Below are 111,789 nucleotides of genomic sequence, written 5' to 3'. Positions count from 1 at the left end.
TGTTGAATAATCAATACTCATTATTATTCAAGTGTACCTATTTTACCATCACCATGATTGTTAGATAATTTGGTTATTAATTGTTGAAACCAAGAATAGGAAAGGATGACAAAAATGAAAATGATAACAGAAGCTTATTAGAGTTGCAAGCTCTAGAAGAGTGGTTAACGATGAATTGCTGACAATTATCGGGACAACTGGACAAGGATTCCTAATGATAATGAGGATAATGAAAATTAGGATGATAAAGTATCATACATTGAACCATTATATAACCAAAAGTCAAAGGAAATTATCTTCTCAGGTCAAAGGAAGAAGGAAGAAGAAGACAAGGGAAAGATTAAGAGGATGACGAGAACAAAAGAGACTAATGATTATGAAAATAGTCTCTAGATGTAATGTTATATATTTAATGTTGTTGTTCCCCTTTTTGTTGCGTATTTAATTAGAGGTCATTTTGTTACTTAATACCTTGCCCAATGTTATGACCCTTTGTCCGTAAAATAGTTTTACATTGAAGCCACTTACAACTGAAAGATGGAGGAGAATGATGATCAACAAAATGAAAGATGAACGCCCTTTTGAGTTACCTTTACATTAACCCAAAGCAAGACGACCTAAGAAACAGGAAAAGGGCAAGAAAATGACCTTAACCCAACAGAGCGGAAGGGTGATTTGACTTTTTGGGTTTAACCATTTCAGTAGCTGGACTTTTACCAGTTTCCAGTTTGTAATCAAAAACCATCTAAATACAGATTTGTTTTCATGTTTACCACAATTTAACCAATCATTGAACTGTCAACTCATTTAATATGAATAATCACAATCATTTACACCAAATCAATTGGAACCAGAAAAATATTTACTTTTCAACTCAAAACCCATTTTAACCCAAAGTGTAAAATGAAATTTTAGCTTTCAAAGGTTTTTTTTCACCAATCAAAGGTTACTTTAGTTTGTTGATCAACAAATTAACAAAACCTTGAAATTATCTATTAAAATGATCTCAGCGTGATTAAATCAAACAGGAAATTAAATTGATTCAATCTTTACTCAATTGTAATAACAATAAACTCAACAAGTTTAATCAAATTGAAAAGGTTAACCCGAAAATTTAAAGCTCAAAATTGAAATAATGTTTTCATCTCTTTATCATTTTCAACATTATACAAAACCATACTAAATCATGTGATTAACTATGAAAAAAGTCTGATTCTTTAGTTGATTATTTCAATTGATAATTATCTTCATTCGTCCAGGTCAATCAAGGTAAATTCAAGTGAATATCAGGAAAACAAATAAAAATCATTATCAATTTACCAAATGACAATTATCATGCAAGGTAAACAATTAGCTTTGCAAAACAGTCAGATTCAACCAAATCAATGATAACCTCAATGAAACTTCAAAGGTTCAATATTTATTGTCCAGTAAATCAATATCAACTGAACCTAATAAAATGTTTATTGCCTATTGTAAAGCAAAATTTCAATGGTCAATAAAGATGGCCAACAATTGGGTTGATCCATTTGAATTTCAATTAAACTCAATTTTTGCTTCTCTTTTTTTTACCAATCAAATTGTGATTCCCTTTTTGTCACTCAATTATCATTCATTTTCAAAATGATAACAATGTAACAATTATTATTAACATTTTCTCATTTCAACAACAATAAGAGTTTTGACCACTACTTTAGGTTGATGTTCAATTCTGGTTAGCTGTAAGTTGACCAAACCTCTCAAGTATTGTGTTAGTGAAAGTTGCTCTTAATGTTACAATGTAATTTGAAGCCGATTTAGATCAAATTAAGTAAATTTCATGCAATTCATTCATACTCATCATTGTTATTCCCAAGGTTTACCGATAATTATTGTTCAATTACAATGATATCACACAATTAACATCAATTGTCACTGTTATTAGCAGCCTATTATTTGTCAATTATAACCATATTAAGCTAGTACAGTAGTAACGGGTAAATTTCAAGGATATACTGTCTACTCATGGCTATCATTGATGAAATGAGATTTGCATGAATTGATCAGCATGAATAGTCAACATTACAATCAATCAATGATATTAATTACAGGCAAAAAACAAGCAAAGCAAAAGGTTAATATTACAAAGTACAAAGTACAAAGTACAGTGTAAAGTGAAGATTTGTTGATTTATTTTCTTCATCAGATAAGTAGCAATAATATTTGATCATTTATGATGATTATGAGTTTAGATTGGAATCATTTCAAGATTTGATTTTCAGGTCAAAGAGCGTATTCCTCCTGAATCTGGAGGCCTCTTCATATTGTATGGTCCAAGGGTTGAGGCTTACATTGAAACCGTAGACTTAACATTGAAACCCAAAACATTGATATTTCTGGTTAACAGTTGAAGCTTTTTTTAGTCTCACTGGTTGATCATCAAAATTATCATATCTTAATAGGAAAATATAAATCACAATTAAAAACTGAAATATTGTCCTTAGTTGGTGGAATAGGGAAACGTGATTAGAAGGCCAAAATTAACAACAATCGAGTTAAAAACGCAATAAAAGCTGCCTTTTTTTTTGAGGCTCAACAATACGTTTACCAAGATGATGAATGAACACTTATAATGATTACGATGGTTATAACACAATGGAAAGGCTGAAATAGAGAAAGCAAAGTGGATAAATGGTCAGGAAGTGACCTTCGGATAACTCTTGTGTTTAACAGCAACAGCATGTTGTTCAGTCACCATTTAATCTTCAGAGTTAATCTTTTCATGAGAACAATTCAGTTAATTGTGATTAAGGAAAGCATGAAAGAAGATCAAATGACGTCTAATAAGGTAGAGGTAAAGCTAAACGGTATATCCTAGGTTAAGACCAAAGCTACAATTATTAGGTGGATCATCAATATGATCATTAACGTTTTTTTTAGTCCATTTAGTTGTCCTGCTTTTGTCAACATCGTGAGAAGACGCTTTTTAATGGCACTTTTGCGGCCTTCTTTGGCTTTATTTATAAATATTGAGTCCTTTTTATATCTATTTCATCGTCATTGACATCTTTCTCCGTCTCTTTTCTGGATCATTTTGATGGGTTGACTTGTGTTAACAATGGGGTTATGTTGATGATCATCGTGACAATCATTATTTTACAATGTTGATTCCTTTGCTGGTTGGATTATTGCCTTAATATTTGTGTTTATTTTTTAACCATCATTATTAATTTAGCATCATTTTCATGGTTCCTTGTAGATGATGAGTTTACTCTTTTCTTTTCTTCCTATTCCTCCATGTATATTGGTGAAATAGAGACATATTTTAAGTTGACATCACCATTAACTAATGATTATGATGATCATGATGTTCAATTTGACAACAGTTTACATTGTAAATGAGGAAGTAAAAGGTTAAGTGTTGTTTAGTTGCACCGTGTTTAACCATTAGGATAAGGTTAATTTAGACAAGACCATTAAAAATTTAAAGAAATCATCCAAATATGCTGTTTCTCACAATCTCAAGGGAAACTTATTTAATTTCATTCAGAATAACTATTCCGGTTGGAATCATCAGGAATTTCAGATTATTTGTTGCTACAAAAGAAACACAATAATCCTACAATTACATTTGGAAACAGAGAAAAGCTTAATTGTTATTGAAACAAGATATTTTTAGGGATGAGTTTAGAGTTTAGTTTATGTTTGTTTTATTTCTTGCTGTTTTCACAAGATTTCAATTACGATTAGCTTTAATTAGCTCTAGTAATAGCCGCTTGACCATTAGCTGACAAGCTTCCTTGTACTCTCATCATATAATCAACGAAATGACGATGATAATACGCTGTGCAATAATCGTTATGGCCCATATGTTTGATGTTGTGTGATTTGAAGGACTTTGTTTTAGGCTGAATTGAAGATTGTGATCCGTCCAATGTTGACCCATTTGTTACCAAACAAACACTTATATTTAAATAACGAGCTATTTTCATGAGTAAAGTATCGTATTTTCACTTTCAGGTAAAAGCAGTAATCGTGTTATCAAATGTTAGAGGCGATTCAGACACCAATCCATTAGCGTCACAGACTCAGCGCCCTATCTCTACAGACTGGTTTGCTGTTGATCTTTCAATCCAGAAAACATTGCATGAGATAAAAGGATTGGACGATAATATGGTCTCTTAAACATGCTTTCACTGGCATCCTTGAAATCTGACATGAAAGATATGAAAATTGCTTTACATGCATAAGAAAAAGATGGACAAGAAATCAAGTTGTACCTTTGAATAGCTAGTCAATTATTTTCAATTTCACTTGTCAAACCATTACATTTGATTACACATTGGAATGACAACTGATGACAGTCTAAGATAACCATTATCAGCAGCTAGAAGTTTTGGAAAAAGTTCACCAACTTCTGAGTTTATGTGTTTCCTAAACACGGAACATAAAAAGATGAAGACTTCGATCAACTCTATCAACAAACAACCAAGCTTATACAATAGCATGATTTGCTATTTTACCATTTTATTGATTCCAATGTTGTTGGTGTGTAAATGTTTTCCCTTTATCATTGTAAATTGCCTCAGCTAGTAATCCTTTGTTGCCCTGTTGAGGTAACTTTCATGTTCCAATTCAATTTGAGTATAAATCTCAATCATTTTCAATTCAGGAAGCCTCTTGCTTGTTGCTCATCATCGCAAAAGTCCATTAAAGCTGATATAAACATAGCAAGATGTAAAAGTAACGGTTAAGCTTTGTAAGCATCAGCTATTCCTAATACTTACGAGGATCCTCCAAATTGAATGCTTCAAAATATATCCAAGCTTTTTTATCAACGCTTCCATATCCATATGTATATCTCACGATGACTTAAAGACTTAAATATTTAACAGGCACTTTGATTAAATCATTTAATTTTTCTCTAAATGAACAAAAGAAAGTTTATATCAATCTCTATCATGTAAATCATTGAAATAAAAATGAAAAACTCACCCAAATTCCCAACGTCATTCCGTTCCATCTTTGTTGAATTAAGCCAAAGAGTAAGAGCTTCTTTGCTCTTTGATTAAGCCTCGCTCAGATGATCAAAGAGTGCATTCATTGGTTGTCTAACTTCACCAATCACAAGTCACACTGCAACAGCTGGATTATTTGAAAAAATGAAAATCGCTCAACAAATATAAATAATTTGGTAAACTATTGACTCTATTAATTGTTTTTAATCTTAATTTCAATCATTTATTTAATCGTGTGGTAAAAGTGATTTACTTCTAATGACCTGTAACCAAAAATTGGAATCAACTTGATCTTGACTTTTCTTTTAATGCTTGGCTTGGTCAAAGGCAACCTAACAAGATAACAAAACCTGACCAACAACCAAAATAGACACTAATCACTATAGTAAATTAACTATTCGTGATTATAGTAATCCTCTACCTTTGACCAGAAGTTTGGAAATAACATGCAAAAAGGAAACGTTCATTAAAACCATAAACAGTTAGCAATTAAAGAGGTAAGTTAATCCACTTTTAATTGAACCTGTTTCAACTATTGTTTCAATTGTGTTTATGTGTGTGTGTGTAATACATTGACTTAAAAATATTACTTCTATAAGAAAGTAGACACAAAAAGTTGCATGCTCATTTAATCCGCAAGACTTGACCTCATCAACCTGAAAGTTCAACACAAAATCTAATCATCTTTTTCTGCTTCCACCCTGTCTACAGGTATTTGTTTTTTTCTTCAGCTTCTTACCGGTGACAGAAGAGGACATAAAAAGGCCTGGAAAAACGTCAGAGTTATCATGAAGGAGAAGGTGATAGAAGCATAATGAGTAATGCTTTTCTCGTGAGAAAAATTTATTCTAATGATGATGGTGTAAAGAATGAATAAAGCGTCAAAGCATCACCCATAGCTTTCTTCAGATGAATATATTATTACCCCTGATTTGGTTAATGAATCAACTCAACAATCTACAATATTCATAGTTCCAGTAAAAGCTGCCAAATGTCAAATGCGTATTCATAACACTTGAAATGTTCAATCATTTTGAAATGGGTTCATTGAAATGAAATTTTACAATTTCATATTGCCATTTGAACAGTTGAACTATTCAACGGAAAAATCTCAACGAGATTGAATAATATTAATATACAGTAGAGTAAGTTAGTAAGTGAGTATTTCATTGATGTATTACATGATAACAGCAATAATGGAAATTAATGATTTCTTTTTTTTATACTTAAATTGAATTGACCAGTTGATGAATTGATGACCGTAAAGCGTTTCCCCAAATTAATTGGTTTGCCGTGTTACAATTAATCTTGAAATGTCACGAGGCCAAAGATTATTTTGCCATTTCTGAACTGAGCTTTCCTGAACTCCTCCTCATCAACACTATCATCAATCTGATTCTTCATTGTAAGTCACCTAATTCCCTTTCGAATTGGATTAATCATGTTTTATTGTTTCCTTTCTTTAGACTTTCATTTTTCCTTTTCTCTTCATTTACTGGTGTTGGGTTAACCAGTATGGTCAATCTGGTGGTACCATTTCTGGTTATCTGTATTCATGGCTTCATCTCATCTTCTGTTGCTGGTTAGATAGCAAATCATTGTAGACACGAAATGTTGAAATTTACCATCAGATTACCTGTTGATTCTGGCAACAGTATCTTGTAACATTTCATGATGAGATTTTAAATTGTTACAGTTATACCTGTTGCTGTATATTGATGTTGTTATTAACAGTGTTAATCTTTGATCGGATACAAAAGAAACACTTTTCATTATTACAATTAATAAGCTATTAATATACACACATCATAAACATACAACACACATACACGTACAATTTAAAATTTTCAGATCATCAAATCATAATTTTTACTCTTTTTTTTGTTATCTGTAAACAAAGTCTATTGAACTGATTGTTGTTCATAACAATAGCATACAAGCTATTCCAATTGATTATGAACCTATTAATGAATCAGCTTTAAAAAAGTATGAACTAAATTTTGATTAAGAGTAGGAGGATGAAAGGATGATGATGATGAAAACAGATTAACCATACAATTCATTGTAATTTTGGTTGGTAAGACATGAATAGAGATGGTCAAGATAGATTTAGTCAACTCTCATCTTTATACTGGTTGTGATTAAATTTAACAATAAGGTAAAATTGAGATTATTAGATATAATTGTCAGTGTTTATAATCTCAATTAAGTTACCATGAGTACAAAAATAGCCTTATTGGGTTCAATAGATATCAACTGAAGAAAGGTGAAAGAGTTTCTCAACATCCAAAACTTTGTAACCTGGTTTCTGATTTGATTAGTTTTTGGTGCTTTATTTGATCAGACAAATTGATTCTGTGTTGATTAACATGAAAGCGATCAAAATTAATGTTTATCCAATGTTTAAAATGGTGGCGAAAGCTTACAATTAGTTGTAAATTGTTATGACTGGCTTCAATCTTCAATACCTATGTGAATCTGTGAAGATGTGATTGATGCCATTCAATCTGAAATACTGTTATTCTTGGATTGTTAGTGTAAACGGTCAAATTGTTCAGAGTTAATATTAAACCTAATGATTAGTTTTGATCTACTTTATGTCACTTTGTAACCAAACCCATCAATTAAAATTAAAATTGATTACAGTCTTTAGCCATTCGTAAGTTTTCCATCTTTAGCATGTTAAAATCATTTCTCAACCTTTCCTATTTTTTTCTTGATTAATACAGTAACCATTCAATTGTTATCATCATCTTCATCTTCATTTTACCTCCCTTTTGGCTTTTAGTTTTGTACTCACCATATCAACAATCATAAATACATTCACTCACATTATAAACATGCAAACAACTCAACATGCAAGTTCAATTCAATTTTTTTTCCAGCGAATCAGTCGTTCAATTGTAACCATAATACAACAGGTAATAATGTGAAACACTCTTGTTGCCAAAATAATAACATCTTGATTAACATATATAAGAATTTTATATAAATGCTTCAAATCATGATGAGAATGAGAATTATTTTTGTTACCATTAACCATGTTATTTACATAATTTGTTTTTACCCCATTTTATGGATCGAAATAATATCGTTCTTTCTATTCTCATTTATGTCGAGACTTGTAGCTGATTCCTAATGAGGCTTCATTAAATCACTAATTTAATTGGAATTAGATGTTAACTTTTTTTCATCCTGATGAACCAATTGTTGAGTTGAGAGACAGCAAATGTTGAAGATGAAATAGTCTGGTCAAAGATTGATGGAGTAATTACTGCTGGTTAACGTACAACAAGTTTGAATGTGAAACCACCAAATTTGATAATTGTTCAACATTTAATAATTTGCTTGTTTCCAAATGCTTGGTCAAGTATAACTTTGAATGCAGGTAACTTTGAATGGTAAACAACGAGAAAAATGGAGAATGGCAAATTGTTCAGATTTACAGTTGGCTCATTAAAGTGAAGATGGTGAAGATGGTGATGATGGTAATGATAATGTTGATTGTAGAGAAAATAATGGATCGGAACTGTCAATTTTGACTGACATTGAATGAAAAACAAGCAAATTAAATTGAACAGTTTCATTTAAATCAAATTTTTCCACAGAAATCAGGGTGAGGTTCATTTGTTAATACTTCTTCTCCCCTTCATCTTTTCATCAACAGTCTGGTTTTCCCTCCCTCTTAACCAAGAAATCTTGATGATGATGATGATAATAGCTGATGATCAAGAAAAGGAACCCCAAGGGACTAAGTTAATTGTACTCCAATCTAAAATAATAAAGAGAAAAAAGTGAAAAAAAATAAGAGTTAACATTAAGTCTCCTTTCAATCGATAATGGAATTGAAGATGAAAGATGAAATATTAAAGACAATGGGAAAATATATATATTTTTTTCATTTTGATGCTTTAGTTTTTTTTTCAAAATTCACTGAAATTCAGACGAAAGGGAATTTTTCACGCACTAAGAACCAGTGAGAAAGAACTAAAAGCAACCAGGCAAATAGAAAGACAGAGAAGAGGGTGGAAGAACGTGTATAAAGAATAAGAGAAAAAGGGAAAGAGATGATTAATTTTATTCACCTTCATCACCAAGCCATGGAATATGAGGAAAGGGCTTCATGATGATGATGATAAAGATGATAGTGAAAGAGAGGAAGAAGAGATGGGTCGGTCTTGAGGCGGAGATAAACAGCCAGAATCTGGTTTCTGACGGAGAGTCTATCTTTCTCTCTTTATCTCTCTTTCCCTTCTACTCTCTCTTTTGATTTTTTTACATCGCAGACGATATTTTACTTTTCACCCTTGTATATTCAACAACTTACCTTTTTTCATGACATCCTCCAGGAATCGAGGGAATCCAATAATCAACTAGATAATTGGACAAATTTTGTAAAAACTCATTTTCCTCTGGACCCAACTGTAAAAAGTAAACTGTTATTCATCGACCTTTGACTGTATCGGAGTGATACTTTTATATCTTGATATTTGATCTGCTACTAAACGGATATTAATCCATCTGGTTAAACCATTCCTTCATCGATCAACTTTCACCATTTCTATTAACTTTTATTTAATTTAATCAGCCAAAGTTGACTTGTTTAATTGTTCAATTGGAATTATCTAATCATCTAAAGTCTTATCGTCATACACTTTTGTTGTTCCGTCTAGGAAGTTTCAATTTTATCTTGTTAAGGAGACTTTTTTGATTGTTTTTTTGTGAGTGTTCATCTCTTTTATTCTAGGGTCATCTGCATCATGGCCCTTACTCCAAGAATTAAATCAGCTATCTTCTTCACCTCTGGATTTATTTTATTTACTGTTTCAGCTATAGTTTATACCATTTATAATCACAAAACTCATTATCAGGTAAGCTTGCATTTCGCAAAGTTTATTAATATTATCCAGTAAATCTAATGAAATGTGATCACTAAGATATTACTAATCATGACTTTAAGATACGACTCATCAACTAATCAGAAAGACATACCACACTCTTCAAGCCCAAATAATAGTATAATTCTCATGACAACGCAGTTGCTTGAATCGAGTTTGTCAGAATAAACTCAGCCCGAAGAATAGTCTACTAAGAGTTCAGTTAAATACGAAACTTGAGCTCTAATTCATCATTGCAAAATCTCAAGATATATGTGACTCACAATTCAAAACAAGAGACGATTCACTTCGAAAGCCAACTCGAAATTTGATAATTTCTACTTGATCCTTTACAATCGACTCAAATTTAACACGAACTTTGTACTTCTAGTTTAATTAATTTTTGTATCTTCTATTTTTTCTCGTCAGTATGGTGTTCTTATTGATTCAGGTAATCCAAATATAACAATCAGTTTATATCGCTGGCCTGTTGATCGTTACAACAAAACTGGCCTCGCTGAATTAGCAGAAACATGCATTTCAAATGATTTAACCGAGTATTTGGCTAACTCTAGTGATTTATCACCAGTATTTCAACCCTGTCTCTCACGTGTGATTGGGTCATTGGATAATGATGAACCAACATCAACATCTTCTGCTAGTCAATTATTTTTCACCGTTTCAGGACCATTATTCTTACTCAACATGACATCACACCAAGAAGTGTCGTCTTTGGTTGATTCAGTCTCAGCCTATTTATCCAACAATACCAAATTGAATGTTCAACCAGTTACCTTCATTGGCGATGAAAACGGTGCAATTTATCCATGGATTGCAGTCAACTCTCTTGAAGCTCGAACCCATTCAGAGTCAATCGGATCACCTAAACATTCTGGAGTAATTGAAATATCATACACCGAGTCATCTATATCGCTTGAAGTAAAAAATAAATCGCTAATTCCTTCAGAACAAGTTAATTCTTTGGTTGATATCAGCTTGTTTGGTAAAAACCATTCACTGTATGGCAAGAAATATTCCTGCTTTGGTAGTGATAAAGGTCGTCTTCGATATATTACCGAGTTGATTGTGGATTCTCGTGAATCAACACTCGGTGATCCATGTCTTCCAATCGGTGTTAATCAAACAATCAACACACAGGATTTAATACAAATGCGAGATCCATGTTTGCACACTTCTAAATCAATGGAGTTGAACAAGGAATACACTTTGATGGGTAAAGGTGATGGACAAACCTGCTCAAAAATGATCTCAGATTTGCTTGATAAATCAAAATGTGAAGATAATCCTGCCACTTGCTACAAATCACCTTCCATTGCTCCAGATGATGTTGTATACACTGCAGTAGCTGACTTGCTTTACCCCGTAACTGTCCTCAAATTACCAGCCAACCATTCAATTGACGAGAACGATTACTTCAATCAATCCATCTCTTTGTGCGGAATGTCTCGAGATGATTTACTAATTACATCAGGCGGTAAACTTGCTCCAACCTCTCTGTGTTTCCAATTGCTCTACAATTATCACATAATCCAGGATGTTTTTGGTTTAAAGGGTAATTGGTCCAAAATTGTGTTTGATCCCAGTTTGAGAGGAGACAGTACAATCAATTGGTCAACCGGATTTATGATTAACGCAACCTCATCAATACCCAATTTAACGGCCCCTAAACACTGGATAAGTACAATCTGTTGTATTGTATTAATAACAATCGCCGCAGCTTACTTGGTTTGTGGCTTCTACTTCCTAATTGCTTCATTGAGAGCTCAAAGAGTACCTAACAAGGAAATTTATCAACCAATTCAACAGCAACCTCAACCATAATTATAATTAACTATTAAGAATTTTTTCTCAGTGTTTTTGTGCATTTATTTTCCACAGAGCGTTTCTTTACCAATTGTGTATCAAAACAAAAAGAGTACGATGTCTAATGTCAATATATTAAGCAAGAGAACAAGAAAAGTGACAATACAAAGTTATCATAACTATCAAATTTAATTACAATCTGTTCATCAATCTTTTTTTTCAATTCCGTCTCATCTTCACAATGTAATAACAAAAAAAAGATCAATTTTTGCTTTAATAATTTCTATCTCCATATTTTTGGTAATTAAAAGAGATTCATATTTTCAAATGTATTACTACAATCAATACAATTCAGATTCATGTGTATTCAACACCTAAAAATGGATCCATTCAATGTAATTCAATATTAGACATAGCCATGGCTAATGAATGATTAAATCCAGATTAGGTCATTGGGAATTGTTGTATTGTATAACCAATACATAACATCCATATTATACTCTGTATAACAAGGGCACTTTTTTAATTGATCAACAGATTTTATTCTAGTGATTGTTATAAAAATGAATAAAATACCAACACCCAATAACAATTGAACATTCAATCAAACTCAGCATCTTTCCTATTCACATGCTCTTTTTTACCTTGTTTACCTGTCATTTATGCTGACCCAAGTTTACAAAGAGGTTTGAAAAAGCTTGTTAGATTCATGTTCCTATTCAATTCAATTCATTGTTTGTTTCCCCTTGCCATGAATTAACAATTTGATCAAACTGTGAGAAGAAACACACTTTTTTACCTTCTCTCTATCAATTGGATGAGTAATTGTTAACAAACAATCAGTAATCATCAAATGTTTGCCTATCAGGATTAAACAGACACACACAAAATAAATCATTGGGAACAGGTTGAACCCAAAATGCTATTAATTTAACTGTAATCACTCGTAAACATTTGGTTTTTGCTATTTTAATGCTTCATTTCCAGACTAAATTAACAACCAAATTTTTGAAAATTTGTAGTCATCAAATCACTTATTATTTAGCATTCATTTGGTTATTTGTATTGTTTGGGGGAGTTTATATGCCAATCAATACATGAATGAAGGTTTGTTCAATTGTTAAAACAAGTTGAATAGTTGTTTATTCACATATAAAGCGAAATAATAAAATCAATAGAAAACATTATTTGTTGACAATTAACTCATTGTTTAACTTTAGCTATTAAATCAAGCCAGCAATAAAAAAGTAAACCATAAAACAAAACAAACGGTTCAACAGTTGTTAAAATTATGGAACGCAAAGGGTCCGCAAGAAATAGTGGGAATGAACATGAAATTAATTTTGAGAAATTGAAATCCATTTTTTGAAATTTTCAACGTTTTCGACTCAACACCATTCATCAGATTAAGTCCAAAAAACTATTAATAGCTACTTCAATAGTTATTAGTTAGCAACTTTAATACTTTCTTATGGTAAAGTTTTCCTAAATTTTTACTGACCGATTTTGCTGTTCTGGAAAGAATTTTTACCTCTTGATATGAACAAGGATCGAAACACTTAATTTCATCATTTTGCAGCTTCCGTCTCTGACATCGAAGGGTTATCCGCATAAAAATCTTGCACCGCAATTGAAACTTCTGGAGTCATTATTTTCCCCGGTCGATCTGTGGATAAAATTGTTTCACTCTTTTTTCATGTTTATACCTTTTAATGAGGTTAAATGCTGAACTTGGAGTTCCTTCTGTCTTGAAGTGTTGCCAGGTCACTTTAGAGCCAAATACACCAGAATGACAATAAAATGAAAACACTATTTTTACGAGAGCACCGCGTTCGACCTTATCAAGTATGTTTGATTCACGAAAATAAGTCTACTTTTGGTATCAAATTAATCAAAAGTGTAATCTTTTATTTTATAACTTATTTTTAAATATCCTTGTTTAGTCCTTATTTTTACCTTTTATACCGAAATTAATTCCCACTTTTAGGTAAACTTTAAAAATCAAAATTAAAAAGCGCTCAATTTGAAGCTCGCAATAGACATAAATGGTGAAGTCTAAATTAACCCAATTTAATTTCAATTGAACTGACCGTTAAACGAATGATTCAACAGCCAATCTAATTTAATTTCTGAAACAAGGAAAAATGGTCAAGTTTATTGGATATTTGAGTTGTGATTAGAATGATGATGAATGGAAACAAATTAGCCAATGATTAAAACGATAATTTACCTTTTAATCATGTTTACATGTAAGTTGTTGAGCTCTAACTTTATAATAAATATTTATTTGTTAATAAATCATTTTTGTGGAACTAATTTTTTAGATAATTGTTTAAATGAACAACAACCAAAAACGGGATGGAAGGAGAATCCAATTAAATTAACAATTACGCCTGAAACAATATAACATTAACAGAGAAGAATCATCATTACAATTGAATTGTGTTCACCATAATTTGTTTTACTTTGAGTAGTACCAAAAAAAAAGGTGAAAACAATAGCAAGAAAATGATTACCTGATTATCCGAAAATAATTTGCTCGCATGATTTTTCTTGCTGTTTACCTGAGCAAACCTTTATGCTCATTGATACACTATCTGTCATGGTTAATTGTTTCAACCAACTAATAATAAGCTTTCATTTTCAATCAACCACCCAGACCTGATAATCTTTATTAAATTGTCCTTGTTTATAAACAATAAACTCCTTTAGTGATTTTAATTTCATCTTAACCTTGGTAAGACAACCTTAAATGTATTTCATATCGACTTGAGCAACAGATCCATAGAAACCTATTGTTGGTGTAAAAAACTGCAATCTAATTAGTATTTTAAAATGATTGCTGACTGATTGAGATTTTTCACCAATAATTTATGTTGATTGAATGCAGGAAAACAGCTTATTACCAATGAAATTATGGATCTGCGGTTGAAAGCCTTCTTTTACTTTCTTGGATTGTCCCAGCCTTTTGAATAATATTTGAACATAAGACCGATTGTTTGCTCTCCATTAGAAACCTTTTGTATTGTGAATAAATAGTGGATAAATTGCTCTGTAATCATGATGTCAACGTATCTTTATGATAATTGTAACATTAAATGGTAATTTAGGGAAAAAACATTTGCATGGTTCCATTCCAATGAATCCTGGCGAGTCTTTTGTAATGTTAGTCATTTTCATCAATATTTTACTGATGACATTTTTTTGTCTTTACTTTCTTTCATTGTCTCCCTTTTGAATTTTTTTTGTCATCCTTTTCCCTCCTCCTTTACCTCAACCAGAATATTGTGTGAGGCGATCAAATACTAGTGTTGGTGAAAGTAAAAGCTAAAAAATAGATGCAATTAAACTTCACTTTTGAGTAAACAGATTGATTGTCTTTGAAATTGTATATAAACAATCATTTTATGGATCATCACTAACATATTTTCAAATCTATCTGAGGACTTGGATTTATAATAGATGAACAAAGTCTGCTATTCATGAAGGAAGAAATGAAGTCACACTAAATTGTTAACAATGAACTCTAAGTGCTTTTAAATTTCAGAGATGGATCGCTTAGATACAGATGTGAAAGACTCTGAATTTGCAAATACAAATAACAAGGCGGCTGAGACTCGAGCTCGAGTCATCATTAGTTCAATTGTATGAGCCCATTCAACGTTTCCCCAAATACTTGTTTGATATTCAAGTTCTAGTCTTGATAAGCTTACAGCTTCACTAACGGGTACATGTTTATCGATGAGAGCCAGAGCAAGTATTACTGATTTCAGGGATTCGGCTATTGATTGGATACCAAAAAGTGACCAAAGATCATAAGAATGCAAATGCCGTTGAATAGTTGTCTCGGTATGCTTTGGGATTGGAGGTAAGAAAACATCTTCAGTGAGAGGAACTTGACAATCGTATCGATTTTTAAGCCAATGTATTATTGGATCCCAACGTTGGCTTTGTAGTTTATATAAATCAATTGGTTCACGGAATCGAAAGCAAATTGTATCAGTAGTCAAAAATTCCAAGATGGATCTTGTAAGCGATTCTTTGGTGTGATGCTCAGGATTATCAATGGCACAGTTGGTTAAATTTGTTAAATGCATTTCATATGATTTAATAGTATCTTTCTGGTACTTCCATTCATTGGCTAACATCAAGGCTAAATAATGTGATTTAACCTGAACTACGTTGTTAAATGGGGTCTTTATACGTTTACCATCTAAACAGATCTCGTATAACCCGTCATTATTTATAACTGAAACATCTTTGTAGAATCGTTTACGGTTGGCTGGAATAAAATAGAAAAAACAATTTTTTAAGAATCATTTTACAACATTCAAATATCAACTTTTCTTTTCAGTTAATTGAACTTACTTGAATAGAAAGCTTTGTGGATTTCAAAGAATCTTTTCTTTTGTAAAACTAGGATAAATCTTGATTGAGACTGAAGAAAACCCATGATTGCCGTTTGAGTCTTGGATAGATGATGAATCGGCTGCCCACAATATTAACCTATGATACAAAAATGGTAGAAACAGTGAAAATTCATGAATTGGTTACAGTTTTTACTGGGTTAATTTTTTTAGTTTAAACTTGATACCAAAAGCAATGCATGAAATTTTTAGACAGTTTTTTCACCCAAAACTTGGCCACTAAGTAATGAGTATAGAGTAAAAATGAACAATGCATAGGAAATCCGTTGGCACTTGACACCTTTTAAACTATAAGAGAAATAATCAAGCCTTTTGTCAGTCAGGGTCATTTTTTGTACATCAGCAAAATGGTCGGCAAGCAGTATTTTCTCCGGAATAAAATAAGTATGCTACCAAGTTGATCAGTGAATATTAATAATTGTTGTTGTCCTCCTAACCATAACATCCGTTACAGTACTTACAAAACAAAACAATGTAATGATGATAGTGTACCCAGCCAAAGGTTTTTTAGGTGAAGAGATATTATTAGAAGATAATAGAATATGAATCTAAACATGAAAATATGAGAGGAAGTAGACTCTTTTCAAGTCTCTGAACACTTTTACAAATCATAATAAGGATGCTCCTGAATATGATAACATTTTTCTTTCTTACCTGAATACTATTGAAAAATGGACGGAGCAAATGTTTTAAATGGCACCAGAAACACCATCACAAGTAAACTCTTTTTCTTGTCAATTTTGAGAGCTCAGTTAGTTAAATTACAATACAAGTCTTAAAATTATCACCAATTTAAATACAAAACATTCACAAATTTAAACACATGTTAAAGAGGGCGCTAAGATCGAATGCAAATCGAGACTGGTTAACAGGGTTAAGTATGAATGATACTTTTTTTAATCAATCTGGCAATCGACAAATAAAATTGATAAAATGTACATTTAAAGTGAATATAAGATGCAGTTTCAGTAATTTGCTATAAATTATAATATCACGGATGATTTGATCACTATTTGATACAAAAACTAATCAACATCCAACAATTGCTTTACGGAGATCTACTCTCAAAATATAACGTAAGGTCCAGGCTTAATCAAGTTGAAAAAATTACTTGATGCTTGATACAATCACTGTTACAATTATCGTTTCACTCTGAATGAGTTTTGGTGAATAAAATTTTAGTATGGCTTCCTCGAGCAATTAATTTACCATCGTTTTTATTGAATAAGTCAACACTCAGGTAAGCCATTGTCCGTCCTCTATTCAGTGTATTACACTCGATAAGCAATGTTTGACCCACAGACACTGGACGAATATAAGTAACGTTTAACTGGACAGATGCAGATGCAGATTCTGTAAAATTGTTGAGATCAGGTGATGACTCGACATCTGTTGAAGCTAAAGCCAAAGTTGATAGGACATCAATTAATGTAGCTATTAATCCACCATGAATATTTTGACTTCGATTAGAATGTTCCTGGCCAACAATCATTTCAGCCGTCAATTTGCCTTGTCCAGCATTAGTAATAACAACCTAAAATAAAAAATTAACTCAGTGACAATTTGTTTGTATAGTATGAACAATTTGGTAACCTACCTTTTCTAAAATTTTATCAAAGTTGTCTCGTTCAATTCTTTTTTTCATCAAAGTACGGATAACTGATAAAACTGGCGTTGACATAATTGTATTATACTTTTAGATTAAACTGTTAACGAAAATTATGATCACAAAATATAAACTTTGTTTAAATTTAAAGGAATTTTCTCATTGAGTTAATAAACAGAACAGTAAAATTGGTTTTTAAATCATGTGTTCAACTGGAAATTAGACGTGGCGGTAAATTGAAACTAAATCTTGTTTTAATCTTATTGAGTCCAACTAACTTAATAATTGTAAAAATAAGGCAATATTTGATAAATTATTGATCCACGCATTATTCTGATTTAATATCTAGCTTTAATATTATGATGTATATAAACCAAGAAATACAATTAATTGTTTCACGATTTGAATAAGTAAACCTTATAAATGAGCTATAGAAAACTATCAACAAAATGAGGCAATAAATAGATTTGCATTTGGTTTACGATTGAATGATTAAACCTTTTAATAAAAGGCTATAATTCTCATATCAATGGATGGCTCTATATTCTGGAATCAACAGAGCCTTCGACGGAAAACAATTTGCTAGGTGGATTGAATATTGGATTTTTGATGTTAGTAACGATAAAATGACACTTATAAAGTGATCAAACAGTGATGATTCCACATTTTATTTCATTTATCATCGACATCTCGACGAGCCAAGAAATCATCTAGAGCGGCACGATTTAACCTTTTCGTTATAACTTCTTTTTCTTCTCGTTCTAATTTTTCTCTTTCTATCATGTAATCTCTGAATTTCATCACGGTTGCTTCATAGATAATAGGTTCGTTGTAGAGGGCAAACATTGCAACTGGAAAAAATATGTAAAGAAACACACGTCCAGCTTCTATCTTCCAACCGGCCATCCTTATTTTACTGGAGCAAGATTCAGAAAAACAAAAGATAAAATCTCTGAATATTGAACAAATCAAAGAAAGATACAGTTAGCAAATAAATTGCCACATATTATAAGTCAATATATATAAGGAATAATTTAATACTTACATTAAGTCCAAGACAATTAAAAAAAGTAAATTGCAGAGAAAAACTGAATGTAAAATCTAGAAAAAAAAGTAAACAAAAATCCGCGTGATTGGTAAGTTACTAAAACATACAAGTGATGGCGTTGTCAGCTGAATGTGAAGCGTTATTTTTCTCTAGATTTGATCTGTCATTTAGTTGAATTTGTTAATTATTATTATTGGTTTAAATTATATTAATTAAGGTAAGATTATTAAAATTTTCATTCTTTAATATTAATCTCTATTTCTTTAATTTTCCGAAATTACATTGCAATCAGTATATTGGTTTAATCGAGGTGACATCTAAATAAAACTGGGTGTACCTAGATGACATTGAGATACTGGTTCAATGTTAGTGATTACTGTTTTTACTAGCTAAATAACGTCTATTTATTCTTATTTATTTATCTCTTGTGTCCTCCTCTATAGTTTTAACCTTTAATTTATTTAGTGTTGGTCGGGTCCTTCTCCCTGTGTAAATTTGAATTAATATGGCAAGTCAATCTGAAGGTATACGAAAGCTTCTTGATGCCGAGAAAAAGGCTGCTGAAAAGGTAATCATATTTATTTTGTTAACAATATCAATAACCAATGAATTGTAAATTATTTGGCAATTCTTTTACATTTAACATTTACTGAAAATAATTTTGCTCTATCTAAAAAGCTTGGTATATATTAATTACTGAAAGTTACAATTGCCCTTTATACATTTACTAATCGTTGTACAATGTCTAACTGTTTTTATCACTTTACCAGGTTGCTGAGGCCAGAAGGAAAAAGGCAAGAAGATTGAAGCAAGCTAAAGAGGAGGCTATCATTGAGATCGAAAAATTCCGCAAAGAAAGGGAAGAAAACTTCTTAGCTTATGAGAAGAAACATATGGGCTCAAAGGACGACGAGCAAATTAAAATTGAACAAGAAACCCGGACCAGATTGGATGCTATGCACAAAAAAGTGGCTGCAACCAAAGATAAGGTTATTGAGGAGCTTCTTCAGATGGTTATTTGTAATGTCCAGCCATCGTTACACCGTAATTTAAGATTATAATCGAATCATATCTTGGTTTTTGAATTTCAACTCTCCTTTCTCCTCACTTTAACCTATCTTTTTACCATCTTTTGCTCTGTGTCCATGTTTACTTGTATACTCTTGTCTCGCGACAATGCGTCGCCAGGATTGAATTGGATTAGGTCTTGGTCAGACTCTATCGATAGTAAAAGACCTGGACCTTACTTTTCTCTATTTTCTTCCTTCTTTTTGTCATTCCATGCCTTTTCTCTTTCTTCTCTTTCTTCTGTTTACCTATTTTTCTCTTTTTTATTTAATCGTGATTGTTCATTGCCAATTTAAAAAAAATGAAATGTTTATTGAAGAGTGATTTTAGTCAAGATGAAATAAAATTCAATGTTAACCATTGATAAATGAAATTCATAATTAATTTAAACAAAGCAACAAACATAACCTTAAAATGGGTAAAATAAGTGACTGAAAGAAACAAGACAACTGACTTAAATTAACTGCAACCTGACTCACTGCTTCTGCTGAACCTAAGTATACAGACTCATAATTTAGTAATGATCTTTTAATTTTCTAACCAAAAACCGACTAATCTCAGCTTGTTATGACCGAGTTATCCTTTGACCGTTGCAATATTTACATTGTATATTGTCGAGTCGGGGTCAAGCATAACTATACACCTGAATGCACGGAAACTCTACCAAAGAACATAACATTCATTTTCTAACCTTTCTAATGGCAACAAAAAAGATAGACAATTAATTTTAAATTTAACAGACGAGTGACTCTTTAGTTAAAAAACAATCTCCAAATTTCATTTGGAAACCTGGAAACCAAAGAGGTAATCGCGATTGATTAGCTTTAAAAACAGGTCATTACCTTTCGTAAAGTTGAACCTTAAAATCTTGCTGTTCATAAACTGAATCCTAGACCAGTTATGGACTATGATTAAGTGGTCAGGATCCAACTAGACCTTATCAGCTAAAAGGTTTGTTTTCTTGTTTCGCCCTTCTCTCCTTTCATTAGCATCCTAATCGTCTCCTTAACTTCAAAGATTGGCTCTACATCAATCACTGTCAAAACCTTTTAAAAGGTACCATTGGCACCAATTAAAAGTTATCCAATCAAGTGATCAACAGCAAGAAATCAAAATATATATTTATAAAAAAAAATGAAGAACTGAAAGTATCTATTTTAGCAATTGAAGAAGCCAAAATGTGGGTCAATTTAAGTTGTGATTTAATATCAGGATTAGTGCGAAAAGTAAAAACTTGCGTTAATTGTAGTCTTCCAAATTGTTGGCCTTTGCCAAGATGATAGTGAATGTAAGATTAGATTTGCAAAAGTCACTCGCCCGAGTCAAATAATACAATAGTTTTTTGAGCACCTTTTACCTCTAATAATGATGATACTTGATTTCATAGTTGAACATTTAAACCGGATTGTTCTGATTTTTGTTTGACAAAAAAAATGTCATCGTTTCATCATTTAAGGTGATTCGCATGAGTATGGCCAAGGATTGTTTGAATTAAAGAATCAAGAATCTGCCAATCATCACATTCAATATATGTTTTTGCTGTTGATTGTGAAAAATTACCTTGATATTGAAGAAAAGGACAATCAACAGTAAATTGAGTGTAATAAGATAATGAATTATCATGTAGAACCTTAAGAATTATCTTGGGGTAGGTTGATTAAGAGAGTGGCTCAACTGCAATAAAAAAACACATTGTTTAAAGGGTAAATATCACAAGCTGATTGGTAAAGATAGTGATTGATGTCAAGGAAAAAGTGTTGTAGTACTGACATCATTGCTATTTTAATAATTTGGGTTAAAAACAGGTTTAATCCAAAATAGCCTTATTGATTGTCCGACGATGAATCATTTTCAGGTTTGCCATGCAAGTTGACAGATCAGCTAGCACCAGTTTACAGCTGGCTCAGATGAATTGGATTAATAAAGTTGAGCCAAATGGATAATTAACACAACAAAAGGTCATTAACTTTTCCCTTTCAAACAAACACCAAAACATATCACTAACCGTGTTGTGTGAACATGGAAACCCTTTTTATAATAAGTTCAATATAATGAGCGCTAAAATTGAAAACCCTTTTAATATATTTAAAAATATTTCCGCACTGAAAAGAAAGTAAACTCATTCAGCCGATAAATATTGACCTTTGTTGGTTTTACAGCAAAATTAAATGGTTAAATCAATTCTAATTTATTAACTGTGTCCAACGCTCTTAATTAATGCTCTTGGGCTGGGTTAGTTAAAGTCCACTTGTCAACCAAAAAGCATTGACCACATAACAGTATATAAATGGCCATTTCTTTAGATTTTTTTGCTCACAAACAAAACATTTTACTTTACTGTGAACACCATTGTACAAAGACAATAAAGTCAACAATCAATATTGATCATGATTTCAAAAAATAATGTGAGTAATTTAATTTCTTTTAATGTTGTTTCCAATATGACTTAACAAAGACGAGACTTGAATTTACTAAATCTGGATAAGTGCTAAACATTTATAATCTAAATGTAAACCTTATTCAATTTAAAAAGTCAAAATTGAATTGACAATTTAACTGTTTCTGTCTATTTTAACTTATTATTTTACTGATTATACTAGGCAATCATCAACCTTTTAACAATCATCTATTTGATTGTAATCTTTACCATTGGATCATCATCAGCTTGGAGCATTGGATACTCAATGTATTTCCCTTATTATGGTTACGGTGGAGGAATCGGTTTTCGTCACCCATCTCCACCCATGTGGGGAAGATAATCAGTTAAACTACATTTGTATCAATAACTATTCAAACAGTAACTGTACAATTTGAAAAATTAAAATATACTCCTATTTATAGTTATAAGGAATAGTTTCATTTTTTTAAACGCGCTGTAAGTAAGAACCTTAAAACATTGTTTTCAATAAGCAGTTTATTTGATTTTACATTAGACATTTTTAATAAATAAACTGATTTTTGCCCTTTTAACCCTGAATCGATTGGGTTTAAAGAGTTTTGTGTCGGGAAAACCAAGTTAAGCCGATTCCCAGTCACCAGGATTAACGTCTACAAATCAGGATCAGACAACTGGTTAAACCGGGATTACAAGAAAGGTTTAGATTTTTGTCTTGAAAAAGTCAAATTGTCATTTATTACCAATACAACGTATTTGGGTATTATTGGTGGACAAATTGTATCCAATTTTAAATTTGATTGCTACAAAAAAATGTAAATTCAACTGAGCATAAAACAAAGCGTACTAAATAAGCTGACGTTGTTTTTTGTTGCTTCAAGCTTCAACTATTTAAACCTATTTCATACAATCTTGTTTGTTGAAGAGTGAAGATGAAATTTAGTATTACAACGTCAAGAAAACAAGTTAATTGTTTGACGACATTAAGGTTTTTTTTAAAAAATGAGATTGCTTGTTTGGTGTACAACGATCAGTTAACATTCAATTGATCCAATCTTCAATGTTTTATCGCATTTTAATCAATACAACTAATGCGATCAAAAGCCAATTTACTTCAGTTCATTGTCGATTTAGGCCTACAATTAGTTAAGCCTGTTAGATTTTGATTAGATAGATGCTTTGTTTAGCAAAAAATGGCTCAGTTTTAATGAGAATAAGTCTTTAAAATATAAATTTGGGAAATTGTCCCATTTTGAGATAAATCAACTTACAAGTTTATTAATTAAACGATTTTTATTTACAAAGATGAGTTATTCAGTCGATTTGAGTTATTATGATGTAAATGACAGAAATATTCAGATAATTATTCAGATGTTCAATGGAAATACAAATCACTTACAAAATTATGTAACAGGTTATTTTACAAAAATATATATACAATATTTTTCCACTTATTCATATGGCCTTCTAACGATTCCAATGAAGAGTATAACATTAGTTGCTGTGTCTCTAATCAAGAAAAGAAAAGGTCGATTAACAACAAACCGTGTTGGAAAAGCAGGTCGACCTGATCGAGCGATAAGGATGGCTGTTGATGCGGCAGCTTCGGTTCCTTCTTCATTAACTGAAACATATACTTTATGAACAACTGAATTGACTGTAATCCCCTTTGTTTGTAATTCATGAGTAGTGTTTTTGTTCTTGCCATTTTTGTTAGCAGACGCTGGCTGGAAGAAACCAGATAAGTCGGCAAATCTTGGGTCAAATAGCTTCATAATTCCCATTGAGTATAAAGGTCCAGACAGTTCAAGCTCTTGTTCTGCTTTAAATTTAGGTAGAACGACAGATATTTCATCGTCAAACATATTGGCCACTACATCCTCTAAATGGCTGGGCTTCAATTGGCGAACCAATGAGTCAACACCTTTACTTGCATCCGGGAGAAGAATTAACATTGAGAAATCTTGATTAGCATAAGGTAACTCAAGTACAGTACATCGAAGCGCTTCACTGACACCATACATTAAATTGGCGGTTAACTTCATGAAAGGAATCTGAATAGATTCAACAGGGGTAACATGGAAAGTGCCTATTTCAGTTTTTGAAGCATCAAACTGGTTGTACCATTTAGCATGGAAATAAATTGCATTGGCAATGATAATTGTTGTCCATTGGGTCACACTGCCAGGTGGAATGAGATCTTTTATTTTACCGTGAGTTTCCTCTTCAATCCAAGAGTTGATTGCTTTAAGAGCACCGCCCGGGTTAGATGTAAAGTCCATAGACTCGGCTTCAGTCGCAAAATGTTGCTTGATGCAATCATTGAGGGTTAAAGCATCATTGATGAAAATTTTATTCGCAATGGAATAGGCTTGTTTTTTGGAAGTCTCCTTGGTCACTAAAGAAACGTTTCTCTTCAATTGGTACCAAAAACGTAATCCCTGATATGCCATACCCACAGCATGTTTAGGAACATTATTTAAACCAAGAACTGACCTTAACTCACGATCAGTTTCATGACGAGCTCCCATGTAAGAAACAAGAAGAGCTGACCAGATTGAGAACGGACTGAGAATTAATCCAGGGGACGAATCTTTAGATTCAAAGTTGTGAAGAGAACGCAAGATGTCAATTGAAAATTTATGTAAACCAGAAATCAGTGTTCTGGAATATTCAGATGGACTATCAGAAAGATGTCCATTGGCAACATCATCGTCATCGTAACATTTTTCATAGGAACCGATTGACGATGGTTTAGATGTTGGTGGAGAAGATCCAGAAGACGAAGGTAATTTAGGGGCAGATTTTGGTGATTGTTGTGGTAGGTTATAACTTTTGCAAACTTTACACAATATAATTAATAAAATTATATATTTGACTGGAATAGTGAATGATGTCAACATATCGCGTTTGAACGAGTTAAAGATGGGTTAAGTTGAAATGCTAGTTTTGTAAAGTTGACCTTGTTAATCCTATTGGAAAGAAGAGACTAAATCGACTTGTTTCTCCAACTTACTTCAAAAGTTGTTTTGAAATTGAGCATCTAAAAGATACTAATAATAGTAGCGATATCAGTATCTTTATCCAACTACTTTTGAAGCGCCTTTTTCAATTTTACAACAAAAAATATAAAAATCGCAATAATTAAATCAAATTTATATCAAAACAATTACTATTCTCGACAAACAACTAACACAGCAAAGTTAAAAAATTATACTCACCATAGAACCTACAATTCAATACATAAATAGGCAATATAACAATTTACCTCTGTAATTGATCACTAATTTAAGTTTATTCACTCATTAATATATTTGATAAATTGATGACAATCGAAAAATTTTTTAAGAGTATTTACAATGATTAAGTATTACAATATGCCGACGACAATTAATGATTGTGCTTACATCAAGACTGGAGATGTTGTTAATTGTCCACTGATACATAATACAAGATTGATTTGATTCACGGTGATAAAATTTGTAACGATGATAAATTTATACGAAAAGTGAAGAGCTCTTCAAAGAAATGGTCATTTACATATTATTAATATTGAATGTATTACTGTTTCTTTGTTTTATGATTACTTTTTCTAGTAATATAATTAAGAAAATTTAATATCAAGGAAATAAAATTAATTTTTAATGATGGGTATATCAATAATCAGAGTTTTCCTCAAAATATTATTACTTATCTAATAATATCACTAAATTAAGAGAATATAAATTAATCTGGGAAACAATGTTTAGATTTTTGTCTTTTAATTAGATTCTAGGTTTGATTTGATATAAAGACAATTGTATTATAATGATGAATAAGATGGAGATAAATAAGAATTGAATGTTTATAGAAGATGGAAGTGAATAAAAGATTAAAAATTTGGGATAAAACTGGTACCAATGAATTATAATTAAAGATTAGTGGAAAGATTTAAGCTCAAGATTTCAGCTTTTACCATTAGCTAGATACATAAAGAGTTGTTTTTGCCGAATGCTAATTTTGATGCTACGAATGCTGTAAAGTACGAATTAACAGCTAACGATAATAAAGCAAACAGACTAAAAACTAGCAATACTTCATGTATTTGTATTCAGTAACTCCACATTAGTACCATTACATATACTCTGATTATGTCAACCATAGCTGGTAATATAAGGAATCATTGAACGGAAAGGAATTGAAAGGAAAAATGACAAATAGCGTGAAAAGTGGAACACAACTGATTAATTAATTTTATAAAAGGTTAGTTTTTACTTGGAGTAGATAATAAGAAGCAGAGATAATAATGCTAATAATTAATTGCGAAAATTGGTAATGAGCACTTTTATTGTGCTTTCATAAAGACATTAACAGTTGTACTCAAATCTATCAGTCCTTTAACCAATCCATGTTTATATGATGAAATCTGGACTTGCCTTATTGTAATATGTTTCTCAATTGTTCATTAATCAGTTACTCTTAAATATATCATTGGTGCAATAATTTAACTTTTTTATTCGGCCTTGCTAGCTAGATGAATTAGTCCGGACAAACAATGGATCGATATGTATTGAACGTACAAAAATTGATTATTTGATTGATGAAAGAAATGTGGGTTGTTGAGGAGGAGGATGAGAAAAATTAGGTAAGTTGAAGAGAAGATCGTAATAACATGTGATGAGGTATAATAATCATATTCATGAGCCATATGATAGAGAAATGAATGAATTTTACTTCAAAAAAGGGACAAAAGAACCTTTTTGGTTTTCATTTGTGAATTAAAATGAAAATCTTGATTCGATTAACTGTTAATAAAGATATTTTTCCCTCTTATTTCTCATCATTACTATTCTATAATGAAACCTTCTCCTCCGGATTTCTTCCTTATCATCACCATCCATAAAATCCTTCAATATTTATCTCAGTAAATATTATCGCTAATGCATCCAAACTTAAATAATATAATTTTGAAAAAGGAAATAGGCTAATGCATGATGAGAAAGAAAGGAAAAAGGATAAGCGGCAAACTTGTGGAAGACACAAGGGAAAGTGGATGATAGTGATGGTGATGAAGAGAAAGAAAGAGGATGCTGCATAAAATCGCCTCAATATTGATCGAAATCACGCTCTCATTTCACATTGCGGTTGCTCAAGATTCGAACTGTTACTCTTTGCTCTTTCTCCTCTGTCTTCCTTCCCGGGCAGTTAAATCGATGAACCGAAAGTAATCTGGAAAGAGGAGAGAAAAGAAGAGAAAGATTGAAGGATAAATTGTCATCACAAATCGATACTTTACTGTAATAATATACCGGTAGATTGCAGTGAATTAAATCCTATTGAATCCACATTGAATCGAACAAATGCAAGTCCATCAGTCTTTGTACAATCAGTGTGGTGAGCAACACAATCCATATTTTCAAAATAAACAGTGAAGTAGATAATTGAATACAGCTAAAAGGCCATTTTCATCATCAACACCATCTTTCCAACACCAAAAAGCATTTTGTTAATTTCAAAAATGATTAAAAATGAAGAAAATTGTGAGTAGTTTTTATTTCATTTTCAGTGAATATTTAATGAAATCTCAGTTGTTCATTTGAATCTCATTTGTTTAGTTGATTAGACACGTTTAAAGCATCTCAATCCCCATCAATATCAGTGTACCATTAAACGCAAAATCTTGGCACATTTGAGTGAAAATGCATAATCGAAGAGATGGTCAACAGGAAAATGGTGAAAATGGTATTGATGGATCTGGAATGATGGGCGGCGGCGGTGACTTATCCAATTATGATTGGAATGGTATGGGTTTCAATAGTAACTCAGGTAATCCTGATTCTAATGGTGGTTCCGAGGATATGTCACGAGCGTTGAATTCATCTCGCACTCAACGGATTAGAGCGGCAATGTTTCCAGAAACGATAGATGAAGCCGGTGAATTGCCAGTAAACAATGGTACCAATGGTAACCACACAAATGGTAATCATACCAATGGTAATGCAAATAATATAAATATGAATAATTTAACACTAAACAATTCAAGCTCTGTTGTTAATCGACTTGCTGAACCTGCTCAAATGTTGAAACACGCAGTAACTAATTTGATTAATTATCGTGATGACGCTGAATTAGCAACTAGAGCTTTACCAGAATTAATGAAATTATTAAATGACGAAGATTCGGTAGTTGTAACTCAAGCATCAATGATGGTTCATCAATTATCCAAAAAAGAAGCCTCTCGACATGCACTCATGAACTCTCCTCAAATGGTTACCTCTCTAGTCAGAGCAATGGCGTCAACAACTGATATTGAAGTGACAAAAAATGCTGCTGGTATTTTACAAAATTTATCCCAACATCGACAGGGTTTATTAGCAATATTCAAATCAGGTGGGATTCCTGCTCTAGTCAAGCTTTTATCTTCACCTATCGAACCTGTTGTATTTCACGCCATCACTACTTTACATAATCTTCTTCTGCACCAGGAAGGATCGAAAATGGCAGTCAGATTGGCTGGTGGGTTACAAAAAATGGTTGCACTCCTAAATCGTAATCACGTCAAATTTCTAACTTTGGTAACTGATTGTCTTCAAATATTGGCTTATGGAAATCAAGAGGGAAAATTGATAATCCTAGCTTCCGGCGGGCCTCAGCTTTTGGTCAACATAATGACTACTTATAATTATGAAAAGTTATTATGGACAACTTCACGTGTTCTAAAAGTATTATCCGTATGTTCATCTAATAAACCAGCGATTGTTCAAGCGGGAGGAATTCAAGCTTTAGCGATGCATCTTAACTCAGAATCGAATCGACTTGTTTCAAATTGTTTGTGGACTCTGCGAAATCTATCTGATGCGGCAACCAAATTAGATGGAATGAATGGTTTATTACAGAATCTGGTTCATCTGTTGTCCACAAATGATCCTGGATATGCGATTACTGCAGCAGGAGTATTGTCCAATTTAACTTGTAATAATCCAGTTAACAAAGCAATCGTTTGTCAAGTTGGTGGAGTTGAAGCGCTGGTTCGTGTTGTTATTCAAGCTGGTGATGCTGAAGAAACGATTGAACCAGCAATATGTGCATTGAGACATTTAACCAACCGCCATCCAAGTTCAGAAGTGGCTCAAAATGCCGTGAGAATAAATTATGGACTTCCAGTTATTGTCAAACTTCTCAACCCACCTTCTCGATGGCCATTGATCAAAGCAGTTATTGGGTTAATAAGAAACTTATCCTTATGCCCTGCTAACCATGGACCATTACGAGAACAAAATGTACTTCAGAGATTGGTCCAGTTGTTGTCCAAAGCATTTCTTGAATCACAAAGGCACAAAGCATCTGTAGCTGCTGCTGCTAATGGTCCAGGAGGGGGCAGTGGAACTGGGGCAGGAACAACACTTTATTCAGAAGGTGTAAAAATGGATGAGATAGTTGAAGGAACTGTGGGTGCTCTTCATGTTCTTGCAAAAGATCCACACAACAGAGCGATAATACGAAGTCTCAATGTTATACCAACCTTTGTTCAACTGTTGTACAGTGAGATTGAAAATCTTCAACGAGTGGCGGTTGGTGTCCTCTGTGAATTGGCTGGGGACAAAGAAGGAGCTGAAATGATCGAAGCAGAAGCAGCCACAGCACCATTGACCGAGCTTCTTCATTCACGTAATGATGGTGTTGCTACTTATGCAGCTGCTGTACTGTTCAGGATGTCAGAAGATAAACCATCTGATTACAAGAAAAGACTATCAATGGAATTAACTTCGTCTTTATTCCGTGAAGATGCAAGTAACTGGGTGGCTGGACCAGGCGAATTAGATATGAACTTGATAGCAGTTGATGATGGTTTTTCAAGTCACCTATTTTCTGAGCCCTTAGCAGCGGGAGTTGGAGGAGGTTCAGCTTCAGTTCACTCAACATTATCTCGATCTAACCCTTACTCAACCGGAGCCGGAGGTGCTGGTGGAGCCGGATTAGGCCCAGGAGATCTAATGACTGGTATTACAAACAGGACAGGTTATCCAACTAACACTATGAATCCTTCACTAGAGTCAACAGTTACTTTTGATCCCCTCATGACCAACGGACAGCAAAATCTAGGTACTCAAGGTAATCAGGGTACAACGATGAATCCTTCAGGTCAATCATTAGATAATACAATGGCAGCTTGGTATGACACTGATTTATAAAATTCAACTCTTAATCATTTATGTTAACTTCACATGTGTCAATTTTTCATTCTTCAACAATAACCTCAATGACTCATTACCATATTCATCCATCATAATTTAATAGATCATCCGATAGATGTCATAATCTCATCTTAAATCAACTCAATATCAGTTGAAAAAACACAATCAAGTGAATCTTTGTGAATAATTGTAAATATTAATTGAAAGTAACGAAAAGGAACAAACTTAATCATGGAAAAAAGAATTGAAAACTTACTCAATTTAAACTCGATTTTCAGGAATCATTTGTTTGCAATAATCAGATTAGTTAATGAACAATTTTTTCCCAAATCTTGGTAAAATTAAATTTGCAAAAATGTTCATTTTCAGCTGAAAATTATTTTCTTTTACAAGCAACTTTTGTTTAACTCACCAAAAGCAAATCTTCTTGAATTATTAATCTTAGCCTGGTTATCAATAATCAAATGAATGATTCCAACACTAAATCCATTTTAATTGTTGTAATTTCACCTACTAAAACTAAATCAATCAACTGTCGTCATCTGATTACGAACCAAAACAATTGCAGAAATACTCTTCTTTTAATCAAGCTCATAACTCATAATGATTGAAGAAAACTGTCATTTATTGAATTTTAAATTATTTGATTAACTCATAAAAATGTCTAATTTAACATCAGATTAAAATATTAATCATAATAAAACATCTGAAATCTTTCGTGACTACAATCAATCCGAGACCAAAAAATTTCAAGTCAATTTGTATTCCCAGATTAATGGTGAGAGAAAAATTGATTGTCCTTCAATTTTGAGTAAAATTAATGACAGAATAATTTTGAATAGCAATTAAATGGAAAGTGAAACAAGTAATTAACAAATTGCACCGAAATCCTAAATACAGTGAGTACCATTAACGTTACAAACCATTTTTACAATGTTATCAACCGAAATCGCTGAAGTATCAATTCAGATTGAACTTGTAAATTCAGAAATAACATTTGTTTGCATTTCTATTGAGCTAATTATTGGCTTTTCATATCACAATAACAATATTTAAATTTGATTGTTTCAATAAGAGGATTCTGACAATTAAGATCAAGGTATTGCTGCAAATAAGATTCATGTTTTTTCAATGTTTACAAGTTAGCATTGGCTATTGGTGTTACAATCATTACTATTTCGAGACAAATTGCGGTTAAAGTGAATTAATGTTTGATTGTAATGATTGATGAATAGTAGGCTTTGACTATTTGACTTTTTTTGCCGGTTTGATTGGAAAGCTGTTTTCAGGAAATTTATTTTCATTCCACTTTTGGGAAAACATTGTTTCAAATCAACCTACAATCAAAAATATAAAAATCGTGCCCAACGCTGATGGCCTAAGAAATTTACGTCAAAACAAAACAGGAGTATTTGATTGCTGTTATTAGGTTTTACCTTTTTCATCAATAAATCAATCACAAAAATGATGAACAACAAAAGAAATGTCTACTTCTGAATCAATTTTTCAACCTAAAATTACGAACCTGAATTTCACAGATAAACGTCAACTAGCAACTTCCTAATAACAATTAACTGAAAAGTCGTATTAGGGAAAAATGAAACTGATTTTGTTGTAAAATAGACTAAATTTGAAGATCTCAGTTTCTTGCAAAAATGGCTTGGACTTGATTTTCAAACCAATTACACGTATTAACAAGTGTATAACCATGGTTTAATTGTGAAAATTTAGGAAACAAACCGCAAAGTCAATCGTATAATTAGGTTTGTAAATTATGAGTTGCAAGTTGATGTGAAAGTGGATTGTCATCGTTGTTAAATTGCTTTGAAAAAAGCAATGTTTTTAATTGTTTCTCTACATTAATGACAATTATTAGACTGTTGGAAACATTTAACAAATTATATTTCTTAAAAGGGAATGTAAATTGTTTTTGTTTCTAGAAAGATAATTGAAAGTATTGTAACGATAATTATGTATGAAAACATGTCTAACTGTGTGCTTGTTACAGCTTTGTAAGCTATAGTTTGGGTTAAGGGAAAGAAAAAGGTAAATGGCGAAAAATTTGACGCACTTATTTCAACATTTTATTATTATTCTGAATTTATATCCATTTGCCTTTATCGGGAAATTGGGTGAAACAATAGAAGGTTGTTAAAGGGTACGAATTGGTTCTACATAACCCAAATTGTTTATCTGGCCTTGCTTGCTAGATAAATGACCTGACTACCATTGGTTGAGGTTGTATTGAAAAAGAGACAAAGTTGACTTTATGCGAATTGATGAAATTAAATGAATAAAAATGAAAGATTAAGAGTGTGGGGTTGAAGAGGAGGAAGAAGATTAAAGGTTAAGTAAGTGGAAGAGGAAGGTCGTAATAACATGTGATGAGGTGGAACAAAATATGAGCCAAAAGATAGAGAGAAGAGCGAACGAGCGAGGAAGGCAGAGAAAGGGGAAAGAGTGTAAGGAAGAGCGAATAAGTTGGTAAAATGAGAAACAAGAAGAGAGATGTTTGTTATAATGTGAGGTTGACTGAGCGTGAGACAAGTAAAATCTTGAAATTCCTGTTGATTCTCATGTTGCAGTTATAAAGTCAACACTGACCGAGTTTATTTTCCCAATCATTTTTGCCTTCAAGCATTACTTTTGTGTTCAATTTCCGTTATTTTCTTGTGTATTGTTTAACTATTAGATGCAAACGATGACTGGATATTGATAACAACAACATAAGTAAACAAGTCTGTTGATCGTTTCTTTGTTAACTGTGTGTGTATTTTTTGTTCAACTTTAATTAATATAATTAAACCATGTTATCACCAACGGATTTGGATGTTGATTCGGTTATAGAGTGTATTCCAGATTGGCCAAAAGGTCCTCTTGACGATGCAAGAGCAAAAGCAACGTTTGACTGGAAAACAATGAGACTGGTTCTTGATGGTGATACAGTTGTTTGTTTCAAGCATAAAGTCTGGTCCGTTTTGGCCAATGATCCAATCTTCAAGCGAACTCCTTGGGAGGAATACAATAGAGATGAAGAGAGAAGATTGACCTTTCTTCGTTTAAAGAGGTTGGTCGATTACAAATTGGCCTCTGAAGAGGAATATCTTAACCAACCTCACAAAATACCAGCCTTTGTTCAAGCAGTTGGTCAATTTTCTTGGTCTCTTATAGTTAAACGAGTGTTGAGTTATGAATATTTTATTGTTTCCTGTAAAATGGATAACGGTGACCGAGATAATAGCCTTGTCGATGATATCATGAATTTCAATGCGCTTGGGGCTATAAGTATAACTGAATTAGCTCACGGAAGTAACACGAAAGAGCTTCAAACAACAGCAACATATGATCCGGTTAATCAGACGTTTATCTTGAATACTCCTCGATTGGAAGCAACCAAAGTCTGGTCCGGAGTTTTGGGACAAACAGCCACTCATGTAGTCGTCTTTGCTCAACTGTACACTCCTGATGGAGCCTGCCATGGACTTCATTCTTTCATGGTTCCAGTTCGAGATGCGAAAACCTATGAACCCTATCCAGGTATAAGGATTGGTGATATGGGAGGAAAAGTTGGCCTCAATGGATTAGACAATGGATTCATGACTTTTAAAAATTATCCAATTCCTAAGGCAGCCTTAATGAATCGTAACTCTGATGTTACCCAAGATGGAAAGTACACTTTAAAGGTCAGGGATGAATCCAAACGGTTCGGTATAACTCTCGGTGTTTTATCTTCTGGACGAATATTCATTATTTTATTTAGCATAAGCAACTTGCAATCAGCTTTAACAATAGCTGTCCGCTATTCAGCTGTTCGTCGGCAATTTGGCCCATCCAATGGAGAAGAGATACCGGTCTTGGAATATCAAAGTCAACAATGGCGCTTGATTCCTTATATTGCTGCTTCTTATGTTTTACAAAATTTTTTCGGCTCCTTGTTTCTTGATTATGTTGACTTTTTTGTGACCGCTTTCAATGCAACAAGTGACGCTCAAATGGACATGGGAGCTGAAATTCATTCACTATCTTCTTGTGGTAAAGCAGTGGCTACTTGGATGGCTCGTGATGCCATTCAAGAGTGCAGAGAGTGCTGTGGTGGCCATGGTTATCTAAAGGCAGCTGGATTTGGTGAAATAAGAAATGATCATGATGCCAATCCTACATATGAAGGTGATAACAATGTACTCCTTCAGCAAACCAGCAATTATTTGATCAAATTTTATAAGGAAAAGGTTGAAGAGGGTCATTCAATTTCATCGTACTTTGGCTCTGTCAATTATCTGGATTCAATAGATTCCATTTTATCGACCCAATGTTCAGGCAACCTTGATACCATACCAAAAGTGTTGGATGCCTATCATTTCATTGTTTGCTACTTGTTACGCTCAAGTTATCTTAAATTGGCGAATCAAACATCAACTTTGGGAGACCCTTTTAGTGCAAAAAATGCTACCCAAGTCTATTATTTGCGTAGTTTGGCCATTGTTTTCTTTGAGGCTGAAGCACTTGATCGATTCCAACGGTTTATTGATGAATTCCCTGCACCAGAGGAAATATCTGTAGTCTTGAAACAATTGGGTTTACTTTATGGACTTTGGTCAATTGAAAAGCACATGTCAATTCTTTACGAATCAGGATACTTTCCTCAGTCATCTGTCAAATCATCACCACAATCTTCACTATTAATAGGTCCATCAACACATATTAAGGAAACCATACTTCGACTTTGTAATGAATTAAAAGATAACGCGGTTGCTCTAGTGGATTCATTTGCTCCTCCAGATCATATCCTTAATTCATCATTAGGTGCCTCTGATGGTAGAATCTATGAAAATATATTTGCTGCATTGGAAAATAATACTGGAGCTTTCATCAAACCAGAATGGCTTGAACAAATATCTAAATCAACATCTGCCAGTCTCAAGTCAAAATTGTAATAGCCTTGATCATCATAATTCATAAGACTAATATATTTTTCAAGACCTTGCTTTCCATGTAAATAAAAAATTATTTAATTTTTGTAACTTGGACTTCATAACATCATCTCAAGATGAATTGATATTTTTTGATGATCTGTAAATTTGTTAGGTTGAACAAGTTTAGGTAAATTATTAAGACAATTTGACACAAAACCTGGTTACGCTTTATTTATAAGAGTCCTTATTATGCATAAAAAACGGTTTTATGCATCATGAAAAGCATAAAAAAGATATTTATTTTTTAAATGCTCTAGAAATGCTCTTTTCATTTCACTAATTTACATGGATTAGGTGTAATTCAAAACAGAGTAATAAACTAATCTCTAGTAGATTATGGGAACACATCAGACGTAATCATGAATGAAGAAAATGAATAGAAAATTCGCATCAAGCAATAAAAGTGATTAAAGCAGAACAATCGAGTCAATTGTATTTTTGAACATGTAATGACTCATTACTAATGAGGCTTGGAAGATTTGATAAATTCTGATTAATTTCTCTGTAAATATCACCAAACTAATGCTCGGACAATTTGATCACACCATTCATTCAGAAATTACTCCTTAAGAAATATCTTGCATTAGAATATTGAAAAATTGATTGAAATGGAAAATTTTCAAGCCATTCTCCGAGTATTGCTTTATCACAAGAGGTTTTGTCGCTCCGAATTCCGTTTGGATGGATAATGTGATTGGACTAGGTTGAGGTTTCATTAGTTGTTTTAATTATTTGCCAAGTAAAGTCGAGTGCCAAAACTGTTGGTAGCTGAAATCGTCCATCTCTAATCGATTAAAGTAAAGACCAAATTTGATTACAAACAGTAAATATAATAATACCCAATCTTATTTTTGATTTACTTTATTCAATCAAAAACTTCCAAAGAGTACCACTTATTAATATTTCCATACTTTGATCCAACCTCCAAATGTCAAGCGAAAGTCTGTTTCAGAAAAGATTTCAAGTTGACTGATGCGATTTGGTTACCAGGAAAATCTCGAGTCTGTGAAATTTGGACGCCACTAAGATGCCTCAACCTGCAATTAAAATCAAATGAGACGCAAAAAACTTGTAAAATTCAGGACTTCAGGATAATATTGGTTCTGTCATTGTTGTAAATATTGCACTTTGAGACTCTGGCTGGTTCCATGGATAATCAAATAACTCAGAACAGTGGCACATATTCGCGTTGGCCTTATTGATACATTGTAAAGGTTAACTTGGTACTTTAACTATCCTAATACAATGGACAATTTCTTAACAATACCCTTCTTCCGATCTTCTAATCTCTCTTTAAGACTCCTGTTCATTAACTTTCGCGTTTTTTACCATTATAATGGATAATTATTGTCCCTGAATCCATAATACTAATCATGTCTAAGCTGTACATTGTGTTGAAGGCGGCGTCTTATAAGCTGCCTGCGTTAGTTGTAAAAACAATAAAGATTTGAAATCACCTTAAAAAACTACTAAAAACACCAGACTAAAATTGAACAGCAACAAAAGGCTGGTTAAATTAAAGAGTAACTCAATTCATCTTCTCAATATTTACCTCTTGCTAAAAAATTTCATGATTGATATAAAATGAGGCATAAAAGGTAAACAGTTTACATTTTATCAATTGAAATTGATCCAGCTGTTTTTGAAACTGATGCGCCTTGTTTATGAACACGTATTTGAAAAAAAATATCTAGTCATAACTATGACTTGAAACCGAAATGTTGTATTTCAAGGTTAACAATGTAATCCTTGGGAAGAGATAGAGATGAAGAGAGGGAAACTTTTGAAACCCTTCCAACTGCAAATTAATAATAAATTAATGTTGATTGAAGTGACTTGGTTGGTATATATTTGTACAAAGCTAGTTTCTTGACAAAAAGATGGTCAATGATAATATATAAAAAAACATGATGTAACTGATTTACAGAGTACTTTTTAAAGATCTGAAACATAATCTGGAATGAATGGGCTTCACTTTCAATACATCAAGATATGCAGGAGGAGGAAAAAAACAGAGGAAAGCTACAGAGTTTTTAATTGCCATTGGCAAACTATTTTGTCCATTTGTTGCAATCTGATGATTCCAAGTTGAAGCCCATTCTTGATTATGTTCAGGGATAAATCGATTTACAAGGAGAAAACGGAAAATTTAAACATTTGCGTTCACTTTACAATTGAATTTGAAGGAGTTGCTGTGATGAAAACACACAGTTAATTTCATACAAAATATCGCATATCTAATACAGCAAAAAGGAACCATCCATTTGACAGTGAATGAAATCCTTTTCATTGATTCATCATACATCATCAAATTTCATTAATTGTTACAATTGCTTTCATTACTCCAACTGACTTTAAACATGTGAATCTTTTTTGTGTTAAAACCAACGGGTAAAGAGGATATTCAGGACTTTCTGGTTTTCGGGAAAAAGTCCACCAGTGAGGAAGAAGAAAAAAAACAATTGGTACAGTTTTATTAATAAAATAAAAATGGTTTTCCAAACTTTTTAGCTTGACTGTATATATATTTATCTATATTTTTATATATATATGTTTGACATTATATATTATCATTATTATTATATTTTAGGAGAACATGATAACCGAATTAGACGAAGATGGATCTGGTTTGACGATTTGGTATGTTATAAGGTATTCAGGGTATGCTTGTTCTCCTCTATATACAACATATTCTGGATACGAGAGTCCACCTCCACTGGGTCTGCCCACAACGGAATGATGTCCCGGCGGGGCGTGGGCCATTTTAATGGCACTAAAGTGATAAAACGATTTACCCAGGGCAACACGACAAAGAAGTAATTGACGTTTACATGAGTAACATGATCGATCTTTATGGGCAGTACATCCGTTTCCACCCATAATACCATTAACATATTGATTACTTTTGGATGAATTTTCGGCAAAATAAATGCCAGCACCAAACATACCGCCAATGTAGGCATACCTTTCATCAAAACCTTTCTGAATAATGGCATTGATAAAAGGTGATCCATGGAATAGCATTCTTTCATTGGCATACATGTGATTCTCTTCACAAATTTCTTGTCGCCGGTGAAGGTAACGTTCCCACAATTTGCGATTACTTATACGTTCAATTTTAATTATATTATAACGAGTATAAATGCCTCCGGAGGCTCCACCATCTTTATGTTCCCGAATACTAGATTGCATTTCATCTTCAACCAGTTTATATTCTGAGTCTGTAGAGGAAAGATCAACCAAAATGGTTCCTGAAGAGGCTGGAATCATGTGTTGAGCTGAAAAATGGGTTGAAAGGAGGAACTTTTCAATTCCTTTTAAAAGACGATGACGATGTCCATAGGCATTGACCCCAATTTGTTTCAACTCTTCATGGCCCATCTCAGCCAAAATATCGGTGGTAATGTGTTCCTTTTCAAAAAGTTCAATCAGACACTCAAGTCCAAGGTTAGTCAAGAATCGACTTATACAAATCTGTGGCGTCGAGCCAGGCATAAAGTTAGATAGAGAAGGAACATTTTTCTTTAAATTGGTTCCACCATCAGCCTTGGGTCCCAGAGCAGAGGAAACATCACCATTGACATTGGCAGAATTACGCTGGGAAATAAGTAGGTTAAGGGCGGAAGGCACATTGTAATCCAACTGAGACGTGGAAACTGGAGTTGGTGAGGTTGATGAGGATGATGATGGGGATGAGGATGTTGGTGAGGTAGAGTGTAATCCATTTGATGAATCCATAATAATAATCGAAGTACCATTGACAACAGAACCATCAGAGATATTTTTGTTACAGACAGCTTTTCCATTGCCATTACAATTGATACTATTATTATTATTATTGTTGTTATTATTCGTAGCATTACTGTCGTCAATCAGACTATTATTATTGTTGTTATTATTAACAATACTGTTAAGGTTGCTAGCGCCATTTATACTTGTTAAAACAATATCACCAATTGCTCCAGAAACTTGTGAAATAACACCATTTGTCGGTGACGATGTTATAACTTTGGATACTGGATCGGTTTTTGCAGAAGTCACTGCCGTATTGGTTGCCATTGCATCCATAAGTAAACAACGAACGTCTTCTGCCGTCGCCAAATCAAGAGCTGTTTGAAGTTCGTGGTTTTTCAAATGTGGATCAGCTCCATGATTTAGCAGTAAGGCACACAATTGGGTTCGTCCTTTTTGGGCAGCCTCATGTAATGGTGTGAATCCCCATCGATCAGTTGCATTCACTTGAGAATTATGTTTCAATAACAATGCAGCAATATCTAAATGGCTATTAAATGAACATTAAAAATAGAAATTATTAAATTAGAAATTTGTTTTCCAACATTAACATTTTGTTTACAAAATTTATTGGCATTGCAATCAATTTGAAAAATATTGATAACTTCAATTTGCGCTCAAATTATTGATATGATTTTGGTGCTTTCCTTCAGCTTGAAACATTTCCTTTCAACTTTTTTGCCTCTTTTTTTTTACCTAAATTTCATCTTAACCGTCTTCTTGTTACACAAAGAAAGAGAAAGCTGAAGAATGGATAGGCAAGGAAAAGAGAGAAAGAGACAGAGAGAAAGATGATGATGATGATGATTATTATTATGATGATTATGATGATGATAATAGTTAAGGAGAACCTCGAGAGAGAAAGAAAGAGAAAAGCCCCGAAAACTTGAGCAACTACTGATGACCCCTGGAAAGAGCCAGAGCCTTAGGTGAGTGGTCCCAACCATTTTAAGAGTATCTTTTCTCTCTCTCTCTCTTTCTCTTTGGCTCTGTTTCTTCCTTTCTCTTTCTTTCTCTCTCTTTTTCCTCTCTTCCAAGACTTTCTATTGCTACCTTTCTGGTTAACTCTTATCTCCTCTTGCTTTCCCTCTTCCATCTCCTTCAATGTTTCTTACATTTTTTTTTACTTGCTTTTCTTATGTTAGCTTTTCGATGTCTTTTCTATCTTTCTTTATCCTCTCTTCAGACTAGGCTGGTCAATTTTAGGTTAAACGAACGCCTTGTTTTCCTCCATCTTAATTTTGCTTACAAAAAATATTAGAAGAGAAAAGAGGAAAAGCTAACTGAGGTGGAGTCAGATTCGATTCACAATACTTTTTTTTTGCTAAGTTGCTCATCTGAAGATGCATACTCAAAATGGGTAAATGATAATAGTAATACAAATTTTGGAGGGCATCAGGGTGAGAGTGAATAAAATGTAAATGCAAAGTTCAAATAATGAAAATAACAATAATCATAATGATAATAATAATAATAAAAGTTAATTTTTCTTGGAAACGTCAACATGAAGCAAAAAAGCCAGCCAAAGCAAGACAAAAATGGTTTTACTTTGATTTATGATTACATTAAGTGAAAAGAAGGCAAGAAAGATGAAAGAAGCACAATCAGGCAAAACTTGAGCTGATGAATTGAAAATTTTGAGAGATATAAAGTTGAAACAAATTGGAACCATCAAAAATTGCATTGACACTTGAATGAAAGAAAGCTTTTGTTTCAATGTGAAGCTTCCAAAAAACAAAGTAACAAGTTGAAATAAATTGAACATGCTGAGCGCGTGTTAATACGTGCAAGAAACATAAAGAAAGAGATGAAGAAGATTGGGAAGAAGAGAGAGAGAGAGAGAGAAGAAAAACCAGCGAAAAAGAAAGAAAAGCATAAGAAAGAGAGATAAAGAAAGAATAAGATGATAATGATGATAATAATAATGATGATGATGATGAAAAAGAAAGAAAGAATAAGCTGTAAACATTCCTTAGCAAGTTGAATGGATTCATTGAGCGAAGCATAAAGAGCCAAAGCTAAGTGAAGTTAAGCCAAACAAAAAACACGTTGGCCTAACCCAATGAGATGGATTGCATGATAGGCCATATCTGGACTCTTTTTTTTATAAAACAAGATGAAGAAGAAGATGAAGAAAGATGAAGGAATAAGAAGTAGGGATAAAGAAAGAGAAGATAAAGCTAAATCAAATATCAAGGGTCAAGGAGAAGAAGAAAAACAAGAATGAAATAGCTTTTGCGTAACTAAAGGTATTTAGGTGAAATGGAGGATAACACGAGAAATACATTTACAACTAGGACCATTGACACTCACATAAACATATGTGATGCACATTTCAACATTTTTCAAATTGTCAAGTGAATCAGAGAGATACAAATATCATATTTACATTCCAATTGGAAATACTTTTCAACCAGTTTCACTTTGAACTATAAACTTTGGACAATAGAGTTCATTTTGGGTTGAGACAACTTTTTTATTGACAATTTATCCATTGAAAAATTGGTTAACCTTTAAAAATTTACGCATTTTTTGTATCTTTTCATAATAATGAGATTATCATCAATATTTGTATGCTTCTTGGCTAGCTTTTTAAGGTTGAAAAGTTGAAAAGATTTGCAGCTTTGAAATGGTTTGAAAAATGTATGAACAAAAAAATGAAATCATAATAATAATGAAACATTTTTTTCCTGCATTTTTCATCAATCAATTTGATATGCTGATCAATTGTTTCTATCAGATTTTTACAATTCCTTGAGATTACAATATTAATTATATAAGAATAGTTGAGCTTATCTCATTAGCAAGGAAATCCAGTAATATAAAGAAGGGTTTATGAATGAATGAATGAATGAAAAAAAAATATTATTCATAATAAGGTATACATTTCATTTTGATGGGTTTGGAATGCATGAGAATTATCTCATGGTCATGGATAGGATGGGCTGAAAGGTATTTATAATAATAGTAATGATGGCGATAGTAATCATCATGTTAATAATAATGGTAACAATAATTTTACATGTATCATTGTGAGGAAAGGGCCAAAATTATATCACCAGAAACAACTACAAACTATTTCAAGTATTGTAATAACATTCAAGTATCGCTATTACAATTTTTTTCAGCTTAACGCACACTTTTCTGTGAATCTATCTTTTTTTGGTGGACTTGAGCAGATGATAATGACGATGATTATGTAGACATCATCTTTTCGCACGTTATTACATTTAGCACATAACATAAAAAGGGGTTACCAACTTGACGCTTGGTTACCCATTGATGTGAAAACTGGTTGTTATTTTTCCTACGGAAGCTAATATCAGAGTGTTGATTCAGTGACTGATTAAATGTTACAGCCAGTCTTTTTTTATACACTTAACTCACTCTCACAGTGAAGACCCAATTGAAAAGTTAATTCATTAGTTTGTGGAAAATGCAAACAATTAAATTAACACAGGGTCGAGGAACCCAAAAGGTAGACAGTTGAATGAGCATTTGTTGTTACTGGTGATACAAAATTAGGATGGGAGGAGGAGGAGGAGGAGGAGGATGGATGAAGATTGAATCAAGATAAGGTGGCATTGGTTGATGATGAAAATGCAATCAAAATAAAACATCAACCTTTTTCCTGTTTGCTTGAGTCTTTTTTTTCAAGTTGTCCGTAAATGACTGTTTTACCTTCAACTGGACACAAGAGGATGTTGATGAGGGTCAGTGAGGGAGTGAAACAAAGGCAAGACAGGAAATGCTTGCAGCCTACAATTAATTAACTGGCAAGTTAATTAAGAATACAGAATATGCGTAACTGCCTAATGATAGTAATCTTGAAACGATGATGATGATAAGCATAGTTGTCCATTTATCATTTTAAAGCTCTTTTTTTCCTCCATCTTTTTCATCCTCATCTCAAGGGCAATTAAGATGTTAACAGATGAGAGAGTGAATAAAGAGTTAGGTCAATATCTTCTTTTGGTGTTCAAATGGTTGAAGCATCAATTGAAAACGGAAGAGTTGAATTATCATTATTATCTGTTCAGTCAACACAATTTTTGTTCACAAGATTCGCAAAATAATTGGTTGATAACATTTTTTTGGATCCAATTTTTTACAGCAAAGTTGAAACATTATTTGCGTGCATCGCCATCATTATGTTAGTCTGGTTATTGTTATTAATAAATTTGTCAGTTTCAATGGTTAAAAGATGTATATTGTGAAAATCAACTCAAGTGAAACATTAAACAATTGTTTCATTTATACGTTTGGACGTTTTATTTAGACGCAAGTGTCCCGATTTTCATATCAACGATGAAGATAAAAAAATGTTTAAACTAGATCATTATGAAAAGGTTGATTGTTGAAAATTTTAATCAGCAAAATAATAATATTCATGGAGAAATTATTAATGATGAACCGTGATTGTTCACAAACAACGTGATTCAGTTTAAATTGAGTTCATCTTACAATCAAAATGTTGATTAGAGCATCAAATATGATGCTCAACAAGAGCATGATTAACCAAAATATCTGAATGACCAGTAAACAGACAAAAGTTTTGTTAATATCAATAAATCAAGTGAACAAAAGAGATTGTCCAATTGAAAGGGTGTTAACACTTGAGATAACGGATCATGATAGATAAAATGAATCGACTGAACAAGTAAAATAAACAAGCAAAGAAAAAAGGCATTATCATGATTTCATGGTTTACTGATGTTGCTAATTCAAAGTATCTCATCATTTGATTGACACCTTCATCCTTTTTTTTGTCAAAATAGTCAATTGTAAGCTGAAAAGTATACAAGAAATATTCATTGAGAAAATGTTCAATGTCACAACTCTTTCACCATTCATCTAATGAATTTGGCGTCTTCTCATTTATCAATGTTCAGTCATCATTTCTCTCCATCCTCTTCCTGTAAAACTGACATTTTCCGTCTGTCATGTGTCTACATAGATACCTTGATGCAAGTTTGAGTTGCCAAAAAAAAGTAAAATAAAATTAAAGCAAGTTTTGAAGCATCAAAAATAGACTTTAGGAGGAAGAAGACTTTGTAAACATTGTAATCATCATGATGATGCGTCCTTCAATGAGCAACACACGCTCCTGGAAGAGGCAATGACAATCATCATCACGTCAATGAACATGTGTGTATATGCACAACAATGATCAAGAAAGTCAACTCAAGAATCTACTGGCATGAAACCAATGAGTTTGTTTACTTTTTTCAACATAATTGTAGGTCGACCTTCAAATTCCTTGCCAGGTCGAATCTTCTCTCTCTCTCTCTCTCTCTCTTTATCATCCTCCTCCTCTTTCTTTCCTTTCTTTCACATCTTCTCCTCTTTCACATCTTAGTTGACTCTCTTTCTCTCTCTCCCCTTCGCTTGTGTTTCCCATGAGAAACTGAGATACAAAATGATGATCAATCTTCCCTGATCATTGGGTGTCCCTTTTTGAACGTAGCCAATCCATCAGAGATGAACGCAAAGGCAAGTTAACTATTAATCTGGGATAATCATTAAAAACACAGCATCTAAAGCATCTCATCTCAAAATCATCATCTGTTTCATTAAATACACACAAGTTTACCATTAAATGATATTTTTTTAAACAAAGCAAACTAACCTTTGTCTTCATCATATACAAAGTTGATCATTTTCAGAATGATAATGATATAAATATCGCTATTTGTTCACTTTATTTACATTTGAAATTTACATTCAATACAACCTTGATGGACTCTTAACTTTTATCAGAATGTCATCATCATTAACATTATCACCAACATATCATCATTATCAGTGAGAAATTGACTTTCGAGGTCAGGTAAACATACAAATGTTTAACTAATATTTAAACAACAAAAAAAACGAATGAGTAAAGTGAATGAAAAGTAAAAAACAAGATGAGAGTTTGTTATCCTGAGATCATCAGTAATCAGGATAAGAGATACTGGTTCCAACGAATAAGATGAAGAAACTGAAAGTTTTGGTCTCAGAGAGAGAGACATCAAAATCTAGAAACCCTGTTGCCTTTTGAAATCATTAACTTTGAATTAAATTCAATTGAGTTGGCAATTTGCGTTTCAAGAGAAGAGAAAAGAAAGAGTAAAGGTTTCAACGAGAGTTTCATGATAATAGGAAACACGCAAGTTACACACAACACAGCCTACAGGCAAACATTTGCAAATATTTTCAAAGAATGGCGAACATTTTGTCTCATCTTTCTCTTCATCATTTGGACTCACAGGGCAAATAAATAATGAGAAAAGTTAAGGTTGAAATTACCATCATCATCTTCATGGATATAATTTCGATACATTGAAAAAAAAGATGAAAGTGATTCAAATTTTTCTTTCCCTCTTCAGATCTTCATCGCGAGAACTTTTCTCAACTTCTCGGGGCTCTTCTCCTGGGATTCAGTCTTCTTTTTCCTCTCTTCACTTTCATAACACTTTTCAGTTCACCATTTCATTCATTCATTCATTTTTTTTCATCTCAAACTAATCCAACAACTTTTCATGGGCTTGACTAATAAACGTGATGAACCCACTTACCCAATGCTTAATTGTTTTCAGTCTCTTTATAACATTTTTTACCTTATTATTAGTTTACATTTTTTTCCCTGGCCAATCTATAACCGCACAATTGACCTGTCAATGGCCTGAGGCATTCATCATTTAATATCATTATTGTTATTAATGTTGTTAAATTATCATTTGAATCAACTGCTAAATCAACATAGAGGTTGAACAGTTGGTCAAGATGTTGACTTTGAAAGGCAACAAAAAATCGATCAAATGAACTCTGAAATTCTGGTTATTTTTGCATTATTGATGTAAAATAGGCAACATGAAGCAGGAATTGAAGTTTCAATAGACATTCATAGGTAAACACATTTACATGACAATCAACAATTAAATTTTCAATGAAACTTTTATGCTTTTAAATTATCGATTACATGGAAAATGATCTGCTAGTTTTAATGATAAATTTGAAATTTCAAAGTTCTTGGATTATCTATCGTTTTTATTGAATTCAATTTTTCATTAGTAATCATTGATTACAATTAAAGGCTAGGAAATTGATAAAATTTGTAATATGATAGTGATAGAGTTTCATCAATGAATTTTATCATTTTGTTTCCATTCTCAAGTTTTCAATACTATTAAATTAATATTGAATAAATGACTATAATCATTAAATAAATTTATGCTTTGATAAACAATTAACTGTTACAATATAGCATTTCTTGAGTAAACCATATCCTCGACTGATAAGTGGACATAATGAACAACAAAAACACTCAACTGTGAAAAGTGAAGCAATTGCAGTTAAAATCATGATTCTAAATGCATGATAATTTGAGTCAATTGATACGATCCGTGAATACAATGAGATAAGTTTGTACGAAAGCAAAAAATTGTAATAATGAATGAGATAGAAGCTGAATAAATAGATTGAATCTTAATTGTTGAGCGTTCAATTATACATGATAAAATACATGTAAATTGAAATAAACAATGTTATTAAGTATAATTGATGAGAGAGGAAGCAAAGACATTGAATTGAGGGCATTTTAACAATGATTCAGTTTGGTTAATCAATAAGTTAAATGAATGGATAACAATAAAATCGGACAATTAGCATAACACTCAGCAATTGAAATTAGAAGGAAAAGTAAAGTAAAAGAAGCAAAAGTATACCTTTAATGGTATAGCATCTAATCAATCTTTCAAATGATATAATCTCATTTTTTTTCATTCAATTATTAATAGAATCATGAAAATCATGGTAAAAGTTTTAAACTGAACATGAGCAAAAAAAGGAAAAGTTAACACTTTGAGTAAAAAAGTAATATGAAGATGGCGAAGGATGAAAATAAGATAATATTGGGTAAAATGATCTTGAAGAGGATAATGAGATAAAGTGAGTAAACAAATGGTTCACAATTAAAATTAACTATAAACTGTTATCTTGATTAACATTTTTCTTTCTTCAGCTGTTATCCGTTCAAGCTAAATAAACATGCAAAAATTAATCAGCTGAGTTTATTGTTGATATTGAATGTATTTAGGGTGAGGCAGATGATTAAAACAGTTGCTCTCACATCCTCTTCATCATTACCATCATCCTTTTTCATCTCGGTTAATTTTATCACCGACCGGTAATCATTAAAACGGTTGATTCAGTTGATAGACACTTTTTTTTATCTCCTCGGTAGATTAAAATGTTTACAATTGCGAGTCTCATGATCGTCAGAATCTATGAGCGCATTAAAAGTTACAGAATAATCATCAACATTTATCATGATTCAAAGATTAGTTTTGTAATAATAAGTGATAAAATAAAATGAATACTTTGATAGCAATTTGCTCATCAAGAGCAACTGGAGAAGAAAAAAGATTAATCTGAATGTAAATGTAACGTATTGTCTACACTCAACATGATAATTAATCTCTCAATAATTAACTGTTATCAATTTAAGAAGTCACCAAAGTTCATGGACAGTTATAATTAGCCAATGAAAGGGATGACAATTGAATGGCGAAGAAACATTTTCAGCTTCAATAAACATGGATTAATGAACAATTCAAGTTGAAATGTTGATCAGCAACTGAAAGATTGGCTGTAAATAAATAATCTGATTAAACTGTTGATTAAAATTATGCATTAACCATGAAACTTGAAACAAGAAAAAACCTTTTTCATACAATCATAGTTACAGTTTTGAATGAGATTATTGAAGCTGTAAAAAAAGGGTAAAGATGACAACTAACCTTTAACACACTTTGAGCATTTTATAATCATTCATTTGATGCCGTTAATTGTTATAATAATCATTTCATTGTGACCTTGATTCTTCATGTAATGGTGATCAAAGTAATACTTAACAAACACTTGATTAGTTATTGTGCAGTTTTAATAATAATCAGCAATCTGCTGGTTTCTGTTGATTTTGCTTCTGTTGCTGTAACAACATCAGTTAACTGTTTCCTCTTCGTATTTTGTTGTTGCTTGTTGCTTGTTGATTTCATGTTAAACTGTTCAACCTTATTAAGATAATATAATGGCTAAATAATATTATTAGAAGCAATGAAAAGTTTTCAAATTGTTCATCATTTTACTACTTTTGTTTCGAGTCTTGTAGAGGCCTTGAGCATATCAAGCAAAAAATATAATGGAAAGAGCAACAAAACTGAAAACATTTTGTTTCACCCTCAACACACAGATGAAATTAAATTCAATCTGATTAAATTAAAATCAATTAACACTATTAAATTGGTTAGTTGAACAATTGAAGAGAGGATTGAATTGGCAATCAAATGGTGAGTAATAATGAATATGAAGGGAAGCGATAAAAGTTGAACAATTAAAAATAGCTATTAATTGTGATAATGAATAGAGATGATTGCCGTTTCTCCGGAAATCAAATGAGTTCAAAAGTTAAATTTCATTTTTTAATTAAAACGCATTATTGACAAGCATTCCCAATTATTATCACCCTTTTCCGATAATCATCATGATTATGAATATAAGGAGAGACACAGACTGAATAAACTCTAAACAATTGAACCAATTGAAGATGACAGGTTGAAAAAAAAAATCAACTGACTTTAATTAGGTTGCCTATGAGAGTTGGTGTGAAAAAAAAGATGAGCCTCAACAAGAGGATTGACAAGGTTTTGACTAAATTGTTGTATTGATCAGTAACAATCATAAATTTCCAAGTATAATACTTGACAATGAACAATTACAAGTGACAATGAGAGCAAAAATTCAGTCCTTTTTACTGAAAAGAAATGAGTGAAGAAAACAAAAAGTACTTTACAGGCGTTTTCTGCGCGTTTCTTAAACAAAAGTTACTCCAGACTTGAGTTACAGATAAAATTGTTTTTCATGATTATCATGAAAAATAAAAGGATACAAATCTAGAGAACAACTTTTAATCTGAAAACTTCTTTTATAACTTTTCTTTTTTTATACATTCAACTTAGCCTGAAATATCATCTAAAAATGATCATTTTATCCCTTTAAGTTTCCTTTCTTTCCTTTTCTTCCTTTTCTTCCTCTCTTCTGGTTACTTTTACCAAGCCTGTTTTACAATGTCCAAGTCCTTAAATATTCACCCAAAAATAAATAGCTAGACCCGGGTGAAAACCTTTAAATCCCATTGCTATTGTGTTAATCAATTCATCCTCATTTTTCTTCCTCTTTCATCTTCATTCTCCTTCTTTTTCTCTCTCTCTTTTCATTCATCATTTATTTCATTCTTTCATTTCTCTTTGAGCTTCCTTCAACTGCTTATTACTTGTATTAAAGGAAGCAGCTTTTTTTGCAGCTAAATGCTTAATAATAGTAAAAAGCTGTTGCTGTTGCTGCTTCTGTTACAAATCAACAACAAAAGTTGGACCAAAGTGTTGAGACAAACCAGCATCTAAAAAGTTTTCAGAAAGTTCATTCTGACCTAACAGACTATTCAATGAAAATGAGATGCATGTCAAGATAATCATCAATCAGTAGAGAGTAGAAAAAACAAAATCAAAGTCAACTTAATCATGCAATTAAACAAATTAATAGGAATGGAAAAAAATTTGCAAACAATTTAACTGTCAGTAATTTCAAGTATTAATAGTCGAAATAGCCATCATCATAAACTCAGAACAATAATAACAATAATAATTAGAATAATAATGACAAATTGACCTTCATTGGCTGTTTTTTTGTGTCTTATTGCTTTAAAATAGACTGAGAAACTGTTTATTTGAATTGAAAGTAACAAAAATTCAATCAACTTGTGACCAACCCAAGTGATTGTTTTGAATTATTGAATAAGAAATGGAATCAACGGTGCGACTCGAAGTTTTTTTTATGTTAATTGTACTGTCATTTTAATCTATGATACTATTAACCTCGAAAATCGAGCGACCAAGTCGTCAAACGGTCAACACCAACATAATTTGGCTGAAAAAAACGCTGGAAAACATGAAAGCATACAAACACACCTTCAGTTATAATTGTATAATCCTTTTACTTACGATAAAGTCGTAATATAATCATAAAATAAACTGGAAAATTACTTTCACAAACAATTCCATAAAGGGTTTAGCCAAATATACAATAAACGCGACGAAGAGGAAGGGAGGAAGGAAGGCAAGAGAGTGAGAAGGAAAAAAAATATCATCATGTTGCATGAAATGTGGCTCAAGTTACGTAAATCACCAACACAATAAAAACAGTCGCTGTTAGTCGTATTTTGTTACCCATAAGAGGTGAACACAAAAGATGAAGGAATGCAAATTTGATTGTAAATTGAAAGTTATTACAATATGTAAATAAATTGCAAGATGAAAAGATATTGATTTGAAGTAGACCTTCTATAGATTTCAGAGCTAAATTCATAAGATTTACATAAAATCAGTGGCTTGACCGATTCAATTTTTAAACTCATTAGTTCTTTAATATGTTTCCTGTGACAGAAAAATTTCTTCTAATTTCATATAATACTTGATGCAGGTGAACAAAGTAGATGTTAGCTGTAATATGACCTCAAATAATGGATCAATAGGATTCAAAGCTAGACTAAAGGCTAAATGTCATTAGACTTTAGCTAAATAAGTCTCTTCATTTTACTCATTTCTTTCAGTCTACTCATTTCAAGCTCTCTTCATTTAAGATGATTTGCAACTGTTAAATGGGGTTGATGATGTTGAGGTCTAGCTTTGTTTTCTGGTCAAAAATGCTTCATATTTCAACCAAAAATACATTCATAATACCTCTTAAATAAGGTTATGATGTTATTGACTGCACAAGACTATTCAAAAGATATAATTTGACATTATTTGGATTACCATATGGTACAACTGGGTTAAATGTTGTTGACCAAAAACCTTTTGATTATTGAGGACAAATCCATAGATGTAATTACTCACAATGATTATTTGATTGCAAATTGAAGTAGTTCAATATTTTAATAAAGTGAAAGGTAAAAAGATATTGATTTGTAGGAATTAAGAAAGCATGAAATGATACATACCCATAAGATGCTGCATTGTGTAAAGGTATTAATCCACCTTTGTCGGGTGCATTGACATCAGCACCTTTATCTAAAAGGTATTCTGCTACTTCAATGTTATTGTAACCCGCTGCAAGGTGAAGCGGTGTTGAATTACGTCCCTGGGAATCACGACAGTTAATATTTTCTGGAGTAACCAGTTTCATGACACGGGAAAGGTTACCCTTTTTAGCTGCATCCAGTAAAGAGTAATCACCGGAGAGCAGGTCAATTATATTTTGATCACCATCTTTGACTAGGTCCGATGGCATATGACCATCACGATTTTTTTTCGATGGATCAGCTCCATGACGGAGCAATAATCTGACTATATCATATTTGCCTTTGGCTGCAGCTTCATGGAGTGGAGTAAATTTCCATAAATCGGTAACATCAATGTTAGCACTTTTCTTTACCAACAATTCGGCCACCTCATAATGACCATAGGAGCAGGCATTGTGAAGTGGAACCAGGCCGCCTTTATCCTTGGCATGAACATCGGCACCTCGTTTAAGCAACAGATCAACAATGTCTACCCTATTATAACCTGCGGCCAAGTGTAAAGGAGTTGACTGTCGTCCATCGGAATCACGGACATTAACAAGATGAGGAAATGAGTTGAGAATCGTTTTAACAGTATCACAGTCTCCAGCTTTCGCTGCCTCCAAAAGTTTAAATTCAGCATCGTCCGTGGATGTGGCTTTATGGTTGGCCAACAACTTTTGAATGTTTTCCTTGGCGACTTGATCTGCTGTGTACCCCTGTAGTGAGACTATCGAGGTATCAGCACCATAGGATAGTAAAATCTGGCAAGCTTGAAGGTTACCCTCTCGAGCACATCGATGGAGACAAGTTTGACCCAAACCATCCAGACTATTGACCTTGGCTCCAGCTTTTAATAAAATTTCCATAACATCGTAATGAGATTTATCCGCTGCTATATGTAAAGGTGAGAAATGATCTTTGTTTTTCTCGTTTAATAAAACTCCTTTGGCAATAAGAGCCTCTGTTATTTGTTTACGTTTAGTATGAGGTGAAATAGCGGCTAAATGAAGTGCAGTATCACCGGTCAATGGATGTTTAAAATTAATTGTTTCACTGGTTAGATATTTTTTCACTCTACTTATTTCACCTGAGCGAATGGCGTCAAATAAACAGTGTCCCTTGTATTCATTTATGATTCTTATTTGAAGTTCTTTATTCGGTGCTATATCAATGGCCGTTTTATCATGACAGTTGTTAAGGTAAGGATCAGCTCCATGGGCAAGTAGAAGAGAGCAAACTTCAACCCGCATTTTGGAGGCTGCTTCATGTAATGGAGTAAACTGCCATAAATCAGTGGCATTCACATTGGCTCCATGTTTAATGAGTAACTCGGCAACCTCAAAATGCCCATATGAACAAGCATTGTGAAGTGGCACTAAACCACCTTTATCCTTGGCATGGACATCTGCACCATACTGTAAAAGTATGTTCACTATTCTCATTCGATTGTAACCAGCAGCAAGGTGTAACGGTGTTGACCGTCTACCATCACTAGCATGACAATTCACATTTAAGGGTGTTAATAATGCCATTAATTTTTCTTCATTTCCATTTCGTGCTGCTTCAAGCAACTCTTCTTTACCATAAAGGCCCATTAAAACAGATTGGGCTGTTCTATCAGCTAAATCAAGAGGAGTTCGTCCATCAGCATTCATAATATTGTGATCTGCACGGGATTGAAGTAAAACTATACAAACATCAACTTTACCCTTGATGGCTGCTTCATGGAGAGGTGTAAAGTTCCAATTATCACGAGCATTAGGGTCAGCGCCATGTTTAAGTAACATTTGGACAACCTCGGCATGACCAAAGGAACAAGCATTGTGTAAGGGAACTAAACCGCCATCATCTTTAGCATGAACATTGGCACCGGTATTGAGAAGATAATTAACAATATCTTTGCGACCAAATCCGGCAGCATAGTGAAGTGCAGTTGACTTACGTCCATTATTATCTCGAATATTTACATTTGATTTGTTAACCAATTTTTTAACCTTTATTAAATCACCATTGCGACAAGCATGAAACAGTTCTTTGTGTGGATCAATAGTTATACCCGCGGAGGAAGGCATTGACAACACCGTTGGTCCCACTGTTATCATTTTTAAATTATATTAATTTGGTATCAATGGGTGAGAAGAAAACTCATAAATATAATAAACATTGATTGGGATTTAAAATAAACACAAAATTTCAGTAGCAATCATTAAATTGGTAAAGCACAAGCATTGACATAGAAAACACTGTCAGATGAAGTCATATCAGTAGTAATCATTGATTTGGTAAAACACAAGTATTGACATAGAAACACTGTCAGATGAAGTCGTATCAGTAGCGATCATTAAATTGGTAAAACACAACCATTGACATGGAACATTGTCAGATGAAGCCAAGATGATTCCAGATTAATTATGTGAGTATTTTTCAGCATCGAATGTTTCGGCTAAGCTAAGTGTAGGAGAAATTGTAGAGAATTGAACAATGGATGGAAATCCATAGCAGAGAGAACAAGAATAATGAGAAAGATTTAATAAAGAATATAATAATTTATATACTTCAAATGATATAACAAGATGAGAAAGAAAGGAAAGATAAGCCAGAGAAAGAAAGAGAAAGAGAGGATATAAAAGAAACTTACTCTACATTTGACAGAAAAAAAATGGTCACAGCGTCTTGTAAAAGTAAAAACACAAAGAAAGGTAACAAATTAACCCGTCAGATTAAATTCATCTCTGAAGTGGTGATATTTGATGAATTTAAGAAAATCAAACACAAATTGATGGATAAAACAGAATAGTAAACAAGTTGATGAAAATTGTCAATCTATTCATTACTTCAGTTAGTTTACTGAACATTGAAACCTTTGTACTTCACTCATCATCCCACATCCAACTCACTGAGGGGAGAGCCTCTGGGAGTGGCTTTTCAGCGCTGCCATCTCTTACTGTAGTTTCAAATTAAACAACAAATTACAGTTTTTTATCAAAACTGTTACTAAAAGATGATTAAAAAGATAATCAGAGTTGGAAATAGCAACAACTCCAAGTCTAATCAATTGATTAATAGGTTAATAATCGTATTTTCACAAGAAATTGCTTGTAATTAGCTGATTATAATCCAAGCATCAAAGTTTTGTCACAGATTTTGGATAATCAACGGATTCCAAATAAAATTGTTGCTTGATGATGAATTTTCGTTGAAAAAAAATGACACATGGAATATTTAAGACAATGATTGGGATTAAATAAGACAAAAGAAGTGTAATTTTGGCCTTCAGAATTTCGAGAAATTTAAAATGTCGAATGAATTGTGAGTAAATGAATCTTTCCTTGTGGCTTCGATTGGCTTCAACTTGACATAACTTTTATATTATTTGGTAGCAAAAAAGCCAACATTAATCGTAATTCAAGTTAACATGGGATTAAAGATGAATTTACACATTTGGAGATGTTTTTTCCTTTAATTTTGATAACTTTAATCCTTCAATTGTATCGATAGGAACAATTTTAACGAAACTAAGAAACGTTGAACTGGAACTTGACTTTTGATTTTTTGGATGAAATCTTCCTTCTAAGGTTGTTGGGTAATGTTTTTTTTTTGATTTTCACATGAAAACAAATGGGTAATAAGTTCACAATTAATTTAATAACTTGATTTTTGTGATTAAGTAAGGATGTGTTTGGGACTTTTGATAAGTAAGTTATAAGTAAAATGCAATAATATTGAATAAGATCAGAAGGCAATGACTGTTACACAACATGTAACTCACCAGTTGAAAAAGAGCGGTAATCAAAAAATGCGGTCAATTCAAAAGTTATTAATTAACTGGTTGAAATAAAGCAAAATCAGCATCGATTTAAGCACTATTTTGTTACCATAGACTAAAATTACTCATTTTGAAAGCGCACAGCGTTTGTCCTTATTTTTTACGTTCGTTTCCTTGATATTTCTTAAATTAATTTGTATTTAAAGTGAACAAAAAAAGTGCATTCTTTCATTTTCCAAGTTAATATTTTTAATATTCTTGTAAAAAAGCTGTCATTTTTAATTTGAATTCATTCCAAGTATTTCTTAGAGACCCTTCATTTTGATGATTTAACTCAATTTCATGAAATTTTTTATCCATTCATTGAACTCTAGTTACCCAAGTCGAAGTGAAGACATAATTATAATTTTAATTCCTTAAATCACGATCTTTCTGCCAACCAGGACTTTGGCTTGGACCAACAATCAAATGTGACAACTTTTTTTCGTACTTCGAGCAGTATAGCATCGATATGGCCCATTCTTTGCTAATTTTACCTCCAAAATATAAGATACCTTCATTTAGATATTAAATATGAAGTATTGTAATAATGTAGTCAATGTCGAGTTGTTTCTTTATCGATGCATTGACACCATTGCCAGATGATTCTTACATGATGAACTATTTCGCATTTTACAAGAGTCAATTCCAAGTTGGACTTTCGATTTACTTTATGATCACAGATGGATACAACTATTCTGATCTAGCTCAAAATCGTCTTTGCGGTGAATCTACTTGTGATAAAGATTCAGTCCTCAAAATATTCTCAGTGCCTAACCAATGAACTCGAATGTGAAACCTGCCTCGATGACATGAGAATACGTCCAATGGGCAAAGAGTTTGACCAATATTTGCCTTTCTTTCTTAACCAAAATCCAGGTGAAGAGTGTCTTTCTGGTGGTAAAGCTTTGTTTTCTGGCTCAGTCAAGTTAGTTAAAGATAGCAAGGGAGATCTTAGGGCTGGTCCAACCTTCTTAATGGCCTATCGAAAGTCCCTTAAAACATCTAAAGATTTTTACTAATCTCTTCGTATTTCATGTCAAATCGCCAATAAATTCACTAAAAACTTCAAAAAAGTGGTTTGACTAAAGCAACTGTATCAACTTATGGCCTCATAGATCTTTCTGCGAGCAATATTAAACTATGTGGAGTGACACAGCACGAATATGCCTTGCTATTGGCGTAGTTTTGGGTAGTATTTTAGTTTTAGCCTTTTCAGAATCAATCAAGACCAATTGAGACCTTTAGTTTAGCTCCATTACACAAGGCTTTAAGTCATGTCAAGCTGTCCAGATGTTACGCAGACCCTAATGCTCGTGATAATTGGAACTTTACACCTCTCCATAAAGCAGCCATCAAGGGTAAAGTTTAAGTTTGTATAGTTTTAATTTAATCCCGTGCAGATCACAATATTATGAATGCTGATGTAAGTTTATTACTAAAAAGACACAAACAAAGCACAAACAACACAATTGTAACATTTTTGCAAAAATTGACACAAACACTGAAAGACAAATGGTTCTAAACGAATGAAATTTGCTTTCTCTCAAATTTCAACTCAATAAGTTGGTAGGGAAATGAAATCTGAATCCATTAGTGCAGTTTAAAGGTTTCCCTGATGAACAGTTTTCGAGAAAATCAAGTTCGAAGTTGAAACTTAAATCGCTTTTTGCGCAGCTATCGAAGCAGATTTTTTTATGAAACTCATTTTGCTAATTCAACTTTTTATCATCAACCAGAAAATGCACTTATTTTAAGAAATAAAACTTTTCTTTTTCCGTTATACGGATAAGTTCGATTTTCAATTAAACCGACCTTTTTCTGTGACCATAAAACTTAGAGACTTGAAACTTATTATGCGACCACAAAAATCGGTGATACACATCATGAAGCGTTTAGTTTTATGAAGTTATCAATAGTTCTCTTGATTTTTGATCACTGGTCTAAAAAGTTTGAGCACCGATATTTCGAGAATGCCATCACTTGCAGTCATCATTATTTCGCAAATATACTTCTTTACTGATTAATAACTTAATCCAAGTCAATAATTTTCAAATAGCGCTTTTGGTTCATGATATTTGGGTTTGAAGGGTACGAGAAACAACTTATTCAACAAGCAAAACACATCTCAACTCATTTCTTGGTAAATAAACCAATTTTCTGGTTAATCCTGCAAATGAAATATAAAAAATGCTGCTAAAGACTCGAATATTTGGTTAAAGATTTGAAATTTAGTGTGATTTTTAGGGACATAGAAACTGAGTCGATTGGTGCTATTAAATAATTTATCCGATGCACAGTTTTTGAGAACATCGAGGTCAAAGTTACAACTTCGATCGATTTTTTTTCAGCTATGGAAACAGATTTTTTAGCAAACTCATTTGCCTGATGTATCTTCTGATGACCAACCATAAAATGGGCTTATCTAGAGAAATTGCATTTTCTGTTTTGCAAAACAGATCAAGTTAGTTAAACTGTCGATTTTCAGTTAAACTGACCGCATTCTGTGACCGTATGAGTTAGAGAGCTGAAACCTGATAATTGTCCATAAAAATTGCTGGTGCACATCAATGACGAAAAACTTTTTTCTATTTATCAACATTTCACTTAATTTTGGCCATTCACCTAAGAACTTTGACCCTCAGTATTTCGATATCTGTATCATCTACAATAACCATTCTTTGACCAAACATTGAATTTCATTATTGGCTATAATGTATCAAAATTTTAAATCTTTCTAGATGGTGCAAAAAAAGTTACAACATTGTATTATTCATGATACCAGATTTGAGCTTTATTTATAAAGTTAAATTGTAACTCAAACACACAACTTATGTGTTAGAATGATATTCATCATTAAATGAATTAGGTAAATTTTATTCTATATTCAATCATATCATGTTGTAGCCCATAATGAAATCTAATGATTGGTGAAATAGTGATGAATGTAAGTGATGCCATTCTCGAAATATCTGTGCTCAAAGTATTAAGGCCAATGGCCAAAAATCAAGAGAACTATTGCTAACTTGAAAAAACTGTATGCTTCACAGTGCGTATCACCAATTTTTATGGTCACATATTAAGTTTCAAGTTTCTAACTTTTATGGTCACAGAAAATGGTCGGTTTAATTGAAAATCGAACTTATCCGTTTAACGGAAAAAGAAAAGTCTTAATTCTTAAAATAAGTGCATTTTCTGGTTGATAATAAAAAGTTGAATTAGCAAAATGAGTTTCATAAAAAAATCTGCTTCGATAGCTGTGCAAAAAGTGATTTGAGTTTCAACTTCGAACTGGATTTTCTCGTAAACTGTTCATCAGGGAAACCTTTAAATTGCACTAATGGATTCAGATTTAATTTCCCTACTAACTTACAGAAATTAAATTTGAAAGAAAGCAATTTTTACCGGTTTTTGCCCATTTGTCTTGGAGTGTTTGTGTCAATTTTTGCAAAAATGTTACAATTGTGTTGTTTGTGTCTTTTTAGTAACAAACTCACACCAGCATTCATAATACATGTATTATGATTAGCACTGGCATATTAACAGTGTCATCAAAAGATACATCAGGCAAATGAGTTTGCTAAAAAAATCTGTTTCCATAGCTGAAAAAAGGCGATCGAAGTTGTGATTTTGACCTCGATTTTCCCGAAAGCTGTGCATCGGATAAATTATTTAATAGCACCTATCGACGCAGTTTCTATGTCCCTAAAAATCATAATAAGTTTTAAATCTTTAACCAAATATTCGAGTCTTTAGCAGCATTTTTTATATTTCATTTGCAACATTAACCAGAAAATTGGTTTATTTACCAAGAAATGAGTTGAGATGTGTTTTGCTTGTTGAATAAGTTGTTTCTCTTACCCTTCAAACCCAAATATCATGAACCAAAAGCGCTATTTGAAAATTATTGAATTGCATTGAGTCATTAATCAGTAAAGAAGTATATTGGCGAAAGAATGATAACTGTAGTTGATGCCCGTCTCGAAATATCGGTGCTCAAAGTTTTGCGGCCAAAGGCCAAAACCAAGAGAACAATTGTTAACTTGAAAAAATTAAACAATTCATGGTGTGTACCATTGGTTTTTATTGACGCATGATGAGTTTCAAGTCTCTAGCTTTTATGGTCACAGAAAATGGTCGGTTTGAGTGAAAATCGAACTTACCCGTTTAACGGAAAAAGAAAAGTTTTACCTCTTAAAATAAGTTCGTTTTCATGTTGATTATCAAAATTTACATTAGCGAAATGAGTTTTATTAAAAAATCTGATTCCATAATTGTGCAAAAAGCGATTTAAGTTTCAACTTCGAACTCGATTTTCTCGACAACGGTTCATCAGAGAAGTCTTTGAATTACACAAGTGCTTTTAGATTTAATTTCCTTACTAACCAACAGAGTCTGAATCAGAAAGAAATCAATTTTTACCCGTTTTTGCCCATTTAACTTGCAGTGTTTGTTTGAATTTGTGCATAAATGTTACAATTGTGTTGTTTGTGTCTTTTTAGTAACAATCATGGTGTACAAACTCCTGAAGAAGAGTTGCTTGAAGCAGCACGAAATGGAAATGAAGAAAAATTAATGGCATTATTAACACCCTTAAATGTGAATTGTCATGCTAGTGATGGTAGACGGTCAACACCGTTACACCTTGCTGCTGGTTACAATCGAATGAGAATAGTGAACATACTTTTACAGTATGGTGCAGATGTCCATGCCAAGGATAAAGGTGGTTTAGTGCCACTTCACAATGCTTGTTCATATGGGCATTTTGAGGTTGCCGAGTTACTCATTAAACATGGAGCCAATGTGAATGCCACTGATTTATGGCAGTTTACTCCATTACATGAAGCAGCCTCCAAAATGCGGGTTGAAGTTTGCTCTCTTCTACTTGCCCATGGAGCTGATCCTTACCTTAACAACTGTCATGATAAAACGGCCATTGATATAGCACCGAATAAAGAACTTCAAATAAGAATCATAAATGAATACAAGGGACACTGTTTATTTGACGCCATTCGCTCAGGTGAAATAAGTCGAGTGAAAAAATAATATCTGGTATTACATTGACTGACTGTGTTAAATTAGTTTTAGCATTTGCAAAATCAAAAATTTTCCAAATATTTTATTTCCGAATGTACCTTGGAATCATATTATTGGGAACATTGCATAGTTTAATATTCCTTCCAGTATTATTAAGTATAATTGGACCGCCACTGAATGAACAGAGGCTTACTTTAATGGCAAACAAATCAAAATCATCGTCATCATTCCAGGTTGCATCTGAACTTTCCTCTTCCAAATATCGGGAAAATGACTCAAAGAAGGAACAAAATGAGAAATGCTGAATTATTTAAAGATTTTTATTCAATCAAACAAAGCGACACAATCAAAGATGATTCGCGTATTACAAAAATTGTATTAAAATGAAACATACAACAAACAATTTAGATCCTTTGATGGCGCAGCGTTTGCTGTTGATTTAAAGCAATGATTATAAATATATTAATTAGATGACTGGATGCAATAAATTAAATGAGCAGTTAGATAGATTAACGAAGAAACTGCTTTTAAAGCTAAAGCCATCATTTTTAACTCGCCTTTGTATTCCCAAGCAACCAATTGTACCGCATTTGTATGTAGCTGTAACTTAGGGACTCAACTGTAGCGTCTACAGGATATGCAAAACCAATGGTGACATCAGACCCACCATATCTGACTACCTTAAACTCAATCTGAATCTCGCCCTGCCTCAAATTACGCTTAAACGTCCAAAAATCTGTTATAAACTCCTAGAAATGTATATGTTTTGTAAACGATTGGAGGTATAAAATACAATGAAACATGACTGATCTCAACTGATTTATCGTCATCTAAAAGGTATTCTGCTACTTCAATGTTAATTGTCCGCTAATATAATACCCGCTGCAAGGTAAAGTGGTCTTGAATTAAGTCTCTGGGAATAACGACAGTTAATATTTTCTGGAGTGATATGAAGGATTTTTAACCTCCTAAAGGATACTTTCATAGCAACATAAATATACATCCGATAATTGATATTGACCACTCATTAGAGAGAGCTTTTCATAGCAATCAGGGTTTAAAATTTGACTCCAATGAAGTTTCCATGCACCAGCATCCAGAGATACAGAAGACTTCCATTAGTCTTCCATAGACTTAACATAGACTTAGTATTTCTTATCAACACAACTTTCAAACTAAACGTTCCAGCAATGTTTTGAGCAAACCAGCACGTTCCTCTTGACCTGTCCTCTCCTCTCAAGTTATTAATGTAACAATAAAACAGCGTTCCTGTGGTTTCAAATATGAGTGCCTGGATCAATGATAGAAGCGCATTGAAACATTTGTCACAGCCATAACTTTAGTGTTGCCTCACTCTAAATCATGATTCATTTGTCAACAAGTTTCTCTTCATCTGATCTATCCATTCAAACTATTAGAAGCATAATTCAATTATGCCTCAAATGGTCAGAATTGGCAAACGCAATACGTCTAGTTTAAATTAGTTTGACTCGGAGCAATCAATTCAGGTATTACTTCAAATTGATTCATGGCAGATGATATCGTTCGACCATAGCTGTTAGTCAACAGATTCGGAGCAAATCAGATTTAATCTCCAATACTTATTTTCATTTGAAATGGCCAGAGATTGTTCTGTAAATCGATGATTACTCAACCTACTTGATTTGAATACTACTGAGGTGAACATTTATTAATAATTGGGTTTACACAAGGTTCAGGTTGTATTTGCATTGACCTTTTCTATACGAAAGATTATAACAGATTATCATTGAACCGATGTCTAATTGATGAAAGCTTTACAACCAACAGAGATTAACTGAAAATCACTATTATATGATCTTTACCATCCATTGTAACAATAGTCGATACAATAATATTGTCATTTGTGGGCAAACAATTGGTTGATCTTTGGTCTATCTATTAAATTACAAGGCAATCCTTTAAACTAACCGTAGAGTGAAAGGTGAAAAAACTTGTTAAATAAAGTCTAATTTTTGATTAAGGATGAAATTGGATAAAGCCTTATAACAAATCTGGTTAAAGAAGCCAAATATAAAACAAAATCAATAGCAATAGTTGTCAATGTTATCAAATCATTACTGATCCTCTTCATGGCTATCATCAATATGAACGTTACAATACAAACTAAGTTTGCAATTAATGGAAGCTTAAATTAAAGCTTTTTACATCAATTGTTAATCAATTCAATCAACTGTTGTTTTTGTGATTATTATGGAAGATTGGTTGAATTGAATTCACCTCGATGAGTAGCATGTCAATGAATGGCTATCAATTAATGATTAAAGCTAATATTTTGATTTGAATAGCATTTCTTAGCACAAAATACCCTCGAATATTAGTTAATAGATCAATTATTAATAAATTGCTGTAAACAAACATTGTATTGATGTTATCGGCTAAGAAAACATAAAGTTTGTCTCTTGATGAAAGCTCTAGGAAGCAACTCAACAATCCAATTAATGTGAAACTAAAGTCTTAATGAGCAATTTGAGCCAACTTTTCTAGGTTCAACATAAACATTTGGTTTGCTGCTAGTAATTGCCATCAGTAATAAGAAGACAAAATGATTTATGTAAACAATCAGACTTTATCTGTTTCTTTTTTTTCTCAAGAATCTGGTTCATTATTTGTTTTTATGTATAATAATCTATTATGGTGAACAGAAAAGTGAGTCTACATTGAATCAAAAAATTGTGTTCATTTTTTGTTCTGTTCTGTTGATGTAATTGTTATTTTGTTTTCTCAAAATTAAAAGATTTGGCAAACAATGAGAATGAGCTGGAGTTGATTTGGTTTGTGTTGTCATCATGGTTATGTAAGTCTTTTGATCATTCCAATGAGGTTGAAAAGATGACAATGTTGTGTAGTTATGGCGGTGAATGATGATGATGATGATGATGGTGATGATAATGGTGCAACTTTCCTGTCCATTTTATTGGTTTCTTGACCCAAGACAAGAAAAGGAAAGACAGAAACTGAGCCGATAATGTGATCCTTATTTAGTTATTACAATAATTAATATTATTTTTTTACAATTGATATTGATGATAACTGTGAAAGCATCAGGTTACTTGATTGTTTACGTTGATCTATGAATATGATGAAGAAAAAAGAGTTTACTGGTGATCAGGAAGAGATATTATTGACAGCTAATCATCCCAGAGTAAACAAAGTACTGTCAATGTGTCTAAAGGTATCCATCTCGTATAATGTATTATATATATATTATGTATAAGGAAGTTCATTCAGGATAAAGATGATATTGATGAAGATGAAAACCATGATGATGATAATGCTGCTGGTGACGATGAAGATGAAGTAAATTTACAATGGACGATGGTAATCAAGTTGAACAGTTGCAATAACAAGTAAGGTTTGCCTTCCTGATGATGATGATCTTTACCTTACGGAAACAATCCTTTATTTGCATGTTCCATCAAAATTTATTGTTTGTTCTGTAAAAAAAGAGGAAAAGAGAAAATAAATTTGTTGAATATGGAATTTTATTAACCATAGATGATTGAATTGATCACTACTTACCAAAATGATGGTTGGATCAGATGAAAAATCAACGAATGAAAACGATGAAAAAGGTGACTGTAATGAGACAAAAAAGAGGCGAAAATGGAAGGATTTAAAGGATTAGGATATAAGGACGGATTAGGACTGGAAGAAATGGTAATTCAATAGAAAAGCTGAGAATGAGTCTCGCAATTTAATTAACAATGATCAATAAAACGTTATTTGTTGTCTGGATCACTAAAGTAAAATACAATCTTATTGAATAAGATCAGAAGGCAATGACTGTTATAACAGATGAAAAAGAGCGGTAATCAAAAAAATGCGGTCAATTCGAAAATTATTAATTAACTACACAAAATGATGTTTGAATTAGATTTAGATACTTAATTATCCTTATTGTAATCATTTATGGCTTTCTATTGAATTTGTTTCATGTTAACAAATAAGATAATAAATAAGCTTCAATGCAATGTAAATTTTTATCATCTTCAAAAGTCGCGCTTTCTACGTTGTAAACAGATTTCAGTTTATTGTTAAGAGTATTTCTTACTCGTCGGTTGATTATATTTCAATAAAACATTATGCTTTGTTTATCGCTTAGTTTACTTATTATTTAATCATGTAATTATCTGATTGTGACACTCAAATGGTTATTGTAAAGATCCTAATCAACTGTGACAGCATTTACATTATTTTTCAATAGGTAAGCTTTTTGTTTCATTATTACAATATTATTTTGTTGAGGAAAAAAAATCTTCCAGTTATCAAGCCTATTGTCAATGATTGTCTCATTGAATGCAAATTTTTTCAACACCTTTTTCTCGTCTCATTCATTAATTTAACCTAATCATTTGTGACATTTGATACTAATCAAATTAAATTATACAAACGATTGAGAATCGATGAAAAAAAGATCAAAGAACAACAATTTGATCGCATTTTGTCATTAAAATTCTTGATATTCTGTTCATTGTTTCTTAATGCTATCAGTAAAACCATTAACTTAGAGGTAAAAAACTTGAGATTTTATTGAATGATTGAATTATTCATTAAAGTGGTTTTTAACCAACCACCGATTACAGTTGATCAGTAATCATGATCAAAAAATTATTCCTTTACTGTCTCAAGTATTCAACTAAAATCAGATATTTTCACGAATGATAAAAAGTATTCAGATTTGTCGTAAATTGTCAACTTTTAGTTAACCATCGAGCTTAGATTGAAGATTGAAACTAATTCAGGAAGTGAAGATGATATTAATGATTTTAGCTGAAAAAAGTAAGTTTTTTGTCAGCTTGATACTTAAATTTAAAAGCTTGTCAAACAGTTTTAAAACAAAACCAATCTTAATTAGCTTTAAAACCAATCAATTTCAAAATATTTTTTTTCGATCAATAAGATTCTGCTTAACATGTATTCAATTTGAATCGAAGTAAATGTTAAACAAATGTTAATTACTACATTATGGATCAACTGAAGGCTTAACTCCAGCAATGAAAATTTAATTGAATCTAATGAAAGAGTCCAAGTTGGATCGATTTTCAATTGGCCGTAATTTTTAAAGGCAAAGCTCTTTGAATAAATTGAATATTGATTGAATATTTAAAACTAATTTTCTGGATAAAATTGTTCATTTTTTAGGCCTTCTTAATGTCAATCAAATGGCCAAGGAAAAAAATGGTTGAAAAATTGCAGAAAATGTACAAAAAGTTAAACTTCCTGGCAATTGGTGGATACCTTTTGTTATAATTTGGCATCAACATGGTGAAGAAGTTCTTGTTTTTCCCGATCTCTACAATCGACATTTAAACATACTTTTTTGGTACAATTAACAAACAACTAAAAAAGTCAAGTCAATAGGTTCAATAAGATGGTGAATGTAAAGCATGACAACGAGAAAAAAATCCGCCACATTTGAATCAATTTTCATAAAAACCGCTTCTTCACCCAACAGCAGGACAAGAATCTATTCACCTGCTTCTTGATTCAATTAAACGCAACCTTCATTGTTTTTCATCTCTTTTTTCATTGATCAACTATTGATATTAAGGAATCACAAGGAAGTGCAATTTGGTAAGTTACAATTAACTAAATATCATTTTTTGTCACCAAGAACTGTTATTTTTCGCTGCTGTCTTTTGGTTGCACTTACAGGTTTACCTTTCTTTACTTTATCTAATCCTCTTTCATATCTCTTTCTCCTCCTTCTTGTCCTATGTTTAGTGTCGGTTTAAGAGATCGTTCTCGCCTTATTTTCAATCAATAATTTGCGATCGAATCTAAATTGTAAAATGGTTAAATGGTTACTTGTTTATCCATCAAATGGTACCATCCATGAACAATGGACAATATTTACCCGCCTGTATTGGTCTACTCCTCCCATTACCTCAACAGTAGCTAAGTTATGGTAAGTTGATCGTTTATAAATAATTAGTGATCTTTCTTTTAATCAACAGTTGATACTCAGTTAACTTTCACTTCAATTGACTCTAAATTTACAATTTACTGTATTGACTTCAAGTGCTTCTTATTTATCATTTGTTTCAGACACGAACCGTTACGTTGAATAGCGATTGGATATATTTACTGAATACTAAATTGAAAGAAAATCAGGAGAAAAATGTTTACCCGTGGAATAAGTGTTTACCTAATTGTTGGACTAACCATAGTTAACCTGAGTGAATTAACGGTTGGTGAAAAAGAAAGATTTGCCAATTTTTATGCTGCTCCAGCCAATTTAGAGCTTATTGCAATGGCCAGTGAAAACTCGCCTCACCATTCTCAGCGCTCTTCTTATCGCGACCATTCTCATAACCAACATCATCAACAATCCAGACACCAATCTCAATCTCATCCAGAATATCGGGGCAAATCATCAGCTCCACCATCCAGAAAACCTTCTTCTGATTACAATGATGAACCCAGGTTTTCCATTGGTTTAGGAACCCTGGCTCCATCTTATTCTCAAAAGTTTGGTGTTGATGGAAAAACTCGCCTCGATTTTGATCATCGGGCTAATGGATTTTCTTACACTTTAACCAATAATCATCACCCAGGACCACAAGAAGATCAACAAGGCTATGAGGCTTCTCCACAAGATTCAAAGGTTAGTAAATAAATCCAGCATCGATTAAAAAATCTGAGCCAAAAACTTCCTATTCAGTAAAGTCTAGTACTCTAGAATTTAGACGAAAGTTCAGATTTCTCAGTGAAAGTCATTGGAGATCAACATTCAGAATGCAGAGTTTGGAGTTACAATTAGTTTTCTTGAAAACTATGCCCAGATTAATGAATATTTACAGTTCAATCGTGAATACAAATCTCTTAAGATTCACGAAAACGTCTTTTAGTTAAAATAGCATCAGGTTGTTTTTACAAATAAAGTTGGTTTTAAATTAATTAATTTTTTTGTTCTTCTCTTTCTCACAACAAATATGAAATGAACAATATTTACTGTTACAATCAAAAAGTCTGCTGATGCTAATGTTAAAATCTATTATGATCAACGGTTCTCACCTTATGCTGCTGCTGAGACAAACAATTATGTTTCACGAGTTCCCTACATGATAAGAAATCCTCAACCATACGGGCTTCGTCCCCTCCAAGATCAACGTCAAGATTCTGATAACTCAAGATTATCTGACATATTTGCTAGATATGCACCAAAACAAAACGAACAAAACCAAGAATATAACGAAGAAGCTAATCCCAATGGTGGACCTGGAGGTCCATATTACGCTCATGGTCATGAATCTCAAGCTGCACCACCTGCTTCTGGTCGTGAATATCATAATGACATGTATAGCCCAAGATTTGACGAAAGTCACCGTAAACAAGGAGCATCTGAATTCCCTGAAATTGGTGGATCTTTCTTTGAATCATCTTCAGATGATGACGGTTCTGATGGATACAATTATCCTCTTCCCTTCCAAAAGAAAGACTCTTCAAGTTTTATGAGCTCACATCCAGAAGGATCACTTGAATACATTAGTCGAATCGCTGGAGGACCCAGCGAATTCAATGAATTTTCTCATGATTCTAACCCTGAACCCGTTGTTTTCAGCTCAATGGCCAACTCTTACAGTGGTCTAGATAGTAATGATGCTTTCTCAGCTTACATTGCTGGTCTTCCATTAACTCCTTAACTTTTCTACAATTCATTTTAGAATCTCTTTTTTTCAAAAAATTATTCAATATACTTAATCAACTCACCTGTTTTTAACTTTGTAAACATAAATTACTCTATTTATACTAATCATCAAAATCAATTGTAAAAAGTTGTAAGCAATAACCGTGTAAAATAATCAAGAATCAAAGTATTAATTTCTCAAATTTGAGATGTTTGTAAAGAATTTGAATTTCTCATTATTTGTCATAAAATCAAGTTGTATATGATTATATTTAATAATAGAAAAGTGGATGAAATTCACTTTTCTTAATAAAACAAAATTTACCAAAACTAATCCCTAATTTGGTTAATTTTAGTCGATTGTTTGCAAGTTTTCTATTTCTATCAAATAAGCGAAAAGATAAATTTCGTATCAATTTGGTGAATTATTACATTTACGTGAGCTGATTTTTGTAAAAGTTGAAATGAAAATCCATACAACTGGTTTTGATAAGATGAGTTTCAATCATTGAGCAGAATTGTAATGTTGAAATGAAATACAATCAACTTCCCAAAATTGTCACTATCTTGTGCAACAGAGTAAGAAAATAATTACAATTTGCATTGGATTGAGTTTAATTTATTATCTTAATTGTGTATAATGATGAATTTGTTTACCCGTTTAATGTACATTAACTGTGCACTATGTATCTTGTTTTGAAATTAATGTTAAATGAACTTTGCAATTGAAGCGTTTTTCCTCATTTAAAGATGTTCATCAAGGGACGATTTTGGATAGTTGACTGATTTTCTGATAATTTTACTCTTTTTGATGGCTGATTATTTTCAACACTCAGCATTAATTTTTTGATACTAGATAATCAATTGTTCAATTTTGCAAATTTGTAACCAAGTTGAAGTGATAATGATGATGGTAATTTACAATTTCGGAATGTAATAATAATGATGAAAGGTACCCCTAGTGATGAGGAAGTGGTTATGGAGAAAGAGAAAGAAAAAGATGCACAAAAAAAAGATGGGAAAAGGATGATAGCAGTGATGATCGAAGGAGGATGAAGAGCTGCATAAGAAGATGGAAAGAAATGAGTTGCTGGGATGTTGTTGATTATTGTTACGAAGGATGCGCATGATGATGAACATGGTGAGATCGATAATTGGGAGGAAGAAAAGGCAAACTCAGGCGATAGTGAAAAGACTAGAAAAGGTTGACTGAACGGGATGTTATGTGATTATGAGAATAAGAATGGAAAAGGCAAAGGAAAAGTTGTTATGGATTCTGGTTTTACTCTCTTTTTTTTGTCCAACCAACAAAAAATAGAGTCAAGGATAAAACATGTAAACACAGTTTCAAATGTTGAACAAGGGTGATGGCAAGGGTGAAAAAGGCTTAAGAAATGACAATCACTTCACCATCCGATTGTGCATAATGATAAGTGAATGCGTAAAGGAATTGAAATTAAGTTAATTTAAATGAAAATACAGATGGAGTCAGAGGTATCTTCAATGAAACGAAACACAAACTGAAAAAAGGAACAGAAAAAAAGGAATGAAAAAAAAAACTAAAAAATAAGGTTAACAGAAGTAAAATTGATTTTTGTTTACCTTTTTTTTGCTGTTGGCTGGCCTGACTTTGTCATGAATCAGGATGAGCTAAGATAGTTTCAAGATTGTAATGATGATGATAAGAAAGGACATTGAAAGTGGATGACAGGATTAAAATTTGGTCGCTTGAGTTGCTCTCATCACCAAATCATTGTCCGCCTAAAAAGAAGATGAAAAGACAAGAGGGAAAAGCATTGTAATTGAAGAAATAATATTTACCTTGAGTTTTGATAATCCGTAATAATAATTGTCATTTATATTTCACTTTTTTTAGACTCATTCTCATCTTCATCTCATCTTTTATATACATGTATATATAGATATCATTTTGAGATGAGTCTGATGATAGAAAATTGTCTTCTTCTGATTTCTTATTCACCTTTTAGGTTCTTCTATTAATCTCTTCTTGTCTTGTCACATTATTAAACATGTTTTAAGATCTCATCTTTTCTTTTCACAATAAACCAATCAATCCTTTAATCAAATATGCTTCTGGTTCTGGATCAAGCATGGAAAGTTGGAAATGATGTGTTCCTCTAAGAAAAATATAAATAAAAATATGGATAAAGATGAAAGTAAATGGGGAAAAAACAATAAGATAAATCATTCAGACTGTGCGTATGTTGTGTGCTATAGCACATATAAATAAGACAAGGGACCAAAAAAAGAACAATAATCTCTCAATTGAGGCTTGGTTTGGCTTAGTTTTTTGTCTCTTGATTCACAATTTGTATATTATATGTTTGTTTGGTCATCCAAGTCATCATCTTTACCATCATCTACTCCTTATACCCATCATTGAACCATTTTTATTCATCGATTCATTGTCAATCTTTTTCTTTCTTCTCCTCGGCCAATTGCATGCAGGTCAACCGTAAACATCAGGTTATCAAAATAAAATCAGATGAAAGGATAACAGATAATAAACAAAGAAGTAACTAATAAAACAAATAAACAAACACAAAAAAAATCATATTTATAAATAAAAATAACCTTTAATTTTTCATTGTAAAACAAAATGATACAAAAATTAGCAAAAAAAGCTAAATTCAAATTTTTCGCAAAAACCGCTTTAAATTTATGTCGCCATCTATTGAATGTAAATGAGATGTCCAAGTGTTATTTCCCGGTTAAGTGAAAATGGGTTTACCATTTTTATTGATTATTAGGCGATTTTGATTAATAACTACTTCCATTTTCAACAGTTATCTAGTTTAATCATTAATTCTTACTTCCATCCTTAATTGAAACCTCTACAGTTTATTTTTATAGTCTGTTACACTATTTGTTAATCATTTGTTGGTGGTCAATCAAAAGATACTCTTGCTTAGTAACAATCAAGGTAAGTTATTTACTCAATACTAATTGTAAATTGTAGTTGATTGTTTAATAAATTAGATTCTGGGTTGTTGAATAGCTTTACAAGCTAAATCAATACAAGCTTAAGGTTAATGATACCGTTACATCGTTTGGCTATAGAAAGCATTGTTTTGAAAATGCTGTCAATCTCCTATTAGGATGCTTATTAAATTTATTGGTGTCATGTTGAGTTATAAATGAATTTTCCTTTTCTTGAAAATTATCCCATTGAAAATCATGTTATTTTGAGGCAGAAAACCATTTCTTTGTAGCCTTTCCATGTGCTATTTTAAATGAAAAATTGATGACAAATATAGTAAAAGTAAAAAGCTTGGTAAGTTGAATGTATTTTTCAGCAAATAGATTGATGAATTTTCAAGTGAATTTTTGTTTGCCTGAACAAGAATTTTCACCATCATTCAGATCAAAATCCATGATAAATATATGTACATATATTTCCGTATGTAATCAACGCGAAGAGAAAAAAAACAGGCAAAAAACTGAACTTACAATTTGTTAACTGTTAAAATGATTTAAACGTGAAGGGAATTTCAAACATTTGAAAACCCAGCAGATAACATTTACAACATGAATAGGTCAAATATTTCATGTTGATGATTGAAACATTTGCAAATTATTCATTTAATCATTAGGGCAAAAGATAGACAATTACCAGGTTTAATAATTTTACATTATTTGTCAACGAGTAACTCGTAACCAGAAAACTCAGAAAAAAATAGAAACAATTCTTAGAAGAAAAAATAAAAGATATTTTACGCCGATTATACTTATTGCTTGAAATTAAGTTAACTATGTTTCACTGTGAATAATAAAGTAACTGTTATTACTTTGAATTATTAACATTGAAACATTTAATTGAATGCTGGCTTAAAGTAGAGCTGGAAAAATATCCAGCAAAAAAGCAAGCTTGTTAACTTACAAGGAAAGGGTTTAATGGTTTAACCAGAGAAACGTTTTCCCAATTAATTGCAAGCAACAATTCAGATTGGTATAAATATACAGATTTAGAAGCCAACAATGATAATGATTGAAATGATGATGAGATAATTTAAGGTGAGTATCATCAGCTTCCTCAGCAATCAAGTAAAGATGCAACTTTAATCCAGTTAAATATTAACTGTTCATTGATCCAGTAAACTATTACCTTTTGATAAACTTGTACTTGATTTGTTTCTCGTATTATTGCAATTACTGTAAGAGTAAAAATTTAATCTCATTATTTCTCATTTCTTTCTATTACAGATTTACTTCAACTTTGACCAGGAATCAAATTTATGTTCAATTAAACATGGTAACCTAAACAATTTCATCCATCCTCTGAATTTTCAAACACTGACTGTTAAACCCATTTTGGTGTATTTTTCCTTCTCATGTAATTTTGGGTTCATGCTATCAATGGTTTACATTATCAAAGACAAGTGATGTGGATAAAAAACATGAAGGACTACAAAGAAAGGATGACAATAAAGACGACAATGGAGACGATAAAGATGAAATGCTGATGGAAACAAGGAAACACCAAGAATTGGAAGCACTTGAAACATGTTAATCTACGGAATGGGACGAGAAGGGTGGTGATAATGAGAAAGTTTAATACAATGGTTTCAAGTTGCTCATTAACTTTTAAAGTAACATCAATCCATTTGAATTATTGCTGTTTGAAGTTCATTGTCTATTATTGACATGAAGATAATAACAATAATTGATTGATACATAAACGAAACATCAATAGAGAGTTTGTTGTAGTCAAACTTGATCAACAACCAATTCCTTTAACTCAGCTGTATTTTGTTCAATTGAAATGGTAATCATTATGATTAAGTGTTTGCTTTCAATGTTGCATTAGGAACAATGAAATGTAAACTAGGAAACACAGAAACCAGTAAATGACGAAAAAATTATTTCATAAAATTAAGAAAATTAAAAAATTTTTTACTTCTAATTGAAACCAACGGCAATAAAAGCCTCGTTAACGTCAGTCAATGTAAACAGAATTTATTTTCAATTAATGAAAGCAAACATTAATCATCCTGAATGACAATTTGTTAATTTCCTGGTCTTTCTGGTTACAAAGTAAACTGGTGAAACCACAAAATATCTCTGATTTTCTCTGGTTATTCAAAACCAGAAAATCTAAACCCAAATACTATTCAATGTAAATCAAGATTTGTTGTTGTAATGGTTGACCAAAATAATGACAGAAATAAGAGGATAAAGATGATCTTTGGTTACCTATTCCAACCTAATCAGGATAAGGTTGGTGTTATCCAAAGGAGAGCAAAAAATCAATATTAACCTTTTCAGATTCATTTCTTAAATGATTAATGTAAACTTTTTCAGATTCATCATTATCTTTTAATCAATTGATTTAGTGGGGAAAATGTTCAACACCAGTTTATCCATCGATTCAAGGAACACACACAAAGTGAAACAACTAACAACTCTTTGATTGGCATAATAAAATAATGATAATTTGATAATGAACAGGTAAAGATGATGCGGAAGATTTTACTAATAACAATAATTTTAGATTGTAAATGAAACTATTAATATATAAAAACATTGTGTACAATTGAAAGGCATAAATGTAAAGAAACAAAAGCAAGATTTCAATGAGTTTTACTATTTTCATAGAAAGTTGAATGAGCTAATAATCTGTCAGTAACATTAACTTTTCTTACAATTTAATATTAGAGGGAACATCATTTACTGTGATATTTTTTTACACAAAATTTACTCTCAACATAATAACATTATAAAGTAAATGTTATAATATCAATATAAATGCTAGAAGGAGAAGAAAAAAGCATTAAATTTAGTTGAATAGCCTAACATCTATTACAAGGAAAAAATCAATGAGTGTTAAAATGGACAAAAGCATCGTAAGAGTGATCAATTTTGGACAATTTGAAGGAAAATTAGTCATTGACAAAACAAGAGAAAAGCCAAATTACAAAAATGAGGAATTCAACATTTAAATGAAATGGCGAACAAAAAAAGAGCTAAAATTGTGAAGTTAATTTGAATGAAATGGTTTTACAAGCAAAGTGAAACATTGGATCGATACTTGATCATGAGCATGGAAAGGAAAGTGCAAGTGAATCAAAGTGGGAGAGATGAGGTTGAAGAGGGAATGATGATGATGGAGAAAGGATTCACATGGAAGTAAATAGGAAAAGATAAAAATGGTTGGGTTAGGGAAGAATCAAACTCAAGGGAATTTCGTTGAAGAAAAGGCAAGGAATATGGAAGATGAGGATGAAGGGAAAGATGATGATGATGATGATTGAGGAAAAGATCAAGATGTTAGGTAAGATGAGTTGAAGTTGCAGTAAATTGCAACAAAATTGAAGAGTCGAATATTTTTCCTTCGTTTTTTTACTTCATTTAAACTTATTGATACAATATTAACCTGAAAAGAGTAGATTAACAACTGATCAACATTTCAACTGTAAATTGTCTCAAATTAACAGTCATTTATAATCTATTATAACAGTTAATCATTTTAAAAGAAACCAGAAATTGAACAGGAAAAGTGATTAACCTTTTTCCTTTCATTCTAATGTGTTATTTTTGGGTTTTCTGGTTGAATATGATTTCTGGTAACAGCTCAAGATGATTGATTAACCATAAAATTAAGTCTCATTCACTTGGTCTATGATGATCTCAGTAATCAAATCAAGAGTAAACATAAATAACATTTCAATCAATATTGACTATTAATAAAACAAAAATCTAAAACAATGATTTTCAGCTGAATTAAGAGTCTTCATAGTTTTAATCAAATTGTATTTAAAGCTGAAGGTTGATTATTAGCAAGAGTTGAAGATAATGTTAAAGGCGTTGGTCGTGAAAGTGTATCAACAGTTAATAATTAAAGTTGATTGTAATGGAAAAGACTAGGAAACCAGTTTTCTGGTTTCACTTTTAGGTTCACCAAGTGATACTTTAAACATTCACAGTTGAACAATAAAAAGCAATTTGAATAATTAATTAATCAATGAGTAAATTGAGTGGATAAAATGAATAATGTGAAAGTGTTGATCATTAGAGCAAAACGGATCAATTTTAACCTTTGATAGTGGCATTCAGTTTAATTGAACATGATGAGTAAGTTAATGGTTTAATGGTCAATATGTTTAATTTAAGATAGGTGTTACAATTAAATATAGATTCCTGGTGTTGATGATTAAAGCTGATAAACAGTTCAAGATCAATGTAAACCAGTTTAACATCAATCAAGAAAACTAACCCTTCAAGCAATTTGACCAATTTTCAGTAACCGTTGAAGCGTTTCAATCATCGCTATCAAAATCATCATCACAATCATCAGAATCATCAACCTTTTATAAAACATTATCAACATCATGACTTGAAATATATCATCATCTAATCAAGACCCTTGATCTAAGGTTTAATTAGTTTACAAGATGATAACAAATTATGGTGAGAAACGGTTAAAATGGTTGTTAAAACACTTTTCAAGTAACTATTTTTAAATCAAGCCAAAGGTGGCAATTTGTTGATCGACTATAAAATTTGATATTAACTCGACAATCAACTGAACTAAATTGTAAATTATGAAGAAAAACAATGAACATTTAAACAAAAAAGAGAGGAAAAAATGAGAAACAAATTGCATGAATAGTCTATTATCATGATGATGTTGACTCAAATTATGCAAGTTTTGGTAAACACAATCATAATCAAGACAAATTGTGAGATTGAAAAGTTGATTGTTGAAGCATGATTTGTACTTGAAACAAAACAAAAATGATTAATAAGCTTGATATAAGAAAATTAAATGTGTTGAAGAAAAATTAATAACACACTTGAAAGGGTTGATGTTAAAAGCTAACAAATAAGCTGATTGAATATCAAAGGTAAAACAATTAACTAATCAGATTATAAAACAAGATTTATTAACAATTCAAAATGTTAATCAAGAAAGTTGACATAAATATGGTAAAGAATAATTAATCAGGCAAATTAAATGAGAATAGAGTAAATTATGATAATTATTGGCATTCTTTAACAGTTATTATTCAATTGATCTTCACCAGACTAATACTGGAATCATGAGAACCTTTTGAATCAATGTAAATCAATTGATTTACATTTTGGATAACAAAATGTTTGAGAAACGCAAAGTAAAAAAATCTGGTTTAAGGTCAAGATTGGGTTAACCAGGTTCATTAATGATAGTTTATTAAATAATTGACTAAATGATTGATTAAATGGAAATGATTAGATGAATGTTTAAATGAAACTAAATTGTGAGAAGTAAACTTGAACTAAAAGTACATTCACATCAACAATTTTGAATAAATTATTGAATCTTGAATGTGTCTTGAATCATGAAAATTAACAATCAAATCTGTAAATAATGAAACATAATTATTAGGTCTAAGAGTCAATGTTAAGTTGATCTTTATTTATCAGACAAACTCTGTAACTCTGTTACTGACTTTACCAGTTTTTTTTCTGGTAATCATTGTTATTGCCATTGAAAATGGTTAACTGAATGAATGAAAAAAAGATTAAATGAGGGATGAGTAGGAAGATGAAGATGAAGATTAAGATGAGAAGAGTTCGTGTGATGTAAATATTATTGTAAATAATACAATTTGAATATTGTATGTTATTTGGGTTGATAAAGAAGTTGAGGATAAAAAAAATTCAATAGATTTCAATTGTCGGAGGTTGAATAAATGATTATGATGATTGGGAAGATGAAAAAGACATCAATGGTGAAATTGAATGAACAACTTGAAATTAAAGTGAACCTTGACTTTGCACACCCTGAGTTATTCAAAGGAATTGGGATTAGCTTTTAAGTCAATGTCGATGAACTTTAATTGTTTGTGAGGTTGGATGTTGATCAAGATGATTTTTTGATTGACCGAGAAACAAATGATTAGCTTTCAATTTGGCTTCCTTTAACCAACAGTTTTACAATTGTCTTTCATCAGCCTACATGATATCTTTGATTAATATTAATTGTTGAGGCTTTGAACACGACTGATGATATTAATTTAAGGGTTAACGACAATGGGAATAAAGTAAAATAAATTAAATAAAATGAAACGTAAATTGAAATTAAAATGAAAAGGCAGTTTTTTTATATTTATAACATTGAATTTATCTTTTTTTTACTATAAAATGAATATCGTTTTTATATTCATAGGTATAATTATTATTAGTGAACTTGTCACATGAAAAGTAGAGGTAATTAAAGCAAAATACAAAGATAAATTAAAGGAAAGAATAGAAGTGAAATGGACTGAAATTGAAAAAAAGATAATGAAAAGTTAAGGATGAGAAATGAAAACAACAGTAGGAAAAGGGTTTTATGAACAATCTGATGTTGGTTTACTATTCATGTTAGTCTTGAAGATTGCTCAAAGCTTGTCAACAGACAGATCAGGCTTTACAAGTGTTGCTTTTTTGATAATTTCATTCATTTACACTGATGATAACTGGATGAAAGTAGTTAAAGGAGAGGGTTAAATCCATCAGCAGTTGATTCGGTTCAAGCAAAATTAGCAGTTTTCAAAGCTTTTGGTGGTTAAATCATTGATAATTGACCTTGATTGGCAAAGAGTTTAATTTTGATTAGAATCAGATTGTAATCAATTTATGTACAGATGAAATTTTCTAGTTATGCTCATGAGTTTTTCGGTGGTTTTAATTTCAAATTTATTATTAATTATCAGTAACTTGTAATTAAGAGTAACTATCAATTCAAGGCCAATTCTCAATGAGGTAAACGATTGAGATTCAATAGTGAAATGGTGAGGATAAAAATATGATTAAGGAATCTTAAGGGTTAATTAAAGTGTTAATGGATAATAAAGCGTGAACATTCAATGGAAATCAATTTTGATTTTAAATGGTGGGTTAGTATTAGGGTGAAAATATGGAGAGAGAAGGTTGAAGATGAAAGGATGAATTGAAGATAGAAGAGGAAAAGTATGATGAGCATTGTTGATGGTTAGTTTGTGTGATGATGTATTTTTTGTTTCTTATTTTATGCCTCGTAACTTATTGGACAAAAAAAGGTGGTAAAGGAGAAAGAGTTAACTGAGAAATTTGTAGAAAGTAATGGAAAAAGTTTTAATGAATGAAAGGATAAAAAAATGAGAGGACAAATGAAAGAACGAAAATTTGGTAGAAAATTGTATCTTTCAGTCAGATGATAGTCATATTGTAAATATATAAATATATTTGATTGTTTCTTTTTTGAGTTTTGTTGTGTCTAAATAAATATAAGTATCACTTTCGGTAACTCACAACATAATGTGGCTGGCCTAAAGGTTGGTGGCCATGATGGTGTTGCATTTGGTGTCCTTGAAGACCTTGCTGTCCAACTTGTTCATATGAAGGAGGAGGTGTTAAAAAGGATAACTGTTCGTCCCGGTTAACAGACCTACCATTTGTTGATTGGGGTCCGAGTGGTGGTGCATTCGCCATATAATTGGGACCAGGTACAAAATGAGGAGTCTGAGGTGGAGTATGACTATATCTGTAAAGATAAAGGAAACAATGAACATTAGTAAATATGATTAGGTTGAAAATTGGGTTAACAAGCAACTTTCAAGCCACACCAAGTCATTGAATAAAGATCATTGTTTGGATGGCGAAAAGTTCATGTAGCAAAGAATAAAAGAGATGATGAAAAGCAAAAAAAGAGAAAGGGCAAACAAGTTGTAATGATGAATACAGTAAAGGTGAAAGAGACATGGAAACAAATAGGAGGTTTGAAAGTGAGGTAAAAAGGGTATATTATTCAAGGTTTGCTTGAAATAGCCAAGGAGTTGACTTGATTAGCAACAATTAACTTTGAAAATTGTTAACTTTTTCATGACTGGTTTTTTGTTGAAGCTGTTGATGTTGTTGTATTTAAGAGGCCTTGCTTTAGTCATTAGAATGAGAAATGTACATAAATGAAGAGAAAAGGGGGTCAAAAAGTGGGGTAGACCTGTTTTCAAAGTTATTCACTAACCATGATTACTGATTTCTTTGATGATTGTACATCAAGCAGACTGGAGTAAATAAAAGAAAGAAGGATGAAAAAAATGAATTTGAAATAGCATGTAACTTAATTAAACTGAATGGTGAATGATTAATGAAATGAATGCTACATTATAACTATACTTTTTAAGTTCTGGTAAACCAGATTTGTTTTTTTGTTCAGTGTGTGTGTAATGAGACGGAAGGATAAATAATAAGTAAGGATGAAATAAAAATTAAATTTGACGAAAAGGATAATCAAAGGGAGGTCAAGATGTTAAAAAACAGTATGAAAAGGGACTTTTTTCATGCTTCTTGGCCCAGATTAAATTGATTAGAGAGGGGTGGTCAGTAAAATAAAGCGTCATCTTATGCATAGAGTATAATGGGTTAAAATGGGAAGAAAGTTTCGGTCAATTGGTTAACAGCTAAAAGGTGAAATATTTTGTTAAATGTTAGTGTTAATGCAATCCTTTTAGCCAAATTACGTCAAAGCTAATAAAGTTCATCATTATTTTTTTTGCTCTTATCAAACCTTACGGATTGATATTTAGTAACTGGTAAATCTTTTTGAACTTGAGTAGCTATTGTATCATGTTGTTTGAAACAATTTGACGAAAAGAAATTCTGTTGTGTGAAGAAAAAAAAGATTGAAAGAATTAAAGTGAAAAGAATGGATAAAAAAAGTCTCTAAAGAAAAATAGAGAAGAGAAGATTGTATTGAACAGTCAATTTGCTTCCTGGTACATTCTATTTTTTGATATCACATGAAAAGCCCAGTGATTTAGGCTGACCAATGATCAATTGATTGATTCCCTTCACTAATGTTGCCAACAAAATAAACTTGTTTCAGGCAAAGTTTTTCTCGCCATCTTATTGCTTCTTTTTCTTAGTTTTTTTTCTAATTCAACAATGTGTAAAAGACTAACATGAAGTATGAAAGCCAAGTGAGCAAGATAATAATGAGATGAATCTAATGATGTTAATGGTTACAGGAATACAGGAAGAAACAGCAAACTAGTTGGTGGGTTAAGGTTAAGGTTAACTTTAGTAAATGGAATAAAGGAGAAGTGAAAAGGTAAATAAGGGAAAGATATTAAGAGTTGGAAAGAAAGGCAAGTAATTTACACTAATTTGGTAACGCAAGGGCACACATAAAGTACCACAAAGAGAAGTGACACTGATATGTGTATGATTAGTGGGGTTGATGATCAAATCGTTTAGGTTAATGATCTTTTCATATGTACCTTGGTCTTGATGATGGGCCACTAGCAGCAGCATAATTATCTCGAGTGCGCTTTAAATTTCCAGTTGATGAGGATACGGTGGACGATGCTGAGGCAGGAGCCAAAAATGGTGCTGTTTCTTCAGAAGCATCGCCCGCCATGGCTTTATTCCGTTTTATCCGAATGTTTATCCAAGTGTGGGAAGCACAAAGGACAAGAAGAGTGAATATTAAGCCAGTTACAGATGAAGATGCCAACATGAGGGAGACACCTTCCAAAACATCTTTACAAGAGTGATTCATTGAATGTTTATAACTTTCATGGATTCTCTGGCAGTTAGAATATTGGCCGAATTTGTTCAATTGAGCTCGTACGAAGTTCATTCCATTGACAATGTGTGACATGTGTTGCTTGAACATAAGATCGGAACAATTTGATCTACAATGTGATTTAATCTCATCGTGGTTGAGGGCTATTTTATCCAGGTTCATCAAAATATCAGTAGATTGTTTTTCATAAATATTATCTGTTATTCGAGATTTTTGATCGATTGTTCCACATTTGATGTAATAATCGAGGAGGAAGCTTTCTCTAGGAAGATACTTGTAGATGAAGGGTTCAGGATCCATACAGAAATCAGAAACAGCAACACAAAAACCAATGTAGACTGAAGTCAAAACCCAACAAATTACTAGAGAGAGTAAACCAAGGACGGAAAACAAGATCAGCATACATCTTGAGTGACGGCAAACACCACAGATTAGAATCAAACCAATGAAAAGAAGAGATATGAGTACAGCCCATGTGGCCAGAGTACGGATCATTTCTTTTTCGGGAACATTGAGGTTTTCAATTTGATCGAAGTTGGCTTTATTGAAAATTTTACCTCTCATTTCGGTAATTATTGAGCTTGCAGAGTTGGTATTGCGTTTCATTTCCTCAATTTTTGCGTGAATAAAATTGACGAGGGTATAATTTTTCATGATGGGACCAGTTACCCGATTAAGAGCAAGATTTAAATTATCGTGGATATCCTTTTCGAAAGTCTTGTCAACTATTGCAGCTAATTTATTCATATCATCGATGTCTTGAGCAATCTTAGATGTTGAGTTTTGTACTTTAATCATTCCTTCATGGGTCACATAATTACCATAAAGGCCGACTGTAATGACTCCAATAGAAAGAATTGTAAAAAGGAAAAGGAAACATTTACAGCATGTCAACTTTTTCTTCTTCTTTGAATTAACATCACAGCATCGACAAAGAAAGAAGATAAGAAAGAATAAAAGAGTCAAAATTAACCAAAAGCCAGGGATGGCAACTATTATTCCAAGGGCTTCTTGATATTGGTTATCATTTAAATCGAAGGTAGCGTTAACCCAGTTGAAATGGATATCTTTGTGGGGTACTTGGTGAAAATATTTGGCAACAAGTGACATCTTAAAGTCACCCCCAGGGCTAGCTATAGATGAGTTGATGAATTGATCTATAAGATCCATGATGAAGATGATGAAATAATCTAATTGGTAGACGTTTGAATGAGCCTAAAAGTGCCTAAATGGAGAATAAAGAAAAACAAAGATCAAATGAATTGGAGCAATGATAAAAATGTGGAGAAGCAATGATTTGCTGAAACATGGATATAAAAATAAAACAAAAGATTGGAAATGAAGAAGAGGGGAGAGATAGATAGAGAAAGAGGAAAATAAAGATGAAAGAATATGATACAAAAAGAAACTCTAAGAGGAATGAGAAAACAAGAAAAACAGGGAGAGATGACAAGTGAGAAGTATAAGACAAACAAAAGATGGTCAATGGATGAGATGAAAACTCATAAATATAATAAACATTGATTGGATTTAAAAGGAAAACAAAATATCAATAGCAATATCATTAAATTTGGTGAAACACACAAGCATTGACATAGAAACATTGTCAGATGAAGTCAAGATGATTCCAGATTAATTATGTGAGAATTTTTCTGCATCGAATGTTTCGGCTAAGCTAAGTGTAGGAGAAATTGTAGAATTGAACAATGGATGAAATCCATAGCAGAGAAGAATAAGAATAATGGGAAAGATTTAAAAAAAGAAGCATTCAGGAGAAAGAAAGGAAAGATAAGCCAGAGAAAGAGAAAGGGAAAGAGAGAATGTAAAAAGAAACTTACTTTACATTTGACACAAGAAAAAATGGTCACAGCGTGAAAAAAAAAGTCTTGTAAAAGTAAAAACACAAAGAAAGGTAACAAATTAACCCGTCAGATTAAATTCATCTCTGAATTGGTGATATTTGATGAAATGAATAAAATCAAAGTCAAATTGATGGATAAAACAGAATAGTAAAAAAGTTGATGAAAATTGTCAATTTAATTTATTCCTTCAGTTAGTTTACTGAACATTGCAATCTTTTCACTTCACTCATCTTCCCAAATCCAACTCACTGAAGTGAGAGCCTCTGGGAGTGGCCTTTCAGCGCTGCCATCTCTTACTGTAGCTTTAAATCAAACAAATTACAATCTTTTTATCAAAATTGTTTACAAAAAAACGATTAAAAAGATAATCAGAATTGGAAATACAAAAAATTCCAAGTTTAATCCCTTGACTAATAGGATAATAGTCATATTTTCACAGGAAATTGTTTACAATTAGCTGATTATAACCGGAGAATCAAACTTTTCTGCCGGATTCAGGACAAACAGAGATTCCAAACAAAATTGAGTTTCAATTGAAGGAAAATAATTCTGGAATATTTTAGCCAATGATTGAGATTAAATACGACAAAAGAAGTGCGATTTCAGTCTTTAGAATTTTGAGAAATTAAAAATATCTGATAAATTGAGAGTAAATGAATCTTGTGACTTCGATTGGTTTCAACTTAACATAACTTTTTAATATTTGATATCAAAAAAGGCAGCATTAATCGTGATTCAAGTTAACATGGGATGAAAGATGAATTTGCTCATTTCGAGAGTTTTTTCCTTTAATTTTGATAATTTTAGTCCTTCAATTGTATCGATTGTATGGATTACCCTGATTTGGGTTTCTTGCCTGTTCAACTTTCATGTTCAACCTGTTGAAATCGGCTGCAATTTCAGCTTTACTCTGATCAATCAAATTTATATGTTCTTTTATCAAAATCCTAACGTGCGACAAAGCTGTCTCATTCTGTGAGGCCATGTCCTTGAAGTTCGTTGTCGGTCTCATTTGTTCCTCGATACGTGATAGTCTGACTTCCATAAATCGGATTTTGGCTTGCAGAGTTTCGATATCCACTTCCTCCGACATTTCAGCACGAGATGAACCGCAGTCGTTATTCATGTAATTTTTAATGGATGCTACTTTAGTTTGTATAGTTGAGACTTCAGATTAGTGATCTAAAATAGATATAATGCGTTAACACTTGTAAGAAACCATGAAATGGACTCAATCAACTTGGAAATTGGTCTTTTGATTTTTTGGATTAAATCTTCCTAAGAGGTTGTTGGATAATGTTTTATTTGATTTTCCCATGAAAACAATTGGCTAATAAGTTCACAATTAATTTAATAACTTGATTTTTGTGATTATTAAAGGAAGGAACCGGAAGTAATGAGTTGTTGTCCCCTCTTGTTACTTTGCTTTTCTGAAAGAAGGAAAAAAGGGAATGTCTCTGCATTTACTAATGTTTCCATTTTTCTTTTGCTTTATTTGATCTCAAATGTTTAACTTAATTAATTTAATTTTATTTGTTTGCCAATTATGGAACAGTTTGACATTAAGATTCTTAAATTTCAGAATAAAAAGCTTGGTGAACGATTAGAGACTAAAACCAAGGTCGAAGCTGATTTAAGACAACGGATAGAACAACTGGAAAAGAAACAAACATCAGCAGAAGCCATTGTTTATGTTATTAACCGATATTGGAACCAATTAAATGAAGATTTAAGGATCCTGTTACAAAGGTTTGATGCCGAAACCTCTGACCAGCAAGAGAATGACAATGAGAATGAAGCTACCACCAGTTTTATATCACAATTATCTAATTGGGATAAGGATGAGTTGGAGGAGAATCTTCGACAGCGGGTTGAAGTGTCAAAGAGAGCTGTTAGTAAAGTAATCGCCACCTTTGACAGAATTGTACAAAGAAATGAGAAAATAACCTTTGCTTTGAAAGGTAAAAACATTGGTGACGGTATGTTATCAACCTATTCCTTCCCTAATTCAAAAGAAATCATTTCATGTTCTCTTGATTTAAGATGATTTTGCAACTGTTAAATAGGGTTGATGATGCTGAGCTCTAGCTTTGTTTTCTGGTAAAACACTTATTTTTCCTATGTTAACCTTTTGCTCATCATTAGCTTTTTTAAATCATCTTAACATCTTTATTTGCTTCTATATTTTTATACCCATCTGATTGGCCTGTTTTCAGGCTTGATGTGATTTGATTTCAATCCCAACTAATTTTACCAATCATCTAACCGGTGAACAAGAATAGCCTGTCAATTGGTTTCTCTTTTCTTTTCTATTTACTCTTTCTCTTCATATTTATTTTTTCTCTTTTTTTGTCTTAGGTGACACTGATAATGGTGAGAGTACTCCTAGTCTTGATGAGGCTGTTAAAAAAGCCAACCAAGAATTGCAAAATGAAAATAAAAATCTTAATGCCTTGGTTACATCTTTACATGAGAAACACCATAAGATGAGCCTCAAATTTAGTGAAATGAAGGATAGCGTGGAATCAATGGAAGCCAGAAATGATGAGTTAAAAGCTCGAATAGACGATCTAGAATTTGAGCTTAATCGTACTCGATCCAAAGAGATCAGGTTGCAAGAACATTTACAAGAAGCTCGCGAGAAACTGCAAACAATCCAGATGTCCGGTGGTGACTATGATTTTTGCTCTAATGGAAAAAGTGCAAAAAGTCGTGATAATGTCAATCATACTAAATTTGAAGATATGCAGAAGGAACTGGAAGAGTATAAAGAATTGGCCAATAAAAGATTAAATGAACTTGAAACTTTGAACTCTGCTCATAAAGATGCTTTGACATTGATTGAAAAGTTAAAAATGGACCTTCAAACCTTGCCTGAATCCGTTGTTGTGGAAACTGTTGAATATAAATGTCTTCAATCCCATTTCTCTGTGCTTTATAATGAATCCATGCATCTTAAGACACAACTAGAAGAAACTAGAAATATGATGATTAAATCGAAAAATGATCACCTTCGTCAAATTGAACACATGGAATCAGAAGAACTCGTGATGCAAAAAAGACTTAGAACTGAGATTATTCAATTAGAAGATCAATTGGAGCAAGTTAAAAAGGAATATGAAATGCTGAGGATTGAATTTGAACAAGCAATTGCTGCCAATGAACAAACGGGTCCTATCAACAAGGAGATGAGACATTTAATTACAAGCCTTCAAAATCACAATACCCAATTAAAAGGGGAAGCCCTAAGGTATAAGCGTCGTCTCAAAGAAGCTCAACATGATTTAAATAAATTGAAACACACTTGTGAAACTCAACATCAAAATTTAACATCTAGTACCAACAGTAATAACGCCAACATTAGTATCAATAACAACAACAATGGCAACAATAATACCAACACTACCAATAGCAGTACTGATACTAGTAACAATGTTAGTCAACCTGTTAACGCAAATATCAAAATGAATATTAAAACTGAGCCTGATGTTGAAAATAGTGAGGATCCGCCGACTAAAAGACAGAGAACTGATTCCGGATCAGATCTGGGCATCGTTAAAGAAGGGATCAAAGAAGTTGATGAGAAAAAACCTGACGAGTCAAGCAGCATTAATGACACTACTGTCACAATCAAAAAAGAACGTGAAGATAATAGTCAGATCAATATTCATTCGAGCTCTTCATCATCAACAACAACCACAACAACGTCTGGTAACATTCCTATTTCAAGTCATTCACATACTTCTAGCCATACTCATCGATCGAATCACCATCATATTAAAAAAGAGGATTCCGGTGATATAAGTGAAAAAGCAACCACACCTCGCGCTGGAATTAGTCATGAAAAAAATGAAAGTACCGCTGTTGGTGGAAACCCAGGCGGAATTAGTATTAGTACGAACAGTAATAGTAGCAGTGGTAGAAGACTTGAGCCTGATTTAATAATTAAAGACCTACAAAAGCAACTTAGAGCGGTTACTCAACAAAACAAAGATATGAAATTGGTGATAGAAATGTACAAAAACAGTCAAAGGGATCAGAGGGATAAAGTTGCCCTGATGACAGCAGAAAAGAAAAGTAGAATGGAAGTTGAAGAATTAAAGAAACAATTAGCTAAATACCAGGAATCTGACAGACGTGATCGAAGAAAATATACCGATGAGGAAACACAGAGAGAAATAACCAAGTACAAGGAAAGTATTCAACAGTTACAAAAACTGTTAGCAACTCAAAAACAAGAGGATGAAGCTCTATTAAATGAGATGGAGGTGACCGGTAATGCTTTTGAAGATATGCAAGAGCAAAATTTACGTTTAATGCAACAGTTACGAGAAAAAGATGATGCCAATTTTAAATTAATGTCCGAAAGAATCAAGTCTCAAGGGATCTTAAATTTACTCAAGGAGGAGAAAGAAAATCTTAACCTACAAGTAATCAATTTAAAAGCTCAAGTGGAAGCACAAAACCAAGTGGTCAGAAAATTGGAAGAGAAAGAAAGATTGTTACAAAATAATTTATCCACTGTAGAAAAAGAATTAAGTTTAACGCAACAGGCCATGGAACAAAATCGCCGTAAAGCCATTGAATCGGCTCAATCAGCAGCAGATTTAAAGCTACATTTGGATAAATATTTAAGTCAATTGAAAGAAGCGCAAGCTACTGTGGCAGATAAAACGTCAACTTTACAACAAGAAGCATTTAAGAATCAAAGACTTCAAGAGGAAGTGATGACATGGCGAAGATTATATGAAAGAGCCAAGAAATTCGAACTAGCGACAACAGCAGATGAAGTGTTACAAGAGGAAATTAAAGAATATAAATCCCAATTAACTTGTCCATCTTGTAAAACTAATCGTAAAGACGCTGTACTGACAAAATGTTTCCATGTATTTTGTTATGAATGTCTAAAAACCAGGTACGAAACTAGGCAAAGGAAATGTCCTAAATGTAATGCACTTTTTGGTGCCAACGATTTCCATAGACTGTACTTGGGTTAGTATTTATTGTCCATAAATATCTGCAAATATATCCTCTACTCTTTCCTCTTCGCTTTTTTCTCTCACACTTCATCTATTTTTTTCTTCTCTCGATTTCTATTCTTTATTCCCTTAATACTATTATAAAATTAATTTCTCTTCCCATTTTTTCTTCCCTTGTAAGCATTTTTAAAAGTTGAAAAAAAATTACAGATAAATAAAAATAATTCTCATTTCTTTACAATACGAATCACAATTTTTATATTGAATATCTGCTTTTATGTCAAATGTTTCACAAATATCAATCATAAGCAGCAACTGCAACATTTCAAAAACCAAATTCAATACGAAAATGGATAAACATTGAGTTAACCAAAAGAACGAAATTCGGGTTCACACCATTCACACCAAACGGTAAAAGCACAATAAATGAAAATATCAAACAAGTAGACAGAATTAAAGATCGAAAAAAATCTCGCCATCAAATAATAAGCTAATACTTCAATTTGATCCATCACCAGCGCTTAATTATACAGCCATTAGTAGAGACGGTCGGAATAGGTTGGTGTGTGTTGGGCAAAAAGTAAATTTCTCTGGAGGAAAAGGTTGTAGACTCATGGCGGGGAATGGTTTGGATTCAGTAGGAGCCAAAATCTCAATGGACAATTGACAAGCAAGAAGCCAAAGACTCAAGTCACTTTCAAGTCACTTGTTAGTCAAGTGGTTACCTAAGCAAATCAGAATAGTTTCTTATCAGTTCAACTCTTTATGATTAATTTATCAATTTAGATTAAATACTTACTGCCGAATCGATTTGAATAATAAAATTTAATGAAATATATGGAAATATAAAGAAACAGTTGAAAAGCGCGTGGAAAATGATTATATAACATTTTAAGCGATGTTCTTATATGGCGGCCTGATGGTCTAGGGGTATGATTCTCGCTTTGGGTGCGAGAGGTCCCGGGTTCAAATCCCGGTCAGGCCCGATTTTTGGTCATTTCAATTCCGAATCGCTTCCTTTTTCTTCGATTCACTATTTTTTGTCTCCTTTTTGCAAATGAAATTATTTCCGGTTAATCCTTATCGTCGTCATTACCATCTACATCATTAACACCATCATGAAAATGATCATCAACAGGATTTGGTTAACCTTTCAATTTACAGTTAACATCAAGATTGAAACTGGCCAAGTTGACCTGATTGTATGGTCAATCTTTTCTCCTCTTCATCATCACTATCATCATCAACAACAACTGTACATGAAACAAGCAACATTAACAGGGTTTCAACTTGGTTAACCTTTCAAATCAAGGTGAAGTAACGACAAGATATAAAACGCCGAAGTTGACCTGATCTTATGAACTTTAAGATGAGGCAAATAGAAAGATAAAAAACAAATAAAGAGGTAATGAAAGAGAAGATGAAGATAAAAGTGAGTAAAAAGTGAAGTGAGTTAAACCTCATGACATTTTCATGAAGAAAATGAGAAAATGTTTTTCCAGTCAGAAAAGGGAGAAAGTAAAGCTTCTAGCGGCAAGTTTCTCTACTATTAATGATATGTTTGAATTTACTGTTGAGTGTTGGGTAGTGTAACTGATTTTGTTTGGTTAGTTGTTTTGATTGGGATTAATTTTCCTTTTGTGTTAATTCAAACAGCAGACAATCCATTCAATTGAAAGATAGTCAAATTAAATTGTTTCAATCCTATAGTTAGTATATTTTTATCATATTTTTCTTTTCACTTCTCTAGTTTTTACCAAAAAGGTAACCTGTTCATTTTTTCACATGCCTGTGTAAATCAGAGAGTCTTTTTTTTCATCGAAATTTGTTTTTGTTGATATTGTTTTGTTTGTGCTTGTGTCCAATTGTGAAGTAATTGGTTAACTAAAAGTGAACTAATTAATGACATTGGTGTAATACAAGCTAGTGTAAAAATGGATTCAAAAATTACCATTACTTCTATTTTGGTTACTCTTATTCTTAAGGTAAGCTAATTTTTTATAACTTACATATGCCCTTGTCTTTATTGACTTTCTTCTCTGATATTAATTTTACTGATCGCGTTATCTGGTTTAATTTAATAAATTATGTACTTGATTAACCAATGTTTATTACTTTGGACTAAACTAAATGTTTCCCTTGTTTATGTTGCTACAGATTGTTACCGGTGAATCATCTTTAACTCAACCCACAACCTCGCCTTTACAAGCTCAAGCTTTGCCATCTTCACCAGAAGCTAAATGTGTTCTCGGTGGTATTTGCGGCCACGGTGGAACTTTTCAATCACCAATACCATGTTATGAACCTCACACGCCGCAACCCATCGCAAATGAAACATACAGAGCTACACTCAAAGAATTGTGTCCCAATCTATTCCTTAATAATGATAACCCACCAGTTTGTTGTTCACTGGAACAGATTGATGCTTTAGAGAAATCTTATGAAGCACCTAACCAATTTCTGGGCCGATGTCCATCTTGTTTTTATAATTGGAAGCAAATATTCTGTGAGATGACCTGTTCATCACGACAAAGTCAATTCATAAACATTACAAAAGTGGTACCTTTAGAATCATCGCCGGAAAAACTGCAAGTTCAAAATACAACTTATTTTATGTCTGAAACATTTGCGAAAGGTCTTCATCAGTCATGTAAATCTGTCCAAACTCCTCTTAACCTTCCTGCCTTAACCATTATGTGCGGTATCACCGATGATGGTGAATGTACCTACAGAAAATGGTTGAATTTCATGGGACTTTCACATCGATCAGGAGGACATTCACCAGTACAAATAAACTTCACATTCACTCAAGAGACACAAATAACAACGAATGATGGGCTAAAATTTTATCCCATGTCCGCTCAGCCAATTCCTTGCCATAAAAGTATTGGCCTTGGATTTGACCCATGTAGCTGTTCCGACTGTGAGCAAACCTGTGCTATTGATGTACTTCCCAGAAGTGCCCGAAAACTTCCGCCACCACCAGAACCTTTCACTTTCTTTGGACATCCAGCAGCTGCTATAATCGGCTATTTACTCTTTGCTTTAATATTTAGCACAAGCTCAGTTTATTTTATAAACCTATTTCTCAAGAAAAACAAATCACTCTCTCGTAAGTAAATCTTCAACCATTAGTCCTTCATTCTCTCTCCTCTGGCATTTAGAAAGTTTATTCCAAGGGGAAATGCAAGCACAAACCTGTGTGCAATCGTACCCAATAAATCGCAAGGTTTTCCGAATAAAAAATGAAAACAATTTCTCGTACATTTTACCCCATGGCATAAACTATCTAAATACCCTGTACAGTAATACCTCAGATAATGAGGCTGCGTAGGAATAGCTTACAATGCCGAGTCTGTTTCCAATCAAGACCATTTTTGGGCTCTAAAACTGAACCATTTGAACAATGAAAGTCACTAGCTTAACCCATAATCTGAGCTTTAAATTACTCTCGAAAATGCTCAAAATTTTAGACCTTTTCTAGTTGATAAACACGAACTGGTGTCTTTGAAAAAACTTAACCAAGAAAAAAGATTCCTCATTACCTGTATTACTGTACATCTTTGACTCACCACACTCCACCTTTTCTTCCTACCCACTTTCCTGTGTTCTATTTACATTAATTCTTTGGGTTTATTCAATTTGTACATCCAAAACATCGATTGGTCTCTTTTATTTATGGTAATCCCTGATCTAATTTAGGTAAAAACTATCCAGACACTTTAAATCTGGAAATAAATAGAAACATAGCAAGATCACTTTCACCATTTCTCACTGATGGCTCAGCCGAAGAGAATGAACCTCTTGAAAATGAAGGATTGTTCAAAAGTAGGTTTTCGTTGAGTTAACTTTCCATTGTGCTTTTCGTAGTAATCACATAACCAGCATTTAATCACATTTTTTTGTCTGCTTTACCGTACTTTTAATTTCGCTTTTTTCACCAACACAATCCTCGATAGTTATTATGTAACTCTATTGGGTAAATGTACACTACGTTCAATCACTTGTTTGCTGTATTGCTTTTGTATCCATTTTTTTGCTCATTTTAACCTTATTTTTCGTCTTACAATTACCTTTAAAGCAACCTTAATTTAAAACATATTAGAGTCAATGATAATCCATCGACATTATGCTTTATGCCAATTTTTTGCTTCATCCTTTTCCCAATAACTCTGTTTCAATATCATCCGATTTCACCCTTTTTGCTGTGCAATAACTTTAATTGATGATTTTAATTTCCTCATATTTCATTAATTTCAATTGAAATTTAATGCGACTTTCATTGAAATTATCTTTTCTTCTGCCAACTCTTCCTTTTCCCCTAATTTTTGTTCATCAATCAGAGTTTAATTCAACTCAAGCCCAATTGATATGAAAAACTTGTTCACAAAATCCTTTGTAATTTCACTGACCCCTGCCAACATCCGGATAACCCCTGATTTCACCGAAATCATTCACTTTCCGATTTACAACTTTTACCTTCAATTTTATTACTTTTTATTGTTTTCACCTTTTGTTGATTTTCAATTGCAATTCATTCACCCATAATTGTCAATTTCAAGCAACCATTAGATTAAGATGATTTTGTTTTTTTTTACAATCTAAAGTTACACCTTGAAGAAGGTAAAACTTCAGCTTCTTGAATCATGATTTATATTGCTGAAAATACTTTATCGATCTCAGTCATTTTTTCATTCAACAATCTAGCAAACGTTTGACCTAGAATTACAATTGTTACAATCATCGTTAATAGCTGTTAACAACATATTCATATTATCGATTGATTCTTAGGCAGTTACAAAAAGCTTTACAAAACTAAAGTCTTGTTAGACTCTTTGATAGCTCAAGTTATTAAAATACAAAAATTAATTTCGCAGTTAGCTGAGAGTTAATTGTTTGTAACTTTAATCAAGTATTGGAATTTCCAGGAAACTGTTGCTAATAGCAATTACATAATTTATCAGACAAAATATCTTCCTTTGAGTGTCTTGTTTCTTCACTCAGAATCAATCGATAACAACAGACAATAATATTCACCTCCATTAATAGCCAACATTATCTTACAATTTTTGTCTCATTTCAAGCAATTAAAGTAATCTTACTATATTTACCTTGATCAAATTGATTGATTCAAAATCAAAGTGTCAATTGAAATGACTAATGATCCAAACAACAATCACAATCTTTATCTGTTTACTTAACAGTTTAGGGCAATTGATCAGCAAATAAACCAAGCATAAATCATGACCAAAATTTGTGTAAAAAATCAGTTTAATAAACCAGGAAAAACTCAAACTCAAGTGCCTCAAGTACTTGACTAAATATAAAGGTGTCTTTGGCACACAATGAAAAATGTAAACAAAACTTGAAATACATTTTCAGGTTCATTCATTTACTCATTTGAAACATTCCCATGTAAAATTGATTGGGTTTACCTAAACTGAGACAAAACAAAATCCAATCATTTAACCAGAAATTTAATCCTGGAAATTCCTTGAAAATTTAAATATCATATTGATAATCAACAATCAAGGTTCAAGTCTCATCAACTCTTCCTTCACTTTCTTAAGCAAAAACACTTTTCTGTTCAGTTGTTCAACTTGTTTTTTCTTCCAAACATCCAAACACATTATGATTCCAATGTATATTTTTCATGATTAAAAGAGTTGCTATTTAGCCCAACAGAAAATGTTAAAGTTAAGCAAAAAAATATATACATTCAGCTTGTTTCACGTCACTGGGTGTTTACATTGCTTGTTATTACAATTTTCATTTCCAACTCAGCTTTGTCAAGGTCTTTTAATATTATCATGAGGATCTCCAGTGAAGTAAAAGATGCTTATAAATCTTGAAATTTATTATTTCCATGCAGACATTAAAAGAGCCATGAAAAAATGAATTTAAAACCTAATCATTTGCTGTATTGTCTGGTTAATCAATGGTTAATCAAGGATTGATCAGGCAAGTTAGTTTGTTTAAAACAAACACTCTTGGTAATGTTGTAGTAATTGTCGTTTTTCACCATTATGATGATCAATTGATTCTTAAATGATTGACCATTGATTTACTTGTAAAACAATATGCATGATGATAAGTTATCGAGGTTCAACTTGATTTTCATGGCTGTATTCTTGAAATCATTTGCTTACTGACATAAAAAACTGTTTTTTTACTTCCCTTGAAAAAATTGCTTCCCTTCATTTTTACATGTATTAATCAAATTAACTTTTTTGTTCATTAAAAAGTACAAATATGAAAGGATTAGTTTGTCCTCAATTCGTTACTATTCAGGATGATAATCATGTTGATGATGATGATAATGGTGGTGATGTTGATCAAAAGTGGATCTTAAACTTGTTTTCAGATGGAAGCAAAAATGAAAGTCAAATTGAAAGTGAAAGTGAAAAATTTCGAGATCAAGTTCTTACTCTTTTTTAATACTTGAAGCAATTTTCATGATTTCATGTAGTTAGTGGTTATGATGACTACCATGATGAAGTTGATCATCAACTTGGATAAAGTACTTATCATCTCTTTCTTTTCTTTCAATTTTTCCATTTCAAGCAATTTCTGCCTTTTTATTGTCAACTCAACTTGAAATGTTGTCAAGTGTAAACTCATTGCAATTCTTACAGTTTATCTAATTTTCACTTTTGACGTATCATCTGATTAATTTGAACATTAACATGATAAACAATCAACTATTAGTTGGATCCGTTCATTGGAGTAGCATTAAGACGCGAGGCGGAGTCGACCGTAAACCGCAAGATGTTTGATAGTCAAGAGATTTAGACTCATGGAAATGAAAAGATTATTTATTCACTAAGATCCCATTTTACTTAATTAGTTGATCTATTTTGATAATTTTCGAGGAAATTTTCTATCTTTTTGACAATATTATCTCTGTTTTCCGGTGATTTCATGGAAGCAGATATTTTTGCTATCTTGTCAGCATATGATGGGTTCGATAATGTTTCTTCAATAGTTTTTAAAACTTTCACTTCATCAATTTCATAAAGATTGATTCGAGAACCGATTCCACAGTCAACTGCTCGTTGAGCATTATCAGGTTGATCCATGAAAAAGGGAATTACAATCAAAGGTTTTCCAGCATAAATTGTTTCCAAAAATGTATTGTTGCCTCCATGAGTTATAACCAAATCAACAACCTCAAGAATACCTATTTGATTGACGTAATTCTCACCCCACATGTTTGGTCCTAATTCAAGTTGATCTCCTTTCGGGCCTTTAGAGACGATGAAACGATGAGGACATTTCGATAAGATTTTAATGAAACTTTTCATCAAATCTATTTGAACTGACCCTAATGAACCCAGTGAAAAGTAAATCAATTTTCCTGGTAAATGCTTCAATGATTCAGGGATAACAAATGGTTCCACATTATCTGGTTCGCGAATAGCACAATCCAAACGAATCCATTTATCAGACTTTATTGGACCTATTTCATGGTAATCTAAAAGTTCAGGATAATGATAAATTCCAAGTTGTTCAGGTTCAGCATAAAACCAATTCTCGAGTGTCGCATCTTGAATAGTAGGCAAAGGAGTTCCAGTAGATCGCCACCAAGAATATAAATTTTCACGGAAAATTTTTGAAGCAACACCGCCCAACTCTCTGAATTTACTCCACTTTTCAGTGTCTTTTTCCTTCACTGAAAAACCTGACCATGCTGGAGGTCCATTAGGATAGAGAGGAAGTGGGTTCATTGAGAGAAGCAGTGCACATGGAAAAGGTGCTTTATGAAAGGCTGGATTCATCATAACGAAATCACCAATGAACAAGTCGAAATTATCTGCATTTTCTTTGAATATAGCTTCTAATGCAATACTGTTGCGTCTATATACATTAACGATTGAGCCGAAAATTTCGCTTTCTTCTGATGTCCAATCTTTGAAGATTGATAATGCATCAGAACGAAATTTGTGTAAATATCCATCGAACCATTCCGGTGCTGAGGCAGGTCGAACATTCTCAAAGAGTTTTTCATCAAAAGGAATGAACTTGAAGTTTCGTTTATCAGCAAGCTTCTTGTGGTGAAGACGATTAGCAAATGTTACTTCATGACCGTATGAAGCAAGGATTTCGCCCAAAGCAAGTGTGCAGTTGATGTGTCCGAATCTATTGAATAAGTGAATGTTTTAAAATTTAATTGAGTACAATTGTTTAATTAGTTAAATTATGCAGCTAATTAAGAATAATGAATTACTTACGCATCGATGCTTGAAATAAGAAAACGATACTTTGTTTTACCGGTCATTTCTGGTTCAATGCAAAGAAGTAACTAAATAAGCACAAATATCAAAATTTCGAGTTTGAATGTTTCGCCTAATCTGAAAAGACATATTTATATACTTACGAGTTATCATTGTTTCAAAATCTCTGATCTTTTAGCCTTGAATTGAATCCCTGATTAAGACTATTTCAATACTCTTGAAAGAGTTCGAACGAACTTCATCCGAATCATACTTTCAACTCATGGCATCGTTAGTCAAATGATCCCATGGCTTGTCTATTGTTTTAATAAATCCAAGAAAAGATTGTAGGATTGATTTTAGGATGAAGTTGAGATAAAATGTTTCCAAGATCAGTACTTTGTCAGTACCAAGTAACTGTACTGATAAAGTATGTTGTGATTAGTATGTTAGATCACCGCATGTGAGATATTCATGGTTAAGACGAAAATCCGGAGTCGAGGGTCTTATCAATCAATATCTCACATGTAGTGATTCAATATTGTAACATTATTATGACACACTATAATTTAATATTACTCAAAAAATGAAATCTATTGATTGCTATAAAATGTCTATCCAAGTTTATCAAGATGAAGCTCACTTCTTTTCATCTCTAATTCAAAGTGAAGTGATTAAAGATAATCTCGATTCATTTGAAACTAAACATTAAGATGGATTTGGATTGTCATTTTAAAAAAAACTGATTAGCTAATTGGAAGCATCTTTAATCATTGACGTTATTAAATACACCTTTCATATCTCCACCTTAGCTTTGTTAATCGTAACACCCTTTATTTACCTGTCTTTTTACCTATTATTATTACATTTTCGTGCTGTTATACATTATATTGTCTTTGTGTGTGTGTAAATAGTGGCGAGTTGAAATATAAAATAAAAAATGATTCATGTTACTAAGGAGATGATAATGTTGATTGATGATGGAAACCAGTAAAAGTGAAACTTATCAAACCATTGCTACATTTGTAAAGCTATCTGTAAACTTAACTTGACTTATATTGACCTCAAGTTTTGTTACTTTTACTTCAGCTATTTCTTGTTATCTACATTTTTTGGCTTTTTTTCAAACGGAACCTGAACTTTTTTTATAGCCCATCAACCCAAACCTCTACCTGTAAAAAGTCTGGTTTCTTTGGTTTCACTGAAACCGTCACTGACTTGTCCAACCGGTTTACAGTTTATTAAATTACAGCTTATGGTGATTCTTACAGAGGAAAAATTGTATTTTCAAAATTAACAAAGATTACATTGATTGTCCATGTTGAAGGAAAAAAAGGAAAACATTTCAGGGAAAATTCAAAATCGTTGTAATTTTTGCAGCATAATTGTAACCTTACTGTCAATATTATGTCACATTAAGCATAACTTACAATACTATTATCAAAAGGTTTCAAAATTTTATTCATTGTTAAGTTTATTTTTGGTAAAATGATAGATTTATTGAATAAACCAATCTTGAGGTTGATTTAGGTTTCCCTTTTTAAAAATCATTTTGTACGATTGACTGTTTCATCATGTTAGATCACTGATTGTCCTTCAATTGTGACTCAATTGAACGTCCATGGCCCGAATTAACCTTTTGTAAATGATTATAAAGAGGTAAAAAATAGTTTAATATAGTTTCTAATGGGATAATAAAAGGCTTTGATTGACTAATTGTATACAAAATTGTGTCTGAAGAGTTGAGAGACTGAAAATTCTCATTTCACCAAGAAAATTGTTTTTAATTTTGTCCATCTTAAGGGTTTTGTTGAATTTAATTCCTCTAAAAATTGTTGTCAGTCTTTTATCAAAATGTACCTTTATTAACCATTCAAACTGGACTTTGTTACAACAATTCAATAACCCTTGTCAACAGTCAAAGTTAACATTTTTAATTATTTCAATTATTAAATCGGTCAATGATAATTTCCAAGGCTACTGGTTCCAATCAAAAACAATTATCTTTCAATGTTAGTGGAAATGTTATGTGACAGTTTATAAATTATGACAAATTAATTGCTTCATAGGGTTTAATCGTAACAATACAACTACATTGTATTATTTGCATGTAAAGTCAGATATGTTTACATGCATTTGATTCAATGGTTCAATTGTGTATGAAAAATGAATACAAATATTGCTTTATATTTTTATTTTCAATTATCACTCTTACCTTGAAGTTAAATGGCAATAATAGCATATCGAGTAAATGGTTAATTCACCGATAATAATGGTTACTATCATGGATACAGAACTGGTCAAATAATCAATGAAACACTGAAAGTATCGATATATTGAAAATTTGTTGGATTTCACTTTGATCATGAATTTGAATAAAGGCCTCACATGGAGTCAAAAGTTTGATCAATAAAAACAAATATTAATTGCTTTAATTATGACATTTTCCTTCTCGTTCAGCGTGTTAATAACAATTTAATTGCTTGTTTGAACAATGAAAAGGCAAACAATCAATTGGCAAACGTTAATTTAATTTTATACTTTTACGTGCAATTGTTTCATTCAATCATTTCTGTTGTCAACATGTTACAGAAGTTAAGGAAAACTTTGCAATTGTTCATTGACAATGGTTGACGCTTTTTTTCATTGTAATTACGTAAAAATCAAATCTAATTAAAATTATCTGTTTTCACTGTTGATGCGATGGTTGTCTTAAACTCTGCCAATAATATTTGGTTACAAAACAAACGTAAAAAAACTTACCTTTCCAAGGACAATTTATATTTGTAATTTATTTTTATCTATTGATTGACAACATTTACCTTTCATTAAATGTTTGCATCAATGGTTTACAATTAATTTAAACTAGATGCGCGCTTATTCAATTGCTTGATTAACTATTATTGTTTCGCATGTCTATTTTATACTTTTAATTACACACAGTGTACGTTTATTTACTGTCACCGTCTTTTGTCTTTGCATGCTTTTTTAATACTACAGCAATTATTTCCTTAACAATTAACTTTTCTATCAAATTTGTTCCAATCAATTCCAAGAAACTAATTTTCACCTTTTTTTGCCTTTCCAAAATTTCTATAGATGACTTCATTGGACCAATTGCAGCGGCAACTCCACCAGCAAGTCCATCTCGTGAAGTGGCCTCCATTAGTTCCGATGGTAAATCAACGGAAGAAAAGTTGAGCTTAGGATTACAATTTGAACTGTTTTTTGAAAAATGGTTCACTCGATGGGGAATTTACGTTGCAGATCATCCAATTCCGATAATGGTCATTTCATTGGTTGCTAGTATTATTCTTGCTTGTGGATTGGCAACAATTAAAGTAACGACTGATCCAGTTGATTTATGGGTTTCGGCTGGAAGTCAAGCTCGTCAAGATATGGAATATTTCCAAAGCAATTTCTTTAAATTTCACCGTATTGAACAGATTATCGCTACACCAACCGATAACTCTTATTTCAGGGCAAATTATACCAGCAATGGAAAAGTCAAATCTGATCGGTTTGGCCCAGCATTTAGAAGACAATTTTTAAAAGATGTTCTCGCATTACAAAAAGAGATTGAAAATATGCAGGTTACTAATGGTGATCACACTGTTTCATTGAAAGATGTTTGCTACAAACCCTTAGGATCTACGTGTGCAACTCAAAGTGTTTTCACTTACTTCCATGATGACCCCAATGAAATTGATGATGAAAATTACCTTCACAAAGTTGTCAGTTGTCCTAGGTAAATGATTTAAGCCAAATATCGATTGTTGAATTGTAACTAATCTTATTTTATTTGTTTCTTTGTTTATACAGTAATCCAACTATTCTGAGTGACGATAAATTTTTGTGTATGAAAAATGGAAGCATCCCACTAATTTATCCAGAAGCAACTCTTGGAGGTTTCAATAATAATACATATCGAGAAGCTCAAGCTCTTATAATAATATTTCCTATTCTTAACTTTCCTGATCCAAAGCAAAACAGTGATGCCATTGCATGGGAACAAGGTTTCCTTGATTTGGTTAAAAATTATTCAAACCCCAACGTAAAGATTGCATTTAAAGCCGAGAAATCTATTGAAGACGAAATTGATCGTCAAAGTCAATCAGATGTTGTCACAATTGGTGTTTCCTACTTAATTATGTTTGTTTACATTCTTTTGGCTCTTGGAGAAAATTCAAACATCAATACTCTTCTCATTGACGCTCGATTTACTCTTGGATTTGTCGGTGTTTTGATTGTCCTTCTTTCAGTCATGTCTTCTCTTGGTTTCTTTTTCTACCTTGGAATCCCAGCAACTCTTATTATTGTTGAAGTTATCCCTTTCCTGGTATTAGCAGTTGGTGTAGACAATATTTTCATTCTTGTACAAACCTTTCAACGAGACGAGCGTCGTCCAGATGAAACTATTAATCAACAAATTGGTCGAGTTGTCGGAGAGATTGCGCCAAGTATGCTTCTCTCAAGTCTATCAATGTCGAGTTGCTTCTTTATTGGTGCATTGACACCAATGCCTGCAGTTCGCATATTTGCACTTTACGCTGCTGTTGCCTTAGTAATTAATTTCATACTTCAAATGACTTGTTTCTTGTCGATATTTGTTCTTGACACTCGACGACAAGCCTCCAATCGACTTGATGTATTTTGTTGCATTAAAACGAAAAAATCAACAAAATCATCAAATCTCAATAATGGCATGCTGTATGGCTTTTTCCGTGACATTTATTCCCCTTTCCTTTTGAAGGATGTAACCCGATTCATTGTGTTGATTATATTTGGTGGGTGGTTCTGTGCCTCCATCGTTTCTTTGGACCAAATTCATATTGGATTGGAGCAAGAAGTTTCAATGCCAGATGATTCTTACATGATGGACTATTTCGCATTTTACAAGAGTTACTTCCAGGTTGGACCTCCAGTTTACTTTATGATCACAGATGGATACAACTATTCTGACCCTGTGGCTCAAAATCGTCTTTGCGGTGAATCTACTTGTGATAAAGATTCAGTCCTTAAAATATTGAACTATTTTTCAACCAAAACATCTGAAAGTTATCTTGCTTCTCGTCCCTCTTTTTGGTTATCTGATTACAATCAATATTTGCGAAGTGACACTTGCTGTAAAAAATATGAAAATGGTTCTCAGTGCCTAACCAATGAACTCGAATGTGAAACCTGCCTCGATGACATGAGAATACGTCCAATGGGCAAAGAGTTTGACCAATACTTGCCTTTCTTTCTTAACCAAAATCCAGGTGAAGAGTGTCTTTCTGGTGGTAAAGCTTTGTTTTCTGGTTCAGTCAAGTTAGTTAAAGATAGCAAGGGAGATCTTAGAGCTGGTCCAACCTTCTTAATGGCCTATCGAAAGTCCCTTAAAACATCTAAAGATTTTTACGAATCTCTTCGTATTTCACGTCAAATCGCCGATAAATTGACTAAAAAACTGCAAAAAAGTGGCTTGACTAAAGCAACTGTACGAACTTACAGCTTCACAGATGTTTTCTATGAGCAATACTTAACTATGTGGAGTGACACAGCACGAAGTTTAAGCCTTTCCATTGGCGCTGTTTTCATTGTTACTTATTTATTTTTTGGACTTGACTTTTATTCAGCTTCAATAGTTGCATTTACCATTATAATGATAATAGTTAATCTGATGGGAATGATGCATTGGTGGGATATTTCATTAAATGCAATTTCACTTGTTAATTTGGTTGTGGTAAGTAATCCTAAATTACTCTTCACCTTTTCAGCTTATAAACTCTTCAATTACTTAATTTATTTTTTATCTTAATTTAGGGTGTTGGAATTTCTGTTGAATTTTGTTCTCATTTAGTGAGAACGTATACAATTTCACCTGCCGCAACCAGAATGCAAAGAGCTCACGAAGCTTTATCAACAATGGGTAGTTCTGTAAGTATAATTATCTATTTTATTTCTCACGTCCCTTCTTAAAACTTATTGCCTGTTTTGGCCATGTTATATTTAATTGATGCATCATATCTTTGATTAGCTTTTTGTATTTGTTTCAATTACTCAAACAAATTTAATCACTGAAAAATATAACAATTTAATCTGATTTTTCTTTTCTTTTTTCTCTTCTCTCAGATACTATCTGGTATTACATTGACTGACTGTGGTATTTTAGTTTTAGCGTTTGCAAAATCAAAAATTTTCCAAATATTTTATTTCCGAATGTACCTTGGAATCATATTATTGGGAACATTGCATAGTTTAATATTCCTTCCAGTATTATTAAGTATAATTGGACCGCCACTGAATGAACAGAGGCTTACTTTAATGGCAAACAAATCAAAATCATCGTCATCATTCCAGGTTGCATCTGAACTTTCCTCTTCCAAATATCGGGAAAATGACTCAAAGAAGGAACAAAATGAGAAATGCTGAATGATTTAAAGATTTTTTATTCAATCAAACAAAAGCGACACAATCAAAGATGATTACCAGCCAATTAGCGCATTGCAAAAATTGTATTCAAACATGCAACAAACAATTTAGATCCATTGATGACTCATCTTAGCGTTTGCTATTGATTTAAAGCAAAGATTATAAATAAATTAATTAGATGGCTGAATGTGATAGCTCAAATGAGCAGTTAGATAGATTAACGAAGAAAAAAATACCATGTTAATAGAACAAGAATTAATGCTGCTTTTAAAACTAAAGCCATCATTTTCAACTCACCTTTTTTGTATTTTCAACCAATTGTACTCCGTGTTTTTTGTTAATTAAGATTCAACTTAATTTATTTTCAATAATCAATCAGTTTTTTTGATTTCTCGCCTCCTCAAGTGATTAATGTGCCTCAATATTTTGATTTACTGTAAATTTGATCATCACAAATGATTTGTTCTACCTTCCATTATCAATATTGTAAACATTTTATAAGTTGTAATCCCATTTAATTTGTAGATCACTTTATTTCCCTGATTGTAACAATCGATTGAAATTTAAACTTTCAATGTGAATATAGAGTGACATAACCAGAAACAAACAATATGAATAATTGTCATCAACTGTTAAAAAAGAGTTGTGATCAAATCCGTTCTGAAGCTATCAGTCAACAACACAGATACAAGTTATCTTAATATTGTTCATAAATGTAAATTTATGGCAACAATAGATGAATAATCAATTGATTTTAGGCCAAGATTATCAGAAACAATCTCCACCTCGGAAAGTAATTTATTCAAATTGACTCAACTTCATATTGTTTGTCTGGCAACAATTCAGCTCTATTTAACCAAAACTTAGTAATAATAAGCTGTAGTAATAATAATCAAATGAAAAGACAATTTTGATGGTTACAATGATTTTCAATGTTCCTGTGTTTTCAAATATTGATTGATTGTCCCTTCTCACTGATTACCTCTTAATTTATCATTATTTAACTCTTGTGATGATCATTTTTACACACTATCATCGTCATCATTTATAATTACAATTCACCTACAATGTTATTCACTAAGGTTTTGCTGAGCTAAATCAAAAAACAGTTTATTGACTAAGTTGCTTAATTAACAAACACGGTGGCAATAATCACATCTTCTATATGCCAACATTATTTTTTTTCAACCAAAACTCTGCTCTGTTCCCATCTTGAAAATAATTTCCTGATACATTCACTTTGCATCATCTTGTCTGTCATTCCCATAATCATCCTCCCATTATTTTCTGTCTCTCTCTCTCTCTTCCTATCTTTCCCTGAATCATTGAATCATTTCAATTGATCAACACGCACCTTTTTATTTTGAACCATTTTCCTCTCTTCCATAACTTGGCCATTGTTTTCTTGTATTGCTGTTTTTCATTTGGAAAACCTTCGCCTTTCCATTATTGTTATTACTTTCTGATGAATCTAATAATAATTTAATATTATTGAAAGACCCAAAAGACTTATTTTCATTCAAACATTTAAAATTAATACATTCAACTGTCATTACATTGGTTTAAATGAGTCAAGATGAACGACAAGAAAATCATAAAACAATCAGATCACAATGATTATGGCCTTTTAAGCTACTATTTAAAATGTCATTGTATTTATTATGTCTAAATATTTATCATTTAGCAGTTTAAGTGTAACAATTAAGAGTTGTTTATTTCTCAGAAGATGATAACTTTTGATGCTTTTTGGCACAAGATTACCGTTAGAAGGGCTGCAATTAATTTTGGATAATCAATCTAAATTGGGTTGAAAAGGATAAATACATTTATTGTTCAACAATTATGTCGTTAAACAATTAACAGTTTCTTCTGTGCAATTTTGGTAGCTAATTAGTAATGAAAAGAAAGCTTAAAACATAGTAATTAAGAGGAGAAGATATAATTTTATTTTTTTGATTTGCTTTAACCATTATTAAACATTTATAAGCGATAAAATTTGGTTCTGTTGTTAACTTAAAGCAATTACAAACAGATCACATCATCAACTTGGTAAACTTCTTGAATGTAATAGCTGGTTGTTATCAAAATAATTTAAGGCGTTTATCAATCAAGAGGATAGGAAAATGTCATTTAAGGCATTTTGTTTGTTGTTGACGACGGATTAAATTTTCATCGATGTAATCACTGGATTTGAAGGCCAATTTTTTAATTAGGGGAAGATGATGAGATGAATGTGGTGAAGGATGAGACATTTTAAAACTAATTTGCATGGAAATCTCACTGACAATGTCTTCTGGTTTAGATGAGAAAAAAAGAAGTCTGTATTACATCCACATCTAAACTGTTGACTCGTTTATCCTGATTTATCTTTTATTGTTTTTAATCATAACCGAGGTTGACGTGTCAACTTGTCTGCTTTGAAAGTAATTTTATATTCAGATGAGCAGAAAAAAGAAGAAAATCTTGATTCCTAGGAACATTTCTTGACAGGCTGATAAGCACAGTTATGGATTGCTTATAATTGCTAATAATGGCGATTGTTTCATGAAATTGCGATATTTAAGCTCAAAATTTAAAAGATATTTGCACTAAAATGATATAATTTTTATCACCATCTAAGTCTATGAATATAAGGTGATGACTTGAAGGTGATGACTTGAAGGTGATGCAGTAATAAAATTAAACCAAGTTGCACGAGTAAACAGTTCTAGGAGATATGGAAGTAATTAAGTAAACTTTTTCTAGTAAAAGCATTTTACCTATCAACTGTTATCTTGAATAGGCAGTCAAAAAAGAAGAGCAAAAAATGAAAATCTTTAACCAACAAATTGTAAAATTCCAGAGCAATCTGTTAATTCACAGACTGTTTGGAGTATCTTCTTGGCTATTTTTGGGTTCAGAATTTGGTTTAGTTGAGTCAAGATTTGGTTTAATAACATCATCCTTTGAAGTTTCGTCTTTTGAATCCTTAGAAGATTCTACAACAGATTCGGAACCATGAATTTCTTCATTTGTTGACTCAGAGGCAGGTACACAGTTCGGTTTAGAGATGGACTCGGGAGTTTGCTCTACAATAGATTCAGAAGAAACCAAATCACTATTTTCGAGGGTTTGTCCATCCTTCTCTTCTGATGGTTGTTCATTATCAGTTTCAGATTTGACACTAGTCTTTAATGAACAGGAATCATTATCTGACTTAGTAGATTGTACACTAGTTTCTGCAGAGCAAGATTCATCGCTGAGTTTAGAAGTCTTTTCTCTAGTTTCTTCGGAGGTTGGTTCATCATTTTGTACAGATGTTTTTCCAATAGTCTCTATAGAAGCAGGCTCATCACTGGGTTCAGAAGTCGCCTCTTTAATTTCTTCAGAGGTGGGTATATCATTGTTTGGATCTGCTTGTCCACTAGTCTCTATAGAAACAGATTCAATAGAGAGATCGGGAGCCTGTTCTTTAATTTCTTCAGAAGTGGGTTCATTGTCGGGTTTAGAAATAGGTTCCGAAATGGTTTGAATTTTTGACTCAGTAGATGGCTCAGTTATGGATTCGTTGGCGGCTTCATGTCTAGATTCAATAGTAGAATTTAAAGAGTTGTCTAGGACAAGACTGGAGTTGGGAGTAATAGGAGAGGCGGCAGAGCCACTTGGAGGGAAACCGGGCGGCTCAGGTGCTCTTCTCTTCTTCCTTGATCTGATGGGCGATGACCGAACTGTGATTATTGGTGAAGTTGAACGAGTAGATAGATTACTGATGGAATGGCTTAAATAGGTGTCAGTTTCGGCGGCTGACAGTCGGTTAGGATTTTGACTAATAGGACTTGAGATTCCGTTCGATGGCGTACGTTCAAGTGATGAAGCTGAATATGATGCTCGATTTAATGATTTGGTTGAGGGTGAAACATTACGGTGTTTACGTCTCGGTGGAACTGGTACCGGAGAATTTTGATTACTATAGCTATCTCTTTCCTCTCCACTTCTTCTGGCCAATTCACTTGATGAAGCTGATTCTATTTCACTTTGGATACTCAAATTATCATTCATATTGGAGTCAGAATTAGTATCAGCTAAAATTGCCGGTTTTTGCGTTTCCTTTACGGAACCAGTAGATTTCCTATAATCTATTTTACTATTATTATCCTCATCACCACCAAATGGATCCAACGATTCATCATAATCTGACACGGGAGCATTAATTGAAGTATTTAGGTTAGCTCCATTGGATTTATCATCTGAAAAGTTATCGTTTTTCTCATTGTGAATCAATGAAGCTCTGACTTTTCTCGGTGTAGATTTGACTTCCCTTTGCTCTGTTACCTCTTCATCGTCAGCAAAAGGATCGCAAGTAGAAGGATAAGCTTGCTCATCAATGACCGAAGACCTTACTGATTTGGGGGTTTCACTTATTTCACACTCATCTTCATCTCCAAAAGGGTCCAAATCTTTTGGGTAAAGGGCCGGATCAATGGATAATGATGTGTTTGACTTTGAATGTATGGACACTTTATCCATGGTTAAGATTAACTGATTCACAATCAATTACAACTGCACAGAGGAAAACCAACAACATAAAAAAAGGAAAGAAAAAAAATCTGAAACCATTCAACAATAAAAGAAAAGATATAAATAAACTGTATATTGACTTTGATGTGCTAAATCTAACAGTCTAACTAAAAGTGGATCACAATTTGTGACTTAAAAAAAGAAACGAAACAAATTGTCAACAAAATCGTTTCTCTCATACGATGAATCGATTTAACCATCGATATATTGATGTACAGTCAACTTCATAATGAATTATCAACTGAATTTATTAAGATATTAACAATCATAGACGAATAACTAATTCATCCAAATTTATTATTTACAATTTCGTGATACATTTTTCTTCTTCCTTGGTATTTTTCGACCAAAATTTTTGTCAAATAAATAAACTTTAAAACCTTTATTTTCTTCTCTTTCTTCTTCTTCGGACGTATTCGGCTGAATTAATATTTCAGGACATGCAGATTCTTGATATCTGATCTTCTCTTTCTCTCTTGATTTGATCTGATTCTTGATCTTCAGATACTGAGGTGCAACATGAAATTCAATTGCTTTTCTTGCTTTCACAGCTCTTGATCTTTTCTTTCTAGTCCAACGTGTTTTTATACGACGTCTTTTCTTGACCGTTAAGTCTTTTTTTTTCGCCATTTTTCAACAAGACTCAAAATTGCTTGATTGCTGAAAAGATCAGATGGCAGCTCGTTGGATTTGGAGAGTGACTGCGATCATAAAATATTTTTAGTCGATGATGATATGAGTTATTTGATTTCCAAAAACACCAAAGATCTACCAATCCATCAGATGCATTTTTTAAAGTGTTGTCATGCAGTTTATGGTAACGACGATTTCCAACTATTTGTGAGACAAACAGACAATGCCAATGAGTTCACGCTTCAATTGGCTAATATTTCCTCCTCACTGGCTGATTATGCGATTATGGAGTTGAAAGCATCAGATGAGAGTGAATTAACTTTTACCTGGATTGTACAAGGTGCAACGTTATTTGTCACTTTAAAACTGAAATATATTGGATTGGCACCAATTAATTTACAAGTGTTGTATAAATATTCTTGGTCGGGCAGAATACTCACTTGGGCGATTCCGATTGTAATCAAAGGGTTTTCTGAAGATTATGATACCAGAGAACGCGTTTATGATCTGCAAATACAACTAAATGAATATAAAAAGAGTATGCTGTGTATAAAAAGAGCGGCATAACACTGAAAAGTTTAGGTTTAACCCAAATACCAAGTACAGTAATTCCCTGAGTTTTTTGTTTTTTTGGAGTGCTGACATCTATGTGAACTACAGGGGGAAATAATTAAATTTTACAGTTTAAACAATTGTAGTCCAGTCTAGTGATTCCCCTTTAGCCTTTCTACCCTTTCTCCCTTCAGGGGGGAGTCATTTGAGTGGACTAATTGTTTAAACTGTGAAATTTAATTTTTCCCCCTGTAGTTCACATAGATGTCAGCACTCCAAAAAAACAAAAAACTCAGGGAATTACTGTACTTTTTTTAATCGTTTCTCTCATACGATGAATCGATTTAACCATCGATATATTGACGTACAGTCAACTTCATAATGAATTATCAACTGAATTTATTAACAATCATAGACGAATTACTAATTCATCCAAATTATTATTTTCAATTTCGAAATACATTTTTCTTCTTCCTTGGTATTTTTCGACCAAAATTTTTGTCAAATAAATAAACTTTAAAACCTTTAATTTCTTCTCTTTCTTCTTCTTCGGACGTATTCGGCTGAATTATTTCAGGACATGCAGATTCTTGATACTGAGGTTCAACATGAAATTCAATTGCTTTTCTTGCTCTCACAGCTCTTGATCTTTTCTTTCTAGTCCAACCGAATTTTTTAACGCGTCTTTTCTTGACCTTTAAGTCTTTTTTTCTCGCCATTTTTTCAGCAAGACTCAAAATTGCTTGAATTGATGAATAATCATTTTCATCCAGTGACTTATCAAATAAAAAAAACAATAAATCAATATAATGATTAGAATTATGTTCAACTTAGTACCAGTTTTTAGGTGAAAAAGGCTTATTAAACACTTACCTCTTGACTTGCCATTTGTCACCTTTTTTCCCGGCTCTGGCCAAATTAAACCAAAAAATAACACAATTAAAGACACAATCAAAATATTTGAGTAAATGATGGATGTGTCTGGAAAATAATAAATTAAATCAATATAAACAATAGAAAAAAGAATGTAATTAACACTGAATTAAACTGATTTGCGGTGAAAATGACTTTAACCATTTGAAAAGAGATGCGTTTTGACGCGAATTTGTTCTATTCTGAAGTCAACTATTTATTCCACATTAGAATAGCGCTTTTTAATTTATAATAACTTTCACTGTAAATCTCATTTGGAAGTGAGAAGACACTTTTATGATGTATTTAATCATTAGATTCAACTGACTTTAATTATTTACTTTGATATTTTAACGACTACATTTTATCCTGAATTATTCATGATTGATCTTGGTGAGACAATTGGAAAGATAACTGAATCAATGGTTTCTTCAATTTCTGCCAACTTAAAGGCAAGGATAATGTTAGCCATCTCTAAAATTCACCAAGAGTATTATAATGCAAAAAAGGATTGTTTTGGTTAATATTTCCTCTGAAATCCTATTAACACATTTGAAATTATTTTCATTAAAATACATTATATGAATAATATGAATTGAAATTTACATTGACTTACATTTGAGCGTGTTGGCGATATAGATCGTTTAATCGTTTGATCAAATTTATTGATAAATCAAAAGCTTTTTGCTTAATTTCGTCATTTAGTAAACAATTTTCGCGAACAAAGTTCATTGATGAAAATTCCCAAGAACAAGCAATTGCTCGATTAGTTGATATTTTAGCACATGGTTAATGCATTATTAAATTGCTCTTATGGTTTCATTTAACAGGAAACTTTCATTAGTTTCTAAACAATTGCGAACGTCTTTTCATTCGCATTTTCATTGTTCAGTTGGAAACTTTAAGTAAAATGATTTCTTCGTTTGTTCAACTATTATTGCTAATTGTACATTTAATTACAGACAGTTGTCAAGCTAAAGATACTTGCAATGGTTCTTGTTTAACCAAAACTTATAATTACCAAGATTTAGCTAGTGTTACATTCACTTCGCAACAAACCGATGGAATCAACTATTTCTCGATAATTCTTACTGGATATAACATCAGAGAGGGTGAATATCAAAAAGTTGCTGTTGCAATCGATGGTAATCCTGGGGCCAATGTATATTCATGTGAACGGAACTCATCAGGTTACATTGCCTCATATTACGCACGTTCATTTGACCAACATACTGCAGGTTCATCTTTGTATCGAGACAACACTTTATACTGTTTCTGGACAATGTGCCGATCATCTTATTCTTGGCCGAAAAGATCGGATGGCAGCTCATTGGATTTGGAGATTGACTTTGATCATAAAATATTTTTAGCCGATGATGATACCAGTTATTTGGTAACCAAAAACACCAATGATCTACCCATTTATCAGATGAATTTCCTAAAATGCTGTCATGCAGTTTATGGTAACGATGAGGTTCAACTATTTGTTAGACAAACAGACAACGCCAATGAGTTCACACTTCAATTGGCCAATATTTCCTCCTCTATGGCTAATTTTGCATTTTTGGAGTTGAAAGCATCAGATGAGAGTGAATTAACTTTTACCTGGATTGTACAAAATGCAATGTTATTCGTCACTTTGAAACTGAAGTATATTGGATTGACACCAATTAATTTTCAAGTTTTATATAAACATTCTTGGTCTGGGGGAATATTTACTTGGGCGATTCCGATTGTGATTAAAGGGTTTTCAGAAGATTATGATACCAGAGAACGAGTTTATGATCTGAAAATAACACTGGATGATGATTCTGTGTATAAAAAGAGCGGCATAACACTGAAAAGTTTAGGTTTAACCCAAATACCAAGTACTTTTTTTGTGTTCTCAGTATTTGTGTTTCATCAGATCATCTACTAACTTCAATTTAAATGTATTATTATAAAAATCATGACTGATATCTAACTTTCGTTGCATTAAAACCATATTTAAAAGACTTAAATCAGCAATGGACTAACCATCGAAAAAGGAGAAAAAAATAAAATATGGTCTAAAACTGAACTCAATACAATCTAAGCTTGAAATTTGTGTAACATTTTATCAAAAATCATCGAAATCTTCTAATTGTACAAATAGGTTAGACAATCAGGTCTCAGCTCTCAACTCAAAAGTCAGAGTTTCCGCACTTATAAATAGTCCAGCAATAAACCATAAGTCATCAAACAAAAGTCATTTTCCCTATTCCATTGGTAAACGGAATCCATCACTCTGTTAACAAGAGAATGTTAGAAAATGGGTTTCTTAGAAACCTGAATTCTTAGTAAACTCAACCTATTTCAGTCGCTGTAGTAAAATCATGGTCATTGGTCGCACAATTTTTTAGCCCCATCTTTGCAGCGAAAATGACTGATCGTAAATGTTTTTTTGGCTGAATAGGATACAGTGCATCGACATAGAAAAAACACGCAATCATAATAAAAAAACCATCGATAGAATGCGAAATTCAAAATTGAAATCTTTACCTTATATCGCATTTAAAATATTCAAAAAAAACCTTTTATTAAGCATACTTTAAAAACTGGGAGTTGTGAGTTGAGCCTTTGCAAAATGTAGAGGCATATAAGGCTTACATTAATGTGTACATGTTTTGATAATTAATGCCATTTATTTGTTTAAAAAATTTTCTAATGGACAACCATTGACAAAATTTGGTCTTTTTTGACCAGTTCAGACACCGCATTTTTCACCAAACTTTTACTAGCAAAAACAACTCTACATAACTCCTAATAAAGTATCAACCTGGATACAAAAAAAGGTTTTCCTCCAAACACAATGCTACGAAATTCTGTATTTTACCAACCCTGTTCAAACGTGAATTTCTCTCTAACTTGAAACCTGAATAAGCTCTGACTACATTTCGGACTTGACTTTTACAAAAAACTTTGACAGCAATAGATTTCATAGATTTTACATGGCTATTCAACAGAAAACTTTTCCCTAAAAATCTTTCGAAGTAGTTTAATATTAGATCCAAGGCTTGATAGAGTAAATAACTATATTTAAACGTTATTTAGGTTACTTTCATCAACAATCATCTGTTTGATAGAGCATAAGATTACATTATTGTTACATTGAATGCGTAAATGTTGAATTAATGAGTTATTAAAAACGGAATAATCAACAACTTGACAACCTATGGTGCAAAAAATCCTTAGCGTTTTATCTTTGATCTTTGTTGATAAATTGATAGCTTTTTGCCAAATTTCGTTCTCTCAAGTAATCAATTTATTTCGAAAAAAAAGTGTTCATTAGTAAAATACA

General features: G+C 32.3%; 14 protein-coding genes, 8 long non-coding RNA genes, 1 other non-coding gene and 2 pseudogenes across 49 annotated transcripts; 12 read left to right on the top strand and 13 right to left on the bottom strand.

The window, feature by feature from the left end:
* Nucleotides 1-3,500: 3,500 nt before the first annotated feature.
* On the bottom strand, nucleotides 3,501-5,103 carry LOC107360265 (uncharacterized). The gene is made up of 5 exons (XR_001568267.3): nucleotides 4,975-5,103; nucleotides 4,767-4,903; nucleotides 4,503-4,695; nucleotides 4,260-4,413; nucleotides 3,501-4,191 (listed from the first exon to the last, which is right to left on the bottom strand). It is a non-coding gene; the product is annotated as an uncharacterized LOC107360265 (long non-coding RNA).
* LOC107360653 (uncharacterized) lies at nucleotides 4,837-6,986 on the top strand. The gene is made up of 4 exons (XR_001568344.3): nucleotides 4,837-5,494; nucleotides 5,709-6,154; nucleotides 6,242-6,402; nucleotides 6,464-6,986. It is a non-coding gene; the product is annotated as an uncharacterized LOC107360653 (long non-coding RNA).
* A 539-nt stretch (nucleotides 6,987-7,525) lies between these two features.
* On the top strand, nucleotides 7,526-7,857 carry LOC149094186 (uncharacterized). Its single transcript, XR_016199115.1, has 2 exons — nucleotides 7,526-7,656; nucleotides 7,727-7,857. It is a non-coding gene; the product is annotated as an uncharacterized LOC149094186 (long non-coding RNA).
* Nucleotides 7,858-7,963: 106 nt separating this feature from the next.
* On the bottom strand, nucleotides 7,964-9,467 carry LOC107360654 (uncharacterized). Its single transcript, XR_003081978.2, has 2 exons — nucleotides 9,325-9,467; nucleotides 7,964-8,769 (listed from the first exon to the last, which is right to left on the bottom strand). It is a non-coding gene; the product is annotated as an uncharacterized LOC107360654 (long non-coding RNA).
* Nucleotides 9,292-12,026, top strand: LOC107360652 (ectonucleoside triphosphate diphosphohydrolase 3). Its single transcript, XM_015927356.3, has 2 exons — nucleotides 9,292-9,868; nucleotides 10,304-12,026. Exons 1-2 carry the CDS (start codon nucleotides 9,758-9,760, stop codon nucleotides 11,714-11,716), a joined length of 1,524 nt encoding a protein of 507 aa, XP_015782842.1. The 5' UTR covers nucleotides 9,292-9,757; the 3' UTR covers nucleotides 11,717-12,026.
* Nucleotides 12,027-14,753: 2,727 nt separating this feature from the next.
* On the bottom strand, nucleotides 14,754-16,942 carry l(2)k14505 (ATP synthase mitochondrial F1 complex assembly factor 2 homolog l(2)k14505). 3 transcript variants are annotated; one of them, XM_089268210.1, is made up of 4 exons: nucleotides 16,780-16,942; nucleotides 16,587-16,673; nucleotides 16,067-16,204; nucleotides 14,754-15,980 (listed from the first exon to the last, which is right to left on the bottom strand). In XM_089268210.1, exons 3-4 carry the CDS (start codon nucleotides 16,149-16,151, stop codon nucleotides 15,235-15,237), a joined length of 831 nt encoding a protein of 276 aa, XP_089124336.1. In that variant the 5' UTR covers nucleotides 16,152-16,204; nucleotides 16,587-16,673; nucleotides 16,780-16,942; the 3' UTR covers nucleotides 14,754-15,234. The 3 variants fall into 3 exon arrangements, with proteins under 3 accessions (XP_089124336.1, XP_089124335.1, XP_015782993.1); XM_089268209.1 differs by lacking the exon at nucleotides 16,587-16,673 and adding an exon at nucleotides 16,406-16,581; XM_015927507.2 differs by lacking the exon at nucleotides 16,587-16,673.
* A 57-nt stretch (nucleotides 16,943-16,999) lies between these two features.
* Nucleotides 17,000-18,835, bottom strand: LOC107360788 (acyl-coenzyme A thioesterase 13). Its single transcript, XM_015927508.2, has 3 exons — nucleotides 18,777-18,835; nucleotides 17,723-18,647; nucleotides 17,000-17,659 (listed from the first exon to the last, which is right to left on the bottom strand). The coding sequence occupies exons 2-3, from the start codon at nucleotides 17,804-17,806 to the stop codon at nucleotides 17,273-17,275; spliced, it is 471 nt and encodes a 156-aa protein (XP_015782994.1). The 5' UTR covers nucleotides 17,807-18,647; nucleotides 18,777-18,835; the 3' UTR covers nucleotides 17,000-17,272.
* A 94-nt stretch (nucleotides 18,836-18,929) lies between these two features.
* Nucleotides 18,930-20,220, top strand: Vha13 (V-type proton ATPase subunit Vha13). Its single transcript, XM_015927477.3, has 3 exons — nucleotides 18,930-18,996; nucleotides 19,223-19,347; nucleotides 19,550-20,220. The coding sequence occupies exons 2-3, from the start codon at nucleotides 19,285-19,287 to the stop codon at nucleotides 19,838-19,840; spliced, it is 354 nt and encodes a 117-aa protein (XP_015782963.1). The 5' UTR covers nucleotides 18,930-18,996; nucleotides 19,223-19,284; the 3' UTR covers nucleotides 19,841-20,220.
* Nucleotides 20,221-21,441: 1,221 nt separating this feature from the next.
* Nucleotides 21,442-21,750, bottom strand: LOC112538687 (uncharacterized). The gene is made up of 2 exons (XR_003081979.2): nucleotides 21,618-21,750; nucleotides 21,442-21,521 (listed from the first exon to the last, which is right to left on the bottom strand). It is a non-coding gene; the product is annotated as an uncharacterized LOC112538687 (long non-coding RNA).
* A 418-nt stretch (nucleotides 21,751-22,168) lies between these two features.
* On the top strand, nucleotides 22,169-22,694 carry LOC149094185 (uncharacterized). Its single transcript, XR_016199114.1, has 2 exons — nucleotides 22,169-22,252; nucleotides 22,448-22,694. It is a non-coding gene; the product is annotated as an uncharacterized LOC149094185 (long non-coding RNA).
* A 798-nt stretch (nucleotides 22,695-23,492) lies between these two features.
* Nucleotides 23,493-25,223, bottom strand: LOC107360766 (serpin SMSB4). The gene has a single exon (XM_015927490.3). The coding sequence runs from the start codon at nucleotides 25,143-25,145 to the stop codon at nucleotides 23,694-23,696; it is 1,452 nt and encodes a 483-aa protein (XP_015782976.1). The 5' UTR covers nucleotides 25,146-25,223; the 3' UTR covers nucleotides 23,493-23,693.
* Nucleotides 25,224-27,920: 2,697 nt separating this feature from the next.
* LOC107360718 (catenin beta-1-like) lies at nucleotides 27,921-30,413 on the top strand. Its single transcript, XM_025160470.2, has one exon. The coding sequence runs from the start codon at nucleotides 27,921-27,923 to the stop codon at nucleotides 30,411-30,413; it is 2,493 nt and encodes an 830-aa protein (XP_025016238.2).
* Nucleotides 30,414-32,788: 2,375 nt separating this feature from the next.
* Nucleotides 32,789-35,437, top strand: LOC107360816 (peroxisomal acyl-coenzyme A oxidase 3 pseudogene; annotated as a pseudogene). Its single transcript, XR_016199097.1, has one exon. The product of XR_016199097.1 is annotated as a peroxisomal acyl-coenzyme A oxidase 3 pseudogene (transcript).
* A 1,778-nt stretch (nucleotides 35,438-37,215) lies between these two features.
* Nucleotides 37,216-54,125, bottom strand: Tnks (tankyrase). 2 transcript variants are annotated; one of them, XM_015927227.3, is made up of 3 exons: nucleotides 53,923-54,125; nucleotides 51,222-53,732; nucleotides 37,216-39,671 (listed from the first exon to the last, which is right to left on the bottom strand). In XM_015927227.3, exons 2-3 carry the CDS (start codon nucleotides 53,384-53,386, stop codon nucleotides 37,976-37,978), a joined length of 3,861 nt encoding a protein of 1,286 aa, XP_015782713.1. In that variant the 5' UTR covers nucleotides 53,387-53,732; nucleotides 53,923-54,125; the 3' UTR covers nucleotides 37,216-37,975. The 2 variants fall into 2 exon arrangements, with proteins under 2 accessions (XP_015782713.1, XP_015782714.1); XM_015927228.3 differs by having other exon boundaries at nucleotides 51,222-53,727.
* A 1,776-nt stretch (nucleotides 54,126-55,901) lies between these two features.
* Nucleotides 55,902-60,150, top strand: LOC107360165 (poly [ADP-ribose] polymerase tankyrase-2 pseudogene; annotated as a pseudogene).
* Nucleotides 60,151-62,714: 2,564 nt separating this feature from the next.
* LOC107360308 (protein tweety) lies at nucleotides 62,715-82,410 on the bottom strand. 20 transcript variants are annotated; one of them, XR_016199106.1, is made up of 10 exons: nucleotides 82,187-82,410; nucleotides 80,041-81,573; nucleotides 78,214-78,305; nucleotides 78,074-78,150; nucleotides 70,174-70,338; nucleotides 69,780-69,936; nucleotides 69,401-69,559; nucleotides 68,456-69,318; nucleotides 63,688-63,744; nucleotides 62,715-63,602 (listed from the first exon to the last, which is right to left on the bottom strand). XR_016199106.1 is itself a non-coding variant. In XM_089268207.1 (6 exons), exons 2-6 carry the CDS (start codon nucleotides 81,516-81,518, stop codon nucleotides 63,591-63,593), a joined length of 1,716 nt encoding a protein of 571 aa, XP_089124333.1. In that variant the 5' UTR covers nucleotides 81,519-81,573; nucleotides 82,187-82,410; the 3' UTR covers nucleotides 62,715-63,590. The 20 variants fall into 20 exon arrangements, 5 of the variants coding, with proteins under 5 accessions (XP_089124333.1, XP_089124331.1, XP_089124332.1 ...); XR_016199098.1 differs by having other exon boundaries at nucleotides 78,074-78,305; XR_016199110.1 differs by lacking the exon at nucleotides 70,174-70,338.
* LOC107360312 (uncharacterized) lies at nucleotides 64,206-68,021 on the top strand. Of its 2 annotated transcripts, none has more exons than XM_015926945.3 (5): nucleotides 64,206-64,372; nucleotides 65,311-65,742; nucleotides 65,893-66,076; nucleotides 66,217-66,775; nucleotides 67,140-68,021. In XM_015926945.3, exons 4-5 carry the CDS (start codon nucleotides 66,290-66,292, stop codon nucleotides 67,812-67,814), a joined length of 1,161 nt encoding a protein of 386 aa, XP_015782431.1. In that variant the 5' UTR covers nucleotides 64,206-64,372; nucleotides 65,311-65,742; nucleotides 65,893-66,076; nucleotides 66,217-66,289; the 3' UTR covers nucleotides 67,815-68,021. The 2 variants fall into 2 exon arrangements, with proteins under 2 accessions (XP_015782431.1, XP_089124334.1); XM_089268208.1 differs by having other exon boundaries at nucleotides 66,191-66,775.
* Nucleotides 82,411-83,688: 1,278 nt separating the features above from the next.
* Bre1 (E3 ubiquitin-protein ligase Bre1) lies at nucleotides 83,689-87,430 on the top strand. 2 transcript variants are annotated; one of them, XM_015926931.3, is made up of 2 exons: nucleotides 83,689-84,171; nucleotides 84,569-87,430. In XM_015926931.3, exons 1-2 carry the CDS (start codon nucleotides 83,757-83,759, stop codon nucleotides 87,205-87,207), a joined length of 3,054 nt encoding a protein of 1,017 aa, XP_015782417.1. In that variant the 5' UTR covers nucleotides 83,689-83,756; the 3' UTR covers nucleotides 87,208-87,430. The 2 variants fall into 2 exon arrangements, with proteins under 2 accessions (XP_015782417.1, XP_015782416.1); XM_015926930.3 differs by having other exon boundaries at nucleotides 83,689-84,189.
* Nucleotides 87,420-88,699, bottom strand: LOC112538671 (uncharacterized). The gene is made up of 2 exons (XR_003081958.2): nucleotides 87,989-88,699; nucleotides 87,420-87,914 (listed from the first exon to the last, which is right to left on the bottom strand). It is a non-coding gene; the product is annotated as an uncharacterized LOC112538671 (long non-coding RNA).
* Nucleotides 88,103-88,174, top strand: TRNAP-UGG (transfer RNA proline (anticodon UGG)). Its single transcript has one exon. It is a non-coding gene; the product is annotated as a tRNA-Pro (tRNA).
* Nucleotides 88,700-88,750: 51 nt separating the features above from the next.
* Nucleotides 88,751-103,313, top strand: LOC107360306 (NPC intracellular cholesterol transporter 1). Of its 2 annotated transcripts, XM_015926927.3 has the most exons (7): nucleotides 88,751-89,174; nucleotides 89,347-90,301; nucleotides 90,892-91,017; nucleotides 98,502-99,150; nucleotides 99,225-101,127; nucleotides 101,208-101,321; nucleotides 101,517-103,313. In XM_015926927.3, the coding sequence occupies exons 1-7, from the start codon at nucleotides 89,124-89,126 to the stop codon at nucleotides 101,814-101,816; spliced, it is 4,098 nt and encodes a 1,365-aa protein (XP_015782413.1). In that variant the 5' UTR covers nucleotides 88,751-89,123; the 3' UTR covers nucleotides 101,817-103,313. The 2 variants fall into 2 exon arrangements, with proteins under 2 accessions (XP_015782413.1, XP_015782415.1); XM_015926929.3 differs by lacking the exon at nucleotides 90,892-91,017.
* On the bottom strand, nucleotides 94,029-95,467 carry LOC107360311 (uncharacterized UDP-glucosyltransferase YdhE-like). Its single transcript, NM_001323100.1, has 2 exons — nucleotides 95,421-95,467; nucleotides 94,029-95,328 (listed from the first exon to the last, which is right to left on the bottom strand). Exons 1-2 carry the CDS (start codon nucleotides 95,465-95,467, stop codon nucleotides 94,029-94,031), a joined length of 1,347 nt encoding a protein of 448 aa, NP_001310029.1.
* Nucleotides 103,314-103,739: 426 nt separating the features above from the next.
* LOC107360310 (uncharacterized) lies at nucleotides 103,740-106,478 on the bottom strand. Its single transcript, XM_015926943.3, has one exon. The coding sequence runs from the start codon at nucleotides 106,320-106,322 to the stop codon at nucleotides 104,673-104,675; it is 1,650 nt and encodes a 549-aa protein (XP_015782429.1). The 5' UTR covers nucleotides 106,323-106,478; the 3' UTR covers nucleotides 103,740-104,672.
* A 122-nt stretch (nucleotides 106,479-106,600) lies between these two features.
* On the bottom strand, nucleotides 106,601-107,563 carry LOC149094184 (uncharacterized). The gene is made up of 2 exons (XR_016199113.1): nucleotides 107,447-107,563; nucleotides 106,601-107,372 (listed from the first exon to the last, which is right to left on the bottom strand). It is a non-coding gene; the product is annotated as an uncharacterized LOC149094184 (long non-coding RNA).
* A 377-nt stretch (nucleotides 107,564-107,940) lies between these two features.
* On the bottom strand, nucleotides 107,941-108,670 carry LOC107360313 (uncharacterized). The gene is made up of 2 exons (XM_015926947.3): nucleotides 108,432-108,670; nucleotides 107,941-108,334 (listed from the first exon to the last, which is right to left on the bottom strand). The coding sequence occupies exons 1-2, from the start codon at nucleotides 108,444-108,446 to the stop codon at nucleotides 108,005-108,007; spliced, it is 345 nt and encodes a 114-aa protein (XP_015782433.1). The 5' UTR covers nucleotides 108,447-108,670; the 3' UTR covers nucleotides 107,941-108,004.
* Between the last annotated feature and the right edge of the window lie 3,119 nt (nucleotides 108,671-111,789).

This window comes from Tetranychus urticae, chromosome 2, assembly GCF_039701765.1.
Source record: "Tetranychus urticae isolate SD_2017Ah chromosome 2, NJAU_TeUrti_SD_1.0, whole genome shotgun sequence".
Lineage (NCBI taxonomy): Eukaryota > Metazoa > Arthropoda > Arachnida > Trombidiformes > Tetranychidae > Tetranychus > Tetranychus urticae.
The sequence above is the reverse complement of the archived record's forward strand: the minus strand, read 5'-3'. Positions and strand labels throughout refer to the sequence as shown.

Coding starts and splice junctions, on each gene's coding strand:
- LOC107360788 (XM_015927508.2), bottom strand. CDS start 17,806: ATGTCAACGCCAGTTTTATCAGTTATCCGTACTTTGATGAAAAAAAGA. Junction 17,660..17,722: donor TTGATAAAATTTTAGAAAAG/GTAGGTTACCAA, acceptor TTTTTATTTTAG/GTTGTTATTACTAATGCTGG.
- LOC107360718 (XM_025160470.2), top strand. CDS start 27,921: ATGCATAATCGAAGAGATGGTCAACAGGAAAATGGTGAAAATGGTATT.
- LOC107360652 (XM_015927356.3), top strand. CDS start 9,758: ATGGCCCTTACTCCAAGAATTAAATCAGCTATCTTCTTCACCTCTGGA. Junction 9,869..10,303: donor ATCACAAAACTCATTATCAG/GTAAGCTTGCAT, acceptor TTTTCTCGTCAG/TATGGTGTTCTTATTGATTC.
- LOC107360311 (NM_001323100.1), bottom strand. CDS start 95,467: ATGACCGGTAAAACAAAGTATCGTTTTCTTATTTCAAGCATCGATGC. Junction 95,329..95,420: donor CTTATTTCAAGCATCGATGC/GTAAGTAATTCA, acceptor CTTATTCAATAG/ATTCGGACACATCAACTGCA.
- Vha13 (XM_015927477.3), top strand. CDS start 19,285: ATGGCAAGTCAATCTGAAGGTATACGAAAGCTTCTTGATGCCGAGAAA. Junction 19,348..19,549: donor AGAAAAAGGCTGCTGAAAAG/GTAATCATATTT, acceptor TCACTTTACCAG/GTTGCTGAGGCCAGAAGGAA.
- LOC107360306 (XM_015926927.3), top strand. CDS start 89,124: ATGGATTCAAAAATTACCATTACTTCTATTTTGGTTACTCTTATTCTT. Junction 91,018..98,501: donor AAATGAAGGATTGTTCAAAA/GTAGGTTTTCGT, acceptor AAATTTCTATAG/ATGACTTCATTGGACCAATT. Junction 99,151..99,224: donor AAAGTTGTCAGTTGTCCTAG/GTAAATGATTTA, acceptor TTGTTTATACAG/TAATCCAACTATTCTGAGTG.
- LOC107360312 (XM_015926945.3), top strand. CDS start 66,290: ATGTTTACCCGTGGAATAAGTGTTTACCTAATTGTTGGACTAACCATA. Junction 66,776..67,139: donor CTTCTCCACAAGATTCAAAG/GTTAGTAAATAA, acceptor ACAATCAAAAAG/TCTGCTGATGCTAATGTTAA.
- LOC107360308 (XM_089268204.1), bottom strand. CDS start 81,518: ATGGATCTTATAGATCAATTCATCAACTCATCTATAGCTAGCCCTGGG. Junction 78,306..80,040: donor GGCCCATCATCAAGACCAAG/GTACATATGAAA, acceptor TTATCTTTACAG/ATATAGTCATACTCCACCTC. Junction 71,044..78,073: donor TAGGCCAGCCACATTATGTT/GTGAGTTACCGA, acceptor CATTTAAAATAG/CACATGGAAAGGCTACAAAG.
- Bre1 (XM_015926930.3), top strand. CDS start 83,757: ATGGAACAGTTTGACATTAAGATTCTTAAATTTCAGAATAAAAAGCTT. Junction 84,190..84,568: donor AGGTAAAAACATTGGTGACG/GTATGTTATCAA, acceptor TTTTTGTCTTAG/GTGACACTGATAATGGTGAG.
- LOC107360766 (XM_015927490.3), bottom strand. CDS start 25,145: ATGTTGACATCATTCACTATTCCAGTCAAATATATAATTTTATTAATT.
- LOC107360310 (XM_015926943.3), bottom strand. CDS start 106,322: ATGGATAAAGTGTCCATACATTCAAAGTCAAACACATCATTATCCATT.
- Tnks (XM_015927227.3), bottom strand. CDS start 53,386: ATGATAACAGTGGGACCAACGGTGTTGTCAATGCCTTCCTCCGCGGGT. Junction 39,672..51,221: donor CACAATGCAGCATCTTATGG/GTATGTATCATT, acceptor TTCATTTAATAG/CCATTTAGATATTGCTGCAT.